Source organism: Vespa crabro, chromosome 9 (genome assembly GCF_910589235.1).
Source record: "Vespa crabro chromosome 9, iyVesCrab1.2, whole genome shotgun sequence".
Taxonomy (NCBI): domain Eukaryota; kingdom Metazoa; phylum Arthropoda; class Insecta; order Hymenoptera; family Vespidae; genus Vespa; species Vespa crabro.
The window spans coordinates 7540224-7684402 of NC_060963.1; the positions used below are offsets into that span (position 1 = coordinate 7540224).

Here is a 144179-nt window from a genome sequence, read left to right on the forward strand (position 1 = left end):
TGCCTGTTCGATAATTAGAAGTAGAATGCTAGAAACGAAACCGATCTTTGTGAAGTTTTAAAAAACTTGTTCAATACATCATATAATTTGATTCTTTCTTCTTAATAAATAAATTAATATATAATTAATTTTAAATAAATAAATAATTATACAAATAAATACATATTTATTTATATGAATAAATAAATAAATGTATATATATATATATTTATATATATATTTTTAAACACATATATATAAATATAAATATAAATATAAATATAAATATAAATATAAATATATATATATATATATATATATATATATATATATATATGTATGTTTATAGTAAGTATATATGCATATATGTTTGTATGTATATGATTTCGATTAACTCGTTTAACAGAATGAAAGAAATATACATAAATATGTATATGTATATATGTATATAACATTTTAGACAATGAAAAAAAAAAGTCTATTGGTATTTCTTCTATAGAAAGTCTAGAAAACAATCGTTTTAAAGCAAATTGCTTTTCTTTCTATCGCTTGCTAGTTTTTTTTTATCTATCTTATTATTGTGTTCACTTTCGTTTGCATCCTTAATACATCGATTGACATGATATCTTTTAAAAACATACTCTAAACTTTAACGATTATTTGACAGCAAATGAAATAAAACAAGTAAATGCGTACATCGTCCGTACGTTATTTCGATTTATTCGGAGGTTTTTAACTTCTTCAATATTCGATGATTCATTTTAATCGACTGACCTTAATTACTTTTTTCAATGTCCGATCTATTTTTTTTTTCTTTGTTTTAAGTCATTATACCGCCAACCACTAAAAATTCAACGTTTTATATAATTCAATCTTTAATAAACAAAGAACTATATATGTGCAAGAATATTTTTTTTTTTTAAGAAATAACGTTGGAGAACTACAACACATTATAGTTACAATGTATAATTGTTTTATATGTCTTATTGCGTTTTTTTTTCTTTTTTTTTTACACTAAAAGGGCTGAAAGCATAATGACTAAAATCTACGTTTTTTTTTTAGATACCTTTCTTATTTTTTACACAAAGAAGAATTTTTATCTAAACGATGGAAAGAAACGAGATTTATTTTAATATAATTATTGTGCAATATTTGTTATGATTAAAAACTAATAATGCAATATTTCTTAATAACTTTTTAATCTACATTACTAATTTTCAAGAGAATGAACATGTTATTTTGAATGGAATTGCTAATTGGATTTGCAGGTAATAAACAGTTAATAAAAAAAGTAGTGATAGTAAATAAGTATGGTTACACATATAAATTTAATTCATTTGAAATATAACTGTGAATTAGTATTAAATAAATAATTGTGTACTAGTAATAATTTGTTACGAATTATAGTCATAAATAATATAGAAAAATAATAAACGCATAAATTCTATGGAGTATTTGTATTCCATGGATAGGTTATCCATAGAACTATAGTAATAGGATTATATCATAGGGTCGAAAAAGAAAAAATGTTTACTTTAAAAGGTCATGAAATATTAACCGTTGAATTTTTAAGAAATCTTTTCTACTTAAAAAAACATAATTAATTAATAAATTTATACTTAAGTTTTTTTAATCTCGCTTTTTTTCTTATAATATATTTTGAAAAATCGTTATGTAAAAATTCTAGTTTTTACTTGATGTAATTTATCGTATCATATTCCTAGTATTAGTTTGACTACCTGAAATATGGTTAAAGAAAGAAGAAAGTATGAGGAGATCATCAGAAAAGATCAGGTGAAAGCTTAAAAAGAAATTGAAGTGGGAATGGTGTGAATTTCGAGTTGAAGGTTTTGAAAAAATCGAAGAGAGAAAAAGAAAAACCAAAAAGATAAAAACGAATGCTAGCTAAAAAGAGGGTCCTGATGTACGGATGGCCCTTACAATCAAGATTCAGATAGCGTTTAACGAGTGGTTTTGTACCAAAATCTTTTTTCTAGTACCACTTACTAGATACTTTTTTCCTACCTATTCTTGTCTATTACTCAACAGGTAAAAAAGGTATGTACTGTCGATCATTGTGTGGTAACTTTGTTGACCCCGTCGCGTGCTATGCGTCTATTTCTTTTTATTTCTCTTTCGCTATGTTCAAAGCTAAGATATCTATGCTTCGAAGATGCATCGATGTTTTTCTTATATTCGCATAATTCTTTCCCGAAAAATTTAACTATGACTTATTTAAGTAATTATTTCGCAATGACTATTCGAGTTCGACGATTTTTTAGATTAAAAATGCAGACTTCATTCTGAGGTGTAGACTAGAAACTTAGAACTCATTGTATTTAAATTGTACGTTATTCTTTTTAATTTTTATTCATACATTTTTAATTATTTCTAAATAAAAAATGAAACGTGATATGAATGAATTAAAAAAATGGATTGTCGTTTTTTAATCTTACGAAGGACAGTTACTCATTAATCAAAAAATATGAATAGCATTAACGGAATTTTTAGAAAATAGATAACCAACTTTCTTTATGGGTACTTTAAATGTCTTGTAACCCTGTTACTAAGGCTGTTAGAGTATTTATTTTCTAAAAGTCAACCAACCTCAATAAAAACTAACTGGTAGAGAAAGATCCTAAATTATCTGAAATTTTCTGAAAAGAATTTATGTATGTAAAAACATAATTTGTGTAACTCGTAAAAAATTTTTCTTTTATCTTCGAAAGTAACGATATCGCAAAATATTTGTAGATTATTTAAACTAGAAGCAGTTCAAATAATTTGCAGACTGAGCAGTATTTCGACTACTTCTATGCTGTAATATTCAATTTTTTTTTGTATATCTCTTTTCAACTGAATGGAGATTGCTAAGAATAAAAGAAAAAGGCAAATTATTTTTTGTATAATGTCGTTATTTTATATAATATTAATATTTATATTAATCGTTTTCAATTTCATTAAAATTTTTGAGATTTTTCATAGTATAATTAAATTATCGTTGACCTCTAGTTATTATAAATAAAAGTTGTGAATGGATATATGTGAGAAAGAGAGAGAGTGAGAGAGAGAGAGAGGGAAAGAGTGAGAGAGAGAACGAGGGTGGGAGAGAGAAGAGAATGAAGTTGGCCCCAAAATACGATACGACCCTTTTTATGGAAAGATTAGCGGGGAAGGGTTAAAGAAAATGTTTTGTTGAAACTTTTCAATTTTTTTCTTCGTAAGCCTGAAATCCCTATTTTTTTATACATAAAATCCTTGACGAAAACATTAAACAATGATTTATAACTATTGCTGAATAGGATCTGTTTAGGATCCTAAGGGTTTGGATCCTTGAAGTTGAGAGAATATTTTTCATTTGTTTTATTCCTTTGAAATTTACAATGATTTTCTAACATTAGATTCTATATCACGGATGTGAATCTCTAGAACCGAATTGATATATTCAACTAGTTCTTTTCTTTTACAATGAAATATATAAATACTATGATATATATGTATGTATCATATAAAAATATTATTAATAAGAATATTGTTACATATATATATATATGTATTATATAAAAATATTATATAAAAATATATTAAAACTCGAACTCCAATAAATTGCGAATTACTATATTTAATTAAATAGATAAGTCATAAAATTTTTCGAGAGAATAAATTAGTTTTTAAGCAAAAAACAATTATGCAAATACATTATATTGACATAGCTTCAAAGCACAGAAGACTTGAATACACCTTCGAACCAGCCAAAAACAGATAAAAAGAACAATGCAAATATATATATATATTATTTATATATATATATACACACATATATATATATATATATATATATACTATGTATTATTTAATTAATTAATATAGAAGATTATTATTTTATACGTAACAATAAAGAAAAAAGTTTATCGAACGAAACTTTTTAGTTTCGAATGTTGATTAAAATATGAAAAATATAATGAAAAATAGTGAAAACAATATTTTGAATGAAAAAAGAAATAGGAAAAAAATAGGAAAGTAAGAGAAGGAGATGTATATAGTATGATTGGAAATAGTAAAAGGATTATACGTTATTGGAAATTTTACATAAAAAACAACCGTAACTGGAATGGAATGTTTCGTTCTTAACGGATTCTTTTTTATTCGGGGCGTAAACGGTTCGCAAAAAGTTCACTGAGCAAGGGTAGGCGGGGTAAAGACGTTCCGGAGTGGGGTAGGTACGAGTGTACCTATGAATCCATAAAGATTGCTTGTGATTGGAGGAGCTAAGTGCGTTAGGGAAGGGAGCTCACATCTTATAAAGTAACTCTGAACCCTCAAATAATTCGGTATTCGTCTTTCAATCTTAGAAGTGCGAGCTTGTAGTAAAGAGAGCGGAAAGTAAAGAAGAAAAGTAAAGAAAAAAAAGGAAATCGAGTATGTGCTTATGTGTGTGAGTGTATACGAGTCTGTGTAATAGTATTTCGTGTAATAAAGGCAAAACTACTATAGTGATTTTCAAAGGGCAATTGATGACCTCTGTGTTTCTCTCGTTTTGTATATCTTCGTTGGTGCTAAGAAAGAGAAAGAGGAGAAGAAGTAGTAGTAGAAGAAGAAGAAGAAGAAGAAGAAGAAGAAGAAGAAGTATAAGAAGAAGAAGAAGAAGAAAGAAAGAGGAATAGTAGTAAATTCTTCGATTCCCTTCGATTCCCTTATTGCGAAAGTGAAAGAAATCCAGGTTTTCTATCGCGAAGGAATGGTAAGTGTATTTTATCTTTTTCATTTTTTTTTGTTTTATTTTTTTTTGCGATCGTTACACCGAAATACTATCATCAATCTGATCACAAGAATCTCTTTATGAAGAATTCTAAATCCGATGGAATTTCTTCTTAACGTCTCGTTTCACGAAATTTCAAGTTATGTCTAGAAATCAAAAGAACATTTAGAAAAACAGAACAAAAGTACGTCTTTCACTAAGTTAACTTTGACTTTGTTTTTGATCGTGCGTATTCTATAATCCATTTGAAATAAGACGAGTTTGCGACGATGTTTATCAAAGTTCTTTTTTTTTTTTGTTAAATTTTTCATGAGAAACCTAGAAATACATATGTATTTCCAAGAATGGGGAACCATTCGTACATGGATATTAGATCGGAAAGACCATTCGCAAAAATTTTCTACTCGATAATGTTATAAAGTTAATTTGCTGTCGCGAATTCGTTTGTTATTTCATTTTGGCCCATTATACTCTTTTATATTAACAGAACTTAATCGATATTAAATAACGCTTGGATGATTTTTTTTGTGTTTTTTTCTTTCAAGGATATTAACGATCATTTGCAAATATTTTCCTCATCGGTCGTACATACGAATCGTATATTGTTAATTCGTTAGTTCGACATAGGACAAATTATACGACATTTATACACATATCCGAGGAGATATCTTATATCTTTCTCGTTTCTTCTCTCTTTCTCTTTGCTAGTATCTTTTCCGCCCATGTTGCCATTTCTTCATTCGAGTCATTGAAATTATATTCGAGCACTCACGCATACATTTACATCGTCCCTTTGCTACAAATTCTCTATTTACGAAAATTCGACATTCGGTTTAACCTTCGATTCGACATCTCTATTATTTCGTTTGTAAAAGAAAATAATTTTCTAGTCGTGGAAGTGATAACTCAGCAAAAGGTAATCCGTTTTCTCTTTCTCTTTATATCTTGATATCTCGATATTAAGAAATAAAATGCAATTAAAAATTATATATTCCTTCGTGTTTCTTTACAAGGATTTATTTGATGTTAATTTTGTACTTGAGAAAATATTTTCTAACATTTATTTCATTTTAAAACGTCACAAAAGGCCGTCGAAATTTTATTTATGACACTTTGCTTCGTAGATAATGTAAAGGACAATGAGACTCGAGTAAAAGTCAAAGGCGGAATATTTCGACCTGGTACGTACCCCAGCATTACTCTCCGTTTCCGTTAGTTGCTCCAGTTGAATAAATCAACCGGACGTACCGATGTTACTCTTCCTTTTTCTTTCCCTTAGTATTCCTTGCTTGAGGAAGGAAGAGGTACGGTAGAAAGCTTTTTGAAGCTATTTAATTGAAAATTTACCTACGGATTATGTTCGGTCTCCCGTAGGTTTAGCCTTCAGGTTACTACCCTTTTTTCGCAGAACTTTGTACAATCTGTAGAAGTACCAAATCTCACTCTTCTTCTTGTTGTATACATTGTTTATAGTACTCGTGTAGACTGATGTTCAATTCTCTACTGCTTTGAACTAACTCCCTTGTTCTTTTAATATTGTCAATCGTATACGTAAAAAGTGGTACGCAGAATGTGATATACTTGATATTTCTTGCGAAGATATAATTTTACGAATTTTCCAATAGTTATTTCCTCGAACACGTCGCTTAAACGCATATCCAATTAATTGGGAATTTCGCTTTGTTTCACGTAGAAAATTAAAATGAGAGGAAATTGCAAAAACGCAGAATTTGTTGTGCGGGAGTCGAATCAACAGCAACAGCAACAACAACAACAACAGCAACAGCAACAGCAACAGCAGCAAGAAATCATCAGAGACGAACAACATCCCCACCATTCCTCAATCACGCCCGGTTGGGTTAATACAGACAGAACTGTGGTGAGTAATCGTCTGAATCCCCCATTCCCTCTCTTTTTCTTTTTCTCTTATTTTATTGTCCTATGTTAGTAACCTTACACGTACCCCTACCTTCACACATACATGAGTACCTACCCTTCTCACTCTCTCGCCCTTCACCGTTCGCAAATCTCCCCCTTACTCAATCGACAAAATGTCGCTTTTCTGTCTTCAATGGAGTTTTCTCGATCATCGAAAAGAAGCTGCTAATTTTTTCTTTCTTCTTTTTTTTTCATCGTAGAAAGAGGAACCGGTTGAAGACAAAAACGACGATTCGGGGATGTCACCAGGAGATTACACAAGTAATTCAACGTCCCCTATGAGCGGAGGATCTTTTTCAGCACCAAATTGCAGCTTATCGCCTGAAAGTTCAACTTCGCAGGATTCGAATAATATCCAATCTAATAATTCAGATTATAGTCCACAACAAATGTTTAATGAGTGTAGAGTACCTGGTGAATTCAATCAACACGGACAGACCGATGATTCTCAAATGGCCATGAATGTTGCTTCTGATGCTGCCAAGTCCAACTCCGATAATGGAGATGCATTACAATGTCCCATTTGTGGCACAATAAGTTTAAATAAGTATGTTAAAAAATATTGTTATATAATAAAGCTATATATAAGAAATTAATTAAAAATGATAATATAAGTATAAAAAGGAATATTTCATTGATCATTACTTGTTTTCAATACGAAATAAAGTAATAATACATTTTTTAAACATGCTATTATTTTGCAGATCAAGTTTTTCGGAACATCTTTCTAATCATTACGGCAATAGGGTGGAAATGCAAGATAATGGAAATAATGAATCGACTGATATAAGCGTTCCCGGACCGTCTCGAGAGAGCAACAGTCAAACTTCACCGAATCCTGGAGAAAGATCGGAAGTTGACGAATCTGAGGAACCTGGACTTCGAGTACCACGAGTGAACTCACAGGGAAGAATAAAAACTTTCCGGTGCAAACAATGTCAGTTCGTCGCTCTAACGAAACTTGAATTTTGGGAACATAGTCGCAGACATATAAAAGCAGAGAAATTATTAACTTGCCCAAAGTGTCCATTTGTTACAGAATATAAACATCACTTAGAGTATCATTTGAGAAATCATTTTGGTTCGAAACCGTTCAAATGCGATAAGTGTTCTTATTCTTGTGTGAACAAATCAATGCTTAATAGCCACTTAAAATCACATTCAAATGTTTATCAATATAGATGTGCCGATTGTTGCTATGCAACAAAATATTGTCATTCCCTTAAATTGCATTTAAGGAAGTATACTCATCTACCTGCCATGGTACTAAATGCAGATGGTTCTCCTAATCCATTACCAATTATTGATATTTATGGTACTAGACGAGGCCCAAAAAACAAGTCTAAAGTACAGAAGAAAGAAGGAACTGTTCGAAGATCGAATATTGAACAAACAAATACAGGATCGGGAATGGTAACGCTATCTCCTCAAGTCTCACCTACAAACTCACTTGCTACTACAACGAACTCAACTATCGTGAATCCTTCATCTTCTACTATGACCGGTGGTAGCATGGTCAACGGCATGGTCAACAATTTGGATGTTGATAATCAGTCTACGATTATATCCTACAATCAAACATTTTCTGACTATCAATTACCAAATAATTTACCAATTCAAGAACCTCAGGAGAGGCTAATGCCTTTGGATCTGAGTATGCATACGCTACCATGTTCTTATGAAAACAATACCATGAATAATCAATCGAGAAGATCAGTTACCCCAATCAAAGGAAAGGGTACAAACAGACGAAAGGGGAAGGCGTATAAGTTAGATCGTAGGTTAGTTGTCTCGGATAATGAAACAGACGAAGAAACAACATCACAATTGCAGCATACTCATGAGTTTTCGAGAAGGATAGAAAACGACGTTCGTAGCTTAGAAGATCAAATGGATGATCGGCAATCAGAAGAACATTCAGATAATCATCCAGAAGATTATTCGGAAGATCGTCCAGATTATCACCTTCCATCGTGTTCAAGGGATTTGGTTCCAAGATATCGTCCCACTTCAAACGGTGATTCTCTATTCTGCTATTACTGTGAAATAGCCTTTGTAAATGTTATAATGTATACAGAACATATGAATTATCATGGATATGAAGATCCGTATACATGCAACAAATGCGGTCACAAATGTAACGATAAGGTAGCCTTTTTCCTTCATATAGGAAAATCGAAACATTAGTAAATACAAATGTTTCTCTCTCCCTTTCTTTCTCTCTTTCTCTTTCTCTCTCTCTCTCTCTCTCTCTCTCTCTTTCTCTCTCTTTCTCTCTCTCTTTTTTCCTCGTTCTATTTTAAACTATTTGCATTATACTACTTTATATTGAACATATAAATAAAAAACGAAAAAACTTGTAGAAGATCTTATCTATAATATTATAAAACTACAATAACGATCAAATGAATTCTTCTATAATAAAAGTTTTCACGCATTTCTTAAGAGAAGAAGAAGTAGAAAAAAGGATTTATTAGTAATAACTTTAAAAGAGTCTAACTCTTAAACATCTTGTATTTGAGCGTAAAAATAATTACGTATAATCTCGACTAGTCAAAATTCTAGTTTTCTTAAACTTAAATATGCTGTTTTCTAGTATATACGATAAATTATATGAAAGAAAGAGAAATGTTCTTTGATGTTAAGAAAGTTTATCTACGAATTAGACTTCGTGATTTTATATTTATATATCTTTTTTGTAAAAGAGATATAGTATTTACAATATATATATAGTATATATATATATATTTATTATATATATATATATATATATATATATATATATATATATATATATTGGTTTACATATATATATATAAATTATATATATATATATATATATATATATATAAATTATATATATATATATATATATAAATTATATATATATATATATATATATATATATATATATATAATTTATATATGTATATATGTATGTGTATACACGATAATGAAATATAATTAAAATATGAGATGTGTAAAATTATATTTTTTCGAAAGGAATTTATCATAAAAAAGTATATAATTATTATATAGAAACATATATTTTTCGAAGTATAAAAGTTTTACCGTTTCAAAGAAAAAATGTAATTGAGATACATGAACTTCGATGGATGCTACTTGCTATATTGATCAGACTAATTATGCGTTGATTTAATCTTTTTTTTTTGATCGACGAAATTTTTGTTTATATTCAATCAATTGACTATATTATCTTTTTTTTCTTTTTATGTTGACATTTAACGCATCGTCGTTATTTATTTTCGAACAATAGATTTTTTTTTATTTTCTTGCAACTCGTTCCATTGTAAGTTCATGCCAATTTTCACTATTATTATGGCACGAAAAATGAAAAACAGAAGTAATCGCCTCACTTATGTGTGCTATTTACTCAGCGTTTAGACTTAGTATTATTGTACTTAATTTTTCGACATTCCGCTGATATCTATATATATATAAGACGACAGAATTTATTGTATTAATTTCTTTTTCTTTCGAATTCTGTTTTATCGATCGCTGATTAAATCAAAACTACAGCGCCAGTATTATTAGTGCCTAGTATTAGTTACATTAAATAATCTTAAACCGAATTTAATACCTTAAATATAATGCATTTTGATATGATTTATATACCTTTTATGAAAAAAGAAAATAAAAAGTAACGTTAGAAACATTCGAGATTAATTGTATGATTACCGACGGTCGATGTAAATGAACTTCTTTTTCTTCTTTATTTCACTGATTTAAATTCAACAACAATTTAAATTCTATAGTTTTCATTTACAATTTCATTAAAATATTTAAACAATAATGAAATTGTCGAATGATACCATTAGAGGAATTTGCATTTACTTCTGATATTAAGTCGATAATTTTACAAAATTTTTTTTCAGTCTATTTTGACTTTGCCGGTATTTCAGAGTTCTTCTATAAAAAATGTCAATTTTTGTCATTGTCAAATCATAGCAGCAGACTTACATAATACAATGATACAGGTGTTAACACACTAAGTTTCCTATTATATGCCATGTTAAAATAAAAAATGTTGTTTTCTTTTCATATTACTATCATCAATATTCCAAAAAACATATCAATTAATTTAGTGTCGATATTATTATTCGAAAGCTTTATTATTTTGAACTTATCAATTTATTGTTCTGGTTATTTTCGCGAAATTTATTGACACGAATCCGTCCGGTTGAACGAAAAAGAGGCTTATTTACGGACAATTTTTCTATCGGACGTCAAACTATATTGAATAATAAACACACGTCAATCAATTAACAATTAATATGCAAATTGTCACGTGTCGACACGCTCATAGGGAATTCTTCATTTAATTTATATCTCATATACAAGGCGAAAGAGAGTTTCGCTTTACGAAAGAAAAAGTTGAATAAATTTTATCAAATCTTCTTTCTAATAGTAACCTTTGAACTTAAAAAATGTTTTGGTACTTTTTCATTCAGTTAGTTTTGAAAAAGACGTAAGTATTACGATTTGGATATTACGATCATTAATTTTCTCTTTCTTTATCTTCTCTAATGAAAAAGAAACGTACATTTGAACTTTAACGCACGCATTAAAAAAAAAGCATGTATATAAATAGGTCGTCTATAGGTTAATTAAATGTAGATGGTAGTATCGAAGCTTCTCTTTGTGATTTTCTAACGAATCGATTAAGAAACAAAACAAACGTAATAGAAATATGAAGAAGTCGTCATAGACGGTGGCCGTTTTTAAGCGACGTCTTGACTTTAATCGACGGCTTTTAATTTCGATCGATAAAATAGAGATCAAAGTGGTCAATTCGTAATGTTAAGTAATTTTAGTACGCTATTACGGCATTGTAGACGAAAAAAATTTATAGAAAGTTTCAATCGAAAACGAACGGTTTCGATTTCGACCGCGTTTAATCGATATTGGAGATTGACCTAAATTTTAACATGAACCCTTTGAAATGAAACTGCCAGTTAAATGAATGCAATTTTCAATATGGAGTGTTGAGAGCCGTCACTTCGCGGACAATTTAGCTTTTCATTGGTACGGTAATAAATGTATCTTTTGTTACGAGAGCATGAAGAAGGTGTAATATCATAAATAAACAAAAAGGTATGCATTTATAAATGGTTCATGTCGCTTTTTATCTTACTCCTTTTTATACTTGTATAATTTAATAAATGTTATATTTTTAATCTTTCATTATGTAAAGTTATAAAAAAGCCTTATACGACATTTCCTGTTTGTAAAAAGGCGATTATGTTGATTTTTGGGGCAAAGTATATTCATTCAAATCCTACGAGATTTTCTATTTCGAGCTTAAATACGATGAATAAGAGATAGAGAGAGTGAGAGAGAAAGGGAGAGGGAGAGTGAGAGAGAGATAGAGAGAGAGAGAGAGAAAGAGTGACAGTGAGAGAGAAAGGATGAGTGAGAGAGAAATTTGTGGAGAAGGATGACGAGTAACCTCAGAGAAGGGGATTTGCATAAATAATATATCGAATAGTGCAACTTCCGAAATAAAAAGGAATGAGATAGTTCTACTTCGATAACTTCGAATATGTTTCTTTTGAAATTATCCTCGATGATTGATGAAACATCATAACATCGATCGTTTTCTCTTCCTCTCCTCTTCCTCCTTCTTCTCTTGTTGTTACGAACGACATGTCTTCACTTTTGTTTGCGAGTTTCCTAAATACATATCTGTAAAGAGAATGATAGTTAAAATAGAACTCTTTCCGTTTTTATTTTTTTATACGCAAGGGTTATCGAATTAATTAGAAAAGAGATGTTATATTTTTTATTATACACAATACTACTGTTTAATTATGAAATGTCGATAACACGACGTTAAGTCGGTTTTCGATGCTTTGTTCTTTTCTTTCTTTCTTTTTTTTTTTGTTTCTGTTGTCGGCTTCTTTACTTCGTTTTTTTTTCTCCCGACGTTAATAACAGATCGAATTTACATGGTCTCATCAATTCGAAAATAAAAGTAACGTCTCGCAATTAAATTGCGTTTCGAGACAATACCTTATTATCGTTTTTACATTATATGTTGTTATTTTTTGAAAGAAAAAAAAAAATGGAACATATCTAATAAATCTGTCAAATTGTGTAACTAACTATCTTTCTCACTCGCTCAACTCTCTCACTTTCATTCTTGAAGAAATAGTCGCACGATACGCATGATACCATTTATATTATACAATTCTCACAGACGTAACATTAAAAAACGAGTGGCCGATTTAAATCGTCGTTGTACATGCGTTTTTCTAGTATCTTTTATCTTTCGTGAAAAACACATTCGCTGTATATACACATAATTATATATATATATATATATATATATATATATATATATATTTATATATAATATATAATAAATTCGCGTCGATCGTGTCAAAATATGATTAAGATTCTTATCGACCTATCACACCTTTTATCTATGGTTTACACGTACGTTAATACAAGATATATATATATATATATATATATATATATATATATATATATATATTTATATATGTATATCTATATATACATATGTACAAGTCGTTATACATGCAAACGATATCGTTTGAATGTATTCAAAGAGCTAAAGTTAACTTCCAGGAATTAATTACTGATCCGAGTGTTTTCGTTTGGAGCTTTTTCTTAATGAATCGTGCAAACTCGTTTAATCATTCGTCATCATAGCGAGAATGCTCCGTAGGAAAATATTTTCTGCAATGTTTTTTAAAAATGTTTCCAAAAACATTTTTAGAAGGTTTTGCAAAATTCTATCCGTGTTTTTAACGTCGTTCGATGTACGAATGTAAACATGTCCGTACGTAATCGTTTATGTTTGAATTCAAAAAAAAAATTATCATTCGATAAATTCGACTATTTAAATTTTCAACGCGTTTCATATTTTCAATACATGTGTATCTAATTTGGTCGAAACTCGATAACGATCCATTAATTTATTTTTCACGTATGTAAGCTCGAATCGAGTTTAGTTGTAGATAATATATATGTGTATATGTATATATACAAAACGAGTCACGATCGATTTGAATTATGGAATTTTTGAATTATTTTATCTATGGATTTTGTTTCGCTTGAAAATTGAATTCGTGGTTTGGTCTTCGTCCTTTTTTCTTTTCTTTTCTTTTTTTCATTTTTTTTTTATTTCCTTCGAAATTCGAGCATTCCTTCGATCCTCCAGAATTACTTTGAAATACCTATTCGCTCTCGCCCAATATCAGTAACCCTACGTTATTGTGCATTTTTACGATATTATTACGACGCCTTTAAACTTTATTCTGAATGAAAATCTTGGTAATCGATTTTTCGAATTCGTTTGAATAATGCGTTGAATCGTGCGTCGAAAGTCCGAAGTTGGACTCGTACAGATCGGATTATTAATTGCGTAACGTAGCTAAAGCTATTATATTTAGGCCATCGTTCTTAGCGATACCTTTAACTTTATAATTCACGATCGATCAGACTATAAAACTTTGTCCGTACTTCGTCGATATCGTATTCGACGTTGCGAATAATAATTTATAAGCTTGGCAGTGATCGCTTCGAATTTGGTCCGACTGCAACGACGTACGTATATTTTTTGGCTCATCCTTTCAATTTATCTCACTCGAACGTTTCGATAAAGCGATATTCGAGAGATTGAATTGCTTTCTGTTTTTGTTTTTCTTTGTTTCTTTTTTTCTTTTTTATTATTATTTTTTTATTTTTTTATTTTTTTTATTTTTTTTTTTTTAGAACAAGTCTACAACAACAAAGTAATAAATAGTAATGTATGAATAGTTTTTTCTCATTCTCCTATCAAATATCAATCAATTATCATTGGTTGTTATATAGGTTCGCCTTATCGAACGTTAAAAAACAAACTAAAATATTTCGATCGATATGTTTGATTTTATATTCGAACGTTATTCCTTTGTATTATGAGAAACAGGTATTTGTCGAACTAGCGAATGATTTTATTCTTATCAAGTTAGATAGTAATTATTAATTCATTTTCTTAATTGACTTTAAATTCTGAATTCGAGAGAAAGATAATGTATCGATGATTTTTAGGGAGAAAGAAAGGAAATAAAAAAACAAAACTAAAAAAGAAACAAGAACAAAAAAATTGCCTCGAAACATTTCTCTCGAATCGTTTAAAGACGAATACCTGCCTATCGGCGATAACGCGTCCGGAAACGCATTCATTGACGTAACGTCAGCAGCGGCGATAGCAGCGGCAATAGCAGCGGCAGTAGCAGGGCAGTATCAACAGCAGGCTCACGGAGTCACAGAAAAATTTTCGGTCATCCTTAGTTCGGCGCATATCTCGGCGGATTTCATTCGTTTGTTCGTTCATTCCGCCGACTATGTGTGCTATAAACACGTCTCCTTTTGATTGATCACATTGATCACAACGGAGGCTTGAGTTGGCAGCTCCTTTTGGACGGGCACACCTGTAGGCACCTCCTCTAGTATCGGTCAAAGAGTCGTCGTCCTTGAAACCGCTGCAGAAGGTGGCGGTGGTGGTGGAGGTGGTGGAGAGATCACAACGTCCGGTTCACCTCCTAGATCGCAATCGAATCTCCAAAGGATGCTCTCAGGGTGGTCACCTCCTGTTTAAAATTATATTCCTCTTTTTATATATTTCCGATCGGATGACTGATCATTTTTATATTTGATAATAAGCTTTTACCTAATCGTTAGAGTTATGAGATACATTTTGATGGAAACGATAAGAAGAGCAAAACTGATGAAGGATGATGCAAAAAGAGAAAGAGAGATAGAGATAGATAAATAGATAAATAGATAGATAGATAGATAGATAGATAGATAGATAGATAGATAGATAGATAGATAGATAGATAGAGAGAGAGAGAGAGAGAGAGAGAGAGAGAGAGAGAATTGCAATTACTGAGAAACGAGTCTTCGTCATCGACATCGAACGCATCTAACCTTGACCCAAGACGATGCCTGAAGAGCCCCGTCTCTGTTTCAGTGGGGCTGCTTGGTGCTTGTGCGCGTGACTGTGACTGTGACTGTGGCTGTGATTGTGTGAATGAGAGTGGCAGTGTATGTGACGTGTGTGCGTAGGTGTGACTTTGCACGCTGGCTGTGGTGGCTGCTGCTGCTGCTGTTGCTGCTGCTGTTGTTGCTGTTGCTGAGGACGAAGATGAGGATGAGGCCTGTGCTAGGTGTTCCCGCCACGGGCCGCCCCCACTTGATCGAAGCTCAATGATTTCTTCATCTCCGTCATCGGCAATGCACCACCCTCCTGCTGAGATAGGAACAAATATGCGTGTTAGATATATCGAGTATAATATTAATATATCCAGTTATAATAATGAAAAGTAAAATATGAATAAATATGTCATTTTTTATAGCGAGTCTTTATCGAATCACATCAGTGATTTTAACCAATTAATTAATTCATTATTGTCCAATGAAATTATATATTTTGTATTATTTTTAATTGCTCGTTACGTATCGTAAATGTATATTTTTATCGATTTCTGTTTACTTTATTTGTTTTATTCCTCTTTGCCAAATTTCAATAAGAAAATGTTTGATTTTCAGTGTAAATTCTCGTTGAACAGTTTCGATTAAATTTATTGATGAGGTTAAACCGAGGCACCGTTCCTAACTTCTCTGCTTCTGATTAAACTTTAAATCGAAGTGACAGGTACACGATGATAGATCACTAAGAAGAAACGATAGACAGAAATAGTAAAAACTTATAACTTGCTTTTAATCAGTTTCCTTCGTACTTTCATTCACTATTTTTCTTTCGATTAAAGACATTCGAATGTACTTCTATACGGTTCATAAATTTTTTTGAGTACACTGTGAAATATATATTCTTTAAGAAATAATATGATATATTTTTAAATAATTTCTGAAGTATATAATATATTCTTTGAAAAATAATATGCATTTGTATTCCTAGTAAAAAAAAAAAAAATATTTAGTCGAACGTTTTCTTGCAGCTATCGCGAATGTTGGATGATGATCTTGAATGTGTGATCTGGTCTGGAAGAATCACTTCCGTAGCTATCACGAACACTATTCACAGATTTTCTTTTTCCAAGGCGGCTACAATTTTTTACGCTCCAAGACGTTTCTTTTGCACCTCTTTGAACGGATCGTTTTAACGTGAAATATATAATATAGATCAGTGGTGTGCAAAATGCCTTCTTCACATAGAAATATTATGTGATTTTAAAAATCTTTTTAGTTCTATATTAGTCTGTACTTAAATATACATATATAGAGCTTGTAATAGTTCGTTTTATAAGTAAGAAAATATAAATAATCAGAATTATGACTTTGAAATTTCATTATTTTAATTCAAACTATTGATATTGATAAAAATACTTTTAGTAGATGAAAAGAAAAAAGACAGAGAAAGTTAAGATACATTCGCCAAAGAGAGAGAGAAAGAGAGAAAGAGAGAGAGAGAGAGAGAGAGAGAACGAGATGGAGAGATATAAAGAAATTATTTATGAATAAAATGACACTCGTATTTGAGATACTTCCTTGTTATTCATGATGGACAATTCTGTTTTTTTTTTATCGTTTCGGATGATTTATAATGCGAGCTTACCTGTCATTTAAGAATATTTCTGGGTCCATGAATGCCATAACATTGTTCTCACGATAATAATACAAATTTATTCTCTTTTGTTATTAAGAGGAAGTGAAAATATGTCTTTTCGATAACATTCACTTGAACGAGCTTGCTTCTCGTACAATTTTATTTTCGTAAGGAACAATGTCAAAATCAAATTACATACCGTGAAAACGAGTGCAGGCTCTACGACCAACGAATCTTATTCTTTCGAGAGAAACGCGACTCATTCGTGCTCGAAGTAACCATATACTATTATCCTTTGTCCTCTTTCTACGTTTCTCGCTTCGTACGCGACCCTTTATTTTCAATAAGAGAAAGTGGAACAAAAAAAATATTGTTCGAAATAAATAACAAATTGTGAAAAAGATTAGAAAGAGAGAAAGAGAGGGAGAGAGGGAGAAAGAGAGAGAGAGAGAGAGAGAGAGAAAGAGAGGGAGATAGAAAGAGAGGGAGATAGAAAGAGAGAGAGAGAGGGAGAGAGAGAGAGAGAGAGAGAGAGAGAGAGAGAAAGAAAAAAGAGTATACCACGCAGCACGTCAGATGATAGAAAGCTTAAAGGAAAGAAAAAATGATAATATTTCACGAAAGAAATAAAAGAAGAAGGATCGTTGGTCGATGGGCCCTTTATGAGGGACAGGACTTACACCATTTAACCTAGGTATATCCAAACTGGGTACATATGTCGTCTCTTCGTGCCCACTCGAATAATATCTCATCCTTCTTCTAGTAGCATGTGGACTGCAACGGCCGCATGATACAGGGACTGAGGAATTCCGCGATTTTGAAGCTGGCCTCTGTCGCGATCCACAGTGCACGGCGAAACGCAATTCGGAGAACATTTCGGCGCAGAGTGACTGTAGGGTCCGTTCCATCATATACCGCATGCAAGCACGGTGCATATATGTGTATGTATACGTATGTATGTATATATATATATATTTATGATATGTATGTTGTATGTATGTATATGTATATATACATATATATATATATATATATATATATATATATATATATATATATGTGAAAGCATGTACGTATATACGTAAGTACATGTTTGTATGTATATGTACGCGTATGTGTATGTTTGTTTATTTGTGTGCAACGGAGAGGGTAATAAGGAGAAAAGAGGATAACCGGTTAGAGAGAGGGTAGGAGGGAGGGAGAGAGAGAGAGAGAAAGAGAGAGAGAGAGAGAGAGAGAACGGGAAATAGATTCGCGTCGATGGTAATAGTAGGAACAGGTGCAACGTGCGTGCGTTACCGTTGTTGATTTCGTCGTCGATGATGAATGTTGCGATCGTTGAGAAGGTAACGAAGAATCCACCAGGTTACAGCAACAACAAGAGACAATACACAACATAATCACAACCATCATTCAACCATGCATGCAAGTAGGGCTCGACGATTTCCTCTTGTCCCTTTAACTTCACCCTTTTTAATCTCTCGCAAACCCAAACTTTAACATTTTTTTCTTATTCTTCGTTTTCTTTTTTATTTGTGTCAGAAGAAGAAGAAAAAAAGAAGAAGAAGGAGACATTTCTTCTTATTATCATAGAAATTATTTGCTTGTGTTTTTTTGTTATCATGGTCGAGTGATGAAATGAACGAGAAAGATAGAAGTGAGATAAAAAGGGGAAGGCTCGAGAAGAAGAAAAGCAAGTATTTCACGCTCATGCAGCGGAGCGACTTAACGAGAAAGTACAAAAGTTTCGCGCAATTATAGGCATCGAATGAAGTTCGCTTACCCTGTCGGAATGAACGTTTTTCTTCGAATTCCAGCAAAACTCGAGGATTGCCACTAGGATTGCTAGAGCAAGACCACATAGTAGCACGACAAAGACACCACCTAGAATGGCAAAAAGTGGAAGCTCATTATTTTAGTGCCAATATCTTTCTCTCTCTCTTTTTTTCGTTTTCTATTTCTATGGAGAACTTACGGATTTTTAATCTAAACGCTGTTAGATGCTAGGAACACCGAAGTGTTGACTTGTGGATCTTTCTTTCTTTATATTTCATGTTTCTTTGTTTCTTATTATTCTTTGTCCCTATCCTTTTTCACTTTCTCCTTTTCTCTCTTTCTCTCTCTCTCTCTCTTTTTCTTTTTCTTCTTCATTTTCGTTTTTCCTTTGTTCACAAAGTTTCACAAAGGAAAGACGAAAGTCGAGGGAAACATCCAAAGAGAAAAAGTTTGAACTGTGAGAGAGAGAAAAAGAGAGATATAGATGTGTGTGTGTGTATATATATATATATATACATATACAGAGAGAGAGAGAGAGAGAGAGAGAGAGAGAGAGAGAGAGAGAGAGAGAGAGAGAGAGAGAGAGAGAGAGAGAGAGAGAAAGCATTGGGATGGAGTAGAAGAGAAAATCGTGCGGGCAATATCCAAGAAGAGCGTATCGTGGCTATCGCTAGAAAACTACTTTGTCCCGTGGGTGTTAGCTTGGAAATGGAGACGCTTTCGAGTATACTTCCGTTGAAATTTCGTTCATAATTCGAATGATTTATCGATTTTCTTTTCTCTCCCTTTCTTTCTTTCTTTTTTTCTCGTAAATGATTTTCATTACCTCAATTGTAATTTTCATTATCTAATTTGTGATATTTATTCTCATCTTCTTTCGTTTTCTTTTTTTGTTGTTTACGAACGAATTGCTCATTCTCGCGAATTACGTTTTATTAAATATTGATAATTGTTTATCTTAAATCAACAATTTATTACTCACGAATAAATTTTGTCGACGAAATAAGGTCCGTAAGCGGGTTAGGAAGTTAAGTAGAACTTTGGAATTTTCGCATAGCCGCGTGAATCTGAGGTTACGTGTATATAAACGTATTCAGAATATATGCAGTTTCCATAAGTTATAAAATTTATACTGATTTTAATTCATTATCCATTCGAGATAATGAATGTGTAGAATTCGAGATATATGGAATCGCAGGTGTGATCGAAATGTATATATATATATAAATATATATAAATATCGTTCTCGTTCGCTACATTAAAAAACAAAAAAAGATTTTTTTAATGTAATATACTTTTGTTATATGTTTTCAAACTCTTATAGGACATCCAATACATACTAAACCAAGTATGCATATACTTATACGAGAAGATTTTTAAAGTTGTTCTTTCATCGATGGCAAGTTTGCACATGGACTAGGGAAAACTTTAGAAATTTTCTTATAGAAGAGAAAAGAAATACGACGAAAGGAGCGTGTTACCTTTTCAAATTCTTTCGCGCTAATGAACTCTACCCTTTTCGAAAGGAGTTGAACGGAAGGACGATCGCAACGACTTGCACGTATTTTATCAAGAAAGAAAGTTTTTCTCGTGACGTGATCATCCCGTTGAAAGTTTTCCGTTTGCCTGTCCTGATAATAGATTCGAAGAAAAATGAAAAAAAAAGAAAACAAAAAAGAAAATTACAACTACATAGTAGTAAGTTATATGAAGAGTCATAAGTTAGTAGAGTTGGAATTAAGTAAGTACTGGTAGTAGGTAATATCTTTTTTCTTTGGTAGAATGAATTTTAGGCGACATGTATACCCAGAGACGGTCGAAAGGGACTCAAGAAGAATTTGCATAACCGCGTAACGTGTGATTTAGGTGACATTCACAACGTATCACCGGAAGAGACCAAGTTTCGCGGACCGTCGCGGATGTATCTATAAGAGTGTATATATATATATATATATGTATATATATATATATATATATATATGTATATATATATATATATAGATACGTGTGTGATTGTATAATATACTTATATACATATATATGTAGTAGATCCATCTACGTACCCATGATTCTCTCCTGTCTTTTTCTTTGACCAAAGATAGCAAAAGGCACGTTAGAATTCTAAGAACCTCTGAATTCCTTGAGATCCTTTCTAACATCCCTTCAGAAACTCAAGTACTAGCCACGACTAGTTCGAATTACGCGAACCTTTCTCGCGAAAGTTCATAGAAACCTTCTCAAGTTATAATTACGAGGAAATTAATGAAATAAGACTCTCAAAGATTGGATCTAGTACGAACGAACTAGAGAATTACTCTCTGACTCTATGTCAAAATTTCATATTATGTTATTGTCAAGTAATCGGTTAAGTATGATCGAAATGTAATTTCATTTAAATGAAATATATAGAAACTTTGAAATCAAGTCGATTGAAGGTTATTATCGATAGAATTTTAATTCCATGTGAATTGGACAATGCGCTAAATTGGATGTTTGTAAATTGTACGTGTGACTTCGAAAATAACATTTCATTTTACTCGGAATTATTTTCTCATAATGTAAATTTTTGCTATAGTATATAGATTCATTAAACTTAAATGCAGATACAACCGTAAAGTTTATTTTCGAAATTAATTTGATCTGTCCCGAAGTTACGATATCATAAATTAAATCAATGCTAAGTTTCCCTAAATGTTTATGTTTCTTCGATAAAAGATAAATATTCGAATGAAAATAAGTACCAACATGTAAAACAATTTTCAATGAAAATATATTTAGATAACTAATAATGTTTGCTTTTAATCATCGATAGTATCGTTTGCGAGTAAAATATTACATAAGGTGATAGATTAATAACGGCAGGCTTCTTTTAACAAAAAACGAGATGCGGGAAATGGTGAAAAGTTTGTACGGTACAGTTGGAACTTTGAATGTAAGATGACGACTAATATAAGATGTTACGTTTACTTTTTTTTACTCCGGGAATAAGCAAGGGCATCGTCTTGAAGAAGAGAGCAATTAGTAGCACGGTTGCAGTTTTAGAACATTTTCCCCCAAGTGAAATATGACATTTTCCGTACCGACGATCGCGAGAAGATTTGTATCAAAAATAAAAAGGGATAAAACAGACTGGCAAACAATTAAAACGTTTAAGAGGAATAAATATAATTTATTAATCTTTTCTTTTTTTTTTTATCTTTCTTCTTTTTTCTTTTTTATTCAGGAACGGCTTATTGGTCGACGGTTCGCTCATCAACGACATAAAATATTTAATGATATTATTTAAGTATAATTTTCCTTCAATTTTCTTTGTGACTTTTTACTAATATAGGTGAGAGATAGAGAGACAGAAGAGAAGAAAAAAATTTCACTTTACGATCGTTAGAGATGTAAGACCGAGAGATAAATAGTCGGCAGCTAGAGTTAGATTCTCCTACGGGTCCAGGCAAACGGCAGTCGAGTTATCGTCGAAACATGCAATTAGCAGTTCTTCTACAATTTAGTGGGATTTTCCTTGAAAAGTCGTGGAGACCTCTTTGCAATCTCGTTGAGTATCTTCCCGCCACTGGTAAAGTGTATACTTATCTAACTTACGAAGTACATCGAGGAAGAAGGAAAAGAAAAAAGAGGGAAAAGCGAGGAAGGTCATAAGGCGAGATTCCTTCGAAGGACTGTTACTGAAAACTCATAGAGAAAATGAAAATGCAACGTCCTATTCTTTCCCTTGTGTTTCTTTTGCGGTTGAAAGCATTTTCTTTTTTATTGCTCAACCAGACAATAATCGTATCAACGAACAAACTCTATAATTTGTACACACTTATGTGTACTTATTTCTCATCGATAATACCTATCTTTTCCTTTTCCTTCTTTTTCCTCCTACCTTTTTTAAATTTTCCACTTGACGTTACACCAGATATACCAACGTTAAATTTCTTTCTGTGAAAAATTCGAAATGATAGGGAGTATACTTTAAAGTTTATGCACTTACAAGGATGCAGTCATACGTACATAATGCGTACAAATCAGGACTTCTATTTGGTAACACGTTTTATAAAATATAACGTTCGTCAGAGGTGTGTTGAGATTTTAAAAATTTCCTAAGCTTGCGGTGAATACGATGTTTCTGGTTGGAACGATCTTCGAGTTTATGTACAACCTTCGCGTTTACGTTTGAAGGATGTAGTAAAGCATTTGCATGTTAACTCGTACGTTCGCTATCATTGTTGCGCAGTGGAACGGATTTACGAGTACGACGTAGAATCGATTTTTCTTCCTCGCAGTTTTCCGAATTGCGAGTAACGGTAAAGGATTTTGTACAAAAAAAAAAAAAAAACAAAAAAAAAGAAAGAAAGAAAAAAGAAAAATACCCTTTTCTGAACGACAAAGAATAAAGAAAAGAAGAAAAAATAAGAGAACGTGGATCGACTTGTCGTCAAAGCGTTTCTAGATTTTCTCTTTTGCTTAACACGAAAAAAGGAAGATAGGTTATTAAAAATAAATGACTTTTAAATCTTCTTACCGATATTTTCGACCCCAAGAGCACTAGCTTTACTCTCCTTATTCTTTTCATCTCTGTTACACACGTCTCCCGTATTCTTCCACCACTTATCGTAGAGGATCTGTATTACACCTTTCTCCTGTAGCTCGAGAATAGCTAGAGATATTTTATCCCTCCAGGGTGAGCCTGCATATAAAAAGCCTTCGTTAGTTTGGTCAAGGATCTTGCTATATTTATCCTTTGCTCTCTCTCTCTCTTTTTCTCTCTCTCGCTCTCTCTCGCTCTCTCTCGCTCTCTCTCGCTCTCTCTCGCTCTCTCTCTCTTCTCGCCAATTTTCATTTCTACGTCTTTCTTTACTTTCGTTTTATTTACAAGAATACAGACAAAAGTAAGAAGGTCGTTTTGAATCTTTCCGACGAGATTATTTTTTCTTTTTTTTTTTTTCATTTCAAGAAAAGAATAATGAGTTTGGAAAGTTGATCGATCTCGACGTACGTGTTTTTCTTTTTGGACACGATAGAAAAAAAGAAAGTAATGAATGCTTCACGGTAATAATACTCATGTACTTTTTAATGACAATTTCAATGTAAACGCATATTCGTAATTAAGAGAACTGCTATACTTAAGTAAAAAAGAAATGACCTTCGTGTTCTCTTTTTACACGTATTCTATTAGAACATACTATGAATAGAAGCGTGATTGTAAAGGGTATAATGAATAAGGTGGCCAGTAGGCAAGTATGTGTTTCGAGTTTTTTCTTTTGTAGCATGATTTTTCGCGTTGCTTATAAAAACGAATATTAAATAACCAGCAATCCTTAAAAAAAATTGCGAGCGAAATAGTGACAAAAAATTAGGATAAAAAGTGGCTCGTTTGTACATTAAAATGAATGCCTTTTCATTGATTTAAATTACCTTTTGGCGTTGCTATTCCATATCCCTTGCTATCCAATAAACCTCCTATTTGTGTCAAATTGCAATCTCTTTGGACTGCATAATCCAGCATCGTAGATTCCATGAGAAACGCGTAATCACCCTCCAATACCCTCTTTACCCCTTCCTCGTAAGTTTTTACAAAAACAGAAGGAGTTTTCGATTCCATAAATCTCCACATTTTTTGATAAGTTCCAATTTTCGAATCCTATCAATCGGCAAATCGTTATAAGGTAGAAAATAAAATGATATTTTATATGTAACAAAACCTTTAATTTTGTAAATGTAAATTTTAGGCTTACCCTAAAGAAAGTCATTGTACTGCCACCTTCCAAAGTGCCGTAAGATATCTCGGTTTGTTCCGCTAAATCGGCAGCATTTTCTATTGGCGTTATCATCCTTTCAACCGTTAAAAAAGCTGCAAGATTTGCCGTATACGAGGAGATGATTATGAGCGTGAAAAACCACCATATTCCACCAACAATTCTCGTACTGGTCGCCTGAGGAAAATGGTAACGAGATCCTTTATACGAAATAAAGAGAAAGAAATCTGCGAGCAATCTTCGATACGATAATAATCGATAACAACTGTTATCGTCCTTTTTATGCCAATTTTATTTTTATTTTCATTTTGTTTTTCTTCTACGAAATATCTTCCTTTCTTCGAAAGTAATTTATAAATCTTATAAAATCGAACACAAAGTCTTCGTTTATATCGATTAGATGTTTTTATAAAAAAACGTAGAAATAAAATCGAATTAGTCCAAGTAAAATTTTAATGTAACGAAGTTATTTTGTTTCATTAATATAATATAAGCCGAACGATCGCGGCATTCACTTCGCAGAAGGATTATTTCTGAAAAACTTTATCTTGTTTTAGCTGTTAAATAATACCCGATAAAGAGAAGAACCGTCGGCAATGAATTCGATTTAATTTAACAGACTCGTCAAGCGATAAAATCGAAGCTACGAAGCGTTAAAATAGAGCTCCGACTATTCGCGCCTTTTCCATTAAAGACTAAACTTTTCCTTTCGTTCCCTTTTCTCGCAACTGGAATTCATCGCGTAAATTTGAGAGAGCTATTTTAAACTGAAAGATTTTCTCATTCGACTTCTCGTTTGATATCATTTTAGATATCTTCCTATTTTACGTTATATCATGGTACGCGTTTTGTTCTTTGAACATTTCAGAAGCACTTGGAAAATGAATCGAAAATTCATGAAGTGCGAGCTATTCAAATTTAAGGTATAATCAAGTCTATATTTCGAAGTTTATATCTTCGCGCTATTCCAAGAACGCAATAATACGATTCCTTTATGCGTTCGTTGCGTTTTCAACGAATTCTCCCTTCGATTAAAAACCGAGTTAGATATACAAGAAAATAAAAATATTTCATTCAATCGATGACAACATTTTTCAATTTTTTTCTTTTTTTTTTCAAAAGCAAATAAAACATGCGATTACGAAAGTGAAAATTTCTTATGTCCTATTATAATCACGATAGTTTTCATTAAATAATGAATAATGGATAATAAAAAAAACAACAGAGAATTTGTGTTTTTACGATTACCTAAACATTAAAAATATCTAATTTTCTATTGTAATTAACATCAGGTAAAGGATCATCGCAATATTGTTTAAGTTAGAGCTTTATAACGCGTGAAAAAATATTAACGATATTTCACGTATAGGTAAATATATTTATACATATGTCTTTGTAGACAGAATGTCATACGAACGTATTCGATTCTTTTCAATATTTTTTCTTTTTTTGCTTTTAACAATTTATTCATAATTTGTACGATGCATTTCTTGTAACTTTATCAAAGAGATTCCAAAATATGATTCAAAACATATAAACGTGGTAAAAGTAAATAATGCTGAAAAAGTAATATTTGCGTGTATAATAATAATAACGAGCTTAGTTTTTCATATTTACGTTGGTTCTGATGATGAAAAATACGGGAAAACGATAAACAGAATTGTTGTTGTATGATTTTCATTTGTACATACATTTTCTTCCTATGCTTCCGTTTATCGAAAAGCCAATTTACCGTTATATTGGAAAATAACTATGTATATACACAGACGTATACTCAAAATTGTAACACGAGTATCACGTTGAATAGTCGATTAGCATGGAAATCGAAAGGACTTATCGACTCAACGATTCGCAAGTGAGATTACAATCGGGCTTGTTCGATTTCAGTAAGAGTTCAAAAAGAATATTTATCCGAAGTAGAATATCGTATAATACTAAGATAATGATGAAAAGAAAGAAAAAAAAATAAGAAAGAAACAGAAGGAAGAAAAAAGAAAAAAAAGAAAAATAAAAGATTAAAGTACTAAACTTGGTAATATAAAAAAATATGGAAACATTGGGTGCTCAGCTGCAATGTGCATGCAGGATGCAATGACAAACTCTGACACAATTTATCGTTTCCCATTGGTGCTCACGTAGATCGTGGATCCAACTAGGATGTCCGCCGATGCAAACTGAACTTATGTCTTCTATTCGTCATCTTTTTTATCAACTTATTTTATCCGTTTTTGAGCTATGTATATACAAAAGAAAACTAAATTTCGTTTGCAAAATAGTCGAAATTCTTGTTGAACGTTTCATCTTCCGTCCAACTTGAAAAATACGTCCAAGAATTATCATCGATAATAAATCTTATGCGAATAAAATTTCAGTGATACATTTAAATTACGAATTTTTATTTATACGAAGGAAATGATTACGAGAAAATCGATAGTTTCGATAGTTTCGATAGTTTCGAAAAGTTGTGAAACTCGAGAAAAGACCCGGTGGCTTTGTGGTGACAGGTTTAAATCGAACTTTAGATCACTGTTCTGTTGCATAAAGGCATCGATTTTAAAACTAGAAGTTAGGATTAATTATTAATTATCGTATATTTTTAATTATTGTCAATTAAAAGATCTTGCAAGTTTATAAGATGAACCGATGCAATGATAATGAAAACGTATTATTAGAAAATTCGTAAAGATATCGTTCGAAAATATCTTTCGTTATTTCAGCGAGTAGTAAAACCATACGGTTTTAGATAGTTTCACGAACGATCGAAACTTTCGAGTATCTAGCAAATATACGAAGTGTGGTTTTAGATGTTTCGGGTTAAAAAAAGCAAAGTTATATGCGAGCAGTGAGAATATTTACCGACCAAGCAATAGTAGGAAGTAGGGAAAAGTGAATGTGCGTAGGAAATTCGTTGAACAGCGATGAATTGAGAGAAAAAGAAAGAGAGAGAGAGAGAGAGAGAGAGAGAGAGAGAGAGAGAGAGAGAGAGAGAGAGAGAGAGAAAGAAAGAGAGGCAGAAAGGAAGAAAGAGAGAAAGAAAAAGAGAAAGAGAGAAAGTAAGTTAGTTGTTGAAGGAAAAGTGCAAGAGGGAATGGGATTAGTGGTTAGCCGAAAGTTAAAGAAGTAGTCCAATGTGGAGCACCTCGTTGAGTGTACCTTGGGGTTGAGCCCGCTGCCCTGCCTTAGGAAAGTACCGGTGATGAACCAGAAACTGTTGCTAACGCTAAACTGGTTTTCGACGACATCGCTATCCGCTAAACAAGGGTGTGGATTGTTCCATTCATAAGGACTGAACCTTGCCATCACGAAGAGTGTAAAGCTGACCAACATGTACGCGGCTAATACGTACAACCAAATCTCCACCGCCAATGGATTCATGAAGGAGAAGAGTCGTGTCGGCTGACTGGATGGCACCTAAATTACGTTATACTACGATTTTAATTAAAAAGGATCTCGCGAATGAAATCTGCATAGATCGATGGCTATATTGATATAGCCTTCGGGCATATATATATATATATATATATATCCCTTATTTTACAATGTGTTATGCGATCACATTTTTATTTTTAGATAGAATATGAAGTAAGTAATGTTAGTTTATAAGAAATTATTTATAAAAATTATTAACAAGTTTTGTTCAATATAAATTTGAATATTAAATATATACGAACTGAGAAGTGTTACTTCCGGAAAAATTGATTTTGCAAAGTGTACAATAAATTGTTTATAACTAATTGTTTATAAAAAAATTATTAAATTTGTAATTGTATATATATATATATATATGTGTGTGTATATGAGTAACAGTATGAATTATCTGATAAAATTAATCAAGTAAAATTTTTAACTTTTATTTATAACAAATTGTTTATAACCAATTGTTAATTAACAATTACTGATACTCTTGTAAAATGGAGAAAAATTTTCCCTTTAAAATGGTTTTTATTTGAAGTCTCTACGACTTTTAGTTCCGGAGATATTCTAATATAAGTGAAAAGTATATAAATATATTGATCCCACTATATAATTTCTTTCAAAAAAATGTTTTGACACAGTGACCTACATAAATTCTTGGAACTCAATTGTTTTTACTACACACTACTTGCGTACGCACGTTACTACAAATATCACGTGATTATTGAGAATTATGAATGGCAAATTAAAATGTTCATATCTTTCGAACGGAAAGTCGTACAGAGCTGAAACAAAGACCATTTTAAAGGAAAAAATGTTCTTTTTTTTATTTATGTACTTAGATTATTTCATTATATAACAGAAGCGATTTCAGAAAATATACGATCATACTTTGACCCATAAAATATTGTAAGATACAGATATCATTTATATAAATGGAAAGAGAACTTCCTTATTGTATCAAAGGAATATTCTCTTATGTATTATTAAATTACCATCATATAGATATATGTAAGTATTGTTGCCACATATGTATGTATCTTATGCATTTATTTCAAATTGAAAATGGTATTCTTTGAAGAATTATATAAAATAATTTCTTTTCTTCGTATTTCATTAATATAAAATATTTCTTTTCGATCGAATGATATTTCATATAATAACATTATTAACATTTTTTTTAATTTATACATTGTGTAGACTCGTGAATATTTTACTTTATTTCTCGTCGGGTTAAATCAATATATATGTTGTAGTATGTACGCTTGTTGCATTAAATTTGGGTAAATAATTATAATTTGAACGATGATTTTCATCAGCGAATATAAAATTGTATTAATAATTAATTTTGAAGCCATAGACTTTATGAATACGTACTATAATACAACAATTCAGAAATCTATCCGAGCTTAACATATTATTAGGATTGATAAAATGTCTATAAGCTATTCATTTATTAACATCAAATTTATTACATTATTTTAATAAGAAGGAAAATCTCTCAAACTTTATGTTAAAGAAATAATATTCGTTAAATTAAACGAATCATATAATGAAAGAAGATGTAACGAAAATTAAAAAAAAAAAAAATATAAGAAATGATATTAAAGTTACCTCACCTTAAACAAGATTCCAATACCAAGATTCATAAAAGGCTTCGTGAAATCTATCACGCTTTCTCTGGCATAATTGATCGTCATAGAAGCAACTGCAAGATCTGCTCTCTGTAAATTACAAATGAAATACATTAAAATTTAATTTCTTACATAAATATTTGTTATTTATTACTTTCAAGTGGATATTTTTTTTTTTTTCTTTGAGAAGAAGGTATTATAAGAAGAAATATTTACTGAAAGGACTTACTGGAGATCGGATAAGTATACGTATTTTGAAGTAAGAGTATTTCGGAATAAATATATTTAATTTGTAAATTAGTAAATATATATACAGAATATATGTATATATATTTCATAATAAAAAATGAAAAGTATATATGACTTATAAAAGAACGACCCTCTTTGTCCTGCCACTCACAGTGAAGGTGTTTTCTAGGTTAGTGCCGTTCTTTTTTAGGAAGGTCAGATACCTCTACATCTTTTATAAAATGCTGATCTTTGGGCTTAGGAAAGTAGCTACGTCGGCACTACTGTTATTGTGAAAGACGCGAATTTTTTAGGATTTGAAGGTGAATTTATTTCCATAGTAATTTTCAATGTCACTCATCAACAGAGTGAGTTTTGTTGATCCGTCAAATCGTTTCATTTCTCGAAAAGAAAGATATGAAAATTCTTTCTTCACAGATTCTCATAAAATCGTTGCAATTTATATAATCAATGTAATAATTGCATGAATCTCTTAATTAATTTCGAAGACTTAAATTTATTATTTCTCATTGGGGAGAATTAAATAAGAAGCTGCTAAAAGAAATTTTAAAACGACGTCCGTGTAATTTAACGTTTGAATCTCTTGATAATTATCGCAAACACTTTAATTCGCGATAATAAAATCCTTAAAACGCAATAAACGAGGCTTTCTAAGTTGCTTTGTGCCTTTAAAGTATCTCCCTTTTTACGCCTTTGTAACATTGGAATGTGACGACGAAGTGCAGCAATTTTCTTCTCTGCATTTGAAATATGCTCATTTGAAGTCTCTCGAAGGAATGCTTTTTGTCCACGTTTCCGTTTTAATGCTTCTTATAGAGACGTTGACCTAAACGTGGCACTAAAATAGTGAAATATTGTACTACCTTCTATCTTCTTTATCGAGAAACCTTTCATTAATATTACAAATAAATAGAAAAATAAATGATAGTTCGATATGTCAGGAAGTTTCTTGTAAAATATTCAAGACTTTTTAAACATAACGTCTGAAAAATGTTGTGGAATTTTTCAAAATAAAATCTACGTGGACAGATACGTATCGGATTTTAATTTCAGTAAGTCCGTATTTTTACAATTCAAATGGCGTATGTAACATCTGTGAACCGATCTACGAATTGGAATATTGGATATAGTCGTTTTTTTTTCAGGGAGACACATTAAATTAGATGATCGTTGTGTAGCAGTATGCATAATGAATTTTCTTTCCGAGAGACAGATTTATTGCGTCGGTACCCGAGACTGCTTTACATATAAAATTAACCTCTACTTCTTCATGAACATGACTTTACCGATTTTTGATATTACTTCTTCTGTCTTTTTTCTTTTTTAATTTTTTTTGTTACTTTTTATACATGATTTTATTATCTTTTTCCCATATATCTCTTTTATTATATTATTATATATTATTGTATGATAGAAATATATGCATATATATATATATTATTAACATTATTGTGTATAATAAAGTTTATTGGACATAATATTAATAAGGACTTATAATAATGTTTTTAATGTTAAATAAAATTCGTTGTGGCTTACTTTTTCCATGAGCTCGCGTACGATGCCATTCCATTCTTTGGTATCAGGATTATAAACTCCATACATATGGTCGGGTACCAAACGAATAACATATTGGAAGCCAACTTGTCCGGCAATCCATTTAAGTAAATCGATACAAAATCCTTCGAATCTTGCGTTTCCGGTTAAATTTTTATCTTCCTTTACCATTACGTATGGTCTCTCCTATGAATAACCAATAATATATTGTTAAAAATAATTGCTTTTTAAATGTAATTACACTTTTTGCATTTTGTAATTGTAATATAAAAATTTTTCTTTTAAACATACTATAGGTGTGGATTAAAAAAATACAAAAGACTGTATAGCGAGAAAAGAAATTACGATATACCAAAATATCAAACAGTTTTAACTGTTCGTTGTCTTTAAGCGCAGTTTGAATGTATGACTTTTACATTATTCATTCTGTAAATCTCCGATTTATCTGTACGTCGTGTTTATCTTGATTAATGGATGCAATTCATTTATGAAGCTTTTAACATGGATTAAACATTCCTATCGCGAGTGTAATAAAACATAAAATATATATCATAAGTTCTTTTAGAAAAATATACATGTGTTAGATAAATATGTTATAAAAGATCTGCGATTTTGTAAATTAAGTAACGAACAATGAAATAACGAATAAGATATAGGTATTTAGTGAATTTGAACATTGAAATGACTGTTTAATTCTATAATTGTTAGATTATAATACCTTCGTGAATTTCAAGAAATATTATTTCATTTCGTACTAATATTTGATATTTGATTAATGTTCCGGTTTCATCTCTTTTTCTTCCATTTCTACTAAAGAAAAATGGCTAATTCGATTGTACTATGATTTACCTCTCTTGTCATTACGACCAGCGTGATATTTGTCGCCGTCGTTTCATAAAAGGCACCCACATCCGTGATATTAACGCCGCTTCCAGGCTTCCATTCGCCTACCTTCACAAGATCTTCTTTCTTCAACTTGAGTAGATCCAATTTGAAATTATTTCTTTTACCTTCGTTGAATTCTATGCGTCCGGTTAACCCGTGTAAGCCTGCCTGCATCAGAAAGTTCTGGAGTTCGATTACGTTCGAACAAATTTATTATATCATTATCTTCGCAGATGAAGAGTTCGTTTTCTTCTTTTCTTTCTTTCTTTTTTTTTTTACGAACTATATCAAATTACATATATATTTTTAAATCCACATACGGTATTAAATCGCTTTCGAGTATCGTTCGCAAAACGTTACATTTTTCAACAATTTAACTTTATAAGCTATCGTACAATTGTAGAAATTTTTTCGTGTTAATTAGCACCTGCGGCCTATGAGCGCGAAAGTCTGGCCGTGATACGTCTAATTTATGGATGCTATCTCGCACCAACTCTCTACCATCCATATCTGGTCGAATCCTATCTTCCTCTCTCTGTCTTTCTCTTTCTCTCCCTCTTATATATATATATATATATATATATATATATATATATATATATATATATATATATTTATATATAATATCCGTCACTTGATATCTTTATCCGTTTTAAAACTTTGCCAATGAGAAGTCATTTGTTCATGAGCTATCTTTACTGCCATCGATTGTCTTTTAGTAATTCGTCGCATTGAGCGAAGAAAAAGAAGATGTAATGTTCAATTTTACGTACAATTTTAATTTCAGGAAATACTTAAAAAGTTTTTTTAGAATGTTGTGGCACGATAAGCATACTTTCGTTTAAAATGTAAATTACTTCAGACTCTGTGCGTATATCGAACGTAAACCGTACTGAAAAGCTTGATGGCGAAACATTGCTTAAAAAAATATGTCAGAGCGTTCGTAATAAGTTCTTATATTCATGGAAATTTAAAGATAACTTCGTTAAGCTGCTTGCTAAATTGTAAAAGAGAGAAAAATATTTCGATTAATTCGTTTTAGAAATAAACAACGAAATAAACGTTGATAAAGCTCTAACTTTCGATAGAATTTTTAAATAACAATCATAAACTTTTTATCGCGCGTTTGTTTTTTTATTTTTTTTTGTATTAAAATCTTTTCTCCTTGTCCTTACTTTTTTTTCTATACATTTGAATTACGATCGACGGAATTTCGTTGGAGAGTAACTTTTTTTTCTTTTCCTTTTTCCTTTTTCGTTTTTCTTCCTTTCGATGAGATTTGTAAATTCGATCGTCTTCTCTCGGTATTCGAAATAATTCATTTGAGAACGTTATAGTGGAATAAATGAAAACTAAAGGGATGTACGAAAGTAGTGATATAAGAGTAAAGGATATCAAGATCTTTCAAAGAGTTGGAATGGCAATGAGGAATCGATTTTCCGCGAAATTGGACAGAGAGAATCGGCGAAGAGTAAGGAGAAGGTGGCGGTACTTCTTTGCGTTTTTCATTCCCTCGTCCTACCAGAGGAATATAGAAAAGTCCTTCTCGTGATTTTTTTACCATTTTTCTCCAAGCTTCGCGATTATTCGCTCGACTTTGCCGAACTTATTCGAGCACGTGGCCAATTTTCTTCGTTCCACAGCGATGAAGAAAAACTTATAAAGCTGTAAAAGGAGGTGGGAGGGTGGTAGGGACAGGAATAGGGGTAAGGGTGGAAATGGGTGCGAGGGAGGAGGAGGGAGCAGAAAAGAATGGATGAGAGAGAAAGAGAGAGAGAGAAAAAGAGAGAGGGAGGGGGAAGAGAGGAATGAGTCGACGGAATAATTCGCAGGAAGCACCGATCGTTCCGTCTTGTAAGTTTTCACGACGTGCATCCGACACGCTGTGCTCGGCCGATTCAGGACGCGCTTTGATGCGCTTCCTGGTCTGCGAACGTCAGGATCGGACAACTCAATTTCCATCTCGCTCCTTTGGAACTTTCTACTAGAGTGCGCACGCTCCAGATAGTTGATTGTCGAGGGAAAAGGCAGCCCCTTTCTTTTTTTCATTCTTTCCCCCATTTCTGTTTTTTCTTTATTTCTTCTTTTTATCTTATTTTTTCTTTTCTTTTTTTTTGCCCCTTTATAATCCCGTTATCAAAAACCGCACGTTCGAATAAAGCAAATTTAACGAACTTTTACGAAATCCTTTTTATTTCATTTCGTCAATATTTCTTTGGTTTTGTATTTATCGAGATAAAAGCGACTTTAATTCTTGTTTTATTATTTCCATCGTTGGAAGATAAAGAACGGTAGAAGACAATAGAATTTTTCTAAATGGGGAACGTTAAATCGAATATACTCAATGACGTAAGTTAAGAGAGAGAGGTACCGATGACACATGAATAATTAACCAGCGTATTTAGCAAATAGTTCGAATGTATGAGGGTAACCTATGTTAGCTTGTATTCCTATTTCATTGCGTCTCGTATCCCATCTCTCTCTCTCTCTCTCATACACACCCACACTTATATACATAAACGCGAAACACAATGCTATATAAGCGCCTACGTAGGAGGATAGAACACGTAGGAAGCTCGCACGCGCGCTTCTATGAACACGGAGATGTTTCGTATGTCACGCACGGACACGCCAAGAGAACGTATATTAACCTCACATTACAGCTTGAAATTGAACTAACCCGATGGATTACATCGTGCTAACTTACACATAATAACTATTTCTCCGCTTTTCTCCTGTCTTTTATCTTTAACTGCTATTCAAGAAATTCTATAGGAACAGTAAAAGTTGATTCTTCGTGCAACGTTTCTCTTTTCCTTTTCTTTTCTTTAACGCTTTCGTTGCTTAACATTTGCGATTAAAACTTCGTAATAAATGAAATTGGAAAAGTTATAAAAATCGTTGGCGTTTAAAAAAATTTGAAACGAAATATAAATCTCAATGTAGATCAGCATTATTAATGTTTAATTAATGTTACATAGCACGACTGGTAAAGTCTGTATACATTGAAGAGAGTTTGAAAAAAAAAAGATAAAAAAGAGGAAGAAAAAAAAACAGAAAAAATTAGAGAAATAGAAGATATAAAAAATAAAAAGATAGATGATTGGAAACGTTTCACAGTTATAACCACGACTATTTAATATGTACGTATTCAAAGGTCTGCGAGGACGCGGTCGCTCCCATTGAAAATACGGAAAATTTACATTTAGCGACTCGTTAACGCGTTCGAAATGGAAACATTCATCGTCGTGGTGTTTGATATACCTCTTTGTTTCACGTTTCAAAGTTCTAAAAAAACGAATACAAAAATGCTCATTAAAAGGTATTTGGAAAATGCATTATTTCAAAAGAAATTACAAGTTTTAATACATCTTGAACGTTTCATTGATCATAATTGTAAAATAATTCATATGACATACAGTATTAAAAACTTTTGAAAAAGAAATCTGTGTATATTTTTTACTTTTTTCCCTTTGTTTAATATGAATTTTCAATTCAATCCCTTCGGATAATAATTTCTTATTTGCTTGATATTACGATGCGTGTTAGATATCTGTTAAGAAGTGATATACAGTTAAGAAGAGATATCATCACATTTATCTTCAAGAAAAGCAATCAATAAGGAACGTCGTTTTCTCCCTTGATAAAGGAGTTTTGTAATTTCTGTCAATTGGTCGATTATATATGTAAGTATAATTGACGCATCCAGTAGCAGATTATCTGTCTAAATTAGATTAGAAATTTGGTTGGCTCCTTATTTAGACATGGATAGATATATAAATAGATAAAGAGAAAGAGAGAGAGAGAGAGAGAGAGAGAGAGAGAGAGAGAGAGAAAGAGGTAGAGGGCGAGGAAAAGGTAAAGGGAGAGAAAGAGAATCGTCTAGGCGCCAGACATAATCCAGTCTACGAACTTTCGAGAGATCTTCCTGAATCTCTCCGAGTTGGTCTTCGAATCTGTTAGGATTCGGATGACTTCTCGTGAGAGTTTGTTACAACGGTGCCTATCTTGGCCGTAGTTCTAATAAAGAAATGACGAGAGGAAACATTTGACCCAATTAAATCCCTTCGATAATCGATAACAAGGAAAATTGGTCACCCTGTTAGATGCAGAATATTTCGAATACCGGAGACTTTTCCCGTTGAATATCCCGAAGTAATCTTTTCTCGTCCACGAACATTCATTCTCCCTTGTGGCTCGTTACCTTTTTTCCTTCGGATCGTTTCAATTTCTCGCGTCTTCTTTCTTTTTTCTTGTTTTTTTTTTCTTTTTTTCCTTTTATTCTACTTGTCAGTCCAAGACTTTCCTTTTAACGAGCTACGATTTTTCTTTCAAAATAAGGGCAGTACCAATTCGTAATATAAGAGTACCGGCTGTATTTGAGATTTTGTACGAAGATATATAGATTTAAGGGATCTCATAAAAATTGTAAAAATAGCCGACGTCATCATTTAGCCGAACTTTTGGGATATATTTGGTGTAAAGTTTCTGCCAACTGGGCAAGTTTCTACTAAGCTCTGGTTATGATTTGTGCGGATGGAATTATTTCGTGAGAGGGAATAAAAAGTTTATTTAAACAAAAGAACTTAATAATTTTCGATCTAATATACTAAGTTCTGTTAGACAGAAGAACTTTGAACGTATTCTTAATGTAGAATATTCGAAGGAACGAGCGTTAGTCAAGTTACGGTTCTTATTATTCTGCATTGGTCTCGATCCAGCGAATATTCATCTCAAGTATCTAAGGAGAAACTCAGAAACTCAGAAGTGCACTAAGGTTGTTCATCTCTAGGTTGCATAACAGCAGTTATTTCCACGCGTCGATGGACCAGGAAGTTACGGAAAATGTTGATTAGATTAACGCATTTGTGAATTCTCAAATGATCGCGAAAAAAATCGATACGCAACGTACGTACGGAATTGATGTAGTTGTAAAGTGAAAGACCGTCGTCCCAAGGTTCTTCTTTTTCACAGGACAAATTGGCAGGTCTTAGGTCATGGCTTCGATCCAATGCTGCCAATCCGTGGGCGAAAACTTGTACGCTGTCATACACTAAAGCTGGTTCTGCCTGAAACATATTTAAACCATTCGTGCGACGAAACTGATTGATTTAACTTCAAATATTGATCATTTAACTCGAAAGATATGAAATTGATGCTTATTCGAATGTTTCTCTTTTAAATATTTTTTAATACTTTCCTTCAGAAAAAAGAAATTGATACTCTTTGACGCTTTAGAAAGAAGATCTAAAGATATGAACTTCATCACTTAACCGTTTAACTTTTATGGGATAACATATCCTATTAGCAAAAAAGAATAATACACAAAGTTGTAATACTATCAAAATATAACCCATCATTTTACACTCGCCGCAACTTAGATGAGATCGCGTTAAAAACGTTTAGAGTTTCTTTGTACGAAGGATAGGGGAAACACTGATGAGTATCCTTAAATGTTCGATTAAACTTTTTCATTTGAGGCGATCGAGCGTCATGAATTCTCACGATCTAAACGTAATTAATTTTTAATCTTATTAAAAGGAAAAAGAACAAAGAATAACGATTATTAGAGAAAAAATTTCGATAGTTCCCGACAAACAAATCGTTCGCTTTACCCACGCTCGATACGAGTTATGAACAAAGGAATGTTGGCAGGTTTTTTTCTTAGTTTGAAATTTCTACCAACCTGGATCACACCGGTTTTATTTAAAATCGCATGGCCAATCGGCTGGAAGCGTTCCATCTGTCGAAGCGTCTCGGCGACCTTAGCTTCCTCGAGATCGACCAAGCGGAACGCCGTCATGTTGACACTGTTGTACTTGAAATCCTCCAAATCGAACGTTTCGATATCCTGCAAACAAACGAGTGAATCACGAATGAAAGATTGTAACTAATTATATCAAGAGAAATAAATAGTTTTGAAAATATATAAAGTCAAATCTCCATAATTCGAATTGCGAAGTTTGAAGTAGTATTCATCATTCTAGAAAAATTATTATTATCAAATTTTTTTCATCGGATCTTAATGAAATCGAATACAAATTGATGTTATTAAAGATTAAACGAAAGATATAAATAACTTTTTATCCATTTTCTTTAACTATCCTTAATTCTATCGTATTTATTATTACGCGTCAAGTGTTTTTCGAATTTCGATTTAAATTCTATTTTTAAGGTGCCATGACTATTCCGCTGACGATCGGAAGTCGAGCGGCGATGTGTCCAATCGGTTGGACGTTCGAAACGAGAAAAAACGGACTGAAAAAGAAAAAAAAAGGGAAAACGTGGTTCGGTGAATGACACCGTAATCACCAGTTGTATGGTTCAACGATTTCCACTGGTCGACTGTCCACTCTTCTTTAGTTTTCGTGGCGAGGAAAAAAAATGAGAAAGAGATAGAGAGAGATAGAAATGGAAATAGAGAGGAAGAGAAAGAGAGATAGAAACGAAAAAGAGAGAAAAAGAGAAAGAGAGAGAGAGAGAGAGAGAAAGAGAAATAAAAAGAGAGAGAGAGAGAGAGAGAAAGAGAGAGAGAAATAGAAAAAGCGTCAGGTGATTTATAATTACACGGCGACGCAACCCAGACGCGTCGCGACGCATCACTCGCGCGACGGGAGATCGTTAAAGTAAATAATGCAGTTCTTCAGAAGAACGCCAACGATTCTGGCGAGGAATTCGTTTCGAAAGGAGCCTCTCCCTTTTCTTTGATTCCGTTTTTCCTTTCCATCCGTCCGTCATTCCTTTATCTCACTAGTCCTTTCTTTCGAATAGCGATAACGATTCTAACGGCGCGACCCTGTGCGATTCTGTACGAAGCACGCGTACGCTGTCTTCTGCAGTAACTCGTTTTTCTTTTGATTTATTCCAAGGCAGTCAAGAGAGAAGCCATTCGATCTTCGTCCGACGGACTTGGAAAAATGGAAGACAGTTTATCCAAGGTGGATTCTAAAACCGACTCTTTTATTAAATCTCGTTATTTATATAAGTAAAACGAAACGAGTTTTATAATATCTAAGAGATTTACAGATTTAAATAATAATGATTTTATTCTATAAACTGGTTTTTTATTAAAGAAATTTGACCTCTCTTTCTCTCTCTCTTTCTCTCTCTCTCTCTCTCTCTCTCTTTCTCTCTCTCTTTCTCTCTCTCTCTCTTCTCTCTCTCGGTTGAATAACGAGTTTTCCTATTTACTAAAGAAATACATTCGTTACATTCTATCCGATATTGCCAACTGCCTCGGCGAGATCACGATAGGGAATAGATTCCTATCGATAATCGATGAGCTCTGATAAGTAAATTTTATATATAATACCGATCATTCTATCATTCAGTTACTCCTATGTAACTCGACCACATGAATTACATTAATTTTCATTGACGATGAGTCTGTTTTCCACGTGTTTTGCCCTTCATTATTCGTGTCACTTCGTATTCATTCGGGTACATTTAAACGATTGAATATCGTATCTATAAATTCCATTTGACAGAGAATTTTCGTTATTAATTTGATTTGAAGTTCAGTGTCGTTGATGCAATCAAAAATCAGTTAATAAATAATTAAATAAATTTTATATATTATATTTATATAAGGAATTGAAAATAATACGTGTTAAGTAAACACTATTTCATTCGTCATAGTGTAATTTTTAACTCTAAAAATTTCGATAATATCAAGGTAATAAGTTTCGTTGGCGGTAGCTCGTCTTTGAATCAAATTTTGTGTGAGTATATAGTTAGATGAGTTATATACACTGAGAAACACGTAGTAGATACGATCTATACTCCTCGTAAATTTCTCCCGATTAACGTAAGTAAATTTGCAGACTGAGAAGCAAAGCGTACCGTTTTGCTTTAATACGAATTCGCGTACTAACATTCAACTACTTGTCGTTCTACTGATGTTAGAAATGAATCGACTAATTTTAATAGTGATCCTACGATTTATTTGAAATAATCCGAATGATTTCGTAGAATTGTTTTTTTTTAATCGTTTTAAAAGATCTTTGAAAATAATTCGATTAAGTACTTACGAATGTCGTAAACATATAGTGATATCTGTAGTCGTTCATTTGTAACTGCAATATCTGAAAAAGAAAAAAGAAATGGAGGATAAAACGATCAAGTTCTGTAAGCGATCGGGTAGCTATCAACGATATAGTACTACCCACATTGCATTCAAATAATTGAGCTTTCGGACAAAAGCTTTTATCTTTAGGAATGTAAGAATGTGACAAACGAATTTTATTCGTTTTAGTGGATTTAAAAGAGGAGAAAAATACACGATGGCTCGATAAAGATTAAAATGAATAATAAATAAATAAAATAAAAAATAAAAAAAAAAATAATGTGAGACATTCGAGAGTATTGGAATGAGAGGATGGTATTAATATAAATGGCAAAATTTTTCAAAGCACTCTAATAGATTTTTTTGACCGTACAAAAATATTCGAATAACTTCAACGAGAACAAGCGAGAGAGAAAATTATTCAAGCGTGCATATCAGTGTTGCGTCGATGGTTCGTTGGATTATGCAAAATCTTTTACTTTTTATCGTACGCAACTTGCCGATTGGAGAAAGAGTAGAAAATTGCGGGAAACCCCTTGCCTCTCCTATGGACCTTTTCGTTCCTCTTTACCTACGTATAACATGAGAACAACGAATACGTTGTCGCGGAGTTGGCCCAATTCGCATGAATTGTTTTCGACATCTGTTTCGTTACCGCTGACAATTCGCATGATTTAATTTCACGATCTAGTTGCTCGCACAACGAATGGCACTATGCCGAATGAACGCTCAAAAATGGACGATATTTGTCTCTTCCTCTCTCTCTCTCTCTCTCTCTTCCTCTCTTTCTTTTTTGATCTTTTGTATCAAATACGAATATAATTGATATAAAGGACCTTTCGATGTATTGCATTAAATATTTTCTGTATATCAAACATTTAAAAATAATTTTCTATATTTATTAAACGACTATATTATAAATATATATGTACGTAATATTGTTTTTATATAGATTGTAATCGTTCAAGAGGTAACTCAATATGATTAAAATAAAATACATTTATTCTCGTTGGAGAACGAACAGACAGACATCGGCCGATAACCATGAAATGCGAATCTCGCGATATCGTTCTTTATCTACGTATTGATAACGTTTCTCTTGGCCATTTATCTTTAAAAAATGATCATCGAAATGATGATTCGAGCAGATTGAAAAATTTCATACGTTTAACCGATCCGATAATATTGCATTCAAAACATCTCAATAATCATTATAATTTTTATGTAATTTCCACGCTTCTCTGTTTCTCTTTATTCGTTGCTCTTTATCAGTTTTATTTCTATCGCTTTTTCTTCTTCTTTCTTTTTCTTTTGTCTCTTTTTTTATTGTACAGAGTAAGAGATATTTTCTTCTCTTTTAAATTATTTTCTAATATTTTCATTACTTCGAAAAGAGTAGAATAAATTTTAATCACGTTATATATATATATATATATATATATATATATATTTCTATTAATCAAAATAATTACAATTGAAACTTTTATCTATTGAATTTCCATGGAGAAAAATAAAATTTGCGGGTTCTCGAAAAGAAACTCTTTCGGCAATAGTTCCATACATTTTCAATAGGAGTCACATCTTTCTCGTATCTCTTTCTCTTTCTCGCGTACGATCTTATCTAAACCTTTATGGCCGTTTTATCGATTGAACTTTGCTCCTGAACGTGCCAAGGACACGCTCCGACGAACACTTCCTTCAGAATAGTTCGATTTTCTCAAGAATCGATCGATGGATCAGACGAGCTAAGTCTCAAATGTTTTTCTCTCGAAATATCGTTCTACCAACGTTTGCAATTTTCTTCGCGAACGGACAGAGAGAAATTATTACTATCGACACGCTATATCGCAAAAAAAACAAAGAGTCATGTCGAACGTTGATTCTGAGAGTATACAAGAAATAAAAAAGTTATTCGGTCGATATATAAATTGTATACATATATTATATATATATTATATATATATATATATATATATATATATATATATATACATATATAAAACGAATTTTTGTCTTTTGGTCGAAATTTATTTTTCTAGTTTGAGTTATATCACTTTTTTATGGTTATATCGGAAACTTCGAAAAAAATAGTTTTGCATTGTTCGAAATACATTGTTAGAGATGAAACCTATGAAATTGTAATACTTCAATTTCAAACAAAACTAGAGATTACTTACGGCACGAAAAAATTGTTGCATGTGCGCTGGATCCGTATCAACGATTAATTTGAAAATTTCCTTATGTCTGACCTCTTGTAGAACTTGTCTATAAGATCCAGGTCCTGCCTGACGTATATACATTTCTGTCCTCGTTGATGGTGGTGATTTTACAAGATCCTGTAGTTTAAATAAACCTACAGACAAAAAGAAATAGAATCATAGGCTTGTCGAGATAATACAAATAAATAATCTATCGATTATTTATTATTGATTAGAATAAATTAATATCGCTTATTACGAAAGAATTAATTTAATAAATCTACCTTATAAAGCATTTTTCATCTTAAAATCATAAATAGAAAAAAATCACGGTATTATAAAATATGTCATAAATTGTAAACTCGATGTATTACGATGTATATCACGTAGAAAGAATAAAAATCCTATAAAAATGTTCTTTCCATCTTTTTATCACTTTTTGATTGTGTGTGGTATACACGACATATATATACACACAATATATATAGACGTATATATCTAGAGTGGCAAAGAACATGATTTTGAGATGCGAGAAGTCTTTCGTCAAGCGTGAAAAGTTAAAAACGTAGTCGTGCTATGCGCTTTAATGTGCTTCTGTCGTTCGTGGTGTCCGCAGGGGGAAAGAACAAAAGGTGAAGGAAAGAAGGATAATTCAATTTGTTGGAAAACAATGGAGGCCTTGGTACCGTACGAAGAGAACTCGACGAAGTGGCAATCTGTAGTCTCTTTATAACAGCTTCTACCTTGTTCGAAAAACTCGTGGGGATGATGGTGGCAAGAGAGAGAGAAAGAGTGAGAGATAGATAAAAATATAGATAAATAGATAGATAGATAGATAGATAGATAGATAGAGAAAAAGAGAGAGAGAGAGAGAGAGGAAGGTGGGAGAGGGAGAGAACAGGTCGTCGATCCCTCATCTAATTCGATCTAGTACTTTCGACCGTCACAATTTTCTTTCTAACGTTAATCTCGTTCTACTGGTACTGCGTTCAACTTCTCGCGTTTATCTTTAAACGAGAATACATATCTATATACTATTACATCTATAAATGAAAAGCAAAAGAAAAGAAGAAAAGAAGATGAAGAAGAAAAAAGAACGAATAAAAACAGCACATTCCTTAGAGAATACCAGGAATATTCCTCGTTTGTATATTTTCATTTTATTTTGAAATCACTGATTTTGAGCGACATCGTAAAAGAAAGTAAGAGAAAGAGATAGATAGATAGAGAGAGAGAGAAAGAGAGAGAGAGAAAGAGAGAGAGAGAGAGAGAGAGAGAGAGAGAGAGAGAGAGAGAAAGAGGAAGAGAGAGAGTGGGAGAGAGATAATGGGGGTAAGAGATGGAAAGATAAAAGAAATAAAATAAGAGAGAAGAAGGATGAGGAAAGGGGTAAAAGAGACAAATTGCAGAAAGAGAGACGCGAGAGAAAACTTTCGCTGAAGCTCTTCTCGTTGTTCTTGTTAAAAACGTTAAATTGAAAAATAACAAACTTCGTCTCTGTAGATGCATCGTCCAATTACGACGTCTCGTTCACCGCGGATGCGACTCCTTGTATAGATACGCGCTTGCGCGTTTTAAAAAGATCCAGAGAGAGAGAGAGAGAGAGAGAAAGCAAAGAAAAGGAGGTAAGCGTTCAAGGGTAGGAAGAAAGTCTACTTTACGGAGTAACCCACTATTACGAGAGAATGGTTAGAGTTTATAGTTAGAAAATTTATGACGTGATACCGAGGATAGTATGTTAGGACCACCAAAAAGAATTTAGGAAGACTCCACTTCTTTATTGTCATTTCTTCTGACTTCCATTTACAGTAACAACATTTAATAATCTATTTAATTTATTTATTATTCCGATCGATCTTAATTCATCTGATGAATTATCTAATGTTCTGAACTTTGGTAATTCTATATTAATGTATTTGTATTACATAGTATTATTCAATTTTTTATCCCAGTTTACAAGAAAGATATAAAATATAAGATTTTTCGTAGATATTAATGTATATATATAATGTGATCTCGAAAGATTATCGAAAAAATTCATTCCTTTGAAAAAAATTAATAGATTTCAGATGAAAACGTTCTAATCGGTGATAATAATTTGAATGTAATTTAATTGCTTGTTATAAGAAATCAATGCTCGTTAACTTCGAAAGAAGAGGCTAAAACTTATACATGAACGTTATTATAAGTCGTAGGTACTTACTTACTACTTACCTACTCGAACGAAGAAACTTATTCGCGATTTTTTATCTCGCAATTAATAAGAAGTTCCTGAGTGTCCGAGAGAATATGAAAATCCTCGTTCTTCTCGTCATTTAATCTTTGCGTGCTAATGCCATTTACTTTATACTCATCTCGTTATTAGGATATTACTCTTTCATAGTGCCGTAACTTTAATGAGTAAAAAATAGAAAGAACGGTTATAATCCATCGTAAATTTGATCGGTCACGACTTTTGGTAGTCGAAATTTTAACATTCGAAATTCGTGGCATCCGAAATACGGTGGATAGACGAAAACTATTTTCTACTCTTCAAGTTTTAACGAACACTAAAACGGGACGTTACTCCGCTGATGAATATTTGAAGGGGCGTGTATGGGAATATTCTCCTTGAAAATGTTACACTGTTGAAATACCACCGAATATAACCGACAGATATATATTGTAGATAAGTATGGAGGTGAACGTGCGTTGGTCTGTTTCATCGTACGATATAAAATCTCTTAAATATTACTAATATTGAGAGATTTTTTTTCAGGGAAAGTGTAATAGATGTAATTAATATATAAGAAGGAGAACGATTTCAAGAGTTTATGTAGGTTAGATATAATCTTATCTCGGAAGTGCACTTATTTTTAATCATTTCATTGAATCGAGTTCTACGAATTTTATGCGATTAACAAATATAAGATTTTTCTTCTGTCTTGATAAATACGTATTCTTTTGAAAGTTAATTCAAGATATATTTTCTCGTTATGTTTAAAGCAGAAGAAATTCGTATACAAAAATTAAAATTATTATAAAGATTTGTTGTTCATGGTTCGAATGTATCGAGCTTATCAAAACGAAGTGAATAATACTTTCTATTACAAGAACGATAGATGTTACAACCAATAAACATTCGATTCTAATAAATTCGTGCGTGTAGATACACGACTGATATATATTCGAAACGTTCATTTCGGTACTTCCAACCGTTTTATCGCGCGTAAAAAATGTTAAGATTTCTAAGTATGGCCAAAAAGAGATCTTAGTATTCATTTTTTAAGGTTGTTGTTAAGATAAGAAAAGACGTGAAGAAGGCAAAAGCCTTTCTGTACGAATAAATTTGTCTTCCTTTCGTTTTCTTTTAGAGTTGAAAAAACATGTTGAGATTTATGTTGACCTTAATGGCTTCTTTTTCTTTTTTTTTTTTTTTTTTTTAAGCAGAACTCGTTTCCTAAACCGAGTTGAATCGTATTTGAAGATCACCATTAAAACGGAATATAAAGGAGAAAATGTTGGGTTTCACGTTACAAGGTTTACAGAGTCGCGCTTAAACGCAGTTACGTCCGCGTGGATATGACAGTTCAACATTTTTCGGGTTCTATCCGCGTTACTACGAGCTACTATCATCCACCACTTACACCAACTGATTCCAACATTCTGTTTGCATGAAAACGTCGACATATCCAAAAGATATTTCAGAAAAAAATCTATATACGATCTAATGGAACCTAACAAGGTCGTTTGATCTTGCAACATCGTCGAAATAAATTGTTAAAAATGTTTTTTCGTTTTGCGTACGATAAAAATTAATTGCCTATGTAGTTTTGATAAATGAATAGAGTGCCGGTTGTATACTACTCCACGAAGGGATATGAATTTTAATTAACTTTACCCTTCTGCAAAGGAGAACTCGTTGAAAAGGTACTGCACTCACCATAATCCTCTTCGTAAATGATGGCAACTCTGGTCCAATTCAGAAAGGACATGAGATCCTTAAAGGCTTTGTTGAGGTGATCTTGAGCCGGGTAAAGATTTATGCTAAATTCCTTGAACGTTGGCTCAAAGTCGACCCTTGCTTCAAGATGAGGTACGTCTAAAGCTTCGCATATACTTTGTATGTGGGCTCCTAAAAGAGGATCCGAAGGTCCAAAAATACCTTGAACGGATCTCGATAGCTGCTTACAAGCTGAAACATCCAAATTTTCTTTCTCATTTCGTATTGTAACTACTCAAACGTAAGATCAACATCTAAAGCCGTTTTGATCATACGAATTCGCTGATATATTTTACTTCGTCGTTTATATGTTCGTTTTATTTTTTTTAATTTAGCACATTTGCTTCGCTAAGATGATGAGAAAAGGAGGAAGATAACCGTAGTGGCAAAAAAAGCGATGTGATTTTGCGACTTCAAGTCGAAACTCAAGAAAAAAGGGTTGTGAAAATCGAAGAATTGTTTCTGACAGGTCGATTTCATATTGCTTGATCTGGTGCTTTCGAAAATTCTATGTAAGATACGAGACGATGTATCTTCATCCGATGCAATTCATAAACATCTAAGTACATTGATCTTAAAAGAAAGTACATTGTATCGAATAATCAATCATTAATATACTTTCAATGATGCAACTTTTCCCATTTTTTTAACGAATAACAATTACAAATTTTGTCTTACATTTAAATGAAATGATAACGTATAAAAAATAAATACTTTCTACCATTTAGAAATATCTATAGTATTGATGGATTACTCTCGTTTCTACGGACAATTGAAAAGTTTTATGCAAAACTTTTCCGATCGTCTGTCTCTGTTTGGCACTCGATCGAATCTGTATACGCAGGTAGGCTACTTTGACGATCATCAATAGCGATGTATTACGTACTGAACCGGACTGAACTGATGGGATATGGACGGACATGATTTACGACTCTTACGTGTACATATCGTCGATGAAAAGCGAGTAGAATGGAGAGTGAAATTGATACGTTCTAGAAGGGTCCGTTTCCTTATCCATTATCGTTTCAGTTACGAAACGCAGGAATACGTTTTCTACGATTTTTTCTTTTTTTTTTTTTTATTATTTTTTTCTTTTTTTTTTCTTTATCTTGAAAATTATTTCTGGCATGTATTATTATTATCTAATGGCGTTGACATCGGCGTCAATATAGACAGGATCTATAGAGGAAATAGGAGAGGACGAACGAACTCGAATTTGAAAATACGCTTGTCGCGTTTAAGCACACTCCGCACCGTTTTGCGGACAACATACGAATTATTCATGAGTAGTTCCGGAATTTCTTTGTTTTGAATCGCAAGGGTAGAAACGACGGTTGTATGTATTCCAACCGGATCATCACATACATGTCATATTGATGTTGTTATCCAACAATGAGTGTTGGATGCTTTTGCATTGAACAGTTCGAACTATATATATGACTCTAATTAACTTTCGATTGTTACATTCTGTATTTTTATTATATGACGAAAATATTATTCGAAGATAAAAGAAAAATTAAATTTACTAACATTACTATCATCATCATCATCGTTATCATAATTCTTTAACGATCGCATTCTTTCCCTATCCAAATTTATTATTTCTTATTCCTTAACATTCATACATAATACAGACATATCTCATACATACATACATAATACATATATATATATATATATATATATATATATATATATATATATATATTCAATACATATATGATTTCAACAAGAAAATAAACTTGAACGTTGAAAACTGACACTTACTTTATGATCTAACGTTCTGCTTTCTTTTTTGTTGAAAATTAATTCAAATACCTTTAATATTGAATTGTCGTAATTACGACTATTCGAAAATGTTTCATTTTTATAAATATCGAAGACAATTATTTCTGATTATATTTTATTGCGAATAATCTTTTATAGAATAATAATATTTTCTGTGGACACATCTCAATGTTATTTTCACGTTCTGATTACTCCCCCAACGATTTATATTACATTCTTCGATCTATAGTATGGAAATCGATGACATCGAGGAAGCCATTCCAAATCAGCGACGAATCTATCGACTATCCTTCGGTATTTGGTTCCGAGCGAGTCATCGACCGATAGGTTGCTGCCTACAGCCTATCGAGTTTAAGCGCATTCTTTCGGAAAACCCGCTCGTGCTCATTCTGTAATTGAATTTTTTTTTCATATCTTTACGATATATGAATGTAGCCTAAAGAGTATAGCAAGTAATTAATGACGAAATGTTTCGATTACTACTTAAATCGACGTTTTTAAGTAATAAAAAAAAAAAAAGCAGAAAGAGAAACTTATAAAAATTCCAAAGAATTTCAATCGCATTTTTATTTATTTATATTTCAATAAAATGTATCGTCTTTAACTCTATAAAAGTTAATACTTCTTCTATTACCGGATATAATTTTTCCATAATTGCTTTCTCAACGTAGTTCTCTTTCTCTCTCTCTCTCTCTCTGTCTCTTTCTCTCTCTCTCTCTTAAATCTACACACGTATCGTATTTTACGGTGTCCATCTAGAACCGTTGATCGTTCTGGAAAATTCATGAAAATTCGTACTGAATCGATTTTTCTAACGTGAATTCAATTTTCCAAACGTTCCTCGCTTACTTCCTCTCTCTTTTTTCCTTCCTTTTTTTGCGGACTTTACTTGGATTCTCATAAATGAACGACGCAATAGTAAGTACTCGAAATATAAAGAAGATACACCTCGTATAAATAACAATTTTCTAGCAAGACCTTCTATAGAAAAGGATTTGTATGTATGATTCTAGAAAGAGCTTTCGCACAATGGACTAGTTGCAATATACCGTGTCTGGAGATTCACTCTGTTTCTCTATTGAGTAGATGTGTGTTGTATAAGGTAGAAGAATTTCTGAGATAGATAAAAAAGGAATAAATAGAAGGAAGAAAGAAAGAAAGAAAGAGAGAGAGAGAGAGAGAGAGAGAGAGAGAGAGAGAAAGAGAGAGAGCGATAGATCAATATCACGCAGTAAAAAAATTTACGAAAAATATAATTATAATTTGTTTCAATGCATACAATTAAAACTAAGTTCATGTAAAAATATTAGACCTCATTTTAATTTCGGAGCAAAAAAAATACTTTTTCAAAAATTTGCGGGATCTCTTCTTGAATACGATATTATGTAACGGACCAAAGCCTGACGCAATTGCCTCGAAAAGGGTAGTAGTCAGTCTTAAAGGGGATACTCGAGGATTTCAGCCAATCAGAAATATGCTCTGAAAATTGTCGACGCTTATGTCCAGTATAACATGAATCAAGTCACTAGGAAATATATATCTTGAAGAATACTTTCTCGTTCCAATGATCATTTTCTTTTTAATATTTTTCTTTTCTTTCTTTTTTTTATCGAGAGATTACATTTTTTCAACATTTTTTATTTTGATAAAAAAAATTATATTGATCTATTTATCTACGTATCCATTTATATCAATATACATTATATGTGTTATACAAGATATTCGTGCATCAAAAAAAAAAGGAAAATAGAAAAAAAAGAAAAGACAAGTATATACTTCAATATATTTTTTAAGAAATATTACTTACATATTAGTTAAGCATATACTTCATATCGACTGGAGCATCCTTAATTCGTGTCTTATCGAAATATATCGACCTGGATTTCTTTAGTCTTTAAAAAGCATCTTACTATTCAACCATGAATTTACGTATTGGACGTGCCATCTCAGAAATAAGGAAAAGCTTTTTCTTGTTTGAGAGAATCTAATATACATATATATATATGAATATCCTTAACTTGCAATGATGACCATGCTTATGATGCATTTTCGCTTAAAAACTATTCCCTCTTGTTGATGAGTCTTGTTGAATGAGCTTGCAGATTGAAGATAAATATTTTCGATATTTCCGTTTTGTACAAATCAATAAATTTATATTAAATACAAAACATTTATAATAAATAAGACAGCCTTTTAAATTGTAATGTCGGATTGTAAATAATATAACCTATACGTATAAAATAAAAAAACGATCACATACTTCCTTTCTAAGTTTTACTTTTTAAATACTTTTAAATTCAAGAATTTTATATTCGTATTATATTTTATATTCCTATATTTCTTATTAATCGAATCAATTTGAATGTGCCGTTTTCATTAAACCGCTAATTAACTGATATGAAACTAACTTTGTGTGAATATTTGATATATAAATGCATGATACAGATGATTTGTTTGACATTATTACAAATTCATTAGATGTTTGTCACGTTATAGAATATTTTAACGTTTGTATTTTTTTATTCTTTTATTTATTCATTTATATGTTGTTAATATTTACCTTTTTTTGACGTCCGAAAAGAGTCATCCTTAGGCACATATTGAATATCGTAGACCAGTGTTGTATTTGGCAAAAGAGTCTTATCCTTATTGATCTTATATATTGCGTATTTAAAAGCTAATTCCGAGGGACTGTCCTTCTGATCCTCCGTGAAAATAGCACCTGTAACAGATTCGAAACAAATATTTAATATTGCACAAATTTTATTTTCTATAAAATAAATTTAATTATAAGGCGAAAAACAATTAGAGCATAGAAGAATCAAAAACAACTGTCACGTTGTCAGGTTGATATAACGTATTGCTTCATTTACTTTATATATTAGACACTGATACTACTCGTAGTATATGTGCGTACATGCACACATACACTTTTATATATATATATATATTGCTACATTACCATCTTCCTTTAACTTCAATTAATGATTTTACCATTGCACAAGTAGATGGAGAACCAGTTTTAATTAAATTCGAATAATTACCGTACCTGGTGTCATGCTTTTCGCTTAAGAAATTGCGTCGTTTAAGGAGTTACTATCGTTGAAGGAAAAGCGAAGAAACTTTCGGAACTGAAGGCTATGAAAGATTATTAAATAAAATGATTTTTATTTTAATAAATATATTTTTGCAAATTTTTTTCTACAAGTTCATCGCGCATCATTACAAATCTGTATTATCGTTACAAGTTTGTCTTATTAAAATAAATATTTGTTCATAATCAATAAATATTATTCAATACCATAATTATTCAATACCATAATTGGATTCATAACATATTTATTCCACAATTTTCAGCCTTGTTAATTATTCCAATATTATGACATCACGAAATATAATTTTTTTCTGATAACTGGTTTTATTCGTTTTCATTTCAAAATGGTCCTAGTTATTCGAAGGTTATTACTCGTACTTTCTAGCCAATCGTAATCAAGTTCATTTGATAAGAGTAATATAAAATGAAACTTATCCGAATGAAATTTAATTGATACGACGATAACTGAAATTATGTTATGTTCTTGATTAGGGGTTTGGATAAGTTCCTTCGTGAAAAACGAAACTTCATCTTCTTCGGAGGTAAAACTTTCTTAAGAGTTAATTCACCGAAAGAACGAATCAATCTTCGTTCTTCGTTGGTATCGCTTCGAACGATAATTAAATGAAATTAATTAATCAACTTTTTAAGAGATAAACTTATTGGTATTCTACTTGTTACTTATTTTTCGAATATAATTATCTTCTTATCGTAAAATATAAAGATCTTGTTTAGAAGAATACCAGATGACATACATATATATAAAATTATATCAATCAAATATATAATATATATATATTATAGGACACATTGATATTATAGAATGATACGACTGTTCGTGACATCATACATAAGTACATCCATTGTATAATTATACGATAAATCACCTTTACATTGCTATGTATATCTAATTATAATAGCCGCATGTGAGTGGCTATAAATCAAACTGGGTAAGCATTTCTCAAAACGATGCATTACTCGCACATATCTATATTTATCGGCATAACAAATCCCTTAATTATCTTCTCAGATATAACCATTAACGAGATATGATACATTGTGATAATAATTATATACTCGAAAGAAAATGATAAAAGTTTTTCACGACTATTATCAAATGAAAGCCTACGGTAACTCCGTTGTTCGTACTAAACGTTGAATCGAACGAAAGACGTAACCGTTAAATCGATTCCCTAGAGATAGAACTAGGAATCCGTATTTCTCTCTCGCATTCGTTCTTTTTTTATCTTTCTTCTCTCATATTCGACGCACGATAGGAATATGCTTCGTCCCACGTATCGGCACTTATCTTCGAATTCGCATTAAGATTCGAATAGGGATATACGCGTTTCTAGTTTATCGAGATTTCAGCTTACCCTTAGGTACGATCAAATGCTATTTTATTCCAATCATTTATTCGTTAATTATGTATATGTTACAATATTTTTACGAACATGATCAATCTTCTTTTTTTAGAATCGATTTATATTTAAATAACAAAATACATTCAAACAACTTTTTTTTCTTTTTTTTTTCTTTTTTGACAATTAAACATTTATCAAACATACAACATTTATATAAGATATTTTTTTTATACTATCATTAATACAACTCCAAGGATAAATATTTTTCCATGAATAAAGCTAATTCGCAGAATTGTGTTACAAGGATTGAATTGTAAACGATTGAGAGTAGTACGAGAATGGAATCGAATTTATTGAGATTCCAAAGACTCGATAAAGATTCCCACGTTGAAAAGCTTTACTACTATTCTTCTCGAACATGACAAAAGAACTTCTTTATATACATACATATGTGACATACTTCTCTCTATTGTAGTATCGAATCATCCAAAGACGAGTAAATTGAAAAATTCGAGACGTATATATCTCGTGGAAAATCTCGGTAAGCTCTTGAAAGCTACTGCATTTTTTGCATCTATTTATAACTTGTTTAAATATCAAATTTATTAATTATTACATTATGAAAAAGGTCAGAATAATACATTGTGAAGGTGTTCTATGAAAAAAAATTTTTTTTTTTTCTTATTTTAATCTATTTTTTTTCTTATTTTAATATGAATAAAACTTCGTAAAAAAAAAGGAAGAAAAAAGAGAATCGAAAAGGACTGAAGAGTAGACGATTCTCTCCTTTTCCTTTCAAGAGAACGTTCCAAAGTAAATCGCGACAATTCTTTCCCTTGGAGACACCTAAACGCAAATCGTTATTGAAATCGAGTGTCGTGACTAGATAAAGAAAGATGAAGTCACGAATACTAGGTGTTGTCGTCCGAGTTTAGGTCGTTTCAAAAGACGAAGGTCGGTCCTTAGAGATCGGAGGGTTCCGCATCGATTTCTCCAAATGCGAATACTTTTGCTACTTTTCCTGTCCCATTATAGAGAATCTATCTTATTTTTTTTTCTTCACACTTTTTTTCTCGAAGATAGCTGTCGATATCGTTGAACGATCGTCGATAAAACTTTATAATCAAAAATCGTTGTAGTCGATTATAGAAAACTTTCGGTTACCTATCTGTCGTCTTTCGAACATTTAATCATCTTTTATATCTCAAAGAGAATGAGGAAGCATGACGTTACTTCCATCGACCAATTTGTTAAGTTAACAAAGTACATTGTCGCTGTGATTTACGAAGGCCCATCGTTTTGTACGCCCGTTGGTTCCGTCGACGGATAGCCTCCTATTTTTGCTTGAAAAAGAATTCCCATCTATCCATTTTGTTCAAAGCGTATTCTATAACTAAAAATATTTCGTTATTTTGAAACATCGCACCGTATACTATAGTCGAGCGTAGTAAATTCGTTACTTGACATTGCTAATTCTCAAATTGAATAATTCTTCTTTCTTTTTCTTTCTTTTTTTCTTTGTTTTACGAACGAGCTCGACAACAAATTTGGAATCGTATTTTTTACTTTTATTTTCTTATCGTCAGTCTTTCAATTTAATTAAGAACGAAACCGTAAATTCGTAAGGTAACCGAATAAACAAGCCACTGACGAAATGTCATTCGCAGTTGCAATGAACTTCAGGAAAGACCATTCAAACGAGACTTGGTTTTCATCCAACGGAGCTTTATGTAAAGTTTACCGATCGTTCGAACATCTTCGTACTTTGTTCTATCTTCCCTTGAATTTCAGAATGTTCAATGAATCCTAACTTTAAATCAGATTATTGAAATCTAAGAAATAAAGTAATTACGATCGTTTGGATATATCATTTCTTCGATCTTTGTCCATGTTTAATATTTTCGTTGATCGTATGTTATTTTGTACTATTTTCAAGAATAATTAATTACTTTGACAATGATATTTTTTGCTCGCGTGATATATATATATATATATATATATATATAGGAAGAGATGAGAGAATATAATTAATCACTGCTATCACGCAATTTCGGTATCTTTATGCGATATGAAATAAATCACGTCAGCAGATGTTCTTAAAGTTTCGGTCTTTAGAATTTCTTCGACGATTTCGACGTAATTGGTAAAGCAACTATCTATTGTATCTTTAGAGAAGCTTGTCGATTCTGTCGACGCCACCCCTTATATAAGATGCACGCACCAGAATCAAGAAGATTGAACCAAGCAAATAGACCATTGTTTCAGCTTGATCCATACCGATCGTATCGTTTGTTCACATACTATCCTTGATATCGCACGAGCCGAACAACAAACATTTTCTCAGACAACTGCTACGGGAGAAGGGGGAGGGAGAACATATGATATTGAATAAAACAATATTGCCAATCCAAAGATTATATATTGTATAGAATGTTTGTCACTTTTTCTGCAAAATAAAATTTATTCATTTTATTACGTTATTTATTGTGTTTAGAAATATTAATAATACATCATAGCAATTGACAATATAGATAATGCTAAAAGATGAAAGACGAGTAAAGAATGAAACGTATAAATTTTGATATTGAAAATATTCCAAGCAAATCTATAAATTGATTTTTGATAGAGAAAATTCATTTCTTCATTCGAAATTAATTCATTCGATCGATGTCAAAGCTGAAATATATGTAATGGATCTTCTTATGATGAGAAAGAAAAGCATCGACGATTTTACATTAACGATTTTCATACTCTCGCGTATCATTTCTTTAGATTGCTTCACATTCTCTAGCTTTTTTCGCAATATAACGTCGCATCACATCAATAATCTCGATAGTAAATGCAATTTTAAAATGGAGGAAATATATGTAGACATATATAGAAAAATATTTATATTTGCATAGCTCTTTGAACAAATAGCGTAATATTCGTTATGATTTTTTCGTCACTTCGGATAATGCGACAAAAAAATGTCTAAAATAAAAAGTTATCGGTACTTGATCGTCAATGAATTACAACAAATATAAAAGTTGGAAAACAAATTATTTTTATCAATAAAAAATCGAGGTCACCTTTTTTAGTGGCACCATATAACTTTATTTACGCGGTATTGTAGATCGCATTAATAAAAATTCAATGATGTAAGATGAATATACATTTCTTTAATAACTTTTTGAGAATATAATTTAATGTTTATATTCAGTGACAAAGTATTCCTGAATAACATTGGCTTTTGAATTACGCGTATGTAAATTAAGCGTTAATAAATTACATTAAAAATGAATTTTTCAATAAGTTACTGAATAAATGTATCTTTGTCCTACGATGATTCTACAGCATTAAATCTATCTCAATATCACATATAATACTGTTAAATAGAAAATGTTATATCTGTGGGATTCCGTTATTAATGTTTAGTTAGATCGCGTTCTTTTTTGAGCTCAATCGCGCATTGTTTGACGTCGAGTGGCATTGTGATAATGAAGAATCATTTGTTTTTCTGATATAGATGTGTCTGCATGCGTGCCTATGTATATCTGTATGTGTGCGTATGTGTGTGTATGTGTGGGTGTATGGATGGATTACCTCACGCATAGAGAAGAGAGCAAGTAATGAGTTAATAATTTTCTAAATCTAATCTTCTCTGTTATAATAGTTACTTTTTAAAAATATATATTTATTTTTTCTTTTTTCCACTTAAATCTATTATCCCAGTATACGGTGTATATTATTACATTTAAAAAGAAAAAATATAAGTGATCTCGATTTCTTATTGAAGAAATACTTTTCTTTTTTTATATAACTTTTATTTTTTTAATTCGTTCATGCGATCGAGCGATTGATGAGTTTTTATTTAAAGTATTTTTTGTCACACTATCATGTGTAAATGCCTCAGTATATATAATAATAAAAAGTAATAAATATAATCGTGTAATTTGAGACGAATCGGAAAAATGAATATCATATAAAGTTATATAAAATAATCTGTTATATAAAAAAGTAAATTAAGATTTTTATTGGAAATTCAATTGAGATATGGATTATACGTAATCATAGAAAATATCGTTGCATATTTTCTACTGAAATTTTCTTCCGAGAAATATCGAACATATATAATAAATAATGGCTAAATAACAAAGGAAATTTATTCGATAAATTTATTCGTTTTCGCTATGTATTCTAATAATTTTCGATGTAATTCGAATATGATATTGAATAATATCCGTGTTGTATACTAAAAGTTTTTGATATACAAAATCATTCACTGTGATTTAAAGATGACGAAGGATATATTTTTTACCAGTTAACGATCAAAATCGAGTAAAAGAAACTTTCGGTATAATATTCGAAAGCTAAGCTAATTTTTATATATCGTTAATGAAATATAAATGAACAAAGGATACAAAAAAAAAATTAATAACATCAAGATGATAGAAGGGAGAAGGAAGATGTTAGACGTCAAGAGTGACGATGAAAGCGTTCATGGAAATAATAGGACAGTAAGTCTCGCATATTCGGGTGAGGAGTTGAATTATCGTAGCTCGAAGGACATTTCATCCCCCGAGGGAAATACGAGCGGCCGGATGCAACCGGAACCGATAATGTTCGGGTGTTGGGCAAATGCCCGACTAGATACATTGTGCGACTAACGTTCTCCTCCTCTCCACCCCGTTTTCCTCAACCTCCTTCGGCATATCGCCATGTGAGGCTCGTTCTCGAATCTCGTTCGTTACGCTCGCAGCTCTGTCGGTCCATTGCCAGAGATTAATGACTAATTATGCTACAATGACAGCTGTGAAACATTGAAGCTTTCAATCAAAGGTTAATAAATTTTTTTTAAATTTTCGTATTTATTTGATGTAAAGGAGATGTAAACTGCACTTAGAAAGGAGCATTAGAAGTAACTAAAGGAAAATGTCGATGGTAGAAAGTAACATGGTCACGAAGACGACGATGAGCATTAACGAGAAAACGAGCACAAAAGTGACGATAAGAAGTTTCTTCGTTGCATCCGAAACTCCTTATTCCGTTTTCGTAATTACAAGCACTGTAATTACAATGCTCCCCCGTTACGATTATTGCATCGTTCCAACGATATCTACCTTACTTACTTCTGCATTATACTCTTACTACCTTGCGCTAATTATCCGTTATTTCAATGTGTTTTATTAACATCTCCATCGCGATAACCTTCGCCTTCGTCGGTTTACTTTCTAAAAGGAAGATTATTTCTTTTTGTTCTTTTTTTTCTGTTTTTTTTCTTTCGTTTTACGTTTTACTTACTCACTGTCGATATATACTTATATATCTATTCTTCAATTCTTTAGAAAGTATGTTTTCAATAAACTTTAATCTTGATCAATATATATTTTAATCAAAAGAGAACACACAAATATATATATATATATATATATATATATATATATATGTATATGTATATATAATAATACATTGATTGATACAAAGTAAGTAGATATACAATATATTAATACATATATATTGATGAGAAAGAAAAATAAAACTCACATTTACTCCAGAGGTAGACTCTGGTATTCACTCTACTACGATCTAATTTCTACTGCTGAGATAAACAAAACATAGAGAAAAGATAATGGATCGTATCTATACTATTGAATCTGCCATATTGTTCAAATCTATAATGATAAACATGATAATATTCTTACTGTCATTGACTTATCAATATATATCGAAAATTAAATTCAACATGGAAAAATATCGATAGATATTCATGTTTTTATATTCTCTTTCGTGTTCTTTTAATTGATCGTTTTTTTTTATGTCGTTTATTGTTTTTATTTTTATTTTCGTTCCTTTTGTAGTATCATCGACGAAAGAAGAATAAACAAATCGCAGAAATTCGTATGGTAAATCGATCGAAAAAGAATTTCTTTAAAAAGCTTTCGTTTTGTTATAAATACATATCTTTCAGCTTTTCCCATATTCATTTAATGTTTTTAAAATTTCATTGTAAATAACCTTTATCATGCTTTTTCGAAAAATTAAAAGCAGCTCAAGATACGAATGTACAGAATAGATTCAGTAGATGGATCAAAGGTGGAAAGAAAAATAAAATTTTCAACAAAAGTTTCATCGTTAATAATACACGAGAAACTCGAGTTTTCCACTGGACTTCGCGTGGTTGGGATATTTACGTTAAAAAAGTTGAAACTCGACGATTCGAGCTTTTCTCGTTTGGTGAAAATTTTTCGGAATCCGTTAGAAGTTCGCCTTACGGAAAAGAATCGGATATCTCCATTTTCGAGCTGTATTAGGTTAGAAGACTTTTCTTCGATATAAGTAGATTATCTACTGAAAGACGATATAATCCTTCACGCGATGAATCTTAATGACTTTGGAATATTTATTTATTTATTTATTTTTTCTTTTTCTCTAACGAATACGTCCGTGAGAATCTTTGAAATCGTTCGCGTCGTAATAAAATGCACTTTTGTTAACGTTCACTGATTCAAATCGAAAAAAAAAATTTTAATGTCGAAGATAAATATCCTTTTAATGCGTTGTCGTTTGAATAAACATTTATAATCTGAGATTTCAAGTTTACAGCATAGACATATATAAATATAAAAGAGAGAGAGAGAGAGAGAGAGAGAGAGAAAAAGAAAGAGAGAGAATATTTCGAAAAATGTTTCAATAGACATAGAAATTTCAATACATAAAAATAAGAAAGTAATAGATGATCGTTCAATTTTTCACGTTCTTTTATCGAGAAAAAAAAGTTTATTTTTTTAACATTCATCATTCGCTCGATCGGATCTTTTGATGTAAATGCGAATCAGCGAAAGCGAAAGAACTTCCTATTACAGTTTTATTCTTCGAACTTTTAATTCAGATATCTGCGCATATTCACATTCGGACGTGAAGTAATACACAGTAGATGCATTCAGCTAATGTCGAATGGTCTAATAGCTATCAGGATGTCGACTGACAGAGAACATGAAAGAGTATCTACCAATACTATCTAACCAAAGAGGTGGAAAGGGGAGATAGTCGGCGACGAACAACTGCCAAGTTTCAGGATGTTTCTCTCTTTTGATTACATTGCCTATCGTCTGGCTTGAGTTAGTTTCTTATACTTTTAAAGCCAGTATATTTGTGAATGGAAATAATAGAAACATAAAAAGATCTACCATCTACGTACAATTTTAGGCTATAAGTATAAAAAAGAAAGAAAAAAAAAATATTTCATTCGATAAAATGTTTTTATATGTACATATAAACGCATAGGCAAATATTTTTCGAGATAGTTATTTATGAAAATTTTCTAGACACATGTGAAGCTTTTAACTCTACGGATGCGTCGATTTTGTTCCGAGCGTAAAGTCGAGAAACAAACTTTTGGGAACTCGATATCTTCCTATCATCGAGGATACACTCACATATGGATTTCGCGCGCAATCAGCGTAAACTCTGCTCGAAAGCTTTTCATAGTTTCGTAGCCCGTCGACTAAGATACCAAAGTTTATCGCCAAGTCGCGAACGCTACGAATTGGCGGGAGTTTTCGAATCCAAACTTTTCCATGAAATCTTTTGAAACGATAAGACCGAAAAGCCGAAAGCATTCTCTACCTCTCTCCTTTTCTATTCCTTTCGATATAATTACTTCTTTCTCTACCATCAAAAGATTAATTTCGAAAGAAGTATCTACCTACCTACCTACCTATCTACGACTGGTATAGAACATCGTTGGAAAGTTTTTCGAGTAGGCGAGCAGAGTCCGATCGTCTTGAGACTGGATTCATTATCCCGAAGTATTTCGCACCTTGTTTTTTCTTTTCTTTTTTTTCTTTCTTTCTTTCTTTTTTTTCCGCTTCCTTTATCTAGACTACTTACTACTTTCAACTCTTTGATTTGTTTTCTTTCTCTCGTAAAAAGAAAGAACCGTACGAAGAAACTAATTCGTTGATTGCTTTCAGGCAGGAGAACAAAAATTGTCCCTTTTACCTTCGTGAACTCTCCCAATCCCTTATTTGTAACTTTGCAAGAGCAAGCTGACTCGGCAACAACGGTAACAACGCGGAGGCTCAATTTCAATAAAGAATTCTTTAAAATACGGTAAAGAAAGATCGCTTAGACGAAAATTTAGAAGAGACTCCGACTTATCGTCGTTTTTTTCACATAATCCTCATCGCAAATTATTTTTTTTTTTTTATATAAACAACATATTTAGATAGATATTTAGAAACGATGCCAAGTAATTTCGCTAGGTAACTTTAAAAATTGCGATAGTAAAAGAACTCTCGAACGCGTAACGCATCGTTTTTCATCTTTTATACCGTATTTAACGCGCGCTACTTTCCGCGCCATTTCTTGGCAACTACGGCTGGCAAGGTCTTTGAGACGCAACCCCCTACTTCGCTTTTCGCCGACCTACCCCACCTTACCTCTTACTCCCTTCTCCTCTCCCTCCTCCTTTACACGGCCCCTTTCTCTCTATACGTCTTTTGTTCTCGAGTTTTCTTTCCATTTTCTCTCCGATATTCATCTCGCTTATTCTTTTCTTGAACAATCCTAAACGATTCTCCTTAGAATTATCGCGTTCGTTCGGAAATATTCATTTCAAGGTGACGCTTCGATACGCAAATACTTTTCGACCCGTTGATACGCACACATTCACGCACGCACGCGCCGAATCCATTCCGATCGATGTACGTTCCCGACGCATCACCACCATAATCTCGTCTTTACGCGAAATATCGTCCAATAACTATAAGGATTCGCCGATTCATTGTTTCCTTTTTTTTCTTAATATTAATATCGTTAAAAGGAATATTTATTTCTCGAATAAATATTCCTTTTCTTTCTTTCTTTTTATTTTCTTTTTTTTTCTTCGATTTCATCGTGCAATTATCGCGTTTTCCTTTTCACAATTCTCACGGTTTTTTTCTTTTTTTCCCTTTTTATATTTTTTCCTCTTCTACAACGATTGAAAAATTATTCCTATGTATCGTTATGCATTGAAAAGAAATTCATGTCAAATCTGTTGTGAGTCTTCGCTTGCGTACGAACGAATAGAAAAAAGGAAACGAAAAGGGAGAATTCGTACGAGTACTATTACCGCGTAGAGAATAGTTATAGAGAAAAAATCTTGCAGTTCGCAACCTCGATGTAACTAGGGAAGACGTCGCAAGGGTATAGACGTTGGGGGAAGACGCGACTTTGGCACGTACTCCGTACCCGACATCTCGTTACGTCTTTCAAAGCTAGAACTGGATATAAAGAAGAGAAATAAGAGAAAAGAAAAAGAGAGAGAGAAAGAGAGAGAGAGAGAAAGAGAGAGAAGAAAGAAAAGAAAAGGGAAAGAGAGAGAAAGAGAGAGGGTCAGAAAAATCCAAGGCTTAGGATAATCGTGAAAATGCTGCTCGCCTTTCGTGACATTTCTCTTCTCTTTCATTGTCCGCTCGCTCTTTTTGTCTCTTCTTTACCAGCGTTGTTCTACAGTAGACTTCCCTCCTTTTCCTCTTCTTTGTATCTTCGTTTCATCTCGTACTATTATAAGAGCCTTTCGTATCTCTTTGATCGGTTTAATTTCGAACAGAAGTATATACTTCTACTCCGACGAATCGTGTCGTTACGTCAGCGAGTTCTCGTCCGTTGATTTAATTCTATTCTTGATAAAGAATCTTTTTAGATCGTATCTAGTTATATTCAACTTGTTTTTTTTTCTGAAGTAAAAAAGAAAAAAAATTTTCGAATAGGTTGATAATTAAACTATAGATGGATAAATTAGACCAAGAGACTTAAAGAGTTAACTTTATTTTTTGTTTCCTATTAGATAAATTCGTTTTCACATTTATTCGAGTTTCTATGCAAAAAGTAGAATAGACGATTTGTCTTTATCTTCTCTCTCTCTCTCTCTCTCTCTCTCTCTCTCTCTCTCTCTTTTTCTCTTGGTAAAGTTCGTTTGTGGTCGGAAACGGAAAAGGAGCAGGAAACTCCTAGGGTAGATCTCCTAATGCTTTCGTAAATGTTCCCTACGTGAGCCGAATGTTGGTTATGCGAGGCTAGCAAATACGATTCGTCGGTCGAGTTACATTCGTGCATGGACATCGTCCGTCAAAGAATTATGTCAAGCGTTAGGAGTGCGAGAAGCACGAACGACCGGAAAGTAGAAATTTCTCGGTCGATGGACCACTCTATTTTACCTACTTTAACCTAGTTCTACGTTGTCGTTGTCATCGAGGTAACGATCGTCTATTGGGTATCGCGATAAGATTAGCGTTTTTAGCATACCAAGCAATTGACAAATCGATGCACGGTTTTAAAAAGAACTTGCTACCTCGAATAAAATTTATTTTCCATTCGATGAAAAATTTAAATGAAATGGATATACGCTTGCAGATTTGTTCATAGAACGTTAGCATCGAATTATCTTTATTTATCTATGTATATATGTATGTACATATGTATATCTCTCGATCCACAAAGAAGAATGTAATCGATGAATGAATAAACAGAAATGAGTTCGTCGCGTATTTATGCGGGCGATTAAGCACATCGATAAGATACTCTATGTTCATTTTATTCGAATTTTTATATCTCTCTCTGAATATTTATTTCCTATAAATCGATTTACCTTTGTCCGATTAACAAATTTCTACGTAAAGCTATGATATTTTATGCGATTTTATTATCGCTGATAATGACGAGGAAGAAATTAATGTTTGTAATTAACTGATGTGTAAGTCCTATCGTATATTAAATTACTAGGGATATGATCGTCGTGTGTTTATATTCTTTCTGTTCTGTTCCTTTTCTTTTGTTTAACGTGGTAATCTAAGCCAAATAGTAGTAGTGTGAGGATCGTGAAGGACCAACATTTAATAGATAAACAAAATTTCAGTATTTTTCTTATTGATATACATATATACATAAGTATTTCCCTTCGATCAAGAGAATTACGTATTATTAATACATTTTTTTTTTTAATTAAAATATATTATTTTTCTCTATAATTGTTTCATATATTAATTCTTATTATAAATTTGCCTTTAATTTTGCGTTTAAATTTGCATTTAAATGTAATAGGTACTATTATCTTGTAATTTAACGATTATATATATATATATTATTTTGTTCTAATTATATACAAATAGGATAATTTGTCTTAGATGGAATGATGGAATGTGAATCTCTTTTTATTGGAGTGAAATTGACTAGTATGCTATTATTGACGGGTACATCTTCTGGTACAGTACGTAGGGTCAGACGTGAACGAAGCCTGTGAAGCCCTGCATTGGTACGATTAGTTAAGTCGACGTCCACCTACATATATAAAAAGCACTATACAGAGGACCATACTCTGCAAAAGAGAAACTTTCTTATTGAGCGAAATAATATTCTTTAAAGATCAACAAAGGTATATATATATATATATATATATATATATATAAATATATATATATATATATATATATATATAAATATATATATATATATATATATATATATATATAAATATATATATATATACCCATACACATACACACACAATAGGATTGTAAATGTAAGAGTTTGAATATCGATCTGATATCAAATAATGACGAAATATGTATGTATGTATATATATAAACCATATCGATAATAATGAGCTACGAAATGTTAACAATTTATCTATATTTCTTATTCGAAGTAAAGGATCATCATAAAGTTAATTTTGTTAGGGAATAGTTAAAAATATGGAGCATTTATATATGTACATATATATGTTTCGTATCACGATAAGCTGATCAGAGTATCGATCAGAGTGCCTACTCTTTATTCCGAAGCTACGTTTGATCGGCCACGACTGTGAGGTTTTCATTGTCCGACGTCAAAGGTTTCTTTGGATGTTTCAAAGGAGCGCGATTGTGCCAATGGGCAAAAGGGGAAGACCTAAAGGAAACTGAACTATAGTAAATTTGAACAATATCTTGAAAAGCATAGTTATTTATCGTATTTTAGATTTCTTGTTTCTTTCTTTCTTTCTTTCTTTCTTTCTTTCTTTCTTATTTTTCTCTTTTTTTTTTAATCGTTTGAAAAACGAATACATGATCGAACGAAGGTAGGTGGCTTAGCATTTTACAGAAGACAAATAGTACACTCAGAATAATGCATGAGGCGGAATCGAGCGTAGTCAACGTCTGCGTTACGTGTTCGAAAAGAACGTGGATCTTACTTTATGGAGGACGATCGAGTGTTGGGATTCGCATCGGCCAGAAACATTGCTCTTATTCTTGTCGTTTCTATCTCATAAAGAACAATGAAAGAGATGATCTAGTTTCTCAACGATTTAGACGATTCTATAAATTGGAATCCTAAAGCCAATAAAAATATTCTATGAAAATATTTATTGTAAAATTAATTTGTATCTTAATCGAAGAAAATATATATTTATTTCAAATTGAAAAGGATATCGATATAAAGAAAATTGTTATAACGAAATTTCTTCGAAGAATAGATTTAATGAGTTCAACCGAATCAGTTATTTTGCATACATATGTAGATTTACTTAGGAAATACCAAGCGATCCATGGTTGGTCATGTCGAGTGGAAATCTGGAATATCCTAAGAGAATTCTCCAGTTCTGCAGATTTCAGCTGAAGAGTACGATGATATTCTACCGAGGAAGGAAGCAGGTAAACAGAGAAAGAGAAAGAGGAGAAGGGGCTCGCAAGGTCGAACTTTCGTTTCCCCGTGTCTCGTCATGTCAAATTTAAACTTGTGGAATAGTCATCGTTTAAAAGACTAGTATCCCTCAATCGCGTGAATTACTCCTAGCGACTCTCGTATGCCCTTTTAACTCTATGAAACGAAGGGAAACTCATACTTTGGAAAACAACATGGACGATCAACGATTAATAGAATTTGGATATTTTTGAATTTGAATGAAACCGTTCTTTAACATAATACTTTTCGTATATAGTTATTCTCATAAATATTCGGATACTTAAGTAGTGATTGCAAAATTATCGCTTCATATACTTATTTATCATGTGTTTATCGAATTTATTATACGTACAAAAATATATACTTTATTTTTTATTGTTTTGTACATATTAAATTTTAATCAAAATTAAACATACTTTTGGGAACTCAAAAATATTCGGATATTTAACAATTCATAATTATTTAATAATACATAAACTAAATTATAACAATTTTTTAATATTTTTTTTTTGTTTGTTCCTTTTGTCTAATTATTTCTCGTGGGAAAATTACAATTAAACAGTCGAAAGGTGAACGTGACTCCACGCAACGATCAACAAAACAATTTATATGATAATTAATAAGAACGAATATACCGATAACCTTGATTTTTGCATAGGAAAAAACGAATAGTACAATTCAACGACGTAATATTTTAATCATTGTTATTATTACGAGTAAGGATAATTTTGAAAAGTGAAGAATTGAAACAAAATGCGTTAAAAGTTTTTACGTTAATGTTAAAAATTAATTAAAAGAAACAATTTCGATTCGACGCAATGTCAGCAACTTTCCATGTATGTTCCACGATTATCGAAATTACCAAGTGGAAATTATATTCAGTTACAGAAGCGCATAAAAGCGGACGCTGCATTATCCATTAGAACGTTTCTAGAAAAGGTTCCAAAATCAAAGATATGAAGAATTCTCTGAAAATATTCACGCACAAAAACTACATTCTTCTTCATTCAAATATTTTCGCCTTTCTGGTCTCTTTTACTTTCCTTTATTTTATATTTTAGTTCTTGGCTTTATTCTAGCAACGTATACCTTTATATTCAATCCCACAAATTCCATCTTTCTTGCTTGGTTTCTCTGCACGTTACTATTTGTATTTGTCTTTCCTTCTTGAAAAGGAAGAAATGAATGAACGAAGAAAGGAGGCGAAAGCAACATAGAATATAGTAGAGCGTTAGATGAACGAACAGAAAAGATAGTGTAATATCGTAAGGTGAGTTGTCTTACGAATTGGTCCCTTTTCAGAAGGGATAGTTCCCCAATGCCGAATTATATTATCTTACCCGTATCATCGTTTTCGTGTCAGAGAAAGTTATGTCCAAACTGGGGATTCTAGTATTATTGCACTAGTATACATAAGAAAATTCTTTTATATTTATTCGCCCTAATGCCAACGTTCTAACTTTTTTCAATGGCACGCAAATGTTACATATCTACTTAAATCTCTAATTGAAGCACTCGTCTTTCAAAAGAAAAAAATTCATAACGATGGAATATCTCTCTCTCTCTATTTCTCTCTCTCTCTCTCTATTTCTCTCTCTCTCTCTCTCTCTCTCTCTCTATTTCTCTCTCTCTCTCTATTTCTCTCTCTCTCTCTCTCTCTCTCTCTCTATATATATATATATATATATATATATATATATATATATATAGACACACACACACACGTACGTCACGAGATACCAAATGCTGTAACTGTGAGACTGCGGCTACTTGGTCTAACAACTTTTTGAATTTTTACTTCTTCTCGCAAGAAGATAATGTTGACCGCTAGGATATCGCGTAGGAGGATCGCTGAGTCGTGAGTCGAGAATGGAATCGCGGGAAAAATTCCACGTAGTCGGTATCAGTCATGATCCATGTTGAATAATGCATGCTGCTTCGAAGCGATAGACGGAGAGGGTAAGAAGAGATGTGGGGAAGGAGTGGAGGGAACGGAGATGGTACGAATAGAAAGGAAAAGAGTAGCGAGTTGGCACAACGTACGTCGTGAATTTCCTTCCTGGTCGGTTTCTTCAAGAATTCGGCGGTTTTCCGCTTGTCCTATGCGCGGATAAAACTCGCTCATATGAAACGCTAAAAGAGACTAGGTATTTAAAAGGAATGTCGTTGATATAATTGATAAAAATTTCAAATATGGAAGGAATTACGATTGAATTCATTTAACGATGTTTAAGAAATTACATCGATCATTGAAGAAAATTCGATTTGATCCCATATATTTATTTATGTTTTTTTTTAATATGTACGTTGATATAAGCGTTTCTATATTCTTTTTATTTCTTTTCATATGAAAGAGAATTCATACGTTTATACAGCTCGTATTCGTGTATAGAATGAAAATGCAAAGGGGTAAATATACTCGATAAATCTTTGTAGAGTCGTATACTTTCTTATCGATCGATCGTATGTACATAGATAAATCATAGAAGATAGTAATGTATGTTATACATATATGTACGTAAATAAAAGAAATTTCCTTTGACTTTGTTTTTTTCGTTAATTCGCGAATTATGAAGTGTCGAACGAATAATAACGTGTCGAATGTTAATACAGCGTAAAAGCTTTTATTCTTACGGATTTTTACGAATCGTAGTTGTCGATGATAATGCAAAGCAGCCATCGCGTTTCTACTATTTCTTGAGATAGATACCTTTCAATTTCTTGAAAAGCATGGAATCGGGTCGTGGCTAAGATCCAAGAGTTGAACAGACTTGACGATTTGAATAGCGAACCGACTGGTGAGACTGATTTCTCTCATGTGTTCAAAACGCATCTCTTCGTTGAGTTCATTCCTCGAAATTTCCGATAACCTGTCCAATTTCAAGAACCTCCGGAGAAGGTCAAACGACTATCGCGGTATTCGAAATTTACCGAGCTCTCGACTTTTCTCGACGTTTCTTCAACGAGAAAAAAAGAGAGAGAGAAAAAGAGAGAAAAAGAAAAAAGGACGCCTTTTCCCCCATTTTCCCTTTTTTTCTCTCTTTTATTTCAATGATATATCCACGTATGCTATATAAAAAGGATGTAACAAGAAAATTGAAATGATTATATAGGTAGGATTGTAGTATAAGAGAATGAAGGATAAAGAATTTTGCGGCGATTTACGAAAATTGCCGAGCCGGAAAGAGAATTATCGTACGTATCTATTATAATTTGGAGAAGAGGGAAGAATACTAAAACGAAACAAAAGAAAAATAAAAAAGAAAAAAGAAAGAAGAAAGAAAAAAGGCAGTCTTTATTTTATTTGAATCCCGGATTTCTCGTAAGCGTTCTTTCCTTTATCCTACTTATTTATTCGGATATGTTTCGATGGTTTAACTAAATAATGAATATATGATATTAAAAAGAATAAGAAAATGAATATTTTTGATATAAAATTATATTTTCTTTTCTAAATAATAAAATAAAATCTGTGGAAGAAAAAATTTCTTGCATCGGCGTGATAACAATTAATGCGTTATTATTAACTCTATCGATGTACATATATACGTACACGAGAATATTTTATTTAATATTTCTCAATAAAATTATGATCGATTCTTAATATCTTTTTTATTATTTTAAAAAACAATTATAAACCATGTTAATAAACGTCAATCGTGGATAAGCGTTTAATTAAAAATGAAAGACGTGTCTTTTTATAAAAGTTAATTTCGATGAAAGTTAGAGACCAATTCGTAAATGAATAATATATATTACCACTGTAATTCGCCACTTTGTTCGTCCGATCAATTAGCTACGTGATCCGCATTCTCTTTCGAAACGGAAGATGGCACGCGGCCCGACGAAACGTTTCAACGCATTTCAAAGTCCCAGGTGTTCGATAACGATTCGACTAGACTGCTACTAAACAATGGCAGTGACGACAACGACAAAGACTAGCGATGTAACCTATCAACTTGTCACAAATACGCACGTGATAGTCACGAACCAGAGTTTAATTGTGTTTACCAAACGCACGGTCTAATCATCCGTATGTATAATTATTCAGATTATTTGCTCGTTCAATGCCACTTCTCGATGTAAATTCTCGAAATGACATACATATCTCTTGTTTGCTATTGTGATCAATTCAATGTTTATTATAAGATAAATATCATATATAAATGGATCAGAAAAATATTTTAATAAGTTTTATTAAATTATTTTAAATTGGATAAAGTAATTCGAATATTTAAATATACACATACACATACACACACACACACATACACATACACTTATGTATATATATTTTGATAAAATTAATGTGTTATATGAAATATGTGAAGAATTAAAAAACAAGAAAATTATATTGTTTCTTAATTTATAAATCATTGGTATCGAATTATTTTATCTGATGTCATTGTAAATTCAATAATAAGAGAATTAACGTTGAATAGTTTAACATCATTAAATGTTGATTAATGCAATTGTTCGTGCAACTATTATTAACGACAATGAAAGAGATTTCATAGACAATCCCTTTATTTTCATACCGATTACACGCAAAAGACTTTCCTAAATTTATAACTATTGAATTACATCCTTTGACAAGGAGAGTTAAATGTCATGAATACTTGATAAGTTTCCTACCTCTATCAAGTTTCTATTCATTGTCAGATAATTTCGAGCTTACCCCCGGTAGTACGAATTTTAGACGACACACGCATACCTATGTATGCGTATTCCCTTGATATTTCAGCATAACGACTAATGAGAATATAGATACACGATCGGTCGTGTTAACGCTTAATGTCTTTCCCGTTATTCCTACAACTAACACGAATGGGGTTATTAACATTGGACTATAATTTGGGAAAGCCAAACGATACCGGTGTATCGGTAGCGAGATAGAAGATTCTAAACAACTATCTCTACGAATCGATTTATTTACGTCGTGAATAGAAAATTAATTAATATGAAATCACGTAAAGAACTTTCTATCTTCTGTCCTAGACTATAAAACTTATAACGAATGAGATAAAATGATCGAATGAGATAAATAGATAGAGAGAAAGAGAGAGAGAGAGAGAGAGAGAGAGAGAGAGAGAACGAAAGAGAGTGAGAGAAAAAGAAGATATGGAGATGAGAGACACTAAATGCGATTAGCGTGGATAGACCACATTGATTCGTTCGTTTGGGTCGTTCGAACACGTGGGACATAGGAAAACTTAAACGATTGCCTAGAAACGAATTTCTCTTGTGCGACGGCTATTAATTAAAGTCTCCAAGTACATACGTGCTCGGTAAAAAAAAGGAATGAATTCCGATGTCGATGCCGATGGTATCTACGAGAACAGAAGGGACGGTCATTAGAGAAGGGTAATTCAAGAAAACAAGAGAGAGAGAGAGAGAGAGAGAGAGAAAATTAGAAATGGTCTTTTTCGATAAGTAGAAACAATTTCGTTTACTTTTTTCTTCTTTTTTTTTTTAATCGAGTGCCTTTCGAATTTCGACTGCCGAACGCATTTCTTCGTTTCGTTATATTTTTCGTTTCACTCTCTTTCTCGCCGTTATCTTGATCTTTGTACAAAGATACGTTCAATCAAAGTCAGTCTTTTCGAATAAAAACAACACCGATAAAGAGAAAATCGACAAAAAATCATTGGCGAAGGACACTGGCGATCCTTCCTAAATTCTCGCAAAAAAAAAGGAAGAAAGAGAAAAAAAAGGCCACTCCATTACAGTATCGACAACATGCTTTTCGATCTTTTACGGATCGACGAATTTTCTCCGCCCATTCGAACGCAAGTTCGCTCGAGCATACAGAACTTATTGCACGGCAAGTTCCTGTGAACGCTCTATATTTAGTACTTTTTAAAGGCTTTCCATGCGAACGGTCGTCGAAAGCAGAAGTATTGCTAACGGCTCTCACTTACGATCTTGATCGATGACAACACTAACATAAGATTCCAAGTAAACAAAAATTGATCGTTCAATTAGGTATATATCATATATATATCATATATATCATGAAGTAACCACCAATGAAAAAATTTGAATCTTTTTTTGTTCATTATTGTCTGTTAATAAGCTTCTTTTTTCAAGCGATTTTCAACATTTTTTAGTTTTATGTAAGTATTATCTTTTATCTTTCGTATCGTTCTAAGAATATTTTTTAAGCTTTACGCTTAAATCGTTTTATTAAAATCGATAGATAAATCCTTTGAATTTATCGCGACGTGATTGGAAAAAAGAGCTTCGTTCTTTGGGTTTAATCGGAGTAAGGAGAAAGCCTTTCTTTCTTGCGAGGAATCACCTGTCTTGAGAACATCCTGAGTAATAGGATATATATATGTGTGTGTGTGTATATATGTAAGTGTGTGTATATATACATATGTAAGTAAGTGAGGAAGATTAGTCTCCGACACTCGGCTCAGTATTCTCGAGTCTACAGATACGAGAGACAGTCGACGAAGGATGCATGGAAAAAGCATAGACGCGGCGTAAAGCTAAGAGAGGCTAAAGGAGCCTGTTTAAAATTCGTAGTAAGGGGTGAAGAAGATTCCTTCAATGTCTCCCGAAGGGAGAAATTGAATTGAGGAGGGTAGATTCGCGTATAGTCAGTATTATCAACTAACAGGACCACAGTCGTATTCAATTACTTTACCGTTCGTGGACTGGTAGATTTTATCGAAGCTTCGAATTTTCGAAATTCAATTAGATTCGTCAGAGTTAATTTCCTTGATATCTCGAGTGCGCGAGCTTGTAAGGTAAGAAAATAAAGAAATAAATACAATATAAGGAGAAGAACTAACTGGGAAGAAACAGTGCAGTATGTGTTTCATGGCTAAAGTGTATTTTCTATTTCTAGCTTTGAAATCTTTTGGATTTTATTCTGGAGGACAATATTTCGCTAAGGAACGAATTACGTGTTTTGGAACTGCATTGGATCTTCTCTCGGTTGCAATGTACTATCATTTACTGCAATTAAATTTATTCTTTGTGAGATCAATTATTGCATTTATGTTTTTTCAAAATGTATTTTTTTTTGAAAATTTTTACGCCAAAATTCTTTGAAATTCATTGTATTAGAATCTAACGATCTCGATGGATCGACTTTTCTTTTTTTACTTCCACGTCGTTCCTATTATACTTAAAGTTTTTCTTGACTTGTTTTTGTTCTACAAAGAAAATAATGGACGTTGTAATAGCACTGCTCCTCTTCGAACTTATTTGTAATGAAAATTCGTAAGAAAAAGTTAAATTTTTTTTTCTCTGGATTTTGAAAATTAAATTGGATCGAATTCCTAATTTGCGTCAATTCGACAATCTTTATATCGAATGAAATAAGAATCATGTATATAAATCTTATTTGTTTTCCAATGTAACTGATACTTTTGTAGCGCAATATTTCTGTAGTTATATTTACTTATCATAAAAATTAAATAACGATAATAAAAAAGTATTTATTACTAGTACTAGAAATATATATTACTGGTATTCATCCGTCGCTCGATATACGTATTTTATCCGTTTCACACAGTTTTTTTTTTACGCGAAAGTTAACCGAGCGAAAAGAATTCACCAATACGAAAAATATACTAAAGAAAAAAGCTGGTATATATTGTAAAAAGATTTATTTCACATTTTTTCACAAAAAGATTTCGATAAAAATTCTAAAAGATCATATCAATAAAATTTTATCCATTACCATTGCTTGATCTGTAATATACAACCGTTGAATTTTTTTTTTAACTAGCACAAAGTAATTATCACAAATGAATAAACAAATAAGTAATGATGCAATCGGTGCATCGTATCAATTTTTGATCCAACAATTTGTTTGATTAGTCTCAACTTTCATCATTTACGACGCAACAGTCAATTTTCAAATAAAAATTATATATTACTTGTCTCTTGAAAAAAGAATAATCACTAATAATGAAAGAGAAAAAAAAAATCGCGTAAAATAACATAATCGTGTATAAAAGGTGAGATTACTAAAAAAGAAAAAAAAAAGAAAATAATAAATAAATAAACAAAAAGAAAACTCGAATAAATAAAAGAGGACATGCGTATAACAAACAGTAAAAGTATTACTTATTATAAATATTGTATATATCCGATCATTAAAACAAAAGGAAACAACATCAATATATCGATAAGTTTTTCAATATTGAGTTATTCGTTAACGAACAAAGTTTTCAATATGTGAACCTGATAACAAAAGCGAACAAGTTTTAATATATTTTAATTTACTATAATATCCATTTCATAACTAATAAGTTTTCAATTGGTCATAATAATGTAGAGACCTCATCGATTGAACGTGTTTCGCTTGGCAAAGTGAATGCTTTCGATTGCTCCTCAAGGATCAAAGGAAGAGGTTCATCTATCCGTCAAACGGATTGCCGTCCACAGCATTTATGGTATGTTAAGCCAATTGTCGAAACGCAGGGCCATTATCGCGTGGACTTCGGTGAATCTAATTATCTTAGTGTTATGTTTGAACTTGTGATTCGCGCTTTGATGTAATGTCAGATACTTCCTTCCTCCCTCCCTCCATCTCTACCTCTCTCTCTCTTTTTACCTGCTCGTCTGTTATCTGCGATATTAGAAACAGCTTGTTGTTGGTGATAGGGTAACTTTCAAAGTGTTGATAAATAAGATTATACAAATGTCCTAACGTAAATCATAAGGTTACATTATTAACATATACATATATGTTTTAATTTATATCAGTTCGCTTTTAGGCATAAAAGAGTGAAATCGTTACAAATTAAGGAGATAAGTTCATTTTTCCTTTATAATTATTATTTCCAATTTATGCATTATTTTATAAAAGTATGTTCTTGTTATAAAAAATAGATAAACAATATATATATATATATATATATATTGTTATACAATATATACAATATCAATATATATTACAATATATATAATATATAAAATATATATACAATATATATATATATATATACAATATACATATATATATATATACAATATATATATATATATATATATATATATATATATATATACATATACATTTATTTTATTACGTTTCTTATAGAAAATATGTATAGGTACAGATATTTATTTTCTATCTCTCTATTCTTTTCTCTTTATCATAAATTACGTTTCATCGACGTTCCGATAACTTCTTTAAGGAAGTTTCGATATTTCTTACTACAAACCACAGATGTACACGTTTGTTCTATCGAAATAACGTTTTTCCATTCGCAGAACGTTTCTCCTTACAACGGAAAAATCATTTTCTTCAACCGATACTCTGTTAAAGGCTTTACCTTACTCGCTTCTTCTTTACGTTCGTTTTTTGATCGTTCATCATTTCCTTGTCTCCTTTGTGTAAACGGGGGTCGATATATAAAGGCAAGTCGTAAATGTAATATATTTTAGTTGATCCAGAAAATGTTATATTTATGTAACGAATTGGTTACTTTAATTTCTTTAACGTATAATAATATTATACATTCATTATGTTTTTCAACTGTTCAAATACGAAGGAAGTTTAATTACCAAAGAAAGCTCAAACGTGATATAATTTAAATACAAAGAATTAGCGAAGCATGAAAGGAGGTTAAGCGATGAAAAGAGAGGGAGAGAGAGAGAACGAGAGGGAAAATGCGATAGAGAGAGAAAGAAAGAGAGAGAGAGAGAGAGAGAGAGAGAGAGAGAGAGAAAGAGGAAGAGAAAAAATGAGAGAGAGGACAAGAGGAAGGAAAAGTATGAGAGAGAGAGAACAAGAGAGAGAAAGAAGGAGAGAGAGAGAGAGAGAGAGAGAGAGTAAGGAAAAAAGCATAGAGATGAATAGCGAATAGTCTGAAGAGTAAGGACCGAAATAAAGTACTGTTAAAGAGCTACATGGAACATCAGAAAAATCGGAGGATTTGTAAGAGTAAATCCAAAGCAAAGGTATAACGATAGAGAAAGAGAGAGGGAAAAGTAAAAAGAAGAAGAAGAAGAAAAAGAAGAAGAAGAAGAAGAGCGAAATAAGTACACTCTGAGTGGGAACGGAGACTTATTGTTAGAATTATATCAAAGTTGTTGCGAAGGAATCTTGGATCGAAAAAAGTAAGTAGGTACTTCCTATTTTACTTTTTTATTAACCTTTCCCGTGGTCAGTACTATGGAAAGTCGGCAAATAACTTTTATCTATCTAGTTTCAAAGTGTCACTTGATGGTCATGGTAGTTACCGTATAAATAAGAAAATAAGTAGATATTTTTCTTTCTTTATTTTCTTTTCCTTTTTCTTTTTTTCTTTTCAAAGAAAGCGGATTTTAATGTTACATATATATATATAAGGAATATCCCAACGGAATAATAGTAATCAAGTATATCAAATATTGCAAATTGATTCATATGTTCATTAATTAAATGTATGTACAGGTCGAACGTTTTAACCGACTGCAAATATAGTCGAGCACGTAAATTAACGGAGGTCGAAGGATCCCAAGGGATATATGACTAGGCCGGCTTTTCTTGCCGCGAGGTAATTCCGTTGACGTATGTTCTCTGAACCTATTCCTCTGGAACAAGTAGGAGAAGCATGTTGCTTGAGTGTCCTTCGATTCGACTGACTTTCTACGTCTAAATTAATTGAACATTTTTTAAAAAGAAAAAATTCGTGATCAAGCGGTCGAATAAAATTCAAGGTAACTTTATCTTTCTATTAGCAGTGGATAGATTTTTATGAGAAAAAAGAAGGAAAAGAAAGAAAAAAGGAAAAAAGAGAAAAGCTGAGAAATATACGGTACTTTGACGGTCATCAACCTCGCATATTTCTACCTTTCGCTAATAAATTTTCATATAACGTTGTCACCATTGCCGTCGCCGTCGCACCTCGCCCTTCGCCCTTCACTTTCGTTCTTGTCCAAGCCATTGCCGTTACCATCGTCGTTGTCGTTGTCGTTGTCGTCGTCGTTGTCGTCGTCGTCGTCGTCGCCACCACCGCCGCCGCCGCCGCCGCCGTCGTTGTTGCCGTCGTTGCCGTCGGGCAGCCTCTCTCGACTGCTAACGACCGGCCAACTCTAGAATGTGTTACCTGTGGCTAAACTACGTTATGCGTTTTAATTACGGTATGAATTATGACAGAGGGTAAATTTTTTATATTCCTCGTTTCTGTCCTAGGAGTACCGACCTTAATAGAGCTCTTGGTAAATATGCATAAAGAGTATCGAAGAGAATTATTAATCGACGGATATAATGTTCATTTTCTTTTTCTTCTTTTTTTTTACTTTTATTTATACATAGATAAATTTAATTGATCGATATTATTTAAATCTATAGAATTGCACGATTTATGTTTTATAATTTAGAACGTATAATCATAAAGATACTAGATATTTTTTAGTCGCATAATATGCATGGAAAGTTAACCGCAAAGGGTAGTTACTGTCGGATTAGTTCGAATGTAACAATACGATTATGCTAATTGATTTGAAACAATATATAATCTTTTAAGATGATTAGATATGGACGGTTATATTTGATATGAATGATAATCAACTTGAACCGATAAACTAGTAGGTAGTTTACAATTTAAACAATTAATGTACCTTGAAGTTATTTGTAAGATTCCTTTGTTAAATTGAAGGTAATTTAGGAAGATTCCTTTGTAGTTAGAAAGCTTTTAATCGAAATGGTAGGATAACGTAGTGGTATGTATTAATGAACCTGAAATTTGAATTATTCAGAGAAATGACATCTACGTAGATTACAATTGAATTATTATTCAAGCTAAGACGGATGTTCTAGTTTCGTCACGTTTCAGTCAAAGTTACGCGAGCGCTGGTTAAATATTAGCTATAGTACAAAGGCCGCGGACTATCGGTCGAATCGAAGCTAGCATTATTAGCCGGAGCACGGGGTCTATGCAAATGAAACATCAACGGACTACGGTCCTCACTTTCCTTTCGTCTCTTCACCGTGGAAATTTCCTGTGGCGAAGCAAAATCCCTTTAATGATCACGAGAGCTTCCTTTCAAGGGAGCTATTCAAGGTGGGAGATCAACATCGTGGCCATGTTTCGAAATGGCCTTCTACTCCATTAAGGGACCAACGTTGAAAATTGATCTTTGTTAATTCGAATAATGAACAGATAGATTAACAGTGCCGTATGTAAAATGCAAAGAATATTCTCGTGAACCTACAATCGGGTAAATTAAAATATAAATATTGCTGAATTACCTAATGATGACCGTGACGACGTATTTATTTGTTTAATTTAAATATATATATATATATATATATATATATATATATTTATATATATTTACATAAATAGATACAGTAAATTCATCGGAGTTAATTTGAAATCGTGCATCATAAGATGAGGATTTTCGTGATCAGATTTGCGCTATCGATTATCAAAATTCTCAACCGAGGAATTTGATTTTAATAGAGTGTCGAATGTGTACTACTAATTTAGAACTTAGAACACTAATTTCGTAGTTAATAAATAACGAAAGAAATAACTTTCTCAGTATAATCGAGACATTATTTTTCGTTAGTTCAAAGTTATAGTTAGATAAAGATAAGAACTCTTATGAGTTACTTTGCGAATTGAATTCTTCTTCGAAGCAGTCATTATATCTACTCTTTAATCTAATATTGCTTGCTTTAAAAAAGATCCTTGAAGGAATGAGAGTATTCGCTTTCGTTGAGGAAAGTTTACCTCGAATTAAAATGAAAATTGCAAATTTTTAATGGCCTCGTTGAGCGATTATTTAAAGAGGTCTTAAACGGTGATTTTAACCTTCAACGATAAGAATACATGCGCATTTCATCTTTCGCCTTTAGATGAAGGAAATAAAATTATTGTAAGTTCATATATGAAATAGCTTTGAACGATGTCAATTTTTTTTCTTTTTCTAAAAAAGAGTTTGTGAAAGAGAGGACAAAATTTGTTTATAGGTTATCGTCTCTATCGATTTTAATATTATGACGCAAACATCCTTATGATCGATTTCCATTGTGCGACACATAATTTCATTCGGCCAGTTTGCAAAGATCCTATGGCGCCGGTGTCGAAGAGGGACGTAGAGGAAAGTTGAGAGGAAACATGAGAGAGAATCGACACAATCGAAAGAGGAAGAGAGTAAGAGTGACGAAAAGAGAGAGGGAGAGAGAGAGAGAGAGAGAGGAAGATTAAATCGAAAGCTAGTGGATCTCGGACGGGAATTGTTGGCAAATAATTCCTTTCGCGATAGAGAGAGTAAGAGTGAGAGAGGGAGAAGGAGAAAGAGAAAGAGAGAGAGAAGGGGGGGAATCCGTGGGATTAAACCAAAATTTAATCAAACCGATTGTAAATCCTACAAACTGTACGACGGAACTGAGCATGGAATCAAAAACATTCACAATATCGTATATAGGCGTTAGATTTTCTTTTGTAATGATTTTCAAATCTTTATATCCCTGTAATTGAATATACGTCACACAATATAATTTTCGTTTTTCTGGAAAAGGTTTTATTTTTCCATCAATTTTATCTAAATGGTTTATAATTTTCACAATGGATTTCTACGATTTCGTACGAAATGTATCTAAATGGTAGATACACGAATATATGTATTATATTTTTGTTTTGTTTTATTATTACTATATTGTTCAATAAAATATTCTTTGATAAATTTTTAAACGTGAATATTTTGTGCGTTAAAGGTGATTAAGTTAAGAATTAATTGAAATTTCAATCTTCAAGCAAAATCGGAGCCTACGACAATGCAAAATAAGTTGTAAATTGCGGCTGCTTTGACAGCTGTGGGAAATAATTCGTACCGCCAACGCGAATAAATCCTCGCGATCCTATTCTACTGTTTTTTCACTTCTACTTGTATTTAAATCCCGTGTTTCGTGAAATATCGCCCTGACCCATGTTGTACGTACAAAGAATTGCAATATTTAAAATCGTAGATTCCTTAGAGAAAAATTTTCGGATATAGTCATAACATTATACTATGTTACTTAATTTTTTATTTTAAAAATAAATCAATGGAAAAATTCTAAGGATATTTGATTTATCTTGTCAAACTCAATATTAACAACAAAGAGGAAAATATTTATATAGGGAGGTTCGATTCCTTCGATAGAAAGTAGTCAAACTGTGAAATCAAATGAAACAAGTGGAAATTTCGACGAATCGATCGAATTCACAGCTGATCACTCGCATAGATAGAGCAGGTGTTCATCGTATTTACTCTGTTCTAGGTTGGACTCGTCGACATTCGGACTAATGACGACCGAACGGACCAATGAACAAACTAACGGAGGGAATGCTTGTCTCTTTTTTCCCTCTTGACAACGAGAGTCAGTCTCCCTTTTTATCTTCTCTCTCTCTCTCTCTCTCTCTCTCTCTCTCTCTCTCTCTCTCTCTTTCTCTCTCTCTTTCTCACACACACACACACACAAATATACATACACATATTTTTTCTCTTTTCCTATCTCATTCTCCATCGAATCGGTTTCACTATGCTACATACAGAGCTCGGACACCCGCGGGAGCGGTAAAACAATTTTATGACCTAGCCTGGAATCGCGGAAGCAAAAAGAACGCACGTGCGTTGCGATGCCGACGATAAAGTATAAATTATGGAGCCACCTGTATACCACAGCTATTCGTTTGATCCGACGCCATTTTTACGATCCTCAACCGTATCCAATTCTTTTTCTAATATTTTACTTTTTTCCAACATCAACTGTTGATGTACCTTGTCTTAAAATGAATCGAATACTTCGAACCTAGATTCTTTTCGACTGACTATTAGATTTTCTCTCTCTCTCTCTTTTTTTTTCTTTTTTTATAAAAAAGAATCTTTTCTTCTTTGTAAATATTCTCACGAGCTGAAGAAGGAAGTTTTTATTGGTTTCCTTAACTTAACGGCATAGCTTTCTTTTCGGTCATCGGACGAAAGAAGAAAAGGGAAACTTGTGGTCCATGGAGATGCACGTTCAAAGAGGAGTAAACAAGTTCGCAGGAAATGTACGATCGATGAGATAGTTTTGAAAGTGTATCGAGAGAGAGAGAGAGAGAGAGAGAGAGAGAGAGAGAGAGAGAGAGAGAGAGAGAGAGAAAGGGACAGATAATTTGGAAGATGGCGAGTTTCGATAACGATATGAAATCAATACCATAATATTTTGACGAATCTATTCTCAGGAATATTATTAACATTCGATTCATTCAACTAACTTGCAATGTTGAAATAATTTCAAAGTTTTTACTATGTTTAAGAATTATGTCGACATAATTTTGACGTTGATAGAACATTAATTCATTAACAATGAGTTTTATAAAATGAAGAAATACGTCATGGATGAAAAATGATGAAAAGTGTTGTCAAAAAGAAAGAAAAAGTGAGAGAAAATCTTTGAATTCTGAAGGATTTAACCGACGACGATGGGAAGCTGAAATATAAGTCCTTGATTGGATTGCGAATTGTTACCGACTATAGTTATCGAGCTTTCAAACTGCAATCACAAAGTTTCTATTATTTCTTTTAATTAATGCGTTAAAACGATCTAATTAATGCGTTATCTTACTTCGTTATCAAGTTTAATATGATAATTTGTTTATTATACAATATTATACACATATATCCCATTATTAATTTAAAAATGTAAATTTTATAATGCAGTTTTGATTTTTATTTTTATCTTAGTTGTTTTTTTTGTTTTTAGGTAAAAATGTTGGAAGATTTTTATTATTCTCGAACATCTTGAAAAAATTAATAAATGTTTTTTTTCTCAAGGAATCAACATGTTATTTCAAAACATAGAAAATTTAGACATGATTTTTCGTTTGTTAATATAAATCCTTAATATTAATGTTAATATAAAAATTGTTAATAAAAACGCGTTAAGCTGTTGAGTAATTGGAAGAAATGTTGTTAGAATACTGGAAGTGCAATACGTCGAAGAGAGATACTTGATTTCATTAGCGCGTTCCACTTTTCTATCAGATCGAAGAGGCTTGATTGGAGAAGAGTTTCACAATTAAAACCTATTGGAATTAAGTATGAGATATCTACTCGACTACATAGTTTTAGTGAAACAACAAACACGGGACGTTAACTCTCATCGAGCGTATTGCATTCGATGCAATGCAAAGGAAAAAATCATCGACAAATTCCCTTGCATTTATTTATTTATTCTTTTTTTTCTCTTCAAGATTTGTCAAGTATATTTTAACGCGGTCAGAGTTTTTGAATTTTTTCTGATTCAAGTAAGTACTTAAGTTGCCTCAAACGTAATTTCATTTTCGTTTATAGAAAAATCAAATTTTTGGTAGGCTTGGCAACGAAGATAATGAAGAGCAGATGTTTCAGAAGGAGAATCTTTGAGACGAAAGGACAATTCGTTCCTTTCTTTAATCTCCCTCTCTCTTTCTCTCCCTCCCTCTCCCGCCCTCTTTCTTTCTTACTCAATAATGGATCTCTGGGAGAGAAGTTGGTAGTTTGCTAATCCCTTTTTAATCATTGATCGATGTAAGAAGATTTGCCGGGAGAAGGATGAATGACCGTAAGGGCTGATTGTTAATTGTTAAAAGGAATAATTATATAAATAAACGACATCATTAAAATTATTTATTCAAAATAATATAAAATATATATATATATTTCAACATATTATGATTTTTTATATTATTTATATTATCTTACAATATGTCTATCCAATAAAATTATAAAAGTAAAAAGAAAGGTATTATTGTGAAAAATTGTATGAGATATACTAGAGACTTTCTTGTTGACCACAATCTTCGAAGGACGAAAGCTGGATATATCGAAGATCCAGAAAAAGGATTTTCCATCGCGATTGAAAGCTTTTATTCCGGTCGGACAAATAGAACATGGCGCAGAGTTCGACAGGCTGATCTCATCGCCGAAATGACTACTTGTTCCACACCCCGCCCGACAATATCAGCCTGCTAACCCTATCCTTCTTCTTTTATAAAAGAAGATATCAAATTTAGTTCTTCACTAGTCACTCTTCGTATTGATTCAATAGTTGTTAATCTTCTGTGTTATCCATGCCACTTCTTAATCAGATCGTCCATAATTTCTCATTATTTGTACGAGGCATATTTCTATTTATTTGAATCATTTAACACGTCAGATGATTGTCGTATTTATTTTTAACCAAAAAAAAAGAGAGAAAAAAAAAGAAAAATATTTTCATTTAAAAATTCCTATTATAAAGAAGATATACGAATTAGAGAGTCAAGATTTGAACTCCATCGAACCAGTACGAAATTCTTTCGTGCAAATTCTCACGTCAGATATAAGAGAAGGATTACGTACACCCGCATCTGGTTGTCAAGAAGATTCCGATAGCTTCAGCTCCTTTCGGTTTAGACGTATGAATTCATCATTGTATATAAAGGTTCTTCATTACATATAAAGATTTCGACCGATTAAATTTCTACGTTCATGTACATATTTGATGACATGCGATGAATGAAGAGTCAGAATATGCGAATGTCGTATTGTCGTATAATATATCTATATATTGTTATATAGTAGTAGAAGAGCAAACATTCTTCGATCCACAAACATTCTTAGGCCAAAGGGATTCCTTTTTTTATCGTAATAAATGTCGGAGACAAAATTTCGTGGGCGGTGACCACGAGAACATTTCAAATAAAACGATCCTGTTTGTGGAGTTAGAGTAGACCCGTTCGTCTTTCCTTCTCCGTAAGCACCCATCTTTCCGCCGTAAAACGGTGAAAGAAAAAAGGGAAAAAGAAAAAATAGGGAGAGAGAGAGAGAGAGAGAGAGAGAGAGAGAGAGAGAGAGAGAGAGAGAGAGAGAGAAGATAGAAGATTCCTATGAAAGAAGGTAAACATCGATCTAGATTTCGTTCTAGAATCGAATCAATACTACGACTAAGTTTTTGCAATCGATCGTATGGATTGCACACTGCTTCGATTTATTTGACAGTAAAAAAAAGGAAAAAATATTGGTTCGCTCTTTTGTATATATCCATTACGCTGTCTTTCCGTAAAACATATTTGTCATGGAAATTTTCAAGGGAAAAACGGAAGGATTCGAACCGAAAATTTAAAAATTGTCACTTTACCATCAGGAAATGATATAAACAGGCAAATCGTTCAATTCATTTTTCTCTTATTTTCTTATATGGCATTTCCTTCTCGATATGAAAATTCTTTGTCGAGTTCCTTGACAAAAGAATCTCTATCAACGATAATCCTTATCGGAATATGAAAATTTCGATTTTATCGCATAGTTAACTCACCAAATTTTCGTTGTTCATATCAACATTTTTTTTAGTATAAAATCGTTCGTATTCTACCATTGTTATTACTTTAAAATTGTTCAACAGAGATATTTATATTTTTATCTTTCCTTTTTTTTTATTATTCTTAGTTATTAGTTCGAAAAGTAACGATAGTTTGAAATTAAAAATGTTCAATATCGAGGATAGGTCGGTAGATCTCTAGCTTTCGTTCGCCTTTGTCACACCTCCGAGATTACATTATTCGTAGGAAAATCTCATTAATGTAATCCTCGTATATTCGTTTCGTCTCGACTCTACACCGAGAGTCGATCGTTCGCGTTAACGACCCTAGTTAGAGATTACGGCCAGCGTATTATCGCGTCGTTCTAATAAATTATTCGCGATAACGTTGTTTAAAGCTCCTCCTCTTCATTGAAGTTGTAAACGTGCAATTCGCGAGACTAATCGTGTGAAACGTTTCTCGTTAAAATGACATTATTAAGAACCTTTGAAAAAAATAAATCTTTCGAGCTTTTTTCTTTGAGCTTCGATACGAAGAAGAAAATTGTGATGTTGCGAAAATGACAAAAATTATTTCTCTTTCCTGTTCTTTTAAGTAAATAGAATGAATATGAGAGCATGTTTATGTATAAAAAAAAGATATATAATTTTAAATGAATGTGCGCGCGCATTGTATATCTATATATATATGGGTAGGCATGTATCATATGAATCAAGGCCTAAATCTATACTTACCTCCTCAGAATTCTAAAACCATGACTCAGAGTTCGTATATTAAGTTGTTTCGTCTCTATATAAGTAGATCTTCTTGTACCTGTGTGAGTAATAATGGCGCTATCTCTTTCTCTCTCTCTCTCTCTCTCTCTCTCTCTCTCTCTCACTTCATCTTAAAGAGGTAACCAGATATTATGAACTTTGACAATCAGTTGCCAAGATTGGATGAAATATGACAAGAAGAGGCTTCGACATTTGCATGAAAAGTATCGACTTCGATTGCCAGATTCTAGGTTAAAAATTGAATAATTTATGTCGTGTTCCATCGTTCGCTTATAGATACGTTCTCAAGAAGAAATTAAAAGGTGCCTCCGTACGCGATATATACCGGATAAAAAAGAAAATGCCGAGTTTGCTTCTTCTCTCGACCACCGTTGATTCTACCGCGATTTTGTCTTTCGATCAACTTTTCTCTGAAGATTGCGAACGTGGTTATTGTTCTTCATCGATTATCGAAGATAAAATTGCTATGACAAAGTCACGGTAAAAAAGAAAAAAGTAAAAAACAGAAAGGGAGATAGATAAAGAGAGAGAAAGAGAGAGAGAGAGAGAGAGAGAGAGAGAGAGTGAAAGAAAAAAAGAACCAAATTAAATGAGAAAGAAAAAAGCTTTCAGTATGAAAATATTACTTGAAATATTCTATGTAAAGAAGGAATCGGTAATAACCATGGAAGAGTCACTCGGCATAATTTAGCACAGAATTTTAATGGAAACTCTATGGTGTTATTCGAAGGAAAGATAAGAGTCTTCTATCAATCTCTGTTCTGCACTTTTACGTTTATGAAATTTTATTAGTATTGCATTTTGATCTTTTTCTTTTTTTTTCTCTCTCTCTTTTATAGAAGTCGATAATTATTTCGCATAGATAACATTTGAATGCAGAATTCAACGAGCAATACTTTTTCTTTCCTTGTTTTTTTTTCTTTTTTCATTTCTTCAATAACTGATAAACGTGGAAATGGATAAAAGAACTTAGGCACAAATTTCGAATGCATTGACGAAAGAAAGTCGTCTTATTAGCACAATCGAAATACTGCGCGACTTTGGTTGACAATGAGTAACCGTATCTTCGTAGAGCTTTTAAGTATATTAAAATTCTTCGTATCACGACATCGAGTTATAAATCCTTAATGCTGTTACTACGACGGAGGTTCGCTACCGCTCACGGCATGCCATTGAGAACTTTATTAAGCATGGATTTTACGAGCGGATAGCCGAGCTCGCGTGCCGCTTATACATGACAAAATTGCCACTACGGCGCCGGAATTATAATAATTCTCTGGTTTGTTGGTAGGTTTAAAGATAAGAAAAAATAAAAGAGAAAAAAAAAGAGAAAAGTCAAATTTTCTTTCTTCTCTTCTCTTTTTTTTTTATTTACGCATAGAATTTAGTTTTGTTGCATTTTAAAAATTCTCCAAATAATTTTGTTGGTTTAGAAGGAAGAAAGAAAATTCATTTTTTCGTTAAAGAATTCTTTAGCATATTTATTGGAAAGATGTCAGGACGAATAAGTGAAAAATGCCATGGAAAAACTTTGAAAATATTCATGAAGTTTTATGAGGAAATGCGTTTTTCGCAAGACATGCGGAAGGTACTGAAGGGAGAACGACGGTATCACACGTGACAGAATTATAATATTCTCTTGAAACTTTTACAAACGGCTTTTCTTCTATCTTTGTCTAAGTTTAATTCGAATAATACAATGTTCGGAATATTTTTATATCCCTTTAAAAAATTCATTTCCAAAGTTACTAGGTTTCTTTGTATACTTCATTCATTATATAAGAAAAAAAAAACAAAAATAAAAAAGAAGACATTTCATTAGAGGAAATCATTTAATTTGTGCAATAAAATGTCCATATTCTATCTTCCGTTTTGTCCGATGATCATTATTGAGCTAGATGAGAAATTAAAGACACCTCTCGATGAGTGTTCACAGATAAAGCTTCCGATTAAATTCGGAAGCTTTCGCTGCTTACTCGAGCGTGGTTTGTTCGAGCTCGATTTATTCGCTTCAAAGTGGAGATCGCCGAAGATACTGTTAATTTAATGAAGCCGAACATTTATTTAAAACTTTGACATGTGCTCTTTGTACAGTTAGTTAGTTGTTCGCAGTTTTTATATCACTATCAGACTTAATACAACGATATTGTTGCTCCAATTAAGATATTGAAGCTACTTTGTTATTTCCATCTTCGTATTTTATCGACGAGAATCGTAATCATAAATTTTGGACTAAGTCCGGTTTTGTCCATAGTCTGGTTTTGTGGACACGAAAACCATTTGTTAGTATCTCAGTTGTGGGTTTCGGCTTTTTTTTATTTTGGTAACAGGATAGAATGCGTTCGGTTCCTGTTCGATTCCTGTTCGGTGCTTGTACAGTTCCTGGTTAGCTTTTTTGTTTTAAAAACAAAACATATACGCATCGGTTGTGTTAGGAAATCCTCGGTCTAACACGAGTTGTCGGTGAAGAAAGGCGTATATATGTAGTTTCGTTTTTGTTTTATATACCTTTGTCAACCTTTTTGTTCTGAACAATCGTATATAACTTCTCTCAAAGAATGGATGCTCACTCAGATACGAATAACGCATACGTATATATGCCATTGAAAAAATTTACGCTAACGATCATATAAAAAAAGAATATCAGGTAAAATAAAATGAAGAAGCGCTCAGTACTTTATCGTACATTAAATCATCAATAATATACTATGTTCATAGAAAGCCCATTATTGTTAAAGCACGCAAGAACATAATGGTTAATTATAAACTTATCAGGTTTATTTTTTGTTTTCTTATATTTACATCATATCATTAGCAATTTTAGCGTGTAAATAACGTTCATCGTATTTAATGATCTTTCAACTATTGAAATTGTATTAACTCTTTTAATTTTTTCTGCCACGTTTAGTTACGTATCATGTTCATTAAAGACTAAACTTACCGATTCTGATGACAGGTGGCAGCGACATGGCAGTGGTGACCAGGATGACGATTACGGCGAACAACAGTGCCATCATGTCCGACGTGAGCTCGCTTCGCAGCTGCACGATTACAGCATTGTTTCTGCTTGACACACGTTCGTAGAGAAGAGAGCAAAAAACTCGGCAAAGCGTACGAACGTATGCACGCGATACACGGCTATGTTAACACTTTCACAGAAAATTACGCGCTAACGAAGATCCATCGACCTACGTGAACGTTCTTCCGGGCCACGCGATCGTCCATCTTGCTTTAAGCCTGCAATCAGGATAGGAACAATTTTTACGTTTATCGAACATTTCGATCGATCATTTTAATAGTCGAAATAAAAGGTTCGTATTTTTAAATTGAAGCATTTCAATCTGGACAGTCGTGTATCTACAATAACTTGATCGTAAATTTTTCAAAAAACCATGATGACGTTATCAAAAAACGTGTTAATTTCTTCCCTTTAATCATCGTTCGTTATTTTTTGTCAACTTCAGAATATAAGTCAAATTGATTTCTCCCGTTAGCGATAAAAATGACATAGCTGCGATTTCGCCCTCGTTCGTTAAAAATAAATTGCGTGGAAACAACGCACGATTAGTTTACGAAATTACACAAGTGATCGATTCTTTCGAGTCGCGCATGAATTAAATTCTCGGTCGTTGATTTGTATCCTACGTAGGATACAAGTCTCGTAATTTAATCGGAAATATATCATAGGTACGTAATTCTTATTAAAGGAATACGAATGGAATAAATCCTTTTTTTATTTTTTCTTTTTCTTTTATTTCAAATATATGCGTATTCACATGCGTATTCAGATAAGTACACATGTAGCAATTATATCGGATAGTAAAATACGAGAAATTCGTCAATTAAACATTTAGCAAACGTATTCAAATTTTCTGAATGAATAATTTGTTTGACGATCATAAAAAGAAAAGAGAACAATGTTAACGATTCTACTAACGAATTTGTTTCAATAAGAAAAATACAAATGTTGTATCGTCAAATATAAGTTAAACTTTCGAAGTAGAGGACAGACGAGTGAAGTAAGTAATCTCATTATAAAGACGGTATGATGGTAGAATATCTAATCGAGAGACCTACTTTTTGTAGACGGAAAAGCGCATAGCAGCACGCAAAGTGCAATTGAAGTTATCGATTTCTTCCCTTGAGTACAAAATGTATCTGAATACTAACTTACGATTAAAATGAAAAAAAAGAAAAAAGAAATGAAAAAAAAAATAACAAGTAAGTGTACTTCATTATCCATTTGATATCTCTTTATGAAACAATATTGACAATTTTAACGAATTAAACATATTTCTGTAAAAATTCAATTGCATATCGTCTGAATATGCATAGTACGTGCGATAGCTAGAGTACGCGTATTAAGCGTGTTCTTATGTAAAAGAAGTTCATTGTTATCCTTCTGATAACACGAGGAAGTAGCGGGATATCTCTAGGGTGAAATCACGCATACTATCAAGTCCATTCCCAAAGGCGCGTTTTCTCTATGAGAGCAAAAAGAGAAAATTCAGTGTGCTCTCGGTACTATCTTTATCTCAGAGGAATGTCAAAAGGATCGCTTTGTTATTTATAAAGGAGTATCCTTCGAAAAGCGTTTTCGACCTTCGAGACGATCCCGACTATAAGATAAGGACACTCCCTCTTAACTCGATATCTTTTTGGTCTTAGTGAGAGAATCGGTATCTCGAGTTTGTTAGATCTTTGATATAAAAGAAACATGAAAGAGAACTATTCTTTTATTAGAAGTGAAAAGTATATCGAAAAGGATGAACAAAAAAGAAACGAAAAAGAAAATGAAAAATATGAAGAAAATTAACACACCTAGTGCCATTTTATTTTCAAGATCTTTTTTATGACATTCAACAGATCCAAAATTTAATTAAAGTAAAAAGTATGAAGACGATTTTTATGCCAAACTAATCTGCCGAGGTGTTAAACCTGAACAGATTATTTTTACACTTGTTATCTTCTCTCAAAGAAGTGAAATCAGAAGCGAATGTCTAGTATATAAAAAAAAAAGAAAGAAAAAGAGAGAAAAGTTTCTCTCTCTCTCTCTCTCTTTCTCTTTCTCTCTCTTTCTCTTTCAATGTCATTCAAAAACGTGCTTCTTCTTAAGGATCGAGTAGAATCTAGTGTTGACCTCATACGATTCTACTATTAGAGTTAGCCCGCACAGCGTAAATTGTAAAGGGATTCGTGTTAACCCAATTTAGCAAGAGAGCCAAGTTTGCTTCTCGCCGCGCTACGTTTGTTTGCCCTTCGAAGCTTCCACGCGTGGCCTTAAATGCGTAAATGCGCACGCGCGAAAACCTTTCGATCGAGTGACCATGTAATCGCATTGACAAGTTCGTCGGATACTTTTCTTCTCGTTTTGAACTCGTTTCGATATTGCATTTTGAAGAAATTTCGATTTGTTCTTTTTTTTGGTTTTTTTCTCAAAAAACCAAATCGATCATTCAGATCTTTTAAAAATCATACGAGCGATAAAGAGAGTAGAATGGTGCCGAATAATACGTTGTCTAAGAAATATAGAAAGTTATTAGTAAAGCTGAGAAGATAGCTGAGTTGGAGGATACGAAACGTAGCAATTCCGGATGTAAGATATTCAGAGAGAACTCACGAGTCTCTTGAGGCGGAACAGCTGCTAACGAAGCTTATCGTCCGCGGGAATAGAAATCGGGCCGAGGCGAGGCTTTTAAAGCTCTGAGTCCGTACAGTTCGAGAACGAGGGGTGCTTTTCGTCTCGGGGGAACCAAGAAGAATTTAAGAGAGAGAGAGAGAGAGAGAGAGAGAGAGAGAGAGAGAGAGAGAGAGAGAGAGAGAGAAAGTAACTACGCTTTACTTTTTCGACGATAAAAAGTGAACAGCGTTGTCCCTTTGCCGGCTTTACGATCAAGTGGAATTAACGGACTGCGACTGGCACTGTCTTAGATCGTAAATGAAAGTAGGCCGACTCTTGGTAATAACGATTAAGCTTTTATCTTCGACAAAGTGAAATGTCTAACTTCTCTCTCTCTCTCTCTCTCTTTCTCTCTTTGTTCTTAAAAATCTACAGGTCTATCTTCTTAACTGGTTAAACTTCTATTTCAACTCATTCTCTTTTTTGTGTCTCTTAGAAAATATATATATACACACACACACATACACACACACACATACACACACACACACATACACACACACATATATATATATATATTTACATATATATAATATGTATATATATATATAAATTGTGAGCAGTGAATATATACTTTATCTAACACCTTTTGATAATAACATCTTCTTAAGTAATTGATCACACATATCTATGTATGTGTGTATGTGCATACATATATACGTATGTACATATATACATATACATATACGTATATACACATATGTACGTATGTACATACATACATACATATATAGATATGTACAAAAATGTATATTTACGTACTTCACGAAACTATATTTTTGGTCGATATGGAATAAATCATCTAACTCGAGGAAGAGAAATGTGTAAAACACGAAGGGTATGCTCGACAAACTAAGGGAAAAGTTCATGTTGTTTCGCTCCTTCATCTAACGTGTAAGAAAAGAAAGGAATGTAATTTGAAAGTTAGAAAAATGCTTGCCTTTATCCCAGAAGGTGTAAAACCGTATATTATTTATCTCGTTTCCTTTTAAATTTCTTCTATTTTTATTTTTTTTCAATTTTTTTTCTTCTCTCATGTAACTGTTCTACATACTCATTTACCATTGAAAACGTTTTCTTTATTAACATTTTATTTTTTTTTGCTCGTCAAAAAAAAAAAAAAGAAAAAAGAAAAATATCGGCTTTATATTCTTTTTAACGAACATTTTACACTTCTTGACTTAAATCGTTTTAAAATCGTTTTTTAGTTTTAAGCGTGAAGCAAAGTTTGTCGAGAGGAATTGTGTACTACCTTTGATGCTTTTTTAAAGTAATATTTCTTTCCTTTTTTAATAATTCTTTTTCACAAAAATACCATGCTAAAGTTACAAAGGAATTTGTTATATTTTTCTTCTTTCGAAGTATGTTTATGCCTGTCGAAAAAATAAAAAACCGCGATTTTGTTACTGTTTTTCTAAAAGACATATTACATTTGAATAAAGAATAATATTTTTAATATTATGTGATTCCTTGAGTCATTAAATGCAGTTTTAGCATACAACTGGCAAAGTATTTTAAATACGTTCCATTTTCTTTTTTAAATGAAAAGAATCGAATTTACGACGAATTTTATTTAACCGTATTCATTACATTGACGTTCACGTATTAATGTTCAATTAAAAAAGGAAGATGAATAGAGAACGGAGAAAGATCAAAAAACATTTAAATAGGAATAAAAACAAAATCTTTTAGATAATGTTCAAAAGATTTTACGTATGATATTTGACGTTTAGTTTTATGTAATGCAACGTAATTAACGTTCCATCTAATATTTCTAAGGGTATAATTAACATTGTTTTTTTTCTTAATTAAAATATAATAATAATTAAAAAATAAAATATAAATAACATAATAAAATAAAATAAAAATAAAATATAAACAAAAATAAAATATTATAATAATTAAAATATGTTTTGAATTTTAAAAATAAAGAAAATGTAAGTATACGTTAAGATAAAAGATATATGAAAAACATATATATATATATATATATATGTATATATATATATATTATGAAAAACATTTAAAAGCGATTTCGAACAATACATCATTCGTAGCTTAAATATAAACTCATGTTCGTAGCTTAAATGTAGAAAAATTTCGTACGGATTTTCTCCGTAAAGAATTTGTACAATTGTGATTTTCATCATAGCGAAGCGTGACTCGTCATCGAGTAACTAATGATAGGAGAACATTGTAACTTTTTCCTCTAGACCTTGACTGTCGTCTCGTCTAGAATCCCGACGTGATCGAGGAAGACGACGAGAAAAATACAATGGAAATGGGAAAATTTTTATCTCGATTCTAGTTCTCGTAGACTTTCGAGGGTGAATCAAGACTTATATGGTATAATATATATAACCACATAAAACGAACAAAACAGGATATATATATATATATATATATATATATATATATATATATATATGTATATACGTAATATGTATATACGTAGATGTATATGTATGTATATATATATATAGAGAGAGAGAGATAATGATTTCGTGTTCATTAATGGTAGTTTAATTATAGATGAGTTATTTGAAGTTATGTGTAACCTAACCTCGCTAAAATGTTAAATGCATAATGATGATAAGCTGTTATAATCTTGTTAATCGATCGTATAAAAAATCCTTAAACATATATGTATTTGTAACAAAGTGATATTTATCGATCTACCTTGTGCGATTTACATCAGGAACGTCTCAATTTCATCACTAGGAATTCTGTAACCACGATCACTTTATATGTTGTCCTGAAGTTTTGTCAACCAGTGTCCTTTTTATATTTAAAATCTCATAAATCACGAATATAAGAAAGAAGGCCCGATGTGTCATTCGTTCATTCGTCCGATCAATTTACTAAACACTCACTCTTGCTCAATCTTGTCCTGCGCAACATAATTATCGTGCATTGAACAATTCGCATAGTTCTTCCAAATCACGAGGCCTATTTGTTCTTCACATAGCGCATTCGAAGACGATCGATCGTGTGGTCCGCATTACACTTTAACGAACGAATAAAAAGAATAGAATCAGGCAAGAAAACTTTTCCACATAAATTCTAGAATAATATTTCCAAATTCGTTTAATTAAACAAAAGGGGTTGTATCGCTCGACGAGATCGATCGGTCAAACGAAAAAAATACCTTCGAAATATCTCTCACAGGAGTTTCACAAATTTTCACTTGAGAGAAACGTTCTCTCGTTTGCAGATTTTCCAGGAAGCTCACATAAATAACATTGTCGTTATCCTAATCCGTATCACTTGGCCGTAGTACATTCGTGTATTGTCCATTTCGAACACTATATTGAACGTTTCGATCAAAGTTAGCACTAAGTAAAAGGTTTGCCTTAACTTTAGTTCGTTCAAGAGTATAGTTCAAAAGTAATTCGCGATATCATCAAATAGGGAACGAGGGAACGTCCTTTTTGGCAGAATCATATTTAGAGTAGGGGGAAAGGTGGTGGTAGTTTCTTTTTTTTCTTTCTTTTTCTTTCTTCCTTAGAAAATAAACGAAAGATAAAGCAGATTGAGATTATTTAAAGGTATTAAGAGAAGGGGATATTGGTTTGAAGGTTTGAAAGATAAAGGACGGCACGGACTCTTTCGAAGGTTGACACGCGAGCAAGAGAACCTCCCCGTTTTTGGTACGCGCAGTCCGTTGATCGCGAAAGACGCGCGGGCACTGGCTCCGGCAGGACTTGCCGCCACCCCCGGACGAGTGCGCGGACCGACGCTCCGCACGATGGTGGGTGGCTGCCTGGCTTACAACGGGGTTCGTCCACGGGGGATGACTGTTGAGCTCAACGGAGGGATGTGAAAGAGAAGGAGAGGGAGGGAGAGAGAGAGAGAGAGAATCAACGAGGACGACGACGACGACGCCGACTACGCCGACGACGACGCCGACGATGACGACGACAACGCCTAAGGCCGATAGCAAACGAGTACAAGAGAGATGGACTACGAATGGAGGGGTTGGAACTTAAAAGGAACAAGAATGGATAGATTCCCGAGGGTGGGAAGCAAACCACATGCAACTCGCGCGCCCTCTCTGTACTATTTCTTACTCTTTCTCTTTTTCTCTCTTTCTGTTTTTCTCTATCTTTATCTCTGACTGTCTCTTCATCTCTCTTTCTCACTACTTTTTTTAAAGAAGGACCAAAGTCAAGATCTCTTCGAGTTGATCGATACGAACGACCCTGACCACCGCGCCAAATCCGGGTCTTTCGCTAAGCGTTCCCTTATCAAATTTTTCTTCCCTTAAAAGTTATACTTTAGTCGAAAATTTTCGTTTTCTCAAAAGAATTTTTGAACTACAGAGTGCTCGATGTTAAATCATTTCCATTCGTTTTGATTTGCTCTGCTCTTATAATAGGGAATATAATTCGCATTGGAAAATATAGAGGCGACGAAATTAAGTGAAACGTTAAGGGTTGTTCAGCGAGCGACTCGAGGGTACGAGCCGTAACCGCGAAGCCAGGCAAGAGTGAGATGGAGAGGGGTGGGAAGAACGGAGACGGAAAGAGAACGGAGGGTGCGAACGAAGCGACGATGAAGAGGGTTGATACGAGTGTTTGAGAAAGACAAAGACAAAGAGAAAGAGAAAGAGAAAGACAGAGAGAGAGAGAGAGAGAGAGGGAGGGAGAAAGAGGGAGAGAATGAGAGAGATAGTACGCGCACGCCTAAGTCGTCGCCTCCTTCCGACACCCCTGGAGAACCGAAGATACCATACCAAGAACCAAAGTCGTTTTATCTGGGTTAGTGAACGTCGACCCTGACCACCTCCTACGTAAAGAGGATTGAAATAAACTCACATTTATCAAGCGTTCCATTCTTACGTAAGCGTATCTACTTTTCACTGCCATTCGGTTAGTACTACCGAAAACTTTTGAAAAATAGTTTTCCGGTTTTGCATAGTTCACTTTCGTATTGTTTGTTCTCAATCTTGGAATATCATTTGATTTTTTGAGAGAATTGTTAAAATTGTTAGAACTGTTAATCGTTAGAATCAAAGAAAATGAAAAGCAAAAAAGAAAAGAAAAAAGGAACGAAATCTTTTGATAATTAGACGATCTTTACTAGAATCTTAATGGGGATTGAATTTTCGGAATTATCGAGTTTTTCTCGTTAACGATTTCTTAGTAATTACATCGCGATTCAACCTTTATTCGACAAAGAGATAAGGATTTGAAATACGGTTAATTGTCGCAATAAACCCATCGTTCTCGTTTCCTTTCAATTTAGAGAATCTTTATATTCTTAGCTTAAAGAATGTTGGGAGAAGGGAGGTAGGGTATGGTGCTGATGGCAAACGGCTGTTGTTTTTCGACTGACGAGTGAAATTGAATGAAAACGGTTGAGTTGGCTAAGAGCTAATGGCCGAGCATATTTCTCTTCTCTTCTTCATTCATTCATTCATTCATCGCGCTAAATCGGAACAAAGAAGAACTTTTAATGAGTTTCTATCGTTCCTAATTCTAGAGATTTTCACCCTTTAGGCTTATCGCTGGAGCTTCGCCATCGAGTCGAACGTTTGCGTAAAGAGGTTTTTAACGTCACCTTTATGTTTTTGCTTTATCTTCCTTTCCTTTTTTTTATTGTCCACTTTTTAAAAACGATTACTTTCGTCGATTTGTTCGAATTGTCAAAAATTTTGTCAGTTTACATGCGAAATTGTATTGGATTATTTAAAAAAGAAAGAAAGAAAAGAAAAGAAGAATTTAATTACTTCCGAGTGTTTTCAATGAATTTTGAACGAGTTGGCGAAGTAGCTCGTAGAATTCTTAAGCGTTAATTTTGCATCATTTTAGTACATATGTTAAGTACGTTAAGTAGTACGTACTATGTACGTATCCATCGTAGAAGATGTCTATTCGACGCGACGTCTTCGGAAAGGACAAGAAGACGTCTTGGCAAAAGTCCAGGAAAACTGCTGACAAGCGCTTCCGCGAAGATGTAGCTCGGTTTGCATGACACGCTCGACTAACGGGCTAGCAAATTCGTGTGGCAGCATGTGTGCAAGAAAGGAAGATATTACTCATCGTCGAGCGTAACGTAGGAACATTACCGATAAGAAGACCATTTTCTTGACAATCCAATTCTGTTTGTTAAGTTCGACGATAGGATAGAAAGTTGAAGTTTAATTTTTCGAGAAACAAAACAAAAACAAAATATATATATATATATATATATATATATATATATATATATACATATATATATATATATATATATATAAATAATTTCGAACGAATGAATAGCTCGTTAATGATATTGTATAATCTACGCGATAAAAAGTAAAATCGAAAGAAATAGAAAATTAAATCGAATATTTTCTCGCGCGTTATGATGTTTTACGTTATCGAGAAAGTAATTTTTCATAATTTATGAGTCGCAATATTCGCTGGGGCTCGTTAAAGGGACGACGAGGTAAAATTGGACACGTTTTTCGTGAATATTCAAAAATCCAGGGAATATCTCGAACAATGAACGGGAGTAGACACTATAAAAGCATTTAATTTCATTATACGTATTTGCAGTACGTGAGGGTCCAGGCGTTTTTATTATTTACCGATTCAACTCATACCATTCCGTTGTTCGCACGATTCCAAAAAGAATACACCGAATCCAGTCTGATTAAATAGCAAATAATATCACACGTTTCCAGATTACAAATTCTCTTTCGAGTTTTACGAATCAAATTTCTCATGATTTATACGAAACGAATAATCGAAGAAATAATATATATCTATTCTATCTATTTAAATTTAAGATAATATAATCTACAAAATATTCACGAACGAATATAAAAGAATTTTTTAAAACATTTTAGAAAGCTATTCCACGATGTCTTATATTTGATATCGTTTTCCCTCTCTCTCTCTCTCTCTCTCTCTCTCTCTCTCTCTCTCTCTCTCGATAAAAAAGGAATAAAAAGAAAAAGGAAAAAATATCATTTCACATAAAGGGAAGAAAAAAGACAAGTTGTAACGACCACGTCGACCTCGATTGTTCTTTCCTCGAGAAAACGCAATACTCTTTTCTCGCCGCAATGCGTTAATCGTTTGCTGGAAACGATAAAAATGAGAGAACGCACTCTTTCAGCTTCTCTGCATCTCTCTCTCTCTCTCTCTCTCTCTCTCTCTCTCTCTCTCTCTCTCTATCTGTTTCTCTCTCCTTCTTTCTTTTTCTCTTTCTTTATCTCTTTTCTCCCTACTTTCTTTCCCCTTTTCTGTATCTTTTTTCTTTCTTTCTTCCTTTCTTCCTTTCTTCTTTCCTTTTTTCTTTCTTCACCTATCCCGTCCTCATCGTTTTCATCAAAACGTTTTCGAAGGAGTTCAGTTCATGGCGGAATCAAACGGGCGCGTTGCCCGAAGGTACGAAATATCTCGTATTTGCGCGCGTATCCCTCTGGATTATTTCCTCCTCTCTTTTCCCCTTCGCAACTCTCACGCCATTCTACTGACGCGCGCATCGTTTCTTTTTTCCTTTTCTCTTTTTTTTTCCTCTTCCTTTTTTTCTTCCTTTTTTCTCTTTTTTTTTTCGTCGCAATCAGACTGTTCCAGTTTCGACGAAAAGCTTTATGATCCTTCCTCCCTTTTTTTCTCTACTTTACGCTTACGATCAGCCGACATTACGTGCGCTATGCCATGAGTATGAAGCTTCTGTCGAACTTCTGCTTCTACTTATTTCTCTCGAAAAGAGTGCACCACGTGATTACGGTTTGAACATTTCTTTTTCCTTTTTTTTCCCTTTTTTTTCTCTTCCTTTTTCTTTGTTATTACGATATATTTTTTAAAGATATCGACATTATCATTTTTAAATATTTTTAAATATTTGCGAATAGAACGTAAATTCGGTCAGTACGATTCAGTATTTGACAACCCTTGTCACGTAGTATATGCGTAAAATAAGTTCGCTCAAACTCGAACAATTCGGCTGTGTTCGTTCACGTCGATATTTGAAAGCATTGTTCATAAAGCTGTCTGTCGCTTATATTGATTGCCAGGACCTTGGATCGCGGCCAAATTGTCCGCTGCTCTCTAACTCTCTAGCCCGTTCTTACCGACTAGGAGGATTCATCCTTGACTGGGTATCTGCTTTCTCTCTCTCCCTCTAACACATTTTCTCTCTTTCTCTCTCTCTCTCTTTCTCTTTCTCTTTTTCCTCTCTCATTCTTCTCTCTCTCTCTCTTTTCTTCCTTTTCATCGTATCCTGTTAACGCTTCTTCTGTCTACCACTTTTCTCCTCCACTCTTTTCTTTCCACCCTCTCATCGACGCTAGAGAAGCGTCGGTGAGAATAGAGAAAAGTTAGGAGCAGTTTCATCTACCCCCTCGAGCATCATCGTTCTTTCGTTTACCCGTGAATTCGAGCCCTCGATCTTTTCGTCACCATTCCATCCTATTCTCTACTTTTTCTCATTGCAAAAGACTCATCCTTTCTTTTTTACGTTTCCCTTTTCATTCCTTCTGTACGTTACATTTGTTCCATATTTGTCACTTTGAGAAAATAATGAATTCGTTCCTTAATTACAATTTATGTGAGTCGGAGGAGGAGAGGAATAATATCGTAGATTTTTATAAAGAGTCTCTTTTATTGTAGAATAAAATAGAATCAAAAAAAAATATATGTATATACGTCGTTTAAGCGACCCGATAGAGCCCTCTAAAAAGAGGAGAAAGGGTAAGCAAAAGGAATGATATACGTCGACACCTCTTTCTAGACTGGCCATTAGATAGACCATTAATTAAGGTGACAAAAGCAAAGGTCGACTGAAGGTAAAGATAACGTTGAGAAAAAAAGAAAAAGAGAGTGAGAGAGTGAGAGAGAGAGAGAAAGAGAGAGAGAGAGAGAGAAACAGAAAGAAAAATAAAAAAATAAAAAAAAATGAACGGATGGAAAAAGAAGCATTCTGCCTCTCCGTGCGAATTTCCTTGTGCTGCTTTCTTCTTAGCCTTCTGTTCTCTTTCTTTCCTCCCCCTTTTCCCTTTTGACAACAAGGATCGCTTATCATACCAAAAATAAATCTAGAACGGTCCTACGCAAGATAAATTCGAGAAACGCAACGAAGCGAAGTAACTAACGACGCCCATCATTCAAACGAAGTTTTCGTATAAGATCAAAATATGGGCTAATATCAAGGACATTCCATTCTTATTATCGCTGTATAACACGCCACTTCGAAGATTAATTAATACTCGTGTAATAGACTTAGCTCCTAGTTCGGAAATATTTCTCGAAAGTCCTTGCCATTATGCCTGACGCTTTCACGAATCATCCTGAATTATAAGAGGCTTTGCGTCGATAGACATATTTCTTTCTTTTATCCTGTTTCTTTGCGATTTTATGCCATCTTTTCTTCGACGTTATCTTGAATTAATGACGTCGACTTCGACGATGAGCCTGGTATGTTCTATGTCACATCCATTTAAAAAAACATGAAAAAAAATATGAGGAAATATTAAAGAAAGAGAGAGAAAAGAAGACATAGTAGTTGGCTTGGTCATAGAGAGAGAGAGAGAGAGAGAGAGAGAGAGAGAGAGAGAGAGAGAGAGAGAGAGAGAGAAACCATGTAGGCGAAATGAACAGTGAGATTCGTACTTTTGGACTAGTATATAATTCATAGTAGCTGGAACACGATCTCGTACGGAGTACGAGGATAACCCGGTTAAGTTATAGGGGATGACATACGAGCACGATTTTGGTACGACCACGCAGATTTAACGAGCCTCTACACCGTTGGTAACCTACGTACGAGTCCACTTGATGACAGCGGGATAACGTCGAGTATCTTTCTTCTTTTCTGCCTCGGATATCCGACCTTCCGATAATGGCATCGTTCCGATAACTACCAGCACTTTCGGAAAGAGCGATAAGGACCGTTCTTATATCTGGAAAGTACGTGCAAAATGAATCGTAAATATGTTCGGATATATATATATATATATATATATATATATATATATTTTACAAATTGAAGGATTTTGTTAAAAAAGAAAAAACAAGAATGAAAAATCTCCAAAAAATTTTTTAACAAATAATATATATCTAATAATGAACAGAAATAATAAATAAATATAACATATATATATAAAAGATAAAACTTCGCGTGGATCCCCGTTAAATATAATACATCCGTAGAAAATCTTATGACGTAAAAATCAAAAGAAAACGAGAGAGAAACGATTGAGTTTGCACAAACTTAAATCGTTTAATCGCTTAATTGTTTTAAATGGTACGCATGCGCATATGTTTTAAGAGGACGAGTGCAAAGATTCTCAATGCAGAAGCAGCATTACAACGGGGAAAGCAACGTGCAGATCGTCGAGCTAGATCCTCGAGCTAGATCGTTGAACAAGATCGTCGAACAAGATCGTCGAAGGAGATCGTCGAAGCGTATCGACGACTACGCCTTCCTTGCAAGGTTACGTAGCTTCGTTGCCGCAAGAACGAGCCGGAATCGCGCGATAGGAAAGCCTCGTAGGTGGAAATCGATACGTCGTGACACGAATTCGTTTTCGCATTTTGTTTGAAAACTAAGAATTTTCATTGGACGATCAAATCGATTAGTCGATTACGTCGAAGAAAATTGTTGGCTCAATGAAGCGATAACGAAACTGTTACGTTCCACTTTTCTTCTATCTTTTTCTCTTCTTTTTTTCTTTTTTCTTTTGTATCTTTCGATAAGATTTTCTGATTTCATATAAAATATATCTGCTTTTTATATCGCACGCACGGTTTACAGATCTTTGAATATTCGAAGCTTTTAAAGGAAGAGAAGCAGAGGAAATTCATACGTAATGTCATAAATCGGATTAACATATGCGGTAATTAGCACAAATGGCAATAATTGGAGTGCAATGGTGTCCCCTGGATGTGAAAATCAATTATATATGAATCATCGTAAAAAGACATACTTTCCTTTCGTATACAAAATAAAACGTAAAAATATCGTCGAACAGATTCCTGTTGACTGATTCATCTCGTTACGTTAAGACGATTTCGTTCGCGGTTTTGCACTGACTTAAAGAGTAAAATATTTCTCACGTACGTGAGCCTCAATTACGTAGGTTTCTGTCGTAGTGAGAACTGGTTTACGCGAATGCACCTAAATAAAATAAAAAATAATTTTCTTATCTGTAAATTTAATTTTTAGTTGAAACTGGTTTATTATTTGAAGAATGATCGAACAGTGTTCTTAATGATCATTGAAAATTGAAAAAGGAATTTCCATTTTGTCACCTAAGTCTGTTTTTGTTACGCGATACCGCAAAAGTTTTAAGAGAATTTCATTTTGGTCTATTTGTATTCGAATTTAAATGAAAAAAAAAAAGTTAAGAACGTTATTTATTATCTTTGAGTTAAGTAATTAGTAGTATTAACGTTCTCTGTAATCAAAAAACTTATTCTCTTCGCATCGCCGTCGATGTTACCAGTAATATTTTAGAGCATCGAACAGAACATTCCTTCATTTACAATGCAAATGCGATGGATAGCTTTTCGTCAATAGTGATTAGTTACCTCGAGATTTCCGTATGCTCGTTCTTCCGTAGCTCGTAAAGTGCTCCTAGTAATAGCGGAAACGTAACAGCTATTCCTATTTAACCAACGATTAGAAATTTACATTACAGTATAGTTCCGAATTAAATTACCCTATGTTTATTTAATTATTCGTCGATACAGAGGGAGAAATTATATCATAATGGACATATTGTGCTACATATATTTCGGACATTAATTTTCATAATTAGATCTTAATCAAAATTATCTACTATAATCCTTGTAAATACCTATATAATATGTATTACGTATGTATATATACGTAATAAAACATTATACGGTTAAATGTTTTAATGAAAGATTTTTCCGAATTTTTGATGAAGGCATTACTTCTAGCTGTTAAACATTCTTCTACCACAGTAGAACAAGATGGGAGAGATTTTCACGGCGTTAGACGGACTTAAGTTAAAAGCCAGTGAAAGTGTTCCTGTGAAGCATGACGAGAGTAATGACACTCATACAGATGCAAGCACATCTATGTGCTTCTACCGGCTCAATGGCCGTACCGATGAACGCGAAACGTTATCACGCGAAACTAGGACTTATGCGGGAAGGTAAAAGACGACTCTTGAACTAGAAATTGTTGGGCTATAATTCATTAATAACAAATGGGCAAATTTTTACTTGATGCATTTCTCGTTATCTGCTCTAATCTTTATTAAAAGAATTAGCAAAAAGAAGCGCAAAAACGCATGAATATGTTTCCATTTCTCTGCTAATTTGTAAATATCTGATCGAGTTTCTCATTAGACTTTCTTCGTTTGCGTAAACGTTAGCGCTAATATGAACGATTGAGGAAATCCGATGTAATTGCTAATCAAAATTGCTTGAGAATTACGTATATCGACTTAGTTATTGCAAAAAAAAGTATTGCAATAATTACGATGCAATCGATATTCTTGCCTAATCTGCCTTTTTTGTTTCTTTTTTTTTTCTTCCTTCATTTTCTTTTTTTTTTTTCTTCTTCAATGACACTTTTAATAACCATGCAACGGGCTGATTAATTATCCTATTAAATAAACGATAAAGTATAGTGTCATAAAACTTGGCTATTTGTTAAAATTTTCCAATATGGCGATTCTAAAAATGATATATACGTTCATATTCGTTCCTATACGTTATACGATACACGTCTGTTCTGATATCATGAAATAGGATAAGAGAAAAAAGAGGAGATGTGATAAAAGAAAAGAAAAAGAGAGATAGAAAATGCGATCGAAGGAAATATTCAACGGGGAGATCTAATTTTTGAAATAATGTTTCGTACGAGCGACGAAACGAGAACAAGCTGAAGGAACAGGGAAAGGACGTAGATACGAGGTCCGGTTTTATTACGGGGTCTCGGCTTCAGAAATGTGCTACTCGCGTGCACGGACATGCACGCACGAACGCGAACGAATGAGTGTGCAACGATGCACGTATCGATCGCATGCGCATGCCACGTGATTACCATTTGATACGGAAATTTGAAATACGCGGCTGATAGAAATTAATTTGTTTTTTTAACAATGATCGAATCGACCGTTACTCTCCCTCTCTCTCTCTCTCTCTCTCTCTCTCTCGCTCTCTGTATTATATTTTAAAATGGTGAGTTCGTTGCGCATATATATATATATATATATATATATATATATATATATATATATTTAATATTTTAATATTTAATGCTTAATATTAAAATGGAATATAAATGGAGTGCTTAGTACAAAATGTATATATAAAGTAAAGTATATAAATATATTCGGTTTATTCAAAAAAAGAAAATAAAAATAAATGAATAAATAAATAAATAAATGGATGAACAAATAGAACTTAACGATTAAATCGAAACAAAACGTGACTGTTATTAGGCCATTTTACATTTACACATAAGTCATGCTCGATATAAAGTTTATTTTTTATTCATACGATTTATTCATAAAAAAATAAAGTCTCATTTGTCACATGAATCATCAAATAACATTCATGTATAACATAAAGAATGAGAAAAAGAAATAAGTAGAAATGAATATTATTGTTAGAGATGAATATTGTCGTAAAGAAAAGCGTCATTAATGTTCGACTAAGAGACAAGCGTTAAGTACGATTAGAAAGAAGAGAGAGGAGAATGAGAAAAGTGAAAGAAAATGGCTATGTGAATTATTTGGATAGGAAGCAGGAGCGGGGAAGAACAGCTGTTGCTTGCGCATATTGCTGAGATCTGCGCACATGGCGCCTCTCGTTACGGCGCACTTGTGAAACGAAACTCACCTTGAAGCACGCATAAGAAACGAGAGTAATCGTGGTTTAACGACCGATAGAAATGTCTGAAAGGCTTTGCAATGGATAATAAAAAGGAAGCGGAAGATTCGTCCAATGAGAGTAAAATTTTCAACTAATGGAAATAATTGGAACAGTTTAAAACGGTGTTGTTTTTTTTGTTCATTATGTTATACGTGTATATATATATATATATATATATATATATATATATATATATATATATATATATATATACGTAACTTTATAAATTTTTTCTTTGGAACGTAACTTTTCCTTTTCCATTTTGTTATCTTCAAAATCCCGCTCGGGTACCCTTACAGCTTTCAAGCTTTCCCCCAATCGGCGTTTTCTTCTTGCTTGGCTTTTCCACCTTCACTTTTCGTTCTTCGTCACATCCTTCAAGCTTGTCTAAAAGTTACGAACGCGTCTGAGAAGAGCCGAGCCGACTTATCCTCGTACAAGCTCGAATCGAACAGTCATGGCTTTCCCTTACCCTTACACAATTCTTTCTTCCATTCTTTCGAAAGATCGCACGTTCACCTCGTTCACCTCGTTCGCCTCGTTCACATCGTCAGGATTCGTAGATTCGATCGAATAAGAGTTTCTTGCCGAACACACGTACGATCTTATTATTATATCTATTCGATTATTCTTTAGACGATGAGAAAGTATAAAGTAGAATAAACACTATATTCTCTATCGAATCTCATTTTGAAAATTATATTGGATACCGACCTTCCGTTATATTACATCGTTGAATATTCAAGAGACGTTGGTCGATACGAGCTTGCAACTTAAAAGCATCTCATTTTATATCACTGCGTAATCATGACAAAAAAAATACGAAAAGCTGATAGACTTTGTTTTCTTTGAAAGTAGAAAAAAAATGAAAAAAGAAAAAAGAAAAAAATACTTTTCTCGATTTAATTGAAGCTACGAATTTTATTCCGTTGAAATTTTTCTACATTTTCATTCCTTCCTTTTTTTTTTGCGATATGTTATTAGACCAATCACCTGGCAAATCAAAGAATAATGATACGACGAGAAAGAGAACGAGAACGATTTATTTCATCGTTCTTCCTTTTCTATCTCTTCCTCTTGCTTTCTCCTTCCGTGTTTCCATTTACCTGTTCGTCTATTTCCGTGCCACGATCGCGGGAAATCGCAAAAGAAGTTTTACGATCGTAAAGATAGCAAGATCTCTTTACGATCAGGAAACTATCTACCCGCATTTATGATCGCAGAAGCTTCTTGTTTATAGAGAAGTAATAAAAATTTCATACGTATCTCCTCATCGATGACGAAATCGTTGCGATATCATTGGTATAGAATATCAAAAAATGAAGAGGATAAAGTAAGAAAGAAAAAGAGCAGAATGATTCAAATTATCTTTACGATTTCAAATAAGTTGATTCGAATTTTTTTATCTTTTATTATTTTCTTTTTTTTCTTCTTTTTCTTTTTTATCACATTACATCGAAATTTATTAATTTTTGTATTTTTGTTTAATCGTTTTCGCTAACTAACAAAGTAAATATCATGATAAGGAGCATTAATCGAGTTGTACTGACAATGTTAGACGTTTCCTTAACGTTTATATCTGTATCTTGCATTCATTTACGAATGTTAAATTTCGCTACGGACAATGAAAGGGAAATTATAAAATTAATCGCGAAACGAACATCGAGGAAACGTTGAATATGAATAATTATAAAGTTAAGCAATTCTATAGAAATATAATGTAACATTAAAATTCGTTTTAATTAATAAAATGTATCGTTTCTATTATCGTAGCTATGTCACGTGACGGCTATTATGTATAACGAAGGTCATTCGTAATAATTTGGAATTTTCACTACTAGCAAGACGATTATGATTCGTCGACTATGCGTTTGAAATGCATTAGATGTAATTCATTCTCATGGGTTCAATTAAATTTTTTAACGAACTTACTACGTTTTAATAGAATTAATTAAACTTACTATACGTTATAATAGACAATTCTGCGGATGTTAATTTCGTTTTATCAGTGACAACAGGGGAGTTATAACGTCCCTCATGGACGACATATTCTCACCGTTATTTCTTTTTATCATTTTTATTTCGTGGATATTATAATATTTGAAAGTGACCGAGCGTGCGAACGCGCATTTTATTATAAAAAAAGATCCTCCTGATAATTCTTTGAGATTTATAAGTATGTACGCATTACGATTGCTCAAAAATAAAGTATATGTATGTATATTTGTTTAGAAAAGAAAAAGGGAAAGGATGTTACTTGAGATTAAATCTTATTTCAAATTGCTATATTATCTATATCGTAACTGTGCGTCCTATCGAGATCACGATAACTATCGTTTCGCGCGGTTTCACCTTGGGCGAATAATTGCGCGAGAAGTGGACGAACGTACGAATCGGCAAATAATTTTGCAATACCCCGTAAGAACATTATGTGCGTTATTTCTACTGGAAACTACGAAAGTACATATAATTTGCTTGAATTATATTCCTATTATTATCGATACTATTGACGTAATCAGAATAATTAAGCTTCCTATCAAGAAACTTAAAACAGAGAAAATATATAAACTATCTTGTTATTATAGTCAGAACGTATAATCAGAACGTATTAATGATATTCCAATGTCTGTGAATAATGTTAAATAATATTTGTGAGAAAAATAATTGTATATTCATGTATTTGTAGCTTTATGTTTCAGATATATAAATTCTTCGGTCACCTTTCGATCAATCTCAATGTCCAACATTAATTTTCATTGTGATCGATCGCGAGTACGGAAGCATCGAAGAAACAAGAAGGAAGAAAGGGTGGTAAGGTCAAAATTTCATTTCCTTGGTTAGAATATTACGCAACGAGAGTCGAAGAGTTCGCGACTAAGCTTGAACGTCGCCTTTCACTTATAAGCAAAAACGGCTCTTAGTCGCACCTATTTTATCGTATGTTACCGTTGGTAAGGGTCGATTTCCAAATTAACTTGATACTCTCAAATAATTGGCCGATGAAGAAAAAAATGCGGAACTCGAAAGTCGAGACGAGAGTAGTCATGGCACGACGCGGAATACTATGCGGATTGACGCGGAATACTTCGAAGAATTTTCCAGGAACGAATCTCCCTCGGTGGACTTCTCTCGAGGTGCAAGAACGTTGCCACACTCGGTTAGTCGTAGTAGGTCCAACCAGTGAATCGTAGGAAATGTTAACTCGCTTCGCTTTTATAGACTGCTTTCCGATCCAATCAGAGTCTCGCGTGCCTCGTACGCGTCGCGAAACTCAATCGTTGCTAAGAAATTCCTTCGAGAATTGCTTTCTGAGATTGTAACGACTTTGTTCCTCTAAAACTGTCTAGAAAGTTTCTTGGATACATAATAACCGATAAATAAGATAGTTCGATAATTCAATGAATGACAAATTTCTTTTTTTTCTTCTTCTTGATTTTTACTTTTTCTTTCTTTTCTATTTTTTTCTTTTCTTCCTTTTTTTTTTTTAACAATTTCATCGACGTTTCACACAAAAGATTTTATATGTCCAAATTTCAGCGGTCTTAGTAGACGACCGTTCATTAATTGTACTCCGCCCTATAATCGCAATAATCGCACTTACGGAATCACGCAACTCACTTGGAAATCTATACCCGGTGCATTATTTTCTTCTATTATGTCGGCAAACCGGACTAACAGTGCGAGTAGCGCGCTTCTAGGCGGAGGCCTCTTATGTAATCGATTTCTCGCTGCATTATTATGTTATCACGCCGAAGTTCATCGAGTTCTACGTTTCTTTTCAACCCTCACTTTTCTCTTTTTCTGTCTTTCTCTCCCTCCCTCCCTCTCTCCCTCTCTCTCTCTCTCTCTTTCACTATCTATTCTATTTTTTCTCTTCTTGCTTTACGTAACGTCACTTAGGAAGGAATTCGAGTCCTTTTATCCATTTTTCTTTTTCGTGAATATTGAAAAATTAACAAATTCAAATTATTTTAAAAACGTGTCAAATAATTACGTGCCCATCTACATTATCTTGTCAATTAAGAATATTTTGAAGATTTTCGATTTTAATTAACATCAAGATTAACGTTGTATCTATTGTTTATTATATTAATTATCAATGAAGCATCTATCTCACATAATTGCAAACTTCTATGCGAATAGAGAGAGAGAGAGAGAAAGGTTGACCTTTTTATTCTTTCGCTTTTACCTTCATAAAACGAGACTCTATCGATGATAAACGATTATATAATCAGAAAGCCCGATCGATATTCTTCTTCACTTGACGAAGATATTAAAGGACTCAGTTAAACCAAAATCATCGTCTTATCGTTAGTTTCTACGTTCATTCGTTCGGTTCGTTCTTCTTTATCGACCCTTTTTTTCCCTTCTCCTTCCTGTCTCGTAGAGCCAGTAGAAATTAACGAGTCGGAAATTCTAATTCAATGGCAAGGCTGCCGAGAGAGTCATGCCTTTCTTCCTTCGTCCTCCTTCTGAGCCTTCTCTTTCTCTTCTTAGTCGGTCGGCCGCTCACTCGGTTTCCCTCTCGGTTTCCCGCTTCTTTTCGATGAGACCTTTTTATCGCTTCCCCTTTTCTTCTTCACTCTTCCGTCAAGCCGCAAAGCTACCGCGAAAAAGGATTTTTCTCCTTCGGTGTCGGCTATTTTCTCGAAACACAAAACCGCGTCTCTGCTATCAAAGATACTTATTGCGATGGAGACACGTTTACTCGTCTTGGTGATTAAAGTCGCAACTCGCCCGACTCGTTGAATAATGTGGCCCCGATTTTGGACGAAGATCGATCGAATAAAACGACGAACGTGCAAACGTTCATTATTTTACGTTATTTCCGAAAAGAAAAGTTGTGAAGAACCGACTTCTCTTTTTATAATTTATTCATTAAATTCTTGATTACGACCATCTATCATTAGAGATAAAAAAAAAGAAGAAAGAAAAAAGAAATGAGAAAACGATACGAGATTGGTGGTTATTGGGAATTTGATATTTTTTATTACTTTCAAATTACGTCGTAGGCACGTTTGGATACGATCAGAAAGGTGTCTCTAGAAAAGAACGCAGACTCTTTGAAAAATGAGAAATATCATTCAACCATGACTCTAAAAAAAAAAATAGAACGATAAAAATTGATCGTATAACAAAGTTAATTAAGCGAATTAAGCTTTTACGCTTCATTCAATTGAGATAATAATTACTTTGGCGTTACGGTGAAAATCATCGATTGTTCTAATCGGATTAACTTTTCTGCAATTCGGAAATGCGTGCGGGTTACCGTGAAAACATGTGCATCACCCTTCAGTTTCCTGCGTTTGACGTGTCGTATTCGTTCTTGTTTCGATGAGTTCATGTCAGTCGATAAAATAAAAGCGAATAGAGAGAAAATATTAATACAAGGAAGAATGGAACTTCCTATTTGAGTTTATAAATAATTTTGACGATGAAAGATCTATCGCTTTTGGAAAGTTATAATAATAATATCCATCGTATTTCACATGGAGAATGAGCTATGTAACCTTTGCGATTGAACTTTTCGCGTGGGAGATATTAAAATCTATTTTCTCCTTGGTGTACTAACGAAACGGAACGAAACGAAACGAAATGGAATGAAATTACAATTCCGATGGCGAACTCAGAAATCGGTTCCGTAGCATCGATCGCACGCACGGTCTTTTCGTGCATGAAAATAAGGGGTACATAATAATTTACTAATAAGGACTATTCAAAGTGAAGCGTGTTTTCAAATAGAGTATATACGCTGTTCTAATAACAGAGTTATTGAACTTTGATTTCTACCGCAACATTTAGTTCGATTTCACTCGCACGCTCGCAACACGATCGAAAACCGGCCACGCAGAGTCTCGTCCGCTTGTTTATATAATGCGTAGAATTATAAGCCACTGGCGGCAAGACCACAAATCCGTTTATTCCTTGCATAAATGTGCGTCCGGTTTGGTCTCTGTGTTCGTGCGAGAGCTTATCGGAAAATAATGTGAAAAAGAAAAGCGCACTCTGGCCTATTGCACAAGATAAGAGAGAAGTAAAGGGAATAGTAGTATAAACGCGTTGCGTTATTTTCTATGCGCATTGCCCGTGAAATTATTTTATATATTTATCATTATACTAACCTCAAAGATAACTTAATTATATCGCGTTGGAATATTATCGACGTAATTCAATTTATTTTTGATATTTCGTCAAAGTTCCTTTATATAAGTCGTATGTGAGGTATTTTGTTACGAAATTATATTTTACGTAGTCTCATTTATATTTTTTAATTCAATTCTTTACCGTACATTTAAAAATATTATCTTGAAGGATTGTCTTGAAAATTATCATGAAAAAAATGTTTAAACTCGATCACTGAATTTAAGCTCAGTTTATCTTCAAAAGGAAGTAAAAACAATCATGGACGCGAGTTTAGAAAACAAATTAATCAAAACGCAAGCACCGATCACCAATAATCAGGTTACGCTTTAATAATCTAGCATTTTCAAATCGATCAATAATAAGCAAGCGAGCCTGCCTCGTTATGAGTTACCCAAATAAATGGTACTTCATTTTCCGAATTTTCGTTTAATAGAGATTTCTAGGAGAAGCTATTGAAGAATCTTTATGGCTGTCCTTATGTTGCTAAGTAAGTAAATGAAAAAAGAATAAGAAATGAGAAAGAGAGAGAGAGAGAGAGAGAGAAACAAAATGATAGAAGTTAAAAGAAGGGGTAAATGTACGATCTAACTATCGATCATCGTTCATCATGAAATATTCGAGAAAAATAACATTCCTTTTTTTTGTTATCTTTCGACACGGTCTTGGATGAAGATCAGCGTCCTTGAGATCAAGCATGTTATCAAACATCAATTGAGATAGAAAATGCGAATTATAGAGACGACGAACGATTTTAATATTAATGTTTCAATTAAATTTATTACTTTATATCTGACATATATGATATTATTTCTACGTTGCAATCCATTTAAAATTCCACGAAAAAGGTTCGATATTTCGTTGCGAAAGTTTAACAGTCGAATACAGTTTGTTACGTGGTACATTCTGTGCAATACTGATACGCATGACTAGATATACCGAACGTATATCAATTATTACTAATGGCTATTGATATGACACGCTTCAGTCGCAATCGAAAACACCTCGAGACGTAACGAGACATATATTTTCTATAGATTTTCAATTATTTTTTATTCGAGAGAAAAATTATTACTTGATACTGATTCAAGAATTTGTATTCTGATTTCAAATTTATTTCTTGACGTTCGAAAATCATAAAGCGTAGGGAATAAGAAAGACAGTGTCTTTGCTCCTAGTCAAACTGTAAAGCTTATACACAATAGAGTTTACTACTGATGGATTGCACTGCGTTATTCCCAAATAATCTACATTATATCCGCTAGACGGCAACGTATAATAGATGAGTTATGTTACCAATCTATTTCACTCGTCTACAGTACCAGCACTTACTTTCGTACAAAAGCATCAGCATGACGTAGAATCTCTAACCTTTATATCGATCGAAGTCGCCTACAGTTTGACGAACTGTTTGCTTCCGATTTTAAGAAAATCTTCGTTCCTGTGAAACTCGATGTGGATATAAAAAGCGAACATTTCGTAAACTCCGAAGTGTAGAATGGAAAGCAATATCGAGTAATAGTGTTGTAAAAAATGATATCGAACTTTTCTTTTATACGTCCTAATAATTCTACGTAATTTGAAAACTTAAGATTGTGTCCTGAACGAAAAAAAATGGAAAAGAAAAAAGAAAAAAGAAAAAGAAGTAGAAGTTGTTACATAAAAATTTTAAATTTAGGTAGATATGCAGAACGATATGGTGATTGAGAGGAAATTGAAATAATACAGAAAAAACATAATCTATTTTCATATATTTCAACAAGTTTGAATATAGATAAGGGGAAAAAAATTACAAAATTGTAGAAAGTCTTATTATTGAATAAAAATAAAAATATGATACATAAATGCAAAGTGATATACATATAGTACTTACAATTACTATATTAAAATATTATTGGAAATAAATGTAAGAAACAGGTACATAAATACAAGATAAGTAACATACCGATCAAAAAATTAATTCGCTATCAGAAATCGACTAGAGAGAAAGAGAAAGAGAAAGAGAAAGAGAGAGAGAGAGAGAGAGAGAGAGAGAGAGAGAGAGAGAGAGAGAGAGAATAAGAATAAAAATAAGAATAAAAAAAAGAATGGAAACAAGAATACGTTCGAAACTAACGATCGAAGCTGAAGCAAGGCCCACAGAAACAAGCGTGAAACTCGATTAGAATCTGCATTTTCATTTTTATTTCCTAAATAACACTTCCCCAGCTCCCACTCGCGCATAGGCGTGGATACATATCTTGCGTAACGTAAGAGCGAGGCGAATTCAGTTGATCGCGTCGAACGGTCGCATACACCGCCCTCCGTTTACCACTCGCTACAGAATACTTAAGAGAAAGAAAGAGAGAGAGAGAGAGAGAGAGAGAGTGAGAAGAAGCTTGGCAAGCGTTCTCCCTCGCTCTTCAGTTTTCTCTGGCCCACACGGTTCCTCTGCAATTCAAGCACGAGTATGCACTTATCCATTGGTGCATAGATATATCATGTTTCACGCGTTAATTCGTCGTAGACATCGACCTTTCAATTTTCACGCTCTCTGTTTTCTAGTCACTTGTATCTAGAGCGCGTCAACAATGTTTTTTATTATACAAACTCGTGTTTACGAAACGAAAAGCTCGTATTTATTTTTCATTTTTCAAAAATAAATCAATTGTAAACATACGAATTGAATTTTACTTCGTGCTTCCATCGAAACAAAATTCAGAGATATGATTCATCGTACATGTAAACTTGTTTCCAACGAGTTACGAGCGGAGTATGGGTTTATTACGATGATGGGAATATTCTAGAGAGGATCGCAACCATGTATTATAGGATATCTATGACTATTATAGATGACGATTCTGTTCGATCATAATCCGTTTGATATAGATAAATACGTAATGTACTTTCATGTTAGAAACGAAAATTATAATTATCATAATTTTCAATAATTTTTCATTATCATCTCGATATTTATAACATTTTGTTTTATTAAAAAAAAAAAAAAAAAAAAAAAATAAAAGAAAGAAGAAAATAATTAAATAGTAAGCGTTATAAGATCAACATGATAGATATTATTCGCCTGATGGCTTAATCATTTGTCTATTTATTAGCTTTATAAAATGAGTAAAGACAAACGAATGATACAAAGAGCTTGCACCTTTTAAATGTTCAATTAATTCCGATATGGTAAAGCATCCGTTAGAACCGAGAACCGTAAGGGAACACGATTTGAGAACGGGGAGAACACGAGCGCGTGCGTTAATTGATGTGGTGTGGTCAATGGTCATGGAGGGGGATAGTCAATTTAACGATCTCCGTGACTACGACGTCTCTTGGAGGTTGTTTCGAGCGAAATTATATCAGAGAGTCTCGCGTTAATCGATTCGTTACTAATGCGATGCCTGATAACTAATATAGTAGATGTATAGTAGATACATAGCTACTTGTATATGATATATGTATAGTAGTTTGTGCGAGTTATAGATCGGCACGTCGAACGAGTCGCGAATTATAGAAAGAACGAACGTTGAACGTTAATTGGTCGTTACTACGACGTACATATATGTAAACGTTAATTGGTGTGTTTGAGAAATCGAACGGTTTCCTCGACTTCGTTTGTAAAGGTCGAATTGAAGGAAGTAAATGAATCTAAAGATTTTTGTATGAAAAATTCTTATAAAGGAATGAAAAGGCATACGATATGAAATAAACGAGCAATGAAAGACCGTATAGATCACGTTTATATTATCTTTCAAATAATTTTCATAAATCAATTGGTATATCATGATCTATGAATAGATAAACAGAACAACATCAATCTTATTTCGAAGGAAAATTAGATATTAGAAAATATAATCGATCTTCGATTAGACAAATCGAAGAAGCTTCCGGTGATTCCGTTAAGCGAACATCGCGGATTCCCGCATCCGGAGACACCTGGTTATAAACGAATGGTAACGCCTTCGGCCTAGATTCTAGAGCATGAACTTATCGGGAGTGAGCCGTGGCTATCGTTGCGCAAGCAACCACTCCACAATGCCTTCGAACATAGCAAAAAGTAAGTGGCAAGCTTGTTCGCTCACTCGCGTACCGATCGAAACGACGCGACGCGCCGATTGGTCGATCGACCGACCGACTCGCGTTCTCGCGAACACGTTTCTCTATAGTGCAGATTCGATCTGTACTGTCTGTCTGCTGCACTCGAGTTGCACGACGGTCGACGATTTTTTCTATCTCTACGCGTCCTTTCTTTCTCTTCCTTTCTCTCTCATTCTCTTCAGCTTTCTCTCCCACCTCTCTCTCTTTCTCTTTCACTCTCTCTCTCTCTCTCTCTCTCTCTCTCTCTCTCTCTCTCTCTCTCTCTCCCTATCACTCTTCCTTTCTTTTGCCGCTGATCGAGTCATTTAAAGAGTCAATTAACACGACGAACCAACTCTAATACACTGTCTTCAATTGAAAGCACTTCATCGATAGTTAAAAAGATAAAGATAATACAAAAGATTCGATTGGAAAACATTTCTTAATTTTTTTTCTTATTTCTTCTTCTTCTCAAAACTATCAGGAATAAAAAGACAAGTTCAAAAAAAAGTCAAAAAAAGTAAGACAATTTTATGGCCTACGTCATCGAAGGTATCTATGCGAATAAAACATTTTTAGCCGACAGGAAGCTACCCGATCGACGTTCTTCGGAATTCTCCTTCGAACTCGCGCCAATATTGACATATCGACTTAACCACTAAGACCCTCGTCGAAGAAGCCGTTATCTTTCCTTTTATCCTTTTTGCAAATATCTATATAGAAAAGTTTAGAATCGATAAGTAGTCCAAATCGAAGTGTACTAATTATTTCGATTTTCCAACTTTTTTTTTATATCTTCTTCTTTTTTTTCTTTTTTTCTTTTATTATATCTCGATGACGTCAACGTCAACAGACTGATCTATGCACATTTAAGTTACGTTTAAGTCGTGACGTCGTCGATAAGCCTCGATAAGTTAAGGGATCATTTGAAAATCAAATTTTTTTTTATAGCTGCCGCGAAAATTTTCTATACGTAGAGTCAGACAGGTATGGCGGTAAAAGGAACAACTAGAAACGAAACAAATCGAATGTTCTTTAACGTATCTCTTAGCTGTCTCTAAAGTGGTAGCAACGTTTTTGTAAGAAACTTTATAACCCGTAATCGTTTGGACGTTTCTCTAGCCAGAATAGCCATTACACGACGTTAAGAATTCAGGTTTCGCGTGCTTCTGCAATGTCGAGAGAAATATCATATTCCTTTTGTTTTTCCCGAAATAATCGTGACTTGTAAAAATGACTTGTAAAAAATGACTTGTTATCTTGACATCGATTGTAATAATATTATAAAAAAAAGAATTTAGATAATCCATTAGAAGAAAGAATAACATAAAATATTACATTTCCGTATACGACAAAACGCGATTATACAATGATTATCGTTTTTCACAAACTCATTTACACGTTAACATTAACAATAGATAGGAAGGTACGTAATTCAGATGAATGCATTGATAGATCGTACGATTTGCCAATGTTTAACGCGCGGAAAGAAAGTGAACGGAGAAAATTGTATAAGTAGCTACGTAAAGTTACGCAATCTAACGTTGCCACGTTTATTTTAAGAAAATTAATCAGGATTTCTCTCTCTTTTCCTCTCTCTCTTCCTCTCTTTCTCTCTCCCTCTTTCTTTTACTCGCTCTATTTTTTTCATAATGTAGAGTCGGGAAAATCAAAATCGAAGATTCTTATAGGGTCAATGTCGAAAGTCATGTAAATTCGCGAGCTTTGACGTGGAAATAGGATTGCGTGAACAAACGTAGCGCAATTTCGCGAATATCGCGCGGTGTAGTGCGCGACGATGCTTGAGAATGTATCGTGCGCCTTCGCTTGGAAGAACGCGTTCGTCTACAAACGAACGCGTTAACGAGCTCGAAATATTCGTCGTAACGGGAGAAGGAATAATTTTGTACATGAATATAATGTATGATATAGTATACACGCATGGATAGTCACGAACTGTTAAGTAGAAAGAACATTGGGACATTAGTGTCCCTGCTAATTAACGAGAGCGAGTTTTTGACGAACGAGAGGCACAAGATATCGACACCCCATATCGACACCTTACGATTTCGTAGAATTTAACGAAGGGGAACGAAAAGAGGTGTGCGTGTTTAGCCGTATAGCCGTAGTTAGTTTATAGTTCGGCTTAGCTCGGTTTCTCTCGGCGCGGCGATCTATCGGTTTCGCTGTCCGTCCAGCCAATAGATCGATGCCGAGTGTTGGTTGCGTTTTATATGCGTATATGGTCCTTGTGGTGGTGGTAGCCAATCTGATCGTGTACACGCGTTACACGCGTGTACTCGAGACGAGGTCGGACTCGAGAGCCGTTACCGAGAGCGAAGTTGGACCCACAGCTCGAGAACCGCTCCAGAGAGAAAGAGAGAACTACTCGCACCAACATTGCACCGCCGGAATGCAGTTATTATTCAACGTTTACGCGACACGCTCTCGCGAGCGCCGTGCTGCACCGTTCATTAATATGCGCCTAGCTATGGCGCACACGTATCTACCCACATATGGATTTATCTGCGTACGTCATCCTGTAAATTGCTCTCCCTTCGGACCAGTGCGATAATTGATTTATTCAAAATATTGAAAAATTTTAGAGAAATCGTAAAGAGAGAGAGAAAGAGAGAGGTGGGGAGAAAAAGATTGGTAGTCCATGTTTCCAAGAGTTTAGACGAGTTTTTAACGAAGCATGCAGGAAAGTTTACTCGATGAAAACGAAATTGCGATTTAAAGACGAACGAAATTAGCGCAGATAGAGAACGATCACGTCGTTATATAATCCGACTAATTAGTATGTAATTAGCGCGACTCGATGTTCTGGCTGCTTTCATTGGATTTATCTTTTGTAGTAAGCATAGACGAAACGAGAGAGAAAACATTCTTATGCTCTTTTCCATTGGCTGGCTTGCGAACTCAATTTTGTGCTCATATGTTATACGAAAAAGAAAGGATAAAAGATGTCATGATTTTATAATACGATTTATTTAAAAGATATATATAGATTTTTTTTATTTATCAGAAACATTTAAAATGCATGTATACCGAATAAAACCTAAAAGCACGTATTCTCTCTGAATAGAATAGCTACGTGTTCCGGAAAAACGTATCTTTCGCCGATACGCCAAAAATGTAAAATCCTCATAACAATCTTTTATTCTTAACCATGTTAAAACATACATTTTTTATTTTTGCTTTATTCTGACTGAAAGCTGAACACTTTATAAAAGATAATACTTTGATTGTCCCGACGAGAGAAAATATCGATTTCACAGCAATAAGCGTGTTCTAATAATAGTAACGGAGATCATCGGAAAGGTCAAGCCGATCTGAAATATCGCTTTCCCATAAAAGCTTCTTAGATGATAGTTAAACTATCTGTTTTGATTAGTTTCCCGCGCCTATATAGAAAATTATCTTCAAATAGATTTTGAAGATATAACCACGTACCCGATGATAAAACAAATTGGAACGTAACGTGAAAGCTTAGAACAGCTTTCAACTTTGTAAGAACGTTGAATCGTACACGATGGTTGAAAAAGCAAAGAGCCAAAGTGCTTTGGGGAGTAGATACCACATCGTCAAGAAAGTGAGTTCAGACGCGTATATCGGTTTACAAGCCACTGATATCTTGGCCACTTCCTCGAAGGTCCGGTCAGGAAACATTCTCATAACCTTTGAAAATAAGATTTCAACGAATCGATCTCGGATATCGCATGACTTGCTACGTTCGCTGCATTCCTTGCGGTCTCTGATGTTTCTCTCATATAACACCAATGTTTACTTATGACTTGTCTAAAAGTTCCGACGTCGATCGAACACATAGCCCGAAATTTCCGATTATCGTCGAATAGATGTAAACATACGATCTGGCCTTCCGGAATTCAATCGAGTTTTCGTGGTGTTATTTTATAACAATAGAATATTAAAGGACGAAGTTCACCGATTTATTATTTTTTTATCATTTTTCAATCGGATCGTGAAACTTTTAAGAAAAATAAAAGAAACAGAAAAGAATTTTTCACCGACGAACCGAAATTTGATTTTAATTCGATAGAAAGAATCGTTAAAACAATTGGACATCATTTTCCTGTTCGTATTCCCAGGACACGACCGATTTTGAAATCTCGATCGAGCTTTAAAGAATTTGTAGGGATTTGTGGAGACACGTAGGGGGAGAGATTGCTCGAGCATGACACGAAACGATACGAAATCGTTTTCTCAAGGGAAAATGTTGTTCACGACTGTACCGAAGTAGAGATACCCGAGGCCGTTGGATGCCAAAGCAACTGGGGGTATTCCCAGAGCGTGAACCGGAGCATTTTCTACACGCATGGACACGCACTCGGTTACCGATCGCTACATATAAGTGCAAAGATAGGTGTGTCTCCTGTTTCTCTCTCTCTCTCTCGCTCTCTCTTTCTCTCTCTCTCTCTCTTTCTGTCTATTTTCCGTTCGCTTGCCGTTCAGTCATGTGTGTGTGCGCGCGCGCCCTCTCCACGGGAAAAGTAGAACTGGAGAAAGAGACCGGTGCTAGCTGAAGTCGTTTACCTACCCTCCTAGGCACCATTCGTAGACCGGAAGAACATTGTGCAATCAATTAGCATACGCATATCTTATTCCACTGGTGCAACCCTAACTTCCATTCCAATCTCTGTGAAATCGATGCCAAGTCGATATCAATTCTCTTGATACTTATTAAACAAGCGATCATTACTGATCATTCGATAGTTCAAACGACGTATCAGCCCTTTAATTTATGGGAAGAGATTTTATTCGTTCTCCGTAATAATCGTTATACATTTTAAAAATGAACGAAATAAATTTTTGGATTCGGTTTAATAGTAATTTTCTTTTTGAATTAGCAATGAGAGAGCGTATGATACGTTGAAAACTTTTGCATGTTTCTTGAGGAATTTAGATTGGTTGAAAAAGAGATACGTTAAAATGACGAAAAAAATATTAAGCTCGTCTAATGTCGATACCATTACGTATTTTTGTTAATACCGTATAAGACGAAACCGTTTGAATATAGTAATGATATGTCAGAAAGTAGGTACTCCCACGATACCGTCGTAAATGTAACATTTTATATAACGTTCTTAGACATACTACGAGTATGGACATTTCCTGAACGAAGAGTATTGATATTTATGCAAATTATCGTGATACATATTACGGACAATACACACGAGACGCGATCATTGGAACGCAGAGAAAGTATAGACCGATCTTGTAATGGTGAATTTAAAAGTCGACATTTTATAAGAACAATCGAGTCGCCGATTGTATTGCTTCTTCGAAGAATAAAAATGCGAAAGCAAGTGCTCGAGTTAAAGGATAGAGTTATTCGAGAAATCTTTTTGAGATTTCAAGATACCCTAACGTTTTGTCTAATAAATATATCTAAGGTGTTATTTTTTTTTGTTTCTTCTTTTTTTTTTCTTCGTATCATAGATAAGCGACACGTGAAATCGATAGACGATAAATTTTCCGACAAAGCGAGAACGAAAAAAGGCCCGTTACGATTATGGGAGGATATTGGTGATTATGTAGCCGAAAGAACACGGAAATTACCTACACTTGTTTTCTATACCAGTCGGTCAGTCGATCGGTTTACGCGGTCCAACGATTCAAACAGACCGCTAAAGATAAATGATCTTTCTCAGACTTAAATGTCACAGTACATATACCTTACCAAGCTTGAGATAATGCGATCGTTTAGACTATCTATTTTGAATTTTTTATCAAACGAGTGTAATAAGATATAGTTCGTAATAAAAGAAAATTTGTCGACCAATCGGAATTCATAACATTCCGAACGTACATACAAAGTAAATGAAAGATCTAAAGAATCTATCGTTATTCAATCGAATGTTAACTATTCGTTAGGAAATATCGTTGATAAAATAATATACTATCGTATAATCGTAAGAGTAATTAATGTAGAAATATATCTTATAACATGAAAGATTTACTCGAATAATAATATTAGATGGATATTGCATCTAACAAACGTGAATATACGATATGGTAGTCCACTTATCATGGATTAAGATTAAGCTGTTAAAACTTCGTAAAAGAGTTTCACTTTTTGAAGAATTTCATAGCAATGATATTATATATATATATTATATATATATATATATATATATATATATACATACATATATATAATAAAAGATAGATACTGCCGAAGAATAAAATAAATGTTGATTAAATTACTTTTCTATTACTTTTCTCCTTGTATTAACGTAAAGGAGTTCGGTGAAATATCGACGTGCGTGAAATCAAGAGGAATAGTGTAGCAACGTTGATGTATACGCAGTATATACTGTACAGTACGACGATACGAGAATATGTTCGGGCAATAGTAAGAGAGTAAGGAGTAAGCGAGCGAGCGAGCGAGCGAGAGAGAGAGTCAGCGAGCTGCAGAACACGGAAATGATGGGCAGTTCTGTACTGGACAGCGGTAGCCCACACTATCCCACTGCTCCACCTATTGCGTAAGATACTTTCGAGCCTAGTTGCAGTTTCGAAGCGAAGTGTAGCACGAACAAGAGAGAACGAGATGGTGCTACGGTTCGTTCGTCCTTTTTCTTCATCACTTCTTCTATTTCTTCCTTCGATCTATTTTTTTCTTCTTCTAAGGTCGCTTAATTTAATTTTCTTCCTTTTTATCTTATCGTTTTTAAGCTCTTACCGACTACTTCTCATTTCGTTGGAATTTGCCTCGATAAATTTTTTTTTTTCTATTTGAAGAGCAATAATTCATTCTTTTCCTTTCTTTTTCTTTTTTTCTCTTTTCTTTTTCTCTTTCTTTTTTTTAGTTTCTTTTATTTTTTCTTTTATTTCCATTTTTTTTTTTACTCAATTATTACGAGCCTTTCGAGTATATAGAAGTTCATTCGTATTCATGAGCTCGCTAAATTATCAGTCAGCGAATTTTCCAAGTAAATATATCTCTTTATACGTTTAGCCATTTACCCGCTACCATTCGCCCGCTTTACTCTATTTCGTTCTCTTTTCTTCGTTCACTTTCTTTTCTTTTTTTATTATCTCAGTTTTTACGAGAGAAATAATAGAATTCTTTTTTAACAAAAGATATTCAATTTGACACAAGAGAAATAGATGATTTGCAACATATGTAGCAATAATGCAATAGGATTAAACCAAGAAAATAGAGATGAGAGAAGGTAAAGTTGGAGCTTCCGGTGCATTTTGAGTCAATTAAACTTGCTCCATTATTATTGTAGGCTCATGATATATATATATATATATATATAAATGCTAGCGAAATAGTATAGTCGGGCAGGATCTTTGAATGCATATAATATATATATTGTAACTATTAAATAAAATATCATTTGATTATCGAGATAGTGATCTTTATATTGGATGAATTAAAATCTTACAGAATATTTACTATTGTTAAACAGTGTACATAACCTCTATCGCGAATATTTATATATTATTTATATGATTGTTTAAATGATACGAAGTAAATTCTTATACATGATAATATATAGTCACTTTGATAATAATTGTTGGAATTATATATCTATGTTTATATCTAAATTCATCTAAGCTTGAAAAAGGAGATAATAAAAATCGGAACAGATATAATATTAAAGTTTCTACTCTTTTTAATGGGAGATGACAATTCTCCAATGATTTGCATTCGGATGGATGCACACGCCTCCTACTCACCTCCTACTACTGTGAGAAAAAGAGAAAGAGAGAGAGAGAGAGAGAGAGAGAGAGAAAAGGATAAACCAGTGACTAGTCGACAGCTTAGAAACCAACTAACCGGGCAACCTACTGACTGACTCTCTTATTTCACGCTCGAGTTTAGAGACGTAAACTAGATGCGTTTTGCATTGTCGCCTCTCTTCTTCCTTTTTATTTCTCATCATACTGTTTTCTCAATCGATCAATCGATCGATCAATCTCGATTTTGAAATCGTACCTCGTTATAATACCAATCGTTATAATACCGTTCTTATTTTACGATATATGCTTAAGATCAAGAGAAAACGTCAAAGTCGAATCGATGAATAATCACGAACACGAAGGAGGAGCACGTAGTCACGAAGCGTGACGTTCGTTTTCGTAGTGGCGTCGACGATAACCGAGTTTTCCCATGGATACCCCCACTATTCGTTCTTCCTCGCCATTTACACCTAGTTCTTTTCAAGAATACAATTTCTCTATTTTCACATTTTTTTCGTTCCATAAATATTCGCAGTAAAATCGGCTAATATTTCTGATGAAATCAATCTAATTATTGTGTAACATAGATATGTATATAGAGATATTTTTCTCTTTTCTTTCTTCTTTTTTTCTTTTTTCTGTTTTTTTTTTGTAATATTATAATCCACAATACTAGCAATTATATCAATACAATTTTTTTTTTATATTTTTCTTTTCCGATGACTTTTTAATTTTATAAAACAAAAATTATATTTAACATTTGTCCAGACCCTTAGTCTTTTTAGATAATGTTTTAAATAAATTGGTCTACTTTCCTCGACTTATTTACGACCTTCGTCCTTGATATCTCGCAATCATCTCAAACTCAATGACAATACGACGATAAAATAGAATAATAGGTTCAAGTTAGAAATAAGAGAATTTTGTACGAGTCTGTTTGCGCCTTTGGCACTGCTTCGAACTAACAACTTGGTTTCTCTACGGCGTACCTATCTGCTACGTATGCATGTACGTATGCATGTATGTACTAAGAGAGAAAGAGCAAGTAAGAGAACGCGTGCACGCTTGCGCACCTCGATTCGTTTAACCGCGCGTCGTTGCGTAACCATTTGCCTTTTCTTCCGTTCGCACGGAACGAAATACACGCAAACAGAATGCGCTATATAAAAGTGCCAATTTTCTTTTGATTTTTATTAGTTTAACCTTTATTAAGTTATTTGACCTTTCGCAATATTTTGCAAGAAAAATTTTCCATTCCAAATTTCATTAAATGAAAAAGTAATAATGTTCATCGTTTTTTATTATTCATTTTATTTCTTATTATATTCATTATATCATAAATTAATGTTACGAAAGACTTCGATACGATCGAAGTCAGGGCTGAATGGGTTAAGATTCGTCACTGGTACTCCATGGAGAAAGGGATACGCTCCGATTGGTACACTCTTGATGCATAAGAACTTTATTGTCAATGTTGCTATCCTATCGCTGTTTTGTCCCTGAAGCAGGTACATACACCACCATGCAATGTCGACTTGTTCGAACTTTAATAGATCCTTTCGAATAGTTCCTTTGCGTTAAACGATTTACTTTTTTTTGTTTCTTTTTTTGTTCTTTTTTTATTTTTTTTTTTTTTTTTTTGTAAAACGATTAATTTTGATGCAATAAATCGAACGATATCGACTATTCTCCAACACTTTTTTAGGATACCTTTAAATTTTTCCAATCATTTATTGAAGAATTTCAATACAACAAATAAAGAAAGTAATCCATCCAAGTTCGCACCTCTCGTTCACTTTCAACCTGTTAATTTCACGTTTTAATAAGAGAAGAAAAATGAATTGGTACGTTCGCTAGGGAAAAAAAGTTAACGATCTACGAAACGTCAATGATCGTTAACGTTAAATGACACTATAGAACTCGACACCTTTATTACAATTCGGTTCACGGATCTAACAACCATGTAAGTGGTCTAGAAAGTTGCCTTATCAGATGCGGATGCGTAAATACCGATGGCCCGAAGCATATTGATCGAAGATCAATTAATTTGCGAAAAACGTTTTCTTATTCGGAAATACTGAAGAATACTACTTTCATTTTTCTTTCATCATACATTTATCGAAAAGTAATCTTTTTTTCTTTTCTTTTTTATCGTTTTGTTTCACGAAAATGTAATATATAGAAAAGAAATTCGTGTACGATCGTATCGAACAAATTTATTCGAAGCTAGCAATTTACGCGGAACCTTACATCGGAAACATAATAACTTAACACGCGCGTTGATTAATAAAAAATTATATAATGATAATAATAAATAATTCAAATAATTAAAGTATATCGCGTTTATTAATCAAAGAAATATTGTAACTTCACTATGAAATATTTCGCCCAATTTCGATAAATTTAATCGCGTGAACAACTTGACAATGACAAGAACGATGACAACAACGAGGATCGATCGATCGCTTGATCGATGAAACACGACCAGCGCGTGTAGATCACTTTCGCGCCGATCGAGCAGCGATGGCGGTGCACGAAGGGTGAGTGAGAACGCAAAAGAATCGACTACAGCAGCGGAGCCGCTTTATATATTCTAAACCGGCCAGGGTTGCCGAGCAAGCAAGAAAAGATTCGTGCGGGCGACTTTCGCGATCAACAAACATTTTTCGTAGACTTCAAATAATATAATGGCTTTCACTTTGCAAAGCCGGAAAATCATGAGTGCGTGATATACATGGAATCGGATGAAAAGTAAACTAATTAGCACGATATAATGAGCAAACATTCTTCTCTTTTCAACCTCTTAGCTATTTCTCTCCCTTCTCTCACTCTCTCTCTTTTTATCTATCTATCTATCTATCTATCTTTCTCCCATTATTTGTTTCATTATTTATCCCGTTTTTTCCATCATCAACTATTTTACTTTCTCAAATTTCATCGAATTTGACAAGGAACTGTTCATTTTGTCGTAAAATTTTATAATTTAAAAGGCTCCATTGCAAAGTACAAAGTATTAGGGGGACCGGAAAGTAATGTCGCTTTCTTAAATTAAATTCAAACGAATAAATTTTTAACAAGTTTTTATTTTTAATCACAATCAAATATCGACATGCACAGAAACGACATTACTTTCCGGTCCCCCTAATAGATTCCCTTTCTCTATGTCTTTTCTGTTTGTGAGATATCTCTATCGAATAAGAAGGACACGAAAAAGGGTAAGCAAGAGGGATATCGCTATCGTTTCGTTCGTTTCAAACCAAGCGACATAACGCTCCTGTCGCTCGGTGACGGTTACTCGATAGTTAGAATTAGTAGGTTGAGGTAATAAGTAACGAACGAGCGACAGCGGTAGCAGGCAATCTATTTAGAAAAGAATTCAGGTCTCTTAAGGCCATTCAACGACCCGTAATTCCAACTCTTTAGAACGTTTCTCGTTGCTCTAAACGCAAAACTCCTTTTCGATGCAAGGTGCCTCGTTTCTACGTAACAAGCGGGCCATAATCAGGACTGCGCGTCGCCATTCTTGGATCCCTTTCTCTCTTCCTTTCTCTCTTTCTTTCTTTCTCTCGTTCTCTCTCTCTCTCTCTCTCTCTCTCTCTCTTTCTCTCTCTCTTTTGTCAACCGTAAACGACAAAGTTTCTCCCTTTAACAACTGCACTACCTAAATGAAAACTTCGACTCGGGAGTCTCTACGACCTTTCAGGATTGAAGAAGAATATCTTAGGAAAACTTTAAGAAACAAGAAAATCACCTTTCGAGTATCTTCGTTAGAATTTTTTTATCCTTAACGTTACTGTATCGATCATACCTATCGAATTCGATACGATCGAATAATGACTAGAGAGAAAAGAGTTACGTCTTATTAAATTATTTTAAGAATGACTAGTAATCCGTGGTACTTATTTGAGCTAACGATAAGAAAGATTACGATCATAAAGGAAGACAACGAATCCTTATCGAGTTTCTATTATTGTTGCACATTGCTTTCGCGTTCGTTTAATCGTAAAGGAGAAAAAAAAATTACAAAATCCACGCGCGTTCGAACACGCGACGAATGAATAGAGATATTTGCTCTTTGATAAAGGCAATGGGGGGGGGAGGAAAAAATGGAGAATTTTTAGGAAAGAAAGTAAGAAAAAATCTATCTTTGGATGGACGAATGGTGGCGAACCGAGTGATGAGAGAAAAAGAATAAGGGTCGTTTCGAAGGCCCTTAGAAAGGGAGTAAATTAACATCGGGTTGCCGCGACCGGGTGGTGCCAGTTTGCACTCGGTGGTCGTGTCTCGATAGGGGAGTGGAGCGGAGCCGTATCCGAGCTGCGAGTTGCCCGCGAGTAGAAGCGAGCAAAGGCAACTATCGACGACTAGGAACGGCCTCCCCCTGCTCCCCCCTCGCCACCCCCACGGCTCCTAGCCACTACGGAGCCACTACGCCGTCGCTGCTATACGCGAGGATTATAGTTTTTCTGGGGGGAGGGTGGTGGAGCGCCTTGCTTTCGAAAGGATGGTGATTGTGGAGCGTGGACAGAGTAGAGTTAGGCGTATATAAGGCCTGCCGGCCCGGCCCAAGTCAGTCATTCACCGGACTACCAGCCCACCATACACACACCAAACATGAAGGCCTTTGTGAGTATCTACGGATTCCTCTGCGGGCTAAATTACGGGCTAAATTACGGGCTCAATTATGGGCTCAATTACGGGCTTCGGTACGGGGTGTTTCTTTTCGTCAGGGTGTATCACTTGCTCATATTCGATTGATCGTCGCGTCGTTCTCTCGTGCTCCAAGTAAAGTCGCGCTACTCTATCTCATTTAATTATTTTCATTTCTTACCTATCGCGTCATCTTGCTTGAAACTTTTTTCACTTTTCAGTATAACTTTCCGGTTTCTCTCTACGGTCGTTTCTACTGTCATAGTTATTTCGATCGTTTTAATTCAAGCTAAACTCAATGTTCGTTCTTTTGATGGATAATTAGATTTTCGCATCAACAAATAATCTCGAGCGCAGTAAACGCGACGTTTTAAAATGTCACGTATCTAGTGAAACGACGATTCAATGTCAGGGTTCGTCTTACCTTTTCTCTTCGTCGTTCTTTTAACACGTCCGCGAAACTCGAAAGTAAACGCAGACGGATCGGCACCATACCTCTTACGACTTTCATTCATAAAATATGCAATCTGGTCGTCTAGTGCAAGTCAAAGTAAAACCGGTTGTAGTATCATCACGCTCGTCATTGAAAAGGAATCGTATCGACGACCGGTTACCGTCCTTGGTGAATCCTTCGTAGATTCTTTAATGACAAGTATACTGACTTTCAATACGAACGATCTACAATAGATCCTATTTTTCGCGAGAGTTCTAGACGTTAGAGATTACGAAATGCGATCTTTAGAGTCGGGAGGGTCGCGGGAACGTTCGGTCAGACTCGTCGCACGGCTCACCGCTCGCGAACCTTCGTTCCGCGTAAACGGGATGTGAAAGTTTCGAGAAGTCGTTAGATATGCATAATTCCAGGTCGCGAAGCGATGCCATTTAAGTGCAACGTCTTAAAACGGTCGCGACACGCGAGTTCATGATTTGATCTAACGCACTTCCTTTCGAACGTAAAGATAAGAGAAAAAAAACGACTTTGCTCTCGGAAAAAAAAACGAAAGAGGATTTCGAGTGAAACTCTGGCCGGTACGATTAATTATGAATCTCGTGCAATATCGTGCAATATCGTGCAATATCGTGGCTTCGATCGTGCGTTGAATTGCGTCGCAAGTTTAGTTTCCAGCGATTGCATAAAATCGAAGTCGACTTCTTTTTCTACGGATACACGAAAGCATCTATTAGCGAACGGTCGGTCAAGAATTTCTTCCCCTAATATGGTCCTGTCGCGTTAGGCGTGGTAACCAGGCCGAAGCGAGAGGGAGTCTGCCTCCGGAGGAGTGTCTCGTTAACTATGAGAAAATGCAATCGGTGCGCTATCATTGCAATTACGAAACGTTACGGCACGACATTATGAGGACTAACCGCGATCGACATATTTCGTAAATACATATGTATATACATATATATATATATATATATATATATATATATATAAATAAATATATATATATATGTATATATACATATAATATCATAGTTTGTGAACGTAAGAAAAGAAAAGAATCTATGGATCAAATCGAAAGAGATTGGACGTAAGGATTGAAACGCGAAAGAACGGCTACTTCGAACGGTTCGAAACAGATTCCGGGAACAGAGTCACCGCGATTCCGAGTGAAAGCTAAACTGACGCATGGACGGTAGTCGGTTCGTAATCGCCTGCGAGCCAATGAAAATAGAGATTCGCGTCGGTGATAGTCGGTAGTAGAGCGCTTCCGTAAACCGATATAGCTCGGGTTGCGGCGTCATTTAATATAAGCATGAGGGAAATCGGTCGGCGTAAGTGTATCGGAAGCTCGAGGCGAAGGACAACCGATCGGTATAGATTGATCGGTTGTGGTCGAAGTTAGTAACCGGTTTTGTCCGTTGCAGATCGTGTTCGCCTGTCTAGCAGTAGCGACGGCCCGTGCCGGTATCGCACATGGTGGCATCGGCTACGGTGGTTACGGCGGTGCTGGTTTGGCTATCACTGGTCATGGAGGTCTCGGCGGAGGTGCCGGTCTCAGCGGTGGACTCGCAGCTGGTGCTGGAACCGCTGCCTCCCTTCAGGGTGGTGCCTCCAGCTTGGGATCTGGTGGTCTTGGTGCTAGCTATGCTGCTGGTGCCGCGGCGGCTGCTGGAGCTGCTGGAGTTCAACAGATTGTCTCTGGAGGAGTAGCAGGTGGCAGGGCCGACATCGGACCGGCTGAAGGACCCAAGGCTAACGTAGGACCCCAGACTGGCCCATCCGATCTTGCTGGACCCCAGGAAGGTGCCAAGTCCGTAGGTGGACCTCGTACCGGACCATCCAGCTTGGTAGGACCTGCTGCTGGACCATCCACCCTCGTAGGACCCTCTCAAGGAACCGCCACCCTCGTTGGACCATCCCAGGCTACCGCTAGCCTTGTAGGACCTAGCTACGGTGGAGTCGCCTTCTACGCTGGTGCTGGTGGAATCAACGGTGACGATGGAAGCTCTGGCTCTGCTGCTGCTGCCGCTCCTGGTGGTGGCGCTGGACTTGGTGGTAAATATCTCCCTTCGTTTGTCCAACGATTACCTAGAATTAAAGAGTCTCATCTACTATTTCCTACCTATTTTTTCCTCCAACAGGACTCGCTTTGGGAGGTGCCGCTCTTGGTGGTGGACTTGGTGCTGGTCTTGGTGCTGGTCTTGGCGCTGGTCTTGGTGGCCCTGGTGCCATCGCTGTCATCGGAGGTGGACCTGGAATCGCTGGTGGCATTGGTGGACATGACGCCGGAGTTGCTGTTATCAATGGCCCATCTGGCGCCATCCACGCCGGACTCGGCTCCCACGGAGCTATCATCCCAGCACCAATTGCCAAGTGGTAGACGGTTCAAGACCCCAGCGATCTCGGCTCGGCGACGGCGGCAAACCCACCACAGTCACTCACCGGTCTCCGGACGATCCTCAAACGCGCTCACAACGTCTTCTTCCCAAAGCTTCGTCCAACCTCGGAACATGGTAGGAACGCGCATCGGTCTTAAAGTGGTATAGCCTCTATACTATATTCGGTGGTAGGATGCGCTCGGCGCAACGGGATCTTCGCTTCAACGAAAGGTCCCGTTGTTTCACCGATCCGTCCTAGCCTCCCCTCGATGGATAGGCCGGCTCGTATCGGCCTCGAGAGAAAGAGAATGAAAGAGAGAGAGAGAGTGAGACGGAGCGAAAGAGAGAAATCTAGTATCAGAATGAGAGAAAGAAAGAGAAAGGAGGAGAGAGATAGAGAAAGGGAAAACGCATCGTGAGCCCGGCCACTCGTGATTCGCGGTACACTTTCCTTCTTTTGGAAATTTAGTCAATTGTCGCTTCGTACGACCACAACAATCGGTCGTTACCGCGGTCGCCGGGCTCGAGATCTCGCGCACCCACGAGCCGGTCAGGAATCAGCCGCGTCTAATGAGATCTAACGGCGCGAGCCAATTGCGAGCTATACGCTAGCACGATCGACCGGCCGCCGCTCTCGGCCATGCTCTCGGCAAGTGGACAAGCTTTGGCGCTTCGTCGTCGGACCAACTGGGTCTGTTCTGTTTTCTGAATACCCACCGTTGCTCCGGCTCGAACTCTTTTTCTTCTTTCTATGTCTTCCACCATCCGTAAGGCCGCTCTTCGCGCACACACATACACACACTTTTTTTTATTACTCTTCTCTCCCTCGAGCGGGGCTCGACGCCTCGTGTGTTGTTATACTTACTGCCGCACCCAAGCATACATATTATTATTACATTGCTCGTCCATGCGCATTATATGTCTCTTCTCTTTTTATATATATATATAAATATGTATACATACTACTACTACTATTCTACTTTTCTTCGCGTATCTATATATATATATATATATATAAACACATTGCCACACACGCGCGCACACACACCATTACCATATGTGTATTCGTACATATACACACACTACACATATATTATATTATTATGTTTATATGTTAGTGAAAAGGAGAGACCGGTAGATTATGGTAGGTCAGCCCTTCCCGTGAGCGAACGAATGTATATAGATGGCGCGCCGCCGCCGGCCCCCGACCCCGCCCGCCCTCGTCATACCCTTTCTTTGCGATCACGACTAGCACCCCACCACCACCATAGATAGATACCACGTATTTATAGCGTTTATACATTTATACAATACTTTATATAAAATAAAGCATCAGTATTTAAAAACTTTTTCATTTATTCTTATGTCAACCTCATATTCCGACTATTCTATCAATTTATCTATTATATTAAAAAGTTTTCTCGATAATAACAATGATCGAGTATAAAAAAACTAGTCGATCGAGAACTATTTTCATTTTCTATCAAATGTTTACCTATTTCAAACCATTCATGGCGATGTAGACTTTGAAACAATATCTATATTACACTCCTATCCGTTTATTTTATCCGCCTACGAAAGTGTACTCTTCGATTGGTAAACAAAGAGAAGTAGAAAAGAGAATAATTGCTTTCAATGTTTTCACTTGTATAGGTATAGATATAGCAAATCTTTTTATATCTTTCCTTATTTTTTTTTTTTTTTTTTTTTTTTTTCATAAAAATCAAAAAGTCTCTCACAGCATCGTTTTTTAGTTCCGTTTTTCTGCTTTAGTTTGTTGAAATAACGACAGCTGATGTCGATTAATCGATAGACCAAATTTCGACCATAGAAATTTGAAGAAAGAGAAAACCCCCAGAATATCCTGTTTCAATCTGCGCACGCAGACAATCGATTAATCATCGAAGCAAAATCATAGTTCCTGAGAGATACGAAGGGTAATTGTCTTTCTACGATTTATAATAGTTAGAGTTTGTTTCTTTGAGATTAGATAGTTTCTCTAAATTATATAGAACCGTTCGTTATTTTTCATGTACCTAGTATCGACATTTTCTTCTGAATATTCGAATATTTAGTTTTCTCTAAATCTCGTTTAGCTAGCTTTTTCTCGACATTTTATACGAGTCGTCAAATAGTTTGAAAATGTATCAAAGCTCAGAGAAGTGTGTAAGAGAAGTGTGTAAGAGAGAGAGAGAGAGAGAGAGAGAGAGAGAGAGATTTCACGATAACTTTTAAAAATATTTCATTTCGCTATTCGAGAAATATAATTTCCTTTTCGAGAAAAAGTTTTGAAATGCGACGAACGAAATGATAAAATAATGTTCTCTCTCTCTCTCTCTCTCTCTCTCTCTCTCTTTTTCTCTTTCTCTTTCTGGCGACATATTTCAAAATATTTTATTAATATTTAACGATATTTTTGTTTCTTTTTTTTTTCATAGATACTGAGGAAAATCATTTATACCGATTGTTTGGAGAGCCTTCGAAAAATTCTACTGAAACAGAAATTAAATTTCAAAAATAGTTTATTTTCTTTAAAAGAAATTCCATTTTTTTTTCTTTTTTTTTTTTTTTGACGATGACGAGAGAAAATCATTAGGTTAAAATTGAAGAGTAGCCATTAATTCATGCAAACAGATCAATTAGGAAACACGTATATGCATAATGATAGTGGTTTCATAATGTTTACAAACATTTTGAGTCTCGAAGCTTTCGCGTATAATAACAGAAGGCTTTCAGTAAGGTTAGTTGTATGAAACGAAGCGTATCTGCAATGGAATATTCCAAGTTCTGTTTAACGGTTCACTTCCTTATTTCCCAAGAGACACTCATCCTTATTAGATGCTTCACGAGATATGTATATATATTATGCATACATACATATTTATATGTATATATATATATATATATATATATATATATATATATATATATATATATATATACACATTCTATCTAATTACATTTCTGATAATATTTCTGATAATATTTTAGGTATTTAAATCATGACTATCGTATTTGTCCACTCGTACGATTTAAATAAAATAGATCCGTTTTCTGATAGTTCTATTCTAGTCGTAGATATAGAATGTGATTAGAGAAACGAGTCATCCAGGAACCGAACTAACAACACTTTCTATTGGCATAACGCGAAAAGATTTCTCCGTTTATAGATTTCATGCGACGGCAAAGATTCATCGACAGAATATATTTTCTTTCATTCGCTTTTCTTTCGAAATTAAAAAAATACTTTTAATTAACTATAAGTTAATATTTTTTTTCTATTTTTTTTCAGAAAAAACAATTGAGGACTGGCAATACGTTGATTATTTTCATTCAACTAATCAAATTCAACGATCTACAACATTTCATTCGAATATAATTATCCAATAAGTTTTAATTAACATTTAATAAATTATAATGAGAAACCTGCGATCATTTATGTTTCGTTAGATATTATTTAGCTACTGTATCTTTCTTATGTACGTAACCGAGATTAATGACTGAATTCCTGTGAAATCGTTTAAGCGAATGTCTCGAGATATAAATAATGCCTTCGTTCTCTCTTTCCGCGATATATCGCTTTAGCGTTCTTTAGGAAAAAGTATGTATCGTCTGTTTCGTCATATATTACGAAAATGTATAATCCACGTGAAAGATTTTCTTCGTTATTAGAATTCTTTCGAAATTAAAAAAAATTTATAGAGCTATAAGAAATAATCCTCGAACTTATAAAATTTGCAATATTATTGAACCAATAATATTGCAATCTGATTGTTGATGATATCTCAATATTTATGTCTGAAATTTCAATATTTATAAAATTAAATTACGCGGAAAAGAATTTGTCTGTTAATGTTACAGTATGTAATATTTAATTATTATAGATTTTCAATAGAATTAAATATTTAATTACAATAGGTTACGATGGATTATTAATTACATATTTAATTATAACGTATAAAAGAGTTAGTCACGTAAATTTTATGTGAGCTATATAAATCGCTCATCCGAAAATTGAAAAATAACAATAAGAAAAATATTGTTGATATTGACAGATGTATGTAAAAGTTTTCATTTTTTTTTCAATATCTTATTGTAGATGTTATGTCATTTTTTAAAATATTTTTCCTAACATAATTTTTTCACAAACGTTTTATCTAATAAATTATTCTTATATTAGAACTATAATATAATAGATACAGTGATTCTATTAGTAATAAAATAATGAAAACAGTACGTTTCTTTTTTTTGTTATTTACACACAAATATTTTATGAACCTAACAAATATTATTATAAAAAGAATGCTCTAGGAATTATTCAATTTAAACTTAGTAACAAATTTTCTTTATAGTTTTTACTTATCTTTATCTTAATCATTTCGTTGGCAGTAATTAAATATTTATATTTGCGTCATTAAATATACATATATTATTTTTGAAATATGTACCTGTTTATATATATATATATATCAATTAGAAATTTTTTAATATTTTTTAACATTCAATATTATTTTTCAATACTTTTAATATTTTCTAATCATTTATTTAATAATGAAATGCTGTTTTTTTAATGTATGATATGTAATAACCAGTCATTCAATATGTGATAACATTATAATTAATAATATAATTTTATATATAATATAAAACATATTTTTTTTATTAAAATATAATAAAATTCATAAAATATCTATGTATATATAATATTATCACACATTGATATCGTCGTTCAAAGTAATATAATCGATCTCTTCAGTTACAAGATAGAGATGGCAAAAAATAACAATCCTTATACCCCCAATGTATAAACTATCGCGTTTTTTTTTTTTTTTTTTTTTTTTTTTTTTAATATAAAAATAAACTTAACAAAAATAATGATCCTTATCGAAGCATTGTAAAGATCCGTGTAAGCACTTACGTTTTGACAACTTCAATCCTTCGTGTAAAAATTGTAAATTAAATAGAATTATAAATTAATACATCTAATGATGTATAAAATTTAAAAAAAAAGCACGTTTGCTTAACGAAACCAATATTTTTCGTTGTAGAAATAAAAAGAGTGGATGGCACGTGTATGTTCATTATTCTTTCCTTGTCAATATTATATTATACGATACGTGTTTGATATTTGATGAGAATCCGTGATATACATCGATATTTTATAATTTATATGATTAGAAATTGATTATCGTAAGGAATACATACATTGATTTTTTTGCAAAGCATTAGTACGTTGCTATTTATAAACGTTCTCGTCTAATATCTACGTTAATAGTTGAGCATTTGTCGCGTGAAATGTCAGTCATATGTTAGCAAATTTATGAGATCTTTTGACGTTTCGAAAAAATCTCGATGGATCGTAATTTATTCGAATAAATAAAGTTTACGTCGCAATAATAAAAAATATCAACAATAGAATAAATAACTAGAAAAACTAAATTTGTTACAAAAGTTATATTCGCTAAGTAGTAATAAACGACGTAAACGTAATTTTAACGTGGGCGTTTAAAAAAATAAAAAGAAAAAGAAAAAGAAGAAACATTTCGTAATTCCTGCCATTAAGTGCTTGGAATTCAAGCAGGCCTTATAGTAATGACCGATCGAAGAGGCGTAGTCCTTTCACTTTCAAGGGTGGTAATTACTATGGAAGAGCATTCTTAGAAGAGTTTGTTTACAAGTTATTATGACACAGAAGAGTTTTTTCGGCCAAGGTCATTAGATATCTCTGAGAAATATTAAAATTCTACTACATAGCATATTTCCATTAATTCAACCTCCACGATTTCTCATGATCTCTTCGTATCATTAGATAATTATGTAAATTAATAAAGTTTTCTCATCAATAATATCAACGTAAGTCTAAAGTACAATCAACGTACATTAATTCGAATTCAAATCGTTCCGAATTTCCACATCTGTCGAACTTTCATGAAAGTGGTAACATAACGCAGTAATTGTTATCGCAAACGCTTTCGGCCACGTATCCCACAATGAGGTATGATCGGAGGTTACTCCCATAAACCATAACGATTGCGTCGAGTCCGGTGGTGTGAGCACGACAGACAATGACTGGAAATGTCAGTCTCACCATTAACATCGATCACGTTCAATCGTGGTGTTCTTCCGATAAACACGAACCTACGAATTTCAGAGCGAGATTTCTCGTTCTTTGGATAAAATCGAGAATCGATGCTACACCACCCATAAAAAGGTGCCAATCGAATGGAACTAGATCGGATACGATCTCTCTCTCTCTCTTTCTCTCTCTCTTTCTCTCTCTCTCTTTCTCTCTTTTTCTCTTTCTCTGTTTCTATCTTTCTTCTCTTTGTTACACGTCATTTTAAAGGTCGAGAATTCACCTCTTACGAGCTTCTTTGTCTTCTATGAACTTTAATCGTAGAAATACTAACGGACATTACATATCTTATTTCCTTCGTAACATGAGATACTTAGTAAATTACGTTAAATTGAAAACATTAACAATATATACGATAGAACTTTTTCCTTATATAAATACCTTTAGTATTTCTATTTGTTTTTAGTTTAATAGATCGCGGTAACCTTAAAGCATTAAATTACGTTTATTTACGAGAATCACGACGAAGAAGATCTTTCGATGTCAATTTATAACTCTTGAATTAATATTTTTCAAGACCAACGAATATAAGTAACTAAGTCAATATGATTTTTTACGTTTAAGATAATATCAGAGAAGCAAGATGAAAGTGCACTTCGACGAAACTAGAACAGTTCAGATCGCACGATATTTCGCGATTTAAAGGTCGAAGTCGTACTTTGCTATGAGAATCCTATTAATTATTGAGAACATCTCTCCCTCCCTTTCTCTCTCACTCTCCTATTCCCTCGACATTGACTTAATGCGAGAAACATATAATTTTAGTCTTTTAAAGTATTTGAATCGTGATATAATATTATATGGTGCAGTCATTTAGAAATTTTTTTTATCGAAAGAGAGAAGTTCCAATCGTTCCGTCTGTTGAAGCGTTGAGAAGATCCACGACTCTGATATTTCATTGAAACGTCTTGATGGAAACTTGTGCTACCTTTGAAAGTAACGTTTAAAGACTCCTCGCGGCACTTTGATTTTGCGGTTGCTTTAATCTCATCCTATCAAAAAGTATGAGAAAATTTAAGAGTTATTTTACGAAACGAGATAGATTTTATCATATGGATTTCAGACTTACCAAATTTATTATTTTACCAAGATATTTATCAGTCGTTAATAATTTATATGAAAAGAACACGTTCGGTCCTTTTCTGCAATGTATATAAGTTAAGAATAGTTAATAGTCTATTAATCATGGAACATAATTGTGAGAGAACTGAATAACAAGGGAATATGATATGATATCGATTATACTGAAAACTAATAATTATTCGCTTGGAGTTATTATTGTATTGACAAATAAACTTATGTAATATATTAAACTTCATCAATAAAATAACTAATTAATAGACTAACTAACGGTTAAATATTTCGTAAATAATAAACTGATTATTAGTTAATTAAAGCACAAAGTCATTAATAGTTTCATTCGAAGAAGATAGTAGGTAGATAAATATAGATATACGAAGGAAACATTTAACATAATTTTCACGGAATTTACTATGCTTGGACGACACGAAGGTCATGCATAAAAGGACCATATCCTGAGGGTAGGTGTGCCGGATGACGAGCTTCTTGCACAATGCTCGAGTCACCACGACGAATATGATTTGAAGGGATCAACGGGGGCGCGGTCGAGATTCTACAGCAGTAGGTATATAAACTCCGCCGAAGAAAACCGTCGATACATTCAACGATCAGAGCTCGGCAAGATGAAAGCCCTCCTAGTAAGTAATTTCGTCTTCTATTCCACTTTTCAAACTCCATTAATTTTTTTTTAACTTTCGATGATCTCTCAATATTTATAATGTTTCGAAACTTTGTCAATCGTTTTATTCGATCGAAGACAGTCTTAAATTTGTATCTTTTAAGTATTACTTTTTTGCCACAATATCAATTATTGATTCATATTCGACTAGCCATGTTTGCTAAGTATAAGTTATTAAAGTTTTATATAATATAATCTTTTTAGGTTTAGGTTATAGAAAATTAAACATTATGAAAATTTTGGAAATGATAAAGCTCAAACTCACCGAATAAAAGTTCATATCTCAGGCGATCATCCTTGTGCTGTGCACATACGCAGCTGGATCACCATCCTCGCGACAACGTCGAGAAATCTACGGTGGTTATGGACATGGTTATCATGCTGGATACTCTGGACACGGTGTTGCCTTGGCAGGACCATTACTAGGTCATACAAGTGTGGCTGGTCCTCGCGTTGGAGCATCCGTTCTTTCCGGACCTTCGATTGGACCAGCCAAATTATCAGGCTCAGCTTCTGGACCGGTTCACGTATCTGGTGCTGTTGCTGGTCCAGCCGTTGTTACTGCTTCCGTTGCTGGACCTGCATATGTCGAAGGTTACAATGGACCATACGATGGTGGATACTATAACTCTCCTTCTTTCGCCGGTAACTAATTATTTATCTTTTTTTAATATTCACTTTGAAATTGATATTTTATCTATTTTCTTCATTATATATGATTTATATAACATATTAAATAATTAATATGTTGAGTATTGAAAGAATCTTACATAATTCAACATATTCATCTATTATCTTCTATCAATTTTTCTTCTTTTTTTTTTTAAATAATAAATACAAAAGAATTCTTAATCATACTTTTTCCACTAGACTTTACTATTATTCGAATATTTTATCGAAATATAATAATAGAAATTTTGAAAGGGTTTTAAATAAATTCTACAAAATTGAGTGACTATCGTTAAATGTGTTAACTCTAAAGTAATTAAGCAGCATTAATAATTCACACACAGGTTACGGTTACGCGGGTTCTCCTGGCTACGTCGGTTACGCAGGATATGCAGGAAACGCGGGATACGCAGGACACGCAGGACACGGCGTTGTCCTCGCAGGACCTGCGTCCCACGGCGCCGTCGTATCAGGACCTCATTCTGGCGGCTCGGCCGTCGCCGGTCCTCATGCCGGTTCGGTGATCATTGCTGGTCCCTCGGGAAAAATCACAGCTCATGGTGCCGGATACGGTGGAGTTCATGCTGGATTGCATAATCACGGTCATTGGTAACGAGAGTATTGTCCCTTGAAACTCATTTAAAAATGTCCAAAAATACTCGATGTCTCGTTCACCAATTATTTTCTATATATGATGATGATGATAGCTTCGTTCCTTCTATTTTCTTCCTTTATACTTTTTTTTAACTTTTTTCTTTTTTCTTTTTTTTTTTTTTTTTAATATCTTTCCAACCTTTTCTCCAACACCAACAATGTCATTCATTAACTTGATATTATTACTTATCTCTCTTCCCTTTCTCTTTATCTCTCTCTTTTCTTTTTTTCTTTCACTATCTCTCTTTATCTTTTCTTTTGAAATATCGTTCGCACAGTTTCACGACGACGCTAGGAGCATTCGCGGTGCTTTCAGCTGAATATGCGTATTTATAACGATGGTTTCCCCTTGTACGAGAAAAATAAATGTGTTCTCTTTCTGTAAAAACATTTCCAGGAACTAAGAGATTTCCAGGAATTAGAGATTCTTTTTAGGGGCGCATCCTTTTTAATCTGTTATAATTTCCACGCAAGATACTTGTGCAGAACGGACGATACTCGCATGCATTAAATGTAATTAAATTTACTAAGGAATTTGGTGGAAAAAATTTGACAACAAAGAAGGAGCTTTTAATAGAAATTTATATGAAAATAAAATGACTGACATGTAAAATGGACATGTTAATCTATGTAGAATAGAATCAGATGAATTCTTTTTCTTTGTAATCGATCGATTTATCATAAGATAAAATTTATTTATATACTTCCCTATTAAAATATATTTGATAGAAATAATCAATATTATTAGAGAAAACGATCGATCAATCGATCGAACTGTCAATCGAATCGATTTGTTATTGTAAAAGATAAAAAAAAAACATATTAAAGACGTCTTCTTAGTGCAGCTCTATTTTCGAAATATTTTATCGAGATACTCACAAGCCACGTCGTTCCCATCGTAGTCTGTTCGAAGAGCGCCGTCTCCAATGCATCTAGGCGAATACATCTCAGTGCATTAGCGCGAGACCAGACTACCGCTACGTAATCCCTTTTCCTCTTCCTCTCCTCTCCACTCCTTTTCTCTCCTTTCGTCGTTCCCTTGGCTCGTGACGTATTGCAAGAATAGAACCGCACCCCCAAGAATTCCAAAAGGTCACCCATTTGTGCCGGTCGAGTACTCATCGAAACGGGTTAAATCTAAAGAAGTAGCACTGAGGATCGAAAATTACTTTCAATAATTTCTTCTTATTTTTTTTAATGTGGTAATAATTACATTAAAAACGAAGAGAAGAAACGATATCTAAACGATTTTTACATAAGTACTCGATTCTTGATGTAAGATTTTATCTTGCTGATCATACGTAATTATATATAATTATAATAAAGAAATACGGTATTACTCATGCGAAAGCATAATTATATAATATTCGATTATTTCCAGGCAAATGATAATAAAGATAATTTGTTTTCTTGCTTTCGATATATTTTATAAGAATAATCCAAGTATCTAGGTAGATACATTGTCATCGTGAAATGATCGTTAGAACGAAATTATTTAATACAATATAAATGTTAAATAAAATATTTCTCCTCTTTGATTCATTGTAATTCTTTCTTTATTTCAATAATCTTTCGATCAATTTTCAAATGTACAATAATATACATGTCATCCATTGCTATATCGAATACTAACATATATACGATCGAAACAACATGTCGTTCGCTTAAGGTAGAAAAGATGAGGTAGATAGTGGTATAAATGTACGGAGTTAGATTATTTCTTTGTCTTTTTTTTTTTTCTTCTAAACATCCGTATAAAGTGATAGTTATGTTAAAAATTAACCTTGGCGTCACGATAAATCACTCGACACGTTACGTAGTTCAGGTCAGAGTTAGGAACGAGTCGCGTCGGCTACCCGTGCTCTATTCGAGACGACATTCCTCAGGATCGATTCGAGCTCGAGACATAAAACGAAGAAAGTTAGCGATTGTTTTCCATCTGTCTGTCGTCGAGCATGAAAATGTAGAAGAAAAGGCGTGGCCGATAAACGATGCTTTTCTATCGTCATCCACTGTCAACTATTCTTCCTCGATCTTCGTCGATCCATCGTCTTGGTTTAATGATGAACCTTCGATAAGAAACGCTCAAATGAGTACGTAAAGAAAAGAAAAAATATATAGTACGTTTTCTTTTTTCTTGTTACAATTTCAATACTTTCGAGGACCTCGACTATTCGATTTAAATTTTACCAACGTAAGAAAGGTTGCAATGGTGAACTAATGATTCAGTTTTATAGAGAAAGGGAGAGAGAGAAAAAGAGAGAAAGAGAAATAAATAGATAGATAGATAGATAGAGGAATAGAGAGAGAGAGAGAGAAACAGAGAGAGAGAGGGAGAGAGAGAGAGAGACAGAAAGAAGAAGAAGGAAAGAAATAGTTCATCGTTGTCATCGGCCACGTTTCGAGATACAGGACGTCAGAAGAAAAAAATAAAGAGAACGAGGAGAACATTTTTCTTTATCTTCCTCTTGTTATAGTCTGGTTCAAACGCAACCAGAAAACGAGTATCGGTGATATTCTATTGTACTCACCGGAAGAAGTGGAGTTTTTTCCCCCTTAACGAGGAATTCGAAAGAGGGTCGAACGTCGAGTGTCCGGAAAAGCTCGTTCAACTGGGCTTTCCAGCTTTCATCTTGCTGACCTCCCGTCAGGATCCGTTTGTTCTATTTATGCGAGCGACTGATCACTCTCTCTCTCTCTCTCTCTCTCTCTCTCTCTCTATGTCTCTTTATCTCTCTCTCTCTCTCTTCTCTCTCTCTTTTTCTCTTTCTCTCTCTTTTTCTCTTTCTCTCTTTCTCTCTCTCTCTCTCTCTCTCTCTCTCTCTCTCTCTCTATCTATCTATCTATCTATCTACCTATCTCTATCTCTATTTCTGTAGCTCTCTTGATCCATCGATCGGCAACTTTCCATCGAGCATCGCGACGGGACATTGTCGCGCAAGCTGATGTTAAGTGAGCTTTTATACGAACCGATCGACGGCTCGCGAAGGCACGTGGGTCGGTGAACTTGTTGAAAGAGGAGGGTGAAAAGGCGGGGCTGCTCCAACCTGCTTCGACTTCGTGTCACTATCTCTTGGACCGTGAAGGCGAAAAAAGGAGGGAAGTACGATAAAAAAAAAAAAAAAAAAAAAAAAAAAACAAGGAAAAAGAAAAATCTTCGAGAAGGATAGAAACTCGTCGTGACGCAAGTGCGTTCCCGTTTTGGACCAACCGATCTCTATTGGAATAGATCTCGATCCGACTGAGAATCTTGCCTACGCTTGTATTCTCTTCCCTTTTCATCTTTCTCAACAATGTGTTCGTTGTGTCATGAACAATTTTATCGGTATCTACTTTTACATGGCCATGGATTTTCTCTTATTTTTATTTCTTTCCAGACAACAACGATAAATTTCCAAAGTATAATTTGTATTTAAAAGCAAATAAATAAGTTAAGAGATTAAAAAACAAGATAAATAAATAAATAAATAAATAAATAAATAAATAAAAGTAAAAAGATTTATGATCATAGTAGATTATACATACTTGATATGGTAGCGATTTTTACAAATCTGCCAAATAAACGAATTTTGAAATTGAACAATGAGAATGAAACTTTGACCACAGTTTACAGCCAGTTATAAGAAAATAGAACTTTTGCTTCTTTGGAAAGAATTGGATGGATAGAATCCGAAAAGTTTGTCGGTAAGTCAGTCGTGAAACGATTACTTACGTCGAACGTAAGGAACTTTCTTCGCTCGATTCCAATATCAAGTTCGAAAAAGTGATAACACGTCGGAGGTGCATATTTCTTTTTCCAATGTCGAAATTCGTAATATCGAAGAATTACTGAAAATATGAACGAACTATCTTTACGATAGATTTTTAAAATAGTTTAATATTATTACTAGCTATTATCTTTTATAATTTTAAATATTATTTTCATCATAATTCAGATTTTTCTCATTCAAGGACGCCCACGTAAGAACTTCGTTATTAACGATAACCAATAAAATGTAATCACCTGATCTATTCCTATAACAATGGGTTCGCGAGATTGAACTTTCGTTGAAGTTAGAACGATGACGAGGGTGAGGACGGCGATGACAAGAATAAGACTACAGGAAAGGTGCGAAAGAAATTTGCTGATCGTAATCACCTTGTTGGGAGTCGAAGTATAGTAATGATATTCCGAACGCGATCCATAGAGCACACTCGGTGATCCATTACGAACTTGGCTCCGCGACAGGACGTTCAATGCGTACCACCACCACTTGCGCCACTTGCATCGGACTACAATGGATCTCCGTTCTTTTCACTATCGACGAGAGTGGGCACTGTGCCTCGCCTAAACGGATCCGTGATGGATAATGCATCTAATCCTCTATTATAAAGACAGAGATTTTTTCTATCTTTAGGAAAAACAAAAGAAAAAAAATCTCAAATAATTTTCGAGATCAAAGATATCATCCTTAATCGTATCCTCTTTATCAAGATTTGCGATCAAAGTTTACGATAAAGATATATGATCAAGACGTAACTTGGAAAGCTCGTTCAATGTCAAAATACGGATAAGTGTTAGGGATAAAACGATCGCGGAACCATCGCAATATCATAGGAGCATACTCATAATTATTCGTTGCTACGTTTTAAAGCTCCTATAGATCTTAAAGTAGTGATAAAAGTTCTAAGGGTACGATCATAAACTTTAGAGATTTATCGGTGCTTGGTAGATCGAAAATAACATTTCGATATTTATCAGATAGGTGAGAAAGAAAGGAACGTCAGACATGCAAATAAATCACCAAGAGAAATTTCGATGCTCGTAGGGCAAATTATTACATGCGATTTACATGTAATAATGCATTATCGGTCTCCGTTTCGTTCTTGTATGCTAATCGAAACATCAAAACAATAGTAATTGCCATTCTTTTTACTTCCTGTAGAATGAAACGATTCGCGTACCTGCCTAATATTGAAAATCGATCGTGTGAGTATTAAATAACTAAGTATTATTTCGCAAGAGGTACAAGCGAACAGAAGCCGGATATGGATGGTTATCGTTTCGTTGTAAGATAAAGGGAGCAAATGTAATGGAAGCAAATGTATGGAGAGTTGAAAAAAAAAAGAAAAAAGAAAAACATGTGACTTGCTTGGGTAGGAGGTAAAATACAGGTGAGGCGTCAGAGGCATTCGATACGGAGACTCAATGGGTGGTGGTTCGAGGTTGATAAGGTCCGTTGTGTCAACGGCCACGCGACGGGTAGCTCCGCGGAGAATGTTTGGCGTGTCCCGT

At 33.6% G+C, this 144179-nt stretch overlaps 5 protein-coding genes and 1 long non-coding RNA gene across 18 annotated transcripts in view; 4 read left to right on the forward strand and 2 right to left on the reverse strand.

Annotated features, from left to right (window-relative positions):
* Positions 1-4297: 4297 nt before the first annotated feature.
* LOC124426919 (protein hunchback-like) lies at positions 4298-9036 on the forward strand. Of its 3 annotated transcripts, none has more exons than XM_046969188.1 (5): positions 4298-4720; positions 5863-5919; positions 6432-6617; positions 6877-7223; positions 7381-9036. In XM_046969188.1, the coding sequence occupies exons 3-5, from the start codon at positions 6441-6443 to the stop codon at positions 8861-8863; spliced, it is 2007 nt and encodes a 668-aa protein (XP_046825144.1). In that variant the 5' UTR covers positions 4298-4720; positions 5863-5919; positions 6432-6440; the 3' UTR covers positions 8864-9036. The 3 variants fall into 3 exon arrangements, with proteins under 3 accessions (XP_046825144.1, XP_046825142.1, XP_046825143.1); XM_046969187.1 differs by lacking the exon at positions 4298-4720 and adding an exon at positions 5528-5654; XM_046969186.1 differs by lacking the exon at positions 5863-5919.
* A 662-nt stretch (positions 9037-9698) lies between these two features.
* LOC124426630 (glutamate receptor ionotropic, kainate 2) lies at positions 9699-96416 on the reverse strand. 9 transcript variants are annotated; one of them, XR_006942770.1, is made up of 20 exons: positions 93124-94243; positions 87706-88001; positions 51138-51299; positions 46730-46981; positions 42787-42962; positions 40575-40628; positions 38231-38395; positions 37461-37613; positions 32509-32712; positions 31642-31845; positions 29842-29946; positions 27962-28219; positions 24788-24985; positions 24468-24693; positions 23575-23739; positions 19063-19163; positions 17962-18169; positions 15600-15962; positions 14856-15300; positions 9699-12382 (listed from the first exon to the last, which is right to left on the reverse strand). XR_006942770.1 is itself a non-coding variant. In XM_046968545.1 (19 exons), exons 2-19 carry the CDS (start codon positions 87779-87781, stop codon positions 15167-15169), a joined length of 3204 nt encoding a protein of 1067 aa, XP_046824501.1. In that variant the 5' UTR covers positions 87782-88001; positions 96290-96416; the 3' UTR covers positions 12453-15166. The 9 variants fall into 9 exon arrangements, 8 of the variants coding, with proteins under 8 accessions (XP_046824501.1, XP_046824500.1, XP_046824502.1 ...); XM_046968545.1 differs by lacking the exons at positions 9699-12382; positions 93124-94243 and adding an exon at positions 96290-96416 and having other exon boundaries at positions 12453-15300; XM_046968544.1 differs by lacking the exon at positions 9699-12382 and having other exon boundaries at positions 12453-15300.
* Positions 96417-126681: 30265 nt separating this feature from the next.
* LOC124426788 (spidroin-1-like) lies at positions 126682-131032 on the forward strand. Its single transcript, XM_046968900.1, has 3 exons — positions 126682-126836; positions 128733-129363; positions 129450-131032. Exons 1-3 carry the CDS (start codon positions 126825-126827, stop codon positions 129686-129688), a joined length of 882 nt encoding a protein of 293 aa, XP_046824856.1. The 5' UTR covers positions 126682-126824; the 3' UTR covers positions 129689-131032.
* Positions 131033-137517: 6485 nt separating this feature from the next.
* Positions 137518-139642, forward strand: LOC124426514 (cuticle protein 64-like). The gene is made up of 3 exons (XM_046968270.1): positions 137518-137540; positions 137869-138226; positions 138595-139642. Exons 1-3 carry the CDS (start codon positions 137526-137528, stop codon positions 138861-138863), a joined length of 642 nt encoding a protein of 213 aa, XP_046824226.1. The 5' UTR covers positions 137518-137525; the 3' UTR covers positions 138864-139642.
* Positions 139643-140442: 800 nt separating this feature from the next.
* LOC124426517 overlaps positions 140443-144179 on the reverse strand; it is a 5613-nt gene continuing 1876 nt past the window's right edge. For 2 of the 3 annotated variants that reach the window (XR_006942759.1, XR_006942758.1), the window contains exon 2: positions 140443-140973. This is a non-coding gene — a long non-coding RNA (uncharacterized LOC124426517). Of the gene's footprint in view, positions 140974-141435; positions 142197-144179 lie in introns of those variants that run through there. The other variant, XR_006942757.1, reaches the window with a different exon arrangement.
* LOC124426513 (tetra-peptide repeat homeobox protein 1-like) overlaps positions 143700-144179 on the forward strand; it is a 1692-nt gene continuing 1212 nt past the window's right edge. The window contains exon 1 of the mRNA XM_046968269.1: positions 143700-144179. This exon is cut by the window's right edge and continues 532 nt beyond it. Coding sequence (XP_046824225.1) covers positions 144093-144179 — 87 coding nt within the window. The 5' untranslated portion in view covers positions 143700-144092.

Coding starts and splice junctions, on each gene's coding strand:
- LOC124426919 (XM_046969186.1), top strand. Junction 6,618..6,876: donor TTAATACAGACAGAACTGTG/GTGAGTAATCGT, acceptor TTTTCATCGTAG/AAAGAGGAACCGGTTGAAGA. Junction 7,224..7,380: donor GGCACAATAAGTTTAAATAA/GTATGTTAAAAA, acceptor ATTATTTTGCAG/ATCAAGTTTTTCGGAACATC.
- LOC124426630 (XM_046968545.1), bottom strand. CDS start 87,781: ATGATGGCACTGTTGTTCGCCGTAATCGTCATCCTGGTCACCACTGCC. Junction 37,614..38,230: donor ATAAAACCGGTGTGATCCAG/GTTGGTAGAAAT, acceptor AATATGTTTCAG/GCAGAACCAGCTTTAGTGTA. Junction 31,846..32,508: donor TGGTCGTAATGACAAGAGAG/GTAAATCATAGT, acceptor GGTTATTCATAG/GAGAGACCATACGTAATGGT.
- LOC124426788 (XM_046968900.1), top strand. Junction 129,364..129,449: donor TGGTGGCGCTGGACTTGGTG/GTAAATATCTCC, acceptor TTCCTCCAACAG/GACTCGCTTTGGGAGGTGCC.
- LOC124426514 (XM_046968270.1), top strand. Junction 138,227..138,594: donor TAACTCTCCTTCTTTCGCCG/GTAACTAATTAT, acceptor ATTCACACACAG/GTTACGGTTACGCGGGTTCT.